Genomic DNA, 144,179 nt, shown 5'->3' with positions numbered 1-144,179 from the left:
GCTAGAAGCAGAGCCTGAGACAAGGTTTCTTGTTCATATTATCTATAGGGAAATTTTCTCAGGAGAAGGGAGGAAGGCAAGCAGGATAGGGCCAGAGGGGAAAGGTAGGCAAAAATTTGGTCTTAGCTGGAGACTACCCTCAGTCTGGTCCCACAGAAATCCTCTGGATTATAAAGTGCACTACTGAGTACCCTCCCCCCACATTTGAAGAAAGACCTTTTGTACTCCTATGCCTGTTCTCAAAGTGTTTGAGTTCGGTTTCTCCACTGCATATTTACCAATGAAATGGCCAGAAGTTCTTTTGGGAAAATACTGAAAGAATCATTACCACTTATACTTACAGTGGTATTGCAGGATCCTTCTCCCTGGGGACTTAGATACCATTTAGTCCATGGGTACCAAGTCTGAAAACTAGCTCATGGCCAGAAACTCAGCAAGAGGTCATGACTTTGTATTGGAACAATTTCCTTCAGCCTTCTGATCATTTGAGCTTGATTGCTTTGATTTTGCATATTGAGCAGTGCCCTTATTGTCTGCCCATCTATTTTGACTCCTAGGGATATATTTCATTAATCATCTCCATAAATCCCACAGAGTCAGACCCTCTTGGCCACCACTCTGACCTATTATGTTTATTGCATCCACGTAGCTTCTGGCAGCTCGGTTTCTCCATCATCCCCATTGCTGGATAGAAGCCCAGCTCTGTGATTGCTTCTCCTACTGTCCACCATGGGCTGCATGTGGCCTGCACATAAACTTCTTAGTGATGCTGGTGCCCTCTCACAGTACATTCCTCATGGCCTTGGTGAACAGTGTTCCTTGAGCCCTCATGGCAACATAATCCTCCAGTGTTTCTTCTGCTCTCATATAACATATGAGATCTGGCCATTAAGTTCACAAACTTGCCACAGTGCGCTTACATTGGCAGCATTGTACAAACAGCTTGGTAAGGTTTCATAACCTTGGTATATCAGTGTCTAACAGCTGTGTTTGTGTCAACGTGTGGTGGTGTCTTGTTGAGTGGCGTTCATTATTGTTGTGTGTTTTTGTGTATAATCGTGAGAATGTCTGAGCTTGAATTAGCACAATGAACAAACATTACATTTCTTGTTAAACTTGGCAAGAGTGGAAGTGAAATCAGAGACATTTTAGTCCAAGTTTATGTGGAGAAAATAAAGAAAATGGCAGCGTACAAATGGGTTAAACATTTTTCTGAGGGGAGAGAACGCGTCACTGAAGAATAGAGGTCAGGGCAGTCAGTAACAAGCAGAACTGATGTAAACATGGCAAAAATTCATCAAACTGTGTGTCAAAATCATTGGCTGACTGTGAGAAGGATAGCTGACCAAGTAAACATCGATAGAGAAACAATTAGGAAAATCTTAACTGAAAACCTTGGCATGAGAAAGGTGTGTGCAAAAATGGTCCCGATGGAGCTCACCAATGAACAAAAGCAAAGAAGAGGCGAAGTTTGCCAAGACCTTTTGAAGAGGCAAGACGAAGTTTTGGGCCATGTTAACACTGGTGATGAAACATGGGTGTACCAATACGACCCTGAAACAAAGTATCAGAGTGCACAGTGGAAGTCAGCCAATTCTCCATGACCAAAACAGTTCTATCAGTCCAAATCAAGAGTCAAAATGATGTTGCTAACCTTTTTTGATATCAGAGGGATTATTCATTATGAATTGGTACCAACTGGACAAACAGTTAACCAAGTTTACTATCTGGAAGTGCAAAAACGCCTGCATGAAAAAGTTAGATGAAAACAACCTGAACTTTTCACCAACAATTCATGGCTCTTGCATCATGACAATGTACCAGCTCACACAGCACTGTCTGTGAGGGAGTTTTAGTAAATAAATAACTGTATTGGAATACCCTCCCTAATCACCTGATCTGGCCCCCAATATCTTCTTTCTTTACCCAAAGATAAAGGAAATATTGAAAAGAAGACATTTTGATGACATTCAGGATATCAAGAGTAATATGACAACACCTCTGATGGCCATTCCAGAAAAAGAGTTCCAAAATTGTTTTGAAGGGTAGACTAGGCACTGGCATTGGTGTATATCTTCCCTATGGGAGAACTTCAAAGGTGACCACAGTGATATTCAACAATGAGGTATATAGCACTTTTTCTAGGATGCATTTGTGAACATAATTGTCAGACCTCGAATGCACTCAGGAGACTTCACTCTGAGCCTTCCAATCACTGTCTGCTTTGGCAATTTAGGCATTTTACCCAATTTAGTATAAGCCAACATGTTTTTCATACTTCTAGGATCCATCCTAGCAGTATGTTTGCACCATCTTCCAGGGTCCTTGCCAGAGTGTTAAATCTAACTCTCTGGAGAGATAAATACAAACTATCTATCCAAATTTGTGTTCTACCACCTTTTGTTTAGCAAAATACTTGCCCATACCTACTGTCCCAGATTCTGCTGGTATATTTTGACTAGATGCTTCATTTTTTATCAGTGCCTTCCCTATCTTAGCAAGCAGAGCACACCCCCAATTGGGTTACACTGAGATTTAACCCTACCAGGAAGAACAAGGAAGAAAGTGGGAGGGGGAAGTCCTGGGGGAGCAGTCACTGTTGTCTTGCAAGGGAGAGGCCTCTGTATTTTGTTCAAGAATATGGAGCATTCTAGTTGGGTTTTTCTTTTCAGTTACAGTTGACAATATTATTTTATATTAGTTTCAGATATACAGCATAGTTTTAGACATTTATATCATTTATTTCCCTGATTAGTCTAGTACCCACCTGGCACTATACATAGTTTTCACAATATTATTGATGATATTTTCTATGTTGTACTTTACATCTCTGTGACTATTTTGTAATTACCAAGCTGTATTTCTTAATCCCTGAACCTTTTCACCAAACCTCTTTATTATCCAGTTAACTATTTATGGGCACTTAGGTTGTTTCCATATCATGGCTATTGAAAATAATGCTGCAGTGAATATAAGGGTGCATATATCTTTTCAAATTAGTGTTTTGGAATTCTTCCTATCCATGAGCATGGTATATTCTTCCATTTATTTGTAGCTTCTTCAATGTCTTTCTTCAGTGTCTTATAGTTTTCCAAGTACAGGTCTTTTGCCACTTTGGTTAAATTTATTCCTAGATATTTAATTTTTTTGAAGCAATCGTAAATGGGATTGTTTTCTTAATTTCTCTTTCTGATAATTTGTTATAGGTGTATAGAAATTCAATCAATTTCTGCATATTAATTTTGTATTCTGCTACTTACTGAATTTATCAGTTCTCATACTTTTTGGTGTAATCTTTAGGGTTTTCTATATATAGTGTCATGTCATCTGCAAATAATGACAGTTTTACTTCTTTGTTTTGAATTTGGATGCCTTTTGTTTATTTTTCTTGTCTGACTGCTGTGGCTAGGACTTTCAATAGTATGTTAAATAAAAGTGGTAAAAGTGGCCAAGCTTGTCTTGTTCCTGATCATAAAAAAAGAATGGTTTTTCCTTTTTCCCATTGAGTATGTTAGCTGTGAGCTTTTTGTGTATGACCTTTATTATGTTGTGGTATGTTCCCTGCATTCCCACTTTGCTGAGTTCTTATCACAAATGTATGCTGGGTTTTGTCAGATGCTTTTTCTGCATCTGTTGATATGACCATATGATTTTTCATTTTGTTTATGCGGTGCATCACGTTAGCTGATTTGCAGATATAGAACAAACCCTGCATACCAGGAATGAATCCCACTTGATCATGGTGTACGATCTTTCTAATGTAGAAGGTATGATCAAAACACATGGTGGGGCCAGCCTGGTGGCTCAGGCGGTTAGAGCTCCATGCTCCTAATTCCAAAGGCTGCCGGTTCGATTCCCACATGGTCCAGTGGGCTCTCAACCACAAGGTTGCCAGTTCAACTCCTCGAGTCCCGCAAGGGATGGTGGGCTCCGCCCCCTGCAACTAAAATTGAACACGGCACCTTGAGCTGAGCTGCCACTGAGCTCCCAGATAGCTCAGTTGGTTGGAATGCATCCTCTCAACCACAAGGTTGCCGGTTTCGACTCGTGCAAGGGATGGTGGGCTGTGCCCCCTGCTACTAGCAACGGCAACTGGAACTGGAGCTAAGTTGCGCCCTCCACAACTAAGATTGAAAGCACAACAACTTGACTTGGAAAAAAGTCCTGGAAGTACACACTGTTCCCCAATAGAGTCCTGTTCCCCTTCCCCAGTAAAATCTTTAAAAAAAAAAACAAAACAAACAAACAAAAAAACCACATGGTGAATGTTTAAATAAAAGAATTTTATTATGGGAGGAGGAGCAAAGATGGCGGAATAGACAGGCACTGTGCCTACTTCTCCCAAGATCACACCAAAATTACAAATACAGTGGTAGCTCGATTTGCTAACGTAATCCATTCGGGAAGACCATCCAAGTTCTGAAACATTCGAAAACAGCTGACAGCTAGGCCTCAGGATCTAGGCCTCGGGATCTGTGTGACCTCAGCGGAAGCTGTGTGGCATGTTCAACTTCTGAAGCGTGTTCGAAAACTGAAGCATTTACTTCCAGGTTTATGGCATTCATAAACCGAAATTTCGTCAATGGAAACATTCGAAACCAAGGTTCTACTATAATTTATACAACATTCAACCTCAGGATTCATCTGAACATTAGCTGAACAGAACCACTAAACTAAGGATTTAAAGAACAGGCCACACTGAGACTGGTAGGAGGAGTGGAGACTTGAGGTAGGCCCATGGACAGAAGGTGAACACCAGGAGGGACACCTTAATGGTGGAGGCTTCCCCTGCTGGGGGAGAGACCCTTGAACCCCATGCCAGGCTCCCCAGCCCAGAGTTCCTCTGCTGGGAAGGGGAGTTTCACGATAGCTGGTGGTGGAAATCAGTGAGGACTCTCTTTGCTCAACTTAGTGGGGCAGAGGATGGCTAGAGGCCTCGTCGCCATCCTGTGGAGCCAGCACATGGAATTGCTCACTGGCAAGCACTCACCTCGTCCCTGGCAGACAGAGTGGCACAGAGGGAGGGGGTGCCCAGGAGACTGTGGGGAAGGACTAAACTGAGCACCTTTGGCGCAGGAGTTGGAGGTTTTGGGACAATTGTTTCCCCAGTCTGGAGCCTGCACACAAGTGGATTACAGGAGGGCACCATTTTTTCATGGTTAAGTCCTCCCAAAGAGGGTCAGGTTCGTGTCCGCATTGGTCTGGTGGAATTGGCAGGCGTGCACGTGCTGTCTTGGGTCTCGGTTCTCCGCACTGCCTGTGCAGCCTTGCCAGGCAGAAGCCTGCCAGGCGCTCTCCTGGTCCATAGGCTTCTGATTGAGATGTGGGGGCGCGCGCGCGCACACACACGCTGCCTTGGGTCTCCGCTGTCACACTGCTTATGCAGCATTGCCAGGGAAAGGCCTGACTGTCAGGCGCTCTCCTCCACAGGTTGAGACAGGCAGAGACTGAAAGTTTTCCAGAGAGTGTTGGGCCAAGAGCTGTGTGGTGGCGCTATCTGGCCAAGGCTTTCATGGCACGTTTGCGAGGGCTGGTTGCTGGTGCAGGAGTGCACGCTGCTCTGACTTTGTGGATGCCACTGACCACACCCTGTGGTGCCCTGGGGGCCTCCCTCACCCACCTAGAGCTGCGTTGCTGGGGCACCCTGGGCCCCTGGTGCCTGGCCCCACATCCACAGGCCACCAAGAGTTTTTACAGCAGCAGACAGTCTGCAGCAACCTGTGGGGAGTTTTGGTGGTGAGACAGCCCTAGAATCTACCACAGCTAACTTCGGGCAGCTCACAGGAGCCTGCGACCCCAGGAGGGAGGCCCACACCGCGCTGGGCCCTTGCCCTCCACACAGCTGGTGCTGAGTCTTTATTACTGAGTAACTGACCTGCAGATTAAAGCGGGCGGAGACCCGTTTCTTTTTTCTTTGTTTTTCTCTCCCCCCACTTTTTTTATCATTACCGTCTTTGTCTTTTTTATTCGTTTTTTTTCTTTTTCTGTCATCTTTTTGGTCCTTTTTCTTCTTTTCCTTTCATCTATTTTCTGTTTCTTTTTTGTTTTTTGTTGTTGTTATTTCTCTGGTTTGTTTGTCTTGTTATTTATTGCTTTGGTTACTGTTTTTCTGACTTGTTCTATTTTTGTTTCTTTTCTGTATTTTTGTTTCTCCTCTTTGTTCGTTGTTTGCCATGTTTTTGTGGGGGTGTATTTGTTTTTTGGTGTTGTTGGTTTGCCTTGCTTTGTTTCTATTTTGTGAAGTGAGCCTGGGCCCAGCACTGGTCCAGGAGCTGAGACTACACTGAATTTGTACAAACCACTGACCACAGCCTTTAGCTACCTGTAACACCATCTCGCCCACCTACAGCTGCATTGCCAGGGGCACTCTTGGTGCCTGGGTGACTGCCCCCCCCCCCCCATACCACCACTGAGGTATGGAAAGGTTTTTTTTTTACAACAGCAGATTGTCCACAGAGCCCCAGGGACATCTTGGTAGTGTTCAGTGACCCCAAACTTGTACCACAGCCACTTGGGAGCAGCTCTCAGGAATTTGTGAGCTTGAGGCAGAGGTTGGCTGCAATGCCCTTCACTGTACAAGAGGGTCACAGGCCAGATCTGAATCTGCATTAACGTTGTAAAAAACCACTGGTCTCATTTCACGACTCACGTGAACTCCATCCTGCCCAGCTAGTGTTCAGGGCACCCTAAACACTGGGTTAACTAGCAGACACATGCTCCTAAGGAGCCTTTTCAACAGTTGGGCTGTACAGGCAACTAACAGGAGACAACAGGCCCTAGGGGGCCCCGGGCCTTTTTGCTAAATTGCCTCAGGACCAATATTGGTGGCAGCCAGCCTCAGATCACAGAGAGGTAACCGCCACATGTCTCTAGGCCCAGCTTGGGCAGCAGACAGCTGCATACTGTTTAGAGGCACCTACCAGATAGCCAAGGGCCTGTAACAGACAGGGCTGAAACAACCCTGAGTGGGAGCCCCACCCAAGAGATACCATAAACACACCCAGAGGCCAGCGTCAGACCAAACCAGAGCGATACCTGGTTGAAACTACAAGCAGTGCTCTCAAAGGAAATTCTCTATAGGCACAAGAGCTCGCAGTGGCCGATCCTTCTCTGACGGTCAACCTTCATACAGCAGTTCATACACTGTGAGCAGAGTTAATTCTCCAAGCTAATCAGACTGAGGGTTAATCCCACCCTCTGACAAGCCAAAAGCAATTAAAGATCAACTTCAACAGTGACACCTCTAGATCACACGGGGCAGGAGAACTGGGAGACTGTGCAATTTGAGTATAAAGGATGCATACTACATAAGACCACCCAGCAAAGACTGAGACACACAGGTAATTTACCTAATACATCGAATAAATTATGGAGCAACAACCAGAATGAGGAAACAAAGAAACATGTCCTAAGTAAAAGATCAGAAGAAACCTCCAGAAATGGAACTAAATGAAACAGAGGCAACCAACTTATCAGAGACAGAGTTGAGAACACTGATGATAAAAATGTTTAAGGAGCTTAGTGAGAAGCTCGACAAAGAGATAGTAAACATAAAGAAGGAGACACAAATCATAAAAAAATAACCAGTCAGAATTAAAGAATACAATAACTGAAATAAAGAACACAGTCAAAGCAGTTACCAGTAAATTAGATAAAGCAGAGGACTGAATCGGTGATTTAGAAGACAAGTTAGCAGAAATCACCCAATCGGAAAAACAACAAAAAATAAAAAAGCAATGAAAATAGTTTAAGAGACCTATGGGACAACATCAAGCACAACAAAATGTGCATCATAGGAATACCAGAAGGAGAAGAGAGGGAGCAAGGGATCGAGAACATATTCGAAGAAACAATAACAGAAAACTTCTCTAACCTGGTGAAGGAAATCGACATACAAGCCCACGAAGCACAGAGAGTTCCAAACAAGATGAACACAAACAGGTGCACACCAAGACACGTCATAGTTAAAATGGCAAAGATTAAAGACAAAGAGAGAATCCTAAAAGCAGCAAAAGAAAGACAGCAGGTTACATACAAGGGAACTCCTATAATACTATCAACTGACTTTTCTACAGAAACTCTGAGACCAGAAGGGAGTGGCAAGAAATATTCAAAGTGATGGGAGAAAAAAAAAAAGGCCGACAACCAAGATTGCTCTATCTAGCAAGGCTATCATTTAAAATTGAAGAGGAGACAGTGAACTTCCCAGAAAAGAATAAGCTAAAGGAATTCATTAAAACCAAGCCAGCACTGCAGGAAATTTTAAAAGGGCTTTTTTAAGCAGAAGGGGGGAACAAACTAACAAAGGAAGACAAGAAATATGAATAACAAAATGGCAATAAATATGTACTTATCAATAATTACTTTAAATGTGAATGGAATAAATGCTCCAATCAAGACATAGAGTGGCTGAGTGGATAAGAAAACAGGACCCAGGCATATTCTGTTTACAAGAGATTCACCTCAGATCAAAGGACACACACAGACTGAAAGTAAAGGGATGGAACAAGATATTTCACAAAATTGGAAATGAGCAAAAAGCTGAGGTAGCAATACTTATTTCGGACAAAATAGACTTTTAAAAAAAGACTACAGTAAAAGAGAAAGAAGACCACTACATAATAATAAAGGGATCATTCCAACAAGAGGACACAATACTAGTAAACATCTATGTACTCAACATAGGAGATCCTAAATATATAAAACAGATTATGACAGACCTAAAGTCAGAGATCAACACTAGCACTATGATATAGGGGACTTTAACACCCCATTGTCACCAATGGACAGATCCTCCAGACAGAAATAAACAAGGAAACAGTGGCCTTAAAAAACATTTTATACCAGTTGGATTTGATCAATGTTTTTAGAACATTTCACCCCAAAGCAGAATATACATTCTTCTCAAGTGCACATGGAACACTTTACAAGACAGACCACATGCTAGCCCACAAAACAAGTCTCAGTAAATTTAAGAAAATTTAAATCATATCAAGCGTCTTCTCTGACTACAATGCTATGAAACTTGAAATCAATTATAAGAAGAAATCCAAAAACACACATATACATGGAGGCTGAATAACATGTTACTAAGTAGTGAGTGGGTCAACAATGAGATCAAGGAATAAATCAAAATATACCTCGAGACAAATGAAAATGAAAACACAACAACAACCCACAATCTATGGGAGGCAGCGAAAAAAGTCCTAAGAGGAAAATTCACAGCAATGCAAGCCTATCTCAAGAAACAAGAAAAACCTCAAATCAACAGTCTATCTTTACCACTAAGGGAACTGGGAAAAGAACAGCAAAATAAGCCCAAAGGGAGTACAATGAAGGAAATAATAAAGATTAGAGCAGAAATAAATAAAATATTGACAAAAAAATACAAAAGGTCAATAAAACCAACAGCTGGTTTTTCAAAATCGACAAACCCTTACCAGACTCACCAAGAAAAAGAGAGAGGACCAAAACTAATAAAATCAAAAGTGAAAGAGAAGTCACAACAGATACCAGAGAAATACAGAAAATTTTGAAAAATTACTATGAGCAACTATATGCCAACAAATTAGACAATCTGGAAGAAATGGATAAAGTTCCAGGAGCATACAACCTTCCAAAATTGAATCAAGAAGAAACATAAACTCTGAACAGACTGAAAATTACCAAAGAAATTGAATCAGTAATCAACAAGCTCCAAAGAAACAAAAGTCCTGGACCAGATGGCTTCACAGGTGAATTTTACAAAATATTCGAAAAAGAATTAACACCTGATGGACTTCCGGAAAAATGGCGGCGTGAGGTGAGCCTCTGTAAAGCTCCCCTGGAATTTACAAAGAATTGAACACAAAAACTCCACAAAGGACTCCCTGCACAGCAGACAGGCAAGATGAAGAGGCCCACTACCGACTGAAATCACCTACAGGTGGGAGATCCACGCGAGTGGAGGGAGGAGGAAAGGGAGAAGTACGCGGAGACAGAGCCGCTCGGGCGCAGGACGCAGACCTAGCTCAGTGCTCCGAGCTCGCTGCTTCCCGGAACTACCGCAGCTGCGGGAGAGGGAAGAACTCGGACTGCTAGGGCTCTGCTTGTGGCCCACAGGGCTGAGGGGACAGCATATACCACGGCTGAACCCAATGCTCACGGCAGAGACCTCGGAGAAAAGATTGAGGGAAAAAGGCTGAAAACGGTGGTTTAAGCCCGCACCACCGAGCAGAGAACGGAGCCTTAGGCACTGAGACTAGCCGCCACTCCCTCCCCTCCCAGAGCTCGCCCCGCCCCCACCTGCCTGGTGCTAGAAGCGAAACAGTAGCAGTGTCAGATCAAACAACAGAAAATTTGCTGTTTTGAAAACTGTGGACTGCAAACACAAATTCACAGCCCAACTAGTTCCGGCAAAGGGGAGAGAGCTGTGGAAGCAGGACCGGCTGTGGTGGTGGTCGCCGCCATTCCTCTGGGCCACCTCTCACAGCTCACCCCGCCCCTGGCCCCACCTATCTGGGCGGATCCCTGCAGGAGTAAACAGAACTGCTGAAATATACGGGCTCTGAATCAGGAACTGGAAGAGCTTTGGAACATCAAAAGCTCTCCGCATACCCACCGGGACACTGCGCCCTGTGACCTAGACGAACTATTAACAGAGGAGAAGCCCGTCTCCCAGGGAATCCCCCCATTGTGTGAGAAGTTGGAATAGTGCAGAGAAAACATAGCACTACCGTGTGGGAGAAGAAAAATAAGTTACAGTTGGAGAAATAATAAAACATTCTACCAACAAGTACTAGAAAACAAAAGAAAGACCTCTTCCTATCAACCCATTGCAGAAGCCACTCCTGTAGATGTCCAGGAAGAGAAATAATAAAATCAGTAATTGCCGTGAATAACCAAGGCAACAAGACAGCTCAGAAAGGAAATGAAAAGTCTCCAGAAAAGGAAATTAAAGATATGGAAATATGTGACTTAAATGACAGAGAATTCAAGATTGCAGTTCTGAAAAAACTCAACGAGATACAAGAAAACACAGAAAGGCAGTTTAATGAACTCAGAAACACAATCAAAGAACAACATGAGCATTTTACTGAAGAGATTAAAATTTTAAAAAAGAACCAAATGGAATTTCTAGAGATTAACAACTCAATAAAAGAAATGAAGAGTGTAATAGCCAGCTTACGTAGTAGAGTTGACCAGATGGAGGAAAAAATGAGTGACATCGGAGGTGGAAACTAAAAATGACACGGATGGAAGAAGAAAGAGAATTGAGACTTAAAATAAATGAAAGAACTCTACAAGGACTTTCTGATTCCATCAGAAAGAGCAATATAAGAATAATGGGCATACCAGGAGGAGAAGAAAAAGAGAAGGGAACAGAGAATATATTCAAACAAATTGTTGATGAGAACTTCCCAAACTCGTGGACAAAACTGGATCCTCGAATCCAAGAAGTAAATAGAACACCTAATTACCTCAATCCCAACAGGCCTTCTCCAAGGCACATTGTATTGAAGCTGTCTAAAATAAATGAATGGGACTATATCAAACTTAAAAGCTTCTGCACACCAAAAGAAACCATCGACAAAATAAAGAGGCAACAAACTGAATGGGAGAAGATTTTGGCAAACAGTGCCTCCGATAAGGGGCTAGTATCCAGAATATACAAGGAACTCATGCAACTCAACAACAAAAAAACAAACAACCCAATTGAAAAATGGGCAGAGGACTTGAAGAGACATTTCTCCAAAGAGGACATACAAATGGCAAATAAACATATGAAAAAATGCTCAACATCACTAATCATCAGAGAAATGCAAATCAAAACCACAATGAGATATCACCTCACCCCAGTCAGAATGGCTATCATCAACAAGACAAATAGTAACAAATGTTGGAGAGGTTGTGGAGAAAAAGGAACCCTCATACACTGTTGGTGGGAATGCAGACTGGTGCAGCCGTTATGGAAGGCAGTGTGGAGGTCCTCAAAAAATTACGAATAGAATTGCCATATGACCCAGCAATCCCTCTCCTGGGTATCTACCCAAAAAATCTGAAAACATTTAGAGATAAAGACACGTGTGCCCCAATGTTCATTGCAGCTTTGTTTACGGTGGCCAAGACATGGAAACAACCAAAATGTCCTTCGATAGATGAATGGATAAAGAAGTTGTGGTATATATACACAATGGAATACTGTTCGGCAGTAAGAAAAGATGATATAGGAACATTTGTGACAACATGGATGGATCTTGAGAGAGTAATGCTGAGCAAAATAAGTCAGACAGGAAAAGCAGAGAGCCATATGATTTCACTGATATGTGGTTTATAAACCAAAAACAACAAAAGAACAAGACAAAGAAATGAGAAACAGAAACTCATAGACACAGACAATAGTTTAATGGTTACCAGAGGGTAAGGGGGGTGGGGGGTGGGAGATGAGGGTAAGGGGTATCAAATATATGTTGATGGAAGTAGAATTGCCTCTGGGTGGTGAACACACAATGGGATTTATAGATGATGTAATACAGAATTGTTTACCTGAAATCTATGTAATTTTACTAACAATTGTCGCCCCAATAAATTTTAAATAATAAAAAAACAAAAGGAATCATCCCATATAAGATATTTTGAAAATAAATTGTTTTGAAATAGTTAAAAAAAATTACGAACAGAATTACCATATGACCCAGCAATCCTTCTCCTGGGTATCTACCCAAAAAATCTAAAAACATTTATACATAAAGACACGTGTGCTCCAATGTTCATTGCAGCATTGTTTACGGTGGCCAAGACATGGAAACAACCAAAATCTCCTGCGACAGATGAATGGATTAAGAAGTTGTGGTATATATACACAATGTAATTCTATTCGGCGGTAAGAAAAGATGCTATAGGAACATTTGTGACAACATGTTTGGATCTTGAGAATGCAATGTTGAGCGAAATAAGTCAGACAGAAAAAGCAGAGAAACATTTGGTTTCACTGATATGTGGTATATAAACCGTAAACAACCAAAGAACAAAACAAACAAATGAGAAACAATAACTCATAGACACAGACAATAGGTTAGTGGTTACCAGAGTGTAAGGGGGCTGGGTGGCAGGAGATGCGGGTAAGGGGGTCCAAATATATGGTGATAGGAGGACAACTGGCTCTGGCTGGTAAAAACACAATGGGATTTATAGATGACGTAATATAGAATTGTACTCCTGAAATCTTTTTAATTTTACTATCAATTGTCACCCCAATAAATTAGGGGGAAAAACAAGAAAGAAATCCTAGCCAGAACAATCAGACAAGAGAACGAAATAAAAGGCATCCAAATTGGGAATAAAGAAGTGAAACTGTCACTTTTTGCAGATGACATGATGCTATATATAGAAAACCCTAAAGACTCCACCAAAAAACTATTACAAAAAATCATGAATACAGTAAAATTGCTGGGTACAAAATCAACGTACAAAAGTCCATTGCATTCCTAAATACCAACAATGAGTTCTCAGAAAAAGAAACAAAAAAATAATAATTCCTTTTGCAATTGCACCAAAAAGAATAAAATACCCAGGAATAAACTTAACCAAGTATGTGAAAGACCTATATGCTGAAAACTGTAAGACATTTTTAAAAGAAATTGAAGAAGACACAAAGAAATGGAAAAACATTCCGTGCTCCAGAATTGGAAGAATCAACATAGTTAAAATGGCCATATTACCCAAAGGAATATACAGATTTAATGCAATCCCCATCAAAATCCCAATGGCATTTTTTAAAGAAATAGAATGAAAAATCATCAGATTTGTTTGGAACCACAAAAGACCCCGAATAGCCAAAGCAATCCTAAGAAAAAAGAGTAATGCTGGAGGCATCATACTTGCTGACTTCAGTTTCTACTACAGGGAAACAATAATCAAAACAGCATGGTATTGGCAGAGAAACAGACACACAGACCAATGGATAGAACTGTGAACCCAGAAATAAACCCATATAAATATGGACAAATAATTTTCGACAAAGAAGCAAATAATATACAATGGAGAAAAGACAGCTTCTTCATTAAATGGTGCTGGGAGAATTGGATAGCCACGTGCAAAAGAATGAAACTCGAATGATATCTATCACCGTGTACCAAAATCAACTCAAAATTGATCAAAGACCTAAACATAAGACCTGAAGCAATAAACTTCATAGAAGTAAACGTAGATACTAAACTTATAGATCACGGGTTCAAAGAGCATTTTATAAATTTGACTTCAAAGGCAAGGGAAATAAAAGGTAAAATAAATCGGACTATGTCAAACTAAAAAGCTCTGCACAGCAAAAGAAACCATCAACAAAGTAAAGAGGCAACCAACTGAATCGGAGATTACTGGAAACAACGCCTCCGATAAGGCTAATATCCAAAATGTATAAAGGCTAATATCCAAAATATATAAAGAACTGCTACAACTCAGCAACAAAACAATCCTATTAAAAAATCAGCAGAGGACCTGTACAGACACTTCTTCCAAGAAGACGTACAAATAGCCAACAGATATATGAAAAAATGCTCAACTTCACTAGCTGTTAGGGAAATGCAAATAAAACCCACAATGAGCTATCACCTCACCGCAGTCAGAATGGCTATCATCAACAAGACAAATAGTAACAAGTGTTGAGAGGCTGTGGAGAAATAGGAACCCTCATACACTGTTGGTGGGAATGCAGACTGGTGCAGCCGTTATGGAAGGCAGTGTGGAAGTTTCTCAAAATTTACAAATAGAAATACCATATCACCCAGCAATCCCTCTCCTGGGTATCTACCCAAATAATCTGAAAACATTTACCCAGAAAGAGAAGTGTGCTCCAATGTTCATTGCAGCTTTATTTACAGTGGCCAAGACATGGAAACAACCAGTGTCCTTTAATAGATGACTGGATAAAGAAGGTGTGGTAAATATACACAATGGAATACTATTCTGCCATTAGAAAGGATGAAATACAGGAATTTTTGAGCAATTGGATTCTAACTAGGAATACAGCCAAATTCATATTCTCATTTGAAATAAAACTGTCACCTAAGCAGCAATTATCTAGTTAGAATGTAAAAGCATCCCCATTCCCAGATTTTCTATCTCTAACCATTCTGCCCCCCAACTCCCTCTATTCCTGCCCCTGAGCTGCAACTGGTATTTGTCCCAGCTAACTGGTCTAATGCTTTCAATTACTTAAACATATGACTGGGGGACTTTTAGAATAGATTTGCTGAGTATACTACAAGAAAAGGCAAGATTGCCTTCTGACCAGTGTATCCCAGAGCAATTTCATTTAACTTCTTTACCTTCTGGAGAAGTGAACAAATAACAGCTTTAGAATAAAACTTATTTTTTATATTTTGTTCGAAGATCTGTTTAAAAGCATGTTCATGTCTGTGCATGTGAAAATGGATGTTAGGCAAAGAAGTCAGGAAGAGCAAGGCTCACAGGGAATAAGTAGGAGAATTAAGTTATGGATCATAGGAAAGGAAACAATAATTGTAGGCTCCCTCTGGGAGACTTTATTTCTTTTAATATTTCCAACAACTTCAGGTATAATCTAATTCCCATTTTCTATATGAGGAAACTCAAACCTCAGAAGTCCTGTGGCTGAAGGAACCCAGTTTGTCAGCCTTGGAGGAGGAACTGAATCTTACCTGTCCGACACCAAAGCCGTGCTTTGTCCCTAAGTGGTAGGGTCCAGAGCACTGGGCACTGGCACAGGAATTTGTTTGTTGTCCCCACGATAATCTCTTTTGAGGCATGAGCCTGTGAACAAATGCCACTTTGTAATGAGACTTTCTCGTTTTCTGAACAGATGGTCACTTAAATTAGTTGAAGCCTGTGGGCCTTAAATATAGAACAAGTTGATGCATGTTGATTATAATACAGTAGTTTGGTTTCAGTTGAGAGCGTTATGCTTAAAATGTAAGAGTGTAACTGACTTATAGCATTTTCTTTTTAAAGGATAGGGGGTTATTTGTCCTTGGTCAGTCATGTCCCCGAATGCTTGGCTGCTCTCCATAACAGAACTACACCCTTCCAGGCCACCAAAAGCAAGGGTTCTATAGGCATTTCTCTGGAACAGCCCTGGGATACAGGACCTTTGCCCAATCCATACTGTTGATGTTGCCCTTCAAACCCAGTTGAGGCAGTTCTTACTCTTCCTCGTTAGCCAGACAAGGCAAGATGTATTTCTTCAAGAAGCCCCCAGCTTGCTAGAATATCCATCCAGCTCCTTCTTTGCCATCAGCATTTACCCTACCCTGCCTAGATCTAGAAGCTGATCCCTCTGGACTAGAGATCCTCCCTTTTCTTCCCCACTGAGTTGGAGAGACGAGACAGCTTTAAAACTTGTTTCTCCTTTCCTCACATTTAGTATGCTTGTTTTGTATGTATGTGAAGGCTCTCCTCATCTACAGCTAGGAAAACTCCTGCTCTTATATCTAACTTTGGAACAAAGAAATCAGTCTTTATTCAGTCACACATGCTTCCTCCAAAAAGCATGGCAGCTAGAGTGGAGTGGAGGCAGCAGTGAGGTTGTAGGGTCCAGGAGAGATAGGGAGGAAAGAAAGTTGAAAGAGAGTGAGGAGTAATCTCTCTCAGGGAAGGCAGAAGATGTCAGCAGAGGGTTAAGCAGGCAGCAGTAAAGAAGATTAATCCATGAGTAAGAAGAAAGGGAGAAGGCACTAAGTACCAAGCTCTATGCTAGATGCTTTACATACACCAAGTGAGGAGGGACTGGAAATGGGGAGAAATTGATGAATGCCATTACACTAGTTCAGGCAAGAAGTAATGAAGAAATTAAGAGAAGGGTGGCAGTTTTAAAAAGAAAGGATAGAAGCAGGATTCACTGTAAAGGGAGTCTCAGCAGACTTAGCTTAGCAACTGACTGGGTATAGAGGACAGGAACTGGGAAGACAAGGGGACATTAAGAGAAAATAACTCTCAGTAGATGGATGTAGGCAAGGTTAATCAATTTGGTTTTGGACCTATTTAAGCTTTTAACATTTTTATTACACAAATTTCCAAACACAGAGAAAATGTTGAAAAAATCTAAGGTGGATTGTTCTCTGCACAACATCTTTTTGAGCATTAAAAATGTCTCCTCGCAGCCAGCATCCGCAGCTGCAGAGACGCAGGGGATCCCAGGACAGAACAGAGACCACAAGAGCCAAGAGGTCGGCTCTTTCCCTGTGTCCCACAGCTGATCTCTCCTGCCCAGAAAGCAGCATATCCAGCATTTGAGGCAACAACCTCAGCTGAGACCTCCAGTTGGGCCCTAAGTCAGACAAAGGACACAAACTCCATACCTGGGCCCATCCCCCCCACTCTCCCAATCCTAGCCCCGCCCTTCCAGAGACTTAAACTGGCCCCTGAACTGAGGAGTAGTAGTGTCAGATTACAGAGGAGCCTTAGTGCTCAGGCTCTGGGAAGATCAGCATGCAGCTCTGACCCAGGGAAGAGGCTGGGAAGAGTGTGATTTTTGCTGGGCTAGGAGAGAGAAGACCCCTCCATCCCCAGCCCCCACCATTTCTGGCCTGCCTAGGGCAGGGCAATTACAACTGTGGAGGCACTCCCAGGGGTCAGCAGTAGGCGGCAGATGCAGCTCTGGGCTTTCAGCAGCTCAGAAATCTCCCGCCCGCCACACACACACACACACACACACACACACACACACACACGGAAGAAGTGCCCTAAGACTCAGGAGAACTGGACACAGGGCTGGTGGTGCTACTCTCAGTGCGCATATGTGCAGGCAAGGGCAGAAACTGCACCGACTTTGTAGAAACTATCATCCAGACCCCTCAGCCCCACGCATCTAAATCTGCAGTCCCAACGTCACTCTGGGCACCAGGTGACTGGCTCTGTCCGCACAATACGCAGGGGACTCTTTGGTACAGCAGAGGGCAACCTGGAGATTACTTGGTGGACTTAAGCCAAGACTGGCGCTGCTTATTTCTTTTGTTTTGTTTTTGTATTTTTGATATTTTGCCTGTGTTGAGTGTGGGTTATCAGTTCTTTTTACATGTGAGTGTATTTGGATTTTCTTTGTTGTTGTTGTTGTACTTGGCGATTTGCTCTGTTATGAAATTGCCCTACACCAGGGCCCAGCTAAAGAGGCACAAGATTCAACACACACAGAGGCCAACTCCAGAGCAAACCAGAGTATTACCAGGTTTGACCTACAAGTGACACTCCCAAAGGAAATTCTCTACAGTCACAAGAGCCAATAGGGGTCCCGCCTCATTTGAGTGGTCAACCCTCATGCAAGATTATCCACTGTGGGCAGCGCCAAGTCTCACAATTAGTCAGCCTAGGAGTCAATCCCACCTACTGACAAGCCAAAAGCAATTAAAGATAAACTTTAACAGGACAATATACACAAGAGTCACTTTTGGAGCAAACGCATAGGAGAATAAGGAAGTGGTGTAAGTCAAATATAAAAAACACATACTACATAAGATAACCCAGCAAAACTAAGAACCCAAGGGGATCTACCTAGGGAATCTATATCTATCTAGGGGATGTACATCAAAGCAAACACAGAGAGTCATCCAGAATGGGGAAACAAAGAGACATGTCCCAAATAAAAGAAGAGAAGAAACCCCCAGAATTGGAACCAAATGAAATAGAGGTAACCAACTTATCGAAGACAGAATTCAGAACACTGATGATAAGACTGTTTAAGGAGCTTTGTGACAACATAAAGAAGGATAGAGAAATCATAATGAACAACCAGTTAGAACTAAAGAACACAATTACTGAAATAAAAAACTCACTTGAAGGAATTAACAGCAGGTTAGATGAAGCAGAGGATCGAATCAGCGACTTAGAAGACAAGTTAGCAGAGATCACCCAAACAGAACAACAGAAAGAAAAAAGAATAAAAAGCAATGAAGATGGTTTAAGAGATCTATGGGATAACATCAAGCGCAACAACATGCGCATCATAGGAATACCAGAAGGTGAAGAGAAGAAGCAAGGGATCGAGAACATGTTTGCAGTAATAATGTTCAAAAACTTCCCTAACCTGATAAAGGAAACCAACATACAAGCCCAGGAAGTGCAGAGAGTTCCAACCAGGATAAACCCAAACAGGTCCACACCAAGACACATTATAGTTAAAATGGCAAAGGTTAAAGACAAAGAGAGAATCCTAAAAGCAGCAAGAGAAAGACAGAAGGTTACATACAAGGGAACTCCCATAAGACTATCAAATGACTTTTCTACAGAAACATTGAAGGCCAGGAGGGAGTGGCAGGAGATACTCAAAGTGATGGAAAACAAAGGCCTACAACCTAGATTGCTTTATCCAGCAAGGCTATCATTTAAAATTGATGGAGAGATAAAGAGCTTCCCAGAAAAGAATAAGCTAAAGGAATTTATTACCACCAAGCCAGCATAGCAAGAAATATTAAAAGGGCTTCTGTAAACAGAAAAGATGAAAATAATCTAACTACAAATTTAAAAAATGGCAATAACTATGTACCTATCAATAATCACTTTAACTGTAAATGGATTAAATGCTCCAATCAAAATACGAAGGGTGGCTGAGTGGATAAGAAAGCAAGACCCTTGCATATGCTGTATACAAGAGACTCACCTCAGATCAAAAGACACACACAGGCTGAAAGTGAAGGCTGGAGTAAGATATTTCATGCAAATGGAAATGAGAAAAAAGCTGGAGTTGCAAAACTTATATCTGACAAAATAGACTTTAAAATGAAGAACAAGTTAAAAGACAAAGATGGGCACTATATAATAATAAAGGGATAGATCCGACAAGAGGACATAACCCTAGTAAACATCTATGCACCCAACATAGGAGCACCTAAATATATAAAACAGATATTGACTAACATAAAGACAGAGATCAACAGTAACACTATCATAGTAGGGGACTTCAACACACCTCTGAGAACAAGGGATAGGTCTTCCAGACAGAAAATGAAGATGGAAACAATGGCCTTAAATGACACATTGGACCAGCTGGATTAAACCGATATTTTCAGAGCATTTCACCCCAAAGCTGCAGAATGCACGTTCTTCTCAAGCGCACATGGAACATATTCCAAGATAGACCACATGTTACGCCACAAAACAAGTCTTGATAAATTTAAGAAAATTGAAATCATACCACTTGTCTTCTCTGACCACTGTGCTATGAAATCAGAAATCAACTACAGGAAAAAAACTGGAAGACACCCCAATTCATGGAGGCTGAATAACATGTTACTAAATAATGAATGGGTTAACCATGAGATCAAGGAAGAAAACAAAAGACACTTCGAGACAAACGAAAATGAAAACACGACGACCCAAATTCTATGGGATGCAGGGAAAGCAGTCCTAAGAGGGAAATTCATAGCTCTGCAGGCCTACCTAAAGAAACAAGAAAAAGTCACTAATCAACAGTTTATCTTTACACTTACAGAATCTGGAAAAAGAACAGCAAAATAAGCCCAAAGGAGTACATGGAAGGAAATATTAAAATCAGAGTAGAAATAAATGAAATAGAAACCAGAAAAACAATACAAAAGATCAATGAATCCAAGATTTCATTTTAGAGAAGACACACAAAATGAACAAACCTTTAGCCAGACTCATCAAAAGAAAGAGAGAGAGGACCCAAATTAATAAACTCAGAAATGTAAAAGAAGAAGTGACAACAGACACCACAGAAATACAAAAAAGTTTAAGAAATTACTATGAGCAACCATATGGCAACAAATTAGACAATGTGGAAGAAATGGACAATTTTCTAGAAGCACACAACCTTCCAAAGCTAACTCAAGAAGAAACAGAAAACCTGAATAGACTGATTACCACCAGGGAAATTGAATCAGTAATCAACAATCTCCCAACAAACAAAAGCCCTGGACCAGATGGCTTTACAGGTGAATTTTACAAAACATTCAAAAAAGAACTATCACCTATTCTCCTCAAGCTCTTCCAAAAGATCCAGAAGGAGGAAGGCTCCCAAACACTTTTACGACGCCACTATCACCCTGATCCCAAAATCAGACAAAGACACCACAAAAAAGAAAACTACAGGCCGATATCTCTAATGAACATAGATGCAAAAATCCTCAACAAAATATTAGCGAACAGAATTCAGCAATACATTAAAAAGATCATACACCATGATCAAGTGGGATTCATCCCTGGTATGCAAGGGTGGTTCAACATCCGCAAATCAATTAATGTGATACACCACATTAACAAAATGAAAAATAAAAATCACATGATCATGTCAATAGATGCAGAAAGAGCATTTGATAAAATCCAGCAGCCATTTATGATAAAAACCCTTAAGAAAGTGGGAATAGAGGGATCATATCTCAACATAATAAAGGCCATATATGATAAACCCACAGCTAACATCATACTCAATGGGGAAAAGCTAAAACCATTCCCCTTAAGATCAGGAACAAGGCAAGGTTGCCCACTTTCTCCACTTCTATTCAACATAGTGCTGGAAGTTGTAGCCACAGCAATCAGACAAGGAAAAGAAATAAAAGGCATCCAAATCTGTAAGGAGGAAGTAAAATTGTCATTATATGCAGATGACATGATACTATATATAGAGAACCCTAAAGAATTCACCAAGAAACTGTTAGAGCTGATAGATGAATTTAGTAAAGTAGCAGGATACAAAATTAATATTCAGAAATCAGTTGCGTTTGTATATACCAATAATAAAACATCAGAAGGAGAAATTAAAAAACAATCCCATTTACAATTGCTTCAAAGACTATAAAATACCTGGGAATAAATTTAACCAAAGAAGTAAAAGATCTGTACTCAGAAAATTATAAGACACTGAAGAAAGACATGAAAGAAGATACTAATAGATGGAAACACATACCATGCTCATGGACAGGAAGAATTAATATAGTTAAAATGTCCATACTGCCTAACGCAATTCCTATCAAACTACAAAGGACATTTTTCACAGAAATAGAACATATAATCTTAAAATTTATATGGAATCATAAAAGACCCCAGATAGCCTCGGCAATCTTGAGAAATAAGAACAAAGTGGGAGGTATAACAATACCTGACATCAAATTATACTACAAGGCTACAGTAATCAAAACAGCTTGGTACTGGCATAAATACAGACACATAAATCAATGGAATAGAATAGAGAGCCCAGAAATAAATCCATGCCTATATGGTCATTTAATCTACAACAATGGAAGCAAGAATCTATGGTGGGGTAAAGACAGTCTATTCAATAAATGGTGCTGGGAAACCTGGACAGACACATGCAAAAAATGAAGCTGTAGTACCTCGTTACACCATATACAAGAATAAATTCAAAATGGATTAGAGACTTAAATGTGAGATCTGAAGCCATAAAATTCCTAGAAGAAAATATAGGTATATAAGAAGAAACTTCACAGACATTATCCAGGGTAAGATTTTTACTGATATATCCCCTCGGGCGAGGGACTTAAGAGAAAAAATAAACATGTGGGATTATATTAAACTAAAAAGTTTTTCACAGCAAAGGAAACCATCAATAAAAGAAACAGGGATCCTTCTGATTGGGAGAAGATATTTGCCAATGATATATCCGATAAGGGGTTAATATCCCAAATTTATTTAAAAATATCACTCAATTCAACTCCAGAAAAACAAACAACCCAATTAAAATATAGGCAGAGGACATGAAGAGAGTTTTTCTAAAAAGGACATACAGATGATAGCAGATGTATGAAAAAATGCTCAATCTCACTAATCATTAGAGAAATGCAAATAAAAACCACAATGATATACCACCTCACCCCAGTCAAAATGGTTATCATCAATAAATCAACAAACAACAAGTGCTGGCGAGAATGTGGAGAAAAGGGAACGCTCGTGCACTGTTGGTGGGATTGCAGATTGGTGCAGCCACCATGGAAAACAGTATGGAGGAATCTCAAATATCTGAAAATGGAACTAACTTATGACCCAGCAATTCCACTCCTAGATATGTATATGGAGAAATCCAAAAATCACCTAACTGTAAGTCAATCATCTCACTAACTTCATTTCCAATGCTAAACATATTTAAGTAGAGAACTGGGTTTTTAGGCAATCTCCCATTAACAGTGCTTTTGGTGTTGAAAATCCTGAGGTTTATTCTGTCTCTTGTAGCAATACTTCCAGTTTGGTTAACCTCCCTGTACTAGATATAAGAAGCATTGTATTTATTTTTTCATTAGTTTCAGGTGTACAAAATGACATAGTGATTACACATTTATATACCTCACAAAGTAATAACCTCCATATGTCTATGTCCCATCTGACAGTGTTCAGTTTTTACAATATCATTGACTATATTCCCCATACTGTATTGTACATCCCTGTGACTCTTGTCACTACCAATTTGTAGTTCTTAACTGCCTGGTTGTCACTGTCTCTGAATTCTGAGTGTCATTTTTATCTGTCCTTCCTTGGTGCCTTTTGGCAAGAAAGAGACTGGTTCTCTGCATTCTTTAAAAGAAGTATCTTTTCCTCTTGCCCATTTTGTCCCTCTAATTTTGTCCCTTTATTTGCTGGTCTTCAAAAGTAACACATGTTTGTCATAACCAGTGAAACAACACAATAGGAGGATGTATACAGAGAAAGTTAATCACCCACACCTCCACCTCCTGATGTAATCAATAGTAACAGCTTGCTGAGGAGCCTTCCACAACTCCTTGCTCATACAAACAGATCAAATATATGTGCACACATAGAAAATTCTGTTCGTTTTCAGCAAAGTATAATCATACTATACACATAATTCTGCAACTTGTGTCACTTTACTATATACATATACATATGCACATACATACACATATATCTACATATGTGAAAAGACAATATATATTATTTAACAAAATACAGTGAATGTACTCTGCAGTCTTAAGTTCCTTTCCAGTTCTAAAATTCATTTTTGTATTTATTTAAAGGACATAACACTATTGTAATTATTTGTAATGAATTGTTTAATGTCTTTCTTTGCTAGACTGACAGCTCCATGAAGGCAGGGGACTAATTTTGTTCACCACTGCAACTCCAGAATTTAGGAGTGCTGCCAGGATAGTAATTGCCTAAAATCGATTTGTTCATTGTCTGAGTGCTTCTTGAAACCTTCAGTCTACTTAAACCAGGTCATTGCCAATAGTCAAATATACGTGTCTTTAGGTGCTCGGGCGTGGAGTAAGTCACCACTCAGTGTTATTTGGATGGAAGCTAGTTAACAGTACATTTTAAATATTTGTAAGAATTTGTACTTTTTTAGCAAAACCCGTCTGTCACAAAAATGAATTTAAAAAGGAAAATGGCATGTTTAGTGTAATTTAGGAGACCTGGATTCTAGTCCTACTTCTGCCATTAATTTATCTGTGGCTCTTAGAAAGTGCCTTATCCTTTCTGGTCCTGGTTCCTCATCTGTAGCTCTAGCATTCATTAATTCCAAAAACGTGTACTGTCTACTACAGGCTAGCAGCAGGCTAAGTGCTAGTAATACAGGGGTAAAAAATAATAGCCAAAATTCAATGAATGCTTACTTTATGCTTGGTCTTTTGTTGGCGTCATATGCACTATCTCATTTAATCTATGAGATAGCACTACCGTGATATTTTCTGTACTTTACAAAGGAGGGAACTGAGCATAATGAGGTGAGGCAACTTTCCTAGCATACCAAAGGGCACAGTGAAGACGGATTGGATTCCAGACAGTGGAGCTTCAGATGTCCTTCCAACAACCACAGTGAATCCTTGCCTTCATAATTGGATGTCTATTTCAGTGGCTTCCATTTTGGCCCAAGCCCAGGAGTAACGGAGGAGCACATTAGAGAAACCATTGAAAGGTGTGCCACAAGAGCTGCAACCAGCAATGCTCTTCCTTGCTCTCGCAGCTTTCACGCCCGGAAAATGAAGAGGTGGGAGGTATCAGCAGGTCCTATGCCTGCACACCTCTCTAGGCATCCCATTGGTACAGGCGAGCGTGCGGATCACGCCAGCAGGACGCGCCTCTCTGACCTCAGCAGAGGGCGGGGAGAAAGGACGCGCTGCGTGCGCGCTGTGCGCGCTCTTGGTCCTTCCGACGTCTGCGCGGGCCGATGTCTCCGCCTGGCCCAGGGCTCGTTTGCCCCGCCCCGCTGTCCGCGCTGTCGCGGCGTCCACTTCCTGGCCCTACCCACCTCTAGCGAAACCAACGAGGTTACACCGCCTGCATCTAGAGCAGCCCGACCAGGAGCGTACCCGAGGGGCGCGCGCGAACGTGAGAGGAAAGCTGTGCGCGGGTGTGTTTTCCCGCCCCTTGAACCGTTCTAGACGCTGGTGAGTGCTGGGGGCATCGGCCTGCATCTGGAGCGGCCCCCGGAGCGGCCCAACCCCGCCCTTCTTTGGGGGATGGCCTGGGCCCTGGCCCACTACCAGCATGCTCTATGCGGGGTACCCGGGCAGGTGCAGTGGGAGTAGTGCGGGCGGTAGACCGAGAATCGCCTTCTTGAAGGCCCTCCTTGGCCCCGCAATGGGATCTTGAGGTGACTATGTCCTCCCTCCTGGTTTCCATTTCGTCCTCCCTTTTCTATACTCCACCCCAACCATCTTCACCTTCTGAAACGATGCATCTCAGAAAACACTGGTATTGTCTGCTTTATTTGTGCCTGTGTGCAGTTTTAAGTTTCCCTGTGATCTGCACCAAATATTCTATCATGTGCATCTCCAGTGTTACATTTTTTTGCCACCCTGATGGAAAAAAAACGATCTCTTTGTAATAATTGGTGCAAATAAGCCACAAGTAGTGTCCCCATCGGGAAGAATTCTGACATACATATGCATTATTAAGCTAAGAGACACGTGTGAATTATCATATATTAGCCAGAAATGAAAATAGCATAATATGAAGTGCGAAAATTCTGTCTAAATCAATTTTATAGTGCATCTGACAATTCTAATATTAAGCAGAGTTTGTTTCCTGTCAATTCTCTTTTCCTTCTTAGAGCTGTGTTTATTGACCAAGTTCTGTGAGTGGCACAGGAAAACCATCCTGCCTCTTTCCCCACCCCCACACCCCCACTCAGGAATTACATCTGCCAAGCTATTCCACACCTTGTCCTTCTAGTACCAGTCCAAGTCCATTTCCTGTAGAAGAAAATCAAGGGATGGTTTCCTTGTAGCAGTGCAGTGATGTCATGTCCAAAGTGTCAGCTATGGTTAAAAATCCCACAGGTTTTTGGTTTTTGTTTTTTTTTATTTGTAGGAAAACAAGGTTATTCAGTAACTTATTTATTAAATTCTCGACAATATCAATAAATTCTCAAATGGCTCAGGGGCAGTGGAAGCACTGTTTAGATCATTATTCTGTAATAGAAAAGGCATTAAATTGATGTCAGGAGATCTGATTTCTAGTTCAGTTCTACCACTAACTGTGACTTTGGGTCAGTTACTTAAACTCTCTGGACCCTCTCCCTATCTGTAAAATGAGAGAAATTACATTAGGTAGCTTCTAAGACCCTTTTCAACTTTAAGAGACAAAGGGAGAATCTCAGTAGCTAAGTACACCATTCCTTGTAGAGATAGAGGGGAGATTGGGAAAATCTCAACAGTTCTATTTAATGTTGGGTTTTCTTTTAATTTATAATTTGAATAAAAGTGTAAACTTTTCTCCTTTTACTTCCCCAAAGAATAAGAAAATGCCTTGGAGGAAATAAAAATGTTCATTAATAGTTCCCCAGATATGCCTGTATTGAATCAGTTTTCATTCAAATAATTTAACTATTTTCATTGTGGGCTTTGATTACATGAGTTAGTTGGGATACTGTATTGAAAACCATTTAGTCTTAGGAACAATAGGGTAAATATTAGCATACACTATGTCAATTTCAAGAAACTTGCTTTAGATGTACTCAAAACACCTGAGGACAACAGTCATCGGTTAAATAAAGCACTAGGTTGAGAACAAAAATGCCAGCACAGATACCATTGATTTGCCAATTGTGGGTGGTTTTATCTGTTCAATTCAAGATTTTGATGTAAAAGTCTATATCTGGAGAGGTATTTAAATAATATAATGCAAGCTTCTGATATGAAATTCCTTTAAACAGAATGATGGAAGGATAACCTATGTAACATTGGCTTCTCGAGTTAATGCTTTTAGTACTTGGTTAATTAAATCCCCATAGATGAAGTACAAAAATAGCCTCCCAGAAACATCTGCAGAGAGGTGTTGCTGCAAAGTTCCAGTTTATACTGAACAGTATAAATTGGAAGCTAATTATTATTAGACCCTTTGGTACTTACATGCAACTAACTTGATTTCAAATTTGGGAACCTTTATTTAATGTTAAGAGCAAAATGTAAGTATGTATATGGAATACCAAATCAAATCACTAGGCTAATCTTTTCTTTTAAGTATCCTAAGGATTTTTTTCTTCTTTATAGGAAAAATGCTTTCTGAAAGCAGTTCATTTTTGAAGGGTGTGATGCTGGGAAGCATTTTCTGTGCCTTGATCACTATGCTAGGACACATTAGAATTGGTTATGGAAATAGAATGTACCACCATGAGCATCATCACCTACAAGCTCCTAAGAAAGAAGATATCTTGAAAATTTCAGAGGATGAACGCATGGAGCTCAGTAAGAGCTTTCGAGTATACTGTATCATCCTTGTAAAACCCAAAGATGTGAGTCTTTGGGCTGCAGTGAAGGAGACTTGGACCAAACACTGTGACAAAGCGGAGTTCTTCAGTTCTGAAAATGTTAAAGTGTTTGAGTCAATTAACATGGAAACAAATGACATGTGGTTAATAATGAGAAAAGCTTACAAATACACCTTTGATAAATATAGAGACCAGTACAACTGGTTCTTCCTTGCACGCCCCTCCACGTTTGCTATTATTGAAAACTTAAAGTATTTTTTGTTAAAAAAGGATCCATCACAACCTTTCTATCTGGGCCACACTATAAAATCTGGAGACTTTGAATATGTGAGTGTAGAAGGAGGAATTGTCTTAAGTATAGAATCAATGAAAAGACTTAACAGCCTTCTCAGTGTCCCTGAAAAGTGTCCTGAACAGGGAGGGATGATTTGGAAGATATCTGAAGATAAGCAGCTAGCAGTCTGCCTGAAATATGCTGGAGTGTTTGCAGAAAATGCAGAAGATTCTGAAGGAAAAGATGTATTTAATACCAAATCTGTTGGGCTTTTTATTAAAGAGGCAATGACTAATCACCCCAACCTGGTAGTAGAAGGATGTTGTTCAGATATGGCTGTTACTTTTAATGGACTCACTCCAAATCAGATGCATGTGATGATGTATGGGGTATACCGTCTTAGGGCATTTGGGCATATTTTCAACGATACATTGGTTTTCTTACCTCCAAATGGTTCTGACAATGACTGAGAAGTGAAACAAGAGCCTGTATATGATCACTGTATAAGACATGTGTTATTTGTAGTGACTACATGTCTAACAGCAGTATGTTTCTTTTTTTTTCTTTTTTAATTTGGTGGCACTGGTTTAATCACACATTAAAGTTTAGTAGTACATTTTAAAATAGGCTGTTTTTTCCCTTAAAACACATATGAAAATTTCAAATATGTTGGAAAGAAATGTTTTAAGAATAATAATTTTGCAAATAAAGGCTATATTTATAAATATTATATTTATGTGAAAATTCTAGATTATAAACATTAAAATCTGTGGCACATTTTTGCTGATTGGTTAAAAATTTAATGTCTTTTTAGCTAAGATATGCAAATGGATATCTAGTTGTGATTTTGTGATTAAAGTAAAACTTAGCTGTGTTTCCATTACTTTTAATCTTGGTTTATGTTTCTAAGCTTTCACAAGTGCCACTGGATTTGCTTTCTCAAAATACACAACCAGGCAACAAAGGAAGTGTTCCCAACCAATGTAAAAGTGCAAGTTGAAATCTATCCTTGAGAGAAAAAGTAAAAAGTATTGTAAAGGTTAATAATTTTCCTGGGAGCCAATTTAGTGGCATTCCTCAGCATACACAATTTCAGTGTAACTCTCTGTACTTTTTTATGCAGATACTACTGAAATTGGAGTGGTGACTATGAAGAATGTAATCTCATTTAACTCTGCTGTTTCCCTGTTAATCAAACTCTCAGCTGTGGCTTGGATAAAAATATATCAGTTGAGATTTATTTACTTCAGCTGGGCAAATGAGTTCTGTACAAGTCTTCTTTGCGAAACTTCTTTTGGCAGTCGGGCAGTTTTACTTACCTGAGTTGAGTCCACCCTGGTTTTGTTTACCTGTTCAAATTCTGAGATTTTCCCCATGTTCATGGTTGTACCGTATCCATCTGTTTTTAGTGTGGAAGGCTTAACCTCACCATTCATCTTGGATTATCATACTATTTGCCTAATTTCAGTGGCTACCCAGAAGCTTCATCCCATGGTGGATACCCCGTGGTTCCTGTGCTTTCAAATGTGTGAAATACTTGGAGCTGACTTATCCTATAATTGGGCCTGCACATGCTATGTTAAGTCAGGTCCATAAGACCCCCTAGGGTGTGAGACCATGACATATTAGAGATCAATATTTCCTGTAACTGGCCTCATAATGTTAACGGTCTCCCACAGCTTTTGCAAAGCAGAAATAATTTCCTCAAGAGGGCCTTCGACTTCAAATTATTGATCGTCAGAGTATCGTGTAAAAACGCTTTGTTTTAATTTATCTGATTTTCCTTCTTTGGGCTTTTGGTTAAAATGAAGAGTTATTAATTTTGAAAAACAATAAAAACCCCTTTATCAGGCACCCTAATATGTGGTCTCTAATGCAGTTACTACAGATCAAATCATGTTTGGTGTGAGTACAATGATAGACATTATCTCACTGACTGTGACACCCAGTTTATTTGTCACCTTGCCCCAAACCAATATATTAAATTTCTACCATATTTATCATCTTCATTTACATTAGTGTATCAAAGTATAGTTGTAATATATCACATAATGTGTTCCATTGTTTGATTTCCTAGTGGGTGCTAAGGTAACAATTGCTTTTTAAACCATATTGATGCTCTTGATCATATTTATATACATGAGTATTCCTTTATAAAATGTTAGTTGTCTTAAATAATATGTTGTCTCTTTGAACTTATTTGTACCCTGTCTTGTAGATAAAATCTGAATCAGTAACAGAAAATAGTACTACTGAGGTAATGGTTACAGATTTGATCACCATGCATTCAATAGCCAAAAAAATGTAGCTTTTAACCCCACTCTGCTATTGGAGGGAGACTTGGGAAGAATGAAGGTCTCATGGAAATTGATCATAATTGTGAATATATTTTTCATATGGCTGGTGGCTACCATATTGGACAACATAGGTGTAACAAATTCTGAAAGTGTGAAACCCACTGACTGAGACATGAATGAGAGAAAACTTGAAGATTCTTCTAAAAGTTGTATTTAATCTTTCTGTTTGTCTTGAATACAGTGAAAACTGCAACCTAACTCTTAGTACCAGGCCATCTCCTTACACAAGTTCAATGACTAGATCTTCTCAAAATTATTAAAACATTGGATTTGGAGCAAATTGCAAAATACACCCCTTGACTTTTTCTTTTCATGTAGTTAAAAGATTGCTTGTGTGTCAAATCTGATTTGTAATGCTCAGGTTTTTCTGTAATGCATTAAACATACCTATCTATTGTGCTTTCTTAGAGCAGGACACACATGTATTAGAAAAGTTACTGAAAGCACAGAGTCTAGTGATGATGTACCACTAATCTGCCCTACATTTGTTAAGAATATGGTGTTCCATTTAGTGCCAGCTGGCTTGGATTGATGCATTCAATATCTGTCTGAGTGATTATATGAAGAGCATGTTTATAAAAGTTCAGCTTTCTTTTGGCATACAAAGAAACTCAGAAATGTTTGCCAACCTCCCTGCAAAGAAGTCTCCCAAAGTTTATTTAATTCCCAATAAAATACTATAAAGTATTAAAGGGTAATGGGAACAATGCTTGTTCGGAAAAGAATGAAATGATGGTGTCTCCCTTATTCAAAAAAGAGAAGTCTACCTTTATTAGTGTGGAGTCTACACCCTATATTCTTTGTATGTATTGAGTATATATAATCTCAAAACTAGGCCAGGTGTTTTGTACAAAGTAAAAGGATCCTAAACTCATGATTCATACAGGGAGTCAAATAAACAATCACTTTGTGTATTTTGCCTGAGCAATAAAACAAGCTTTAGTTTATTATTAGAATATGGTGTTCTGTTTGCCTTAAAAGTCCTCAATTTGATAAATGCTATTTCTTTTATCCCACATGATTATCATTATTTTGGTAGTTTTGACTGATGCCATGCAAGAATGGCCACATTGGTTATCCCATTGCTATTGCACTTTGGCGAAAGCCCTGACATGAAGACTCAGATTTTTTATGGATGGATGGGAGTGAGGGAGGAAGTGTGCCCTTAATATGTGACAGGCTTGTATTTGAAAAAAATAAGAAGTGCTTTAATCTACTGATAAGAGACAACCACATAGGTATTTAACATGTTGAATGGGACATCCTAACTGTCAAAACATCAGCCCTATATCACTGAAGGGAAAATGAAAAAAACTGATGCCAGCTTGATGGAAGACTACTGGTACTGAGAATCTTTTCCCTATTTGCCACTATAAGGCACTTACCTCTAAAAGGAAGCTTCAGGGAATACTGCCCATTCTCCATTCCAGCAGTCCAATAGAAATATAATGTGAACCATATGTGTAGTTTCAAGTTTTCTTTTTTTAAATTAAATTTATTGGGGTGACATTGGTTAGTAAAATTATATAGATCTCAAGTGTACATTTCTATAATACATCATCTGTATATTGCATTGTGTGTTCACCACCCAGAGTCAGTTCTCCTTCCATCGCCATATATTTGATCCCTCTTTTCTTTTTCTACCATCCCCCATCCCCCATTATCCTCTGATAACCACAAACTGTTGTCTGTGTCTATGAGTTTTTGTTTCTTTGTTTGTCTTATTCCTTTATTGCTTTCAGTTTTGTATCCCACATATGAGTGAAGTGATATGGTTCTCGACTTTTTCTGACTTATTTCGCTTGGCATGATAATCTCAAGATCCATCCATGTTGTTGCAAATGGCAATATTTCATCTTTTATTACAGCCAAGTAAGTATTCCATTGTGTATATCTACCACATCTTCTTTATCCACTAATCTACTGAACGACACTTTGATTGTTTCCATGTCTTGGCCACTGTGAATAATGCTGCAGTGAACATCAGGGTGCATATATCTTTATGGATAAATGTTTTCAGACTCTTTAGGTAGATATGCAGAAGAGGGATTGCTGGGTCATATGGTAATTCTACTCTTAATTTCTTGAAGAACCTCCATACTGTTTTCCATAGTGCCTGTACACATTTACATTCCCACCACCAGTGTATGAGGGTTCCTTTTTTCCACAGCCTCCAACACTTGTCTTGTTGATGATAGCCATTCGAACAGGGGTGAGGTGATGTCTCCTTATGGTTTTGATATACATTTCACTAATAGCTACTAAAGTTAAGCATTTTTTCATATATCTGTTGGCCATTTGTTCTTGGGAGAAGTGTCTGTTCTGGTCCTCTACCCATTTTTTAATTGGAGTTTTTGCTGTTGTTGAGTTGTAGTAGTTCTTTATATATTTTGGCTATCAACCCCTTATCTGAGGCATTGTTTGCAAATATCTTCTCCCATCCCATTTGGTTGGTTGCCTCTTTGTTATGGTTTCTTTTCATGTGCAGAAGCCTTGTAGTTTGATATAGTCCCATTCATTTGTCTTTTTTTTTTTTTAATCTGTTTTCTTTTCTTTTTTTTTTTATTGAGGAATATCGGAGAACAGTGTGTTTCTCCAGGGCCCCTCAGCTCCAAGTTGTCCTTCAATCAAGTTCTGGAGGGTGCAGCTCAGCTCCATGTCCAGTTGCCATTTTCAATCTTTAGTTGCGGGGGCTGTAGCCCACCATCCGATGCGGGAATTGAACCAGCAACCTTGTTGTTGAGAACTCGTGCACTCTAACCAACTGAGCCATCCCCCCCCCCCCCCGGAAGATCAGCTGCAGCTCATTGTCTTCAATCTGGTTGTGGAGGGTGCAGCTCAGTGGCCCATGTGGGAATCAAACTGGCAACCCTGTTGTTCAGAGCTCGTGCTCTAACCAACTGAGCCATCCAGCCACCCCCCATTCATTTATCTTTACTTTTACTTCCCTTGCCTTTGAGGCCAAATTCACAAAATCCTCTTTCAACCCAAGATCCACAAGTTTAGTACCTATGCTTTCTTCTTTGCAATTTATTGTAGGTCTGATGTTTAGGTCTTTCATCCATTTTGAGTTAATTTTGGTATATGGTGACAGATAGCAGTCTAGTTTCATTCTTTTGAAAAGCATGTGGCTTTCCAATTTTCCCAGCAGCATTTACTCAAGAGGCTTTCTTTTCTCCATTGTATGTTTTTAGCTCCTTTGTCGAAAATTATCTGTCCACATATATGTGGGTTTATTTATGAGTTTTCAAGTCTATTCCATTGGTCTGTGTATCTTATTCTGCCAAACCCATGCTGTTTTGATTATTGTCGCTTTGTAGTACAAATTGAAGTCAGGGAATGTGGTACCTCCAGCTTATTCTTTTTTTTTAGGGTTGCTTTGGCTATGTATTCAGGGTCTTTTGTGATTCCATAAAAATCTGATGATGTTTTGTTCTATTTCTTGAAAACTGCCATTGGGATTTTGATGGGAATTGCATTAACTCTGTATATTGCTTTGGGTAATATGCCGTTTTAACTCTGTTGATTTTCCCTATCCATGAACATTGAATATCTTTCTATTTCTTTGTGTCTTCTTCACAATTTCTTTTTAAAATGTCTTATACTTTTCAGTGTATTGATCTTTCACATCCTTTGATAAATTTATTCCTGGGTATTTTATACTTTTTGTTGCAATTGCAGAAGGAATTGTGTTTTGTTTTTTTTCATATCTCTTTCTGAAAGTTCATTATTAGTATAGGAATGCAGTGAATTTTTGTACATTGATTTTTGTAGCCGGCAACTTTGCTGTATTCGTTTATGATTGTTAATAGTTTTTTTGGTGGTGTCTTTAGGGTTTTCTATATATATAATCATGTCATCTGCAAAAAGTGACAATTTAACTTCCTCATTCCTAGTTTGGATGCCTTTTATTTCTCTCTCTCGCCTGATTGCTCTGGTTAGGACTTCAAATACTATGTTGAATAAGAGGGGTGATGGGAGCAACCCTGTCTTGTTCCTGATTTTAGAGGAAAAACTTTCAGTTTTTCACCATTAAGTATATTAGCTGAGGGTTCGTCGTATATGTCCTTTATTATGTTGAGGTACTTTCCTTCTATACCCATTTTATTAAGTGTGTTAATCATAAATGGATGTTGTGTCTTATCAAATGCTTCTTTTGCATCTATTGATATAATCATATTTTTATCTTTTATTTTGTTTACGTGGTGCATCACATTGATCGATTTGAGTGTGTTGAACGATCCTTGTGTCCCTGGAATGAACCCCATTTGATCATGATGTATAATCTTTTTACAGTATTGTTGTTTTTGATTTACCAAAATTTTGTTTAGGATTTTTGCATCTGTATTTCTCAGAGATATTGGTCTGCAGTTTTCTTTTTTCATGTTAGCCTTACAAGGTTTTGATATCAGGGTAATGTTGGCCTCATAAAATGAGATAGGAAGTATTGCCTCTTCAATTTTTTGGAAGAGTTTGAATAAGACCGATATTAGATTCTCTTTGAAGGTTTGGTAGAATTCACTAGTGAAGCCATTTGGTCCTGGACTTTTGCTCTTGGCAAGGTTTTGGATGATTGTTTCAATTTCCTTACTGTTGATCGGGCTATTTAGATTTTCCAGTTCTTCGTGATTCAGCCTTGGAAGGCTATAGGTTTCTAAGAAGTTATCCATTTCTTCTAGTTATTGAATTTGGTGGCATATTGTCCATTGTATTCTCATATGATCCTTTGTATTTCTGTAGTATCCATGGTAACTTCTCCTCTTTCATTTCTGATTTTGCTAGTGAGTCTAGCCCAGGGTTTGTCAATTTTATTAATCTTTTCAAAGAACCAGCTCTCTGTTGCATTATTTTTTTCTATTGTCGTTCTGTTCTCTATTTGTTTAGTACTGCTCTAATTTTTTTTTTAATTAAATTTATTGGGGTGACAATTGTTAGTAAAATTACATAGATTTCAGGTGTACAATTCTGTATTACATCATCTATAAATCCCATTGTATGTTCATCACCCAGAGTCAGTTCTTCCATCACCATATATTCGATCCCCCTTACCCTCACCTCCCCCCCCCCCACCCTTACCCTCTGGCAACCACTAAACTATTGTCTGTGTCTATGAGTTTCTGTTTCTCATTTGTTTGTCTTGTTCTTTTGTTGTTTTTGGTTTATATACCACATATCAGTGAAATCACATGGTTCTCTGCTTTTTCTGTCTGACTTGTTTCGCTCAGCATTACTCTCTCAAGATCCATCCATGTTGTCACAAATGTTCCTATATCATCTTTTCTCACTGCCGAATAGTATTCCATTGTGTATATATACCACAACTTCTTTATCCATTCATCTATCGAAGGACATTTTGGTTGTTTCCATGTCTTGGCCACCGTAAACAAAGCTGCAATGAACATTGGAGCACACGTGTCTTTATCTCTAAATGTTTTCAGATTTTTTGGGTAGATACCCAGGAGAGGGATTGCTGGGTCATACGGCAATTCTATTCGTAATTTTTGAGGAACCTCCACACTGCCTTCCATAACGGCTGCACCAGTCTGCATTCCCACCAACAGTGTATGAGGGTTCCTTTTCTCCACAACCTCTCCAACATTTGTTACTATTTGTCTTGTTGATGATAGCCATTCTGACTGGGGTGAGGTGATATCTCATTGTGGTTTTGATTTGCATTTCTCTGATGATTAGTGATGTTGAGCATTTTTTCATATGTCTATTTGCCATTTGTATGTCCTCTTTGGAGAAATGTCTCTTCAAGTCCTCTGCCCATTTTTCAATTGGGTTGTTTGTTTTTTGTTGTTGAGTTGCATGAGTTCCTTGTATATTCTGGATACTAGCCCCTTATCGGAGGCACTGTTTGCAAAAATCTTCTCCCATTCAGTTGGTGGCCTCTTTATTTTGTCAATGGTTTCTTTTGCTGTGCAGAAGCTTTTAAGTTTCATATAGTCCCATTCGTTTATTTTAGCTTTTACTTCCATTGCCTTTGGAGTCAAGTTCATAAAATGCTCTTTGAACCCAAGGTCCATAAGTTTAGTACCTATGTTTTCTTCTATGCAGTTTATTGTGTCAGGTCTTATGCTTAAGTCTTTGATCCATTTTGAATTAACTTTGGTACATGGTGACAAATAGCAGTCCAGTTTCATTCTTTTGCACGTGGCTATCCAATTCTCCCAGCACCATTTATTGAAGAGGCTGTCTTTGCTCCATTGTATGTTTTAGCTTCTTTGTCAAAAATTATCTGTCCATATTTATGTGGTTTTATTTCTGGGTTCTCAATTCTATTCCATTGGTCTATGTGTCTGTTTTTCTGCCAATACCATGCTGTTTTGATTATTGTAGCCCTGTAGTACAAGCCAAAGTCAGGAAGTGTGATACCTCCATTATTGTTCTTTTTCTTAAGATTGCTTTGGCTATTCGGGGTCTTTTGTGGTTCCAAACAAATCTGATGATTTTTGTTCTATTTCTTTAAAATATGCCATTGGGATTTTGATGGGGATTGCATTGAATCTGTATATTGCTTTGGGTAATATGGCCATTTTAACTATGTTGATTCTTCCAATCCATGAGCACGGAATGTCTTTCCATTTCTTTGTGTCTTCTTCAATTTCTTTCAAAAATGTCTTATAGTTTTCAGCATATAGGTCTTTCACATCCTTGGTTAAGTTTATTCCTAGGTATTTTATTCTTTTGTTGCAATTGCAAAAGGAATTGTTTTTTGTATTTCTTTTTCTGAGATTTCATTGTTAGTATATAGGAAGGCAATGGACTTTTGTGCGTTGATTTTGTAGCCAGCAACTTTACTGTATTCGTTGATTGTTTCTAATAGCTTTTTGGTGGAGTCTTTAGGGTTTTCTATATATAGCATCATGTCATCTGCAAAGAGTGATAATTTAACTTCTTCATTCCCAATTTGATGCCTTTTATTTCTTTCTCTTGCCTGATTGCTCTGGCAAGGACTTCCAACACTATGTTGAAAAGCAGAGGTGATAGGGGACATCCCTGTCGTGTTCCTGAACGTAGAGCAAAGGGCTTCAGTTTTTCCATTAATTATGAGATTAGCAGAGGGCTTGTCATATATGGCCTTTATTATGTTAAGGTATTTTCCTTCTATACCCATTTTATTAAGTGTTTTAATCATAAATGGATGTTGTATCTTGTCAAATGCTTTTTCTGCATCAATTGATATAATCATATGATTTTTGTCCTTTATTTTGTTTATGTGATGTATCACATTGATGGATTTATGGATGTTGAACCATCCTTGTGCCCCGGGATGAACCCCACTTGGTCGTGATGAATAATCTTTTTAATGCATTGTTGTATTCGATTTGCTAGAATTTTATTTAGGATTTTTGCATCGGTATTCATTAGAGATATTGGTCTGTAGTTTTCTTTTTTGTGCTGTCCTTACCAGGTTTTGGTATCAGGGTAATGTTGGCCTCATAAAATGAGTTAGGGAGTACTGTCTCTTCTTCAATTTTTGGAAGAGTTTGTGCAGAATTGGTATTAGATCCTCTTTGAAGGTTTGGTAGAATTCACTAGTGAAGCCATCTGGTCCCGGACTTTTGCTTTTGGGAAGGTTTTGGATGACTGATTCAATTTCACATTGGTGATCGGTCTGTTTAGATTTTCCAGTTCTTCATGGTTCAGCCTTGAAGGCTATATGTTTCTAAGAACTTGTCCATTTCTTCTAGGTTGTTGAATTTGGTGGCATATAGTCCTTCATAGTATTCTTGGATGATCCTTTGTATTTCTGTGGTGTCCGTGATAACTTCCCTTTTACGTTTCTGATTTTGTTAATCAGTGTCTTCTCTTTTATCTTAGTAAGTCTAGCCAAGGGTTTGTCAATTTTGTTAATCTTTTCAAAGAACCAGCTCTTTGTCACATTAATTTTTTCTATTGTCTTTTTGTTCTCTATTTCATTTAGTTCTGCTCTAATTTTTGTTATTTTCTTTCTTCTGCTGACCTTGGGTTTTACTTGTTCTTCTTTTTCTAGTTCTTTAAGGTGTAACATGAGGTTATTTATTTGGGAGTTTTCTTGTTTCTTGAGATAGGCCTGTAATGAGATAAATTTCCCTCTTAAAACTGCTTTCGCTGCATCCCAAAAATTTTGGTAGGATGTATTTTCATTGTCATTTGTTTCTATGTATCTTTTGATCTCTCCTCTAATTTCTTCTTTGACCCAGTCCTTCTTTAAAAGTATGTTGTTTAATCTCCATGTATTTGTGTTTTTCCGCTTTCTTTTTACAGTTGATATCCAATTTCAAAGCCTTGTGATCAGAGAATATGCATGGTATGATTTCAATCTTCTTAAATTTGTTGAGACTGATTTTATGTCCCAATATATGGTCTATCCTTGAGAATGTTCCATGTACACTAGAAAAGAATGTATAGTCTGATGTTTTAGGATGAAGTGCTCTATAAATGTCAATTATGTCCATTTCATCTAATGTGTCATTTAGGGCTACTATTTCGTTATTTATTTTCTGTTTGGATGATCTATCCATAGCTGTCAATGATGTATTTAAGTCCCCTAGTATAATTGTGTTTTGGTCAATTTCTCCCTTTAGTTCTGTTAGTAGTTGCTTGGTGTATTTCGGTGCTCCCTGATTGGGGGCATAAATATTGATGACTGTTATGTCTTCTTGTTGTACAGTCCTCTTCACCATTATGAAATGTCCATCTTTGTCTCTTGTTATCTTTTTCACCTTGAAGTCTGTTTCATCTGATATCATTATGGCTACACCTGATTTTCTCTGGGTACCCTTTGCTTGGAGTGTCAATTTCTATCCTTTCACTTTGAGTCTATGCTTTTCCTTTAAGCTGAGATATGTCTCCTGGAGACAGCATATGGTTGGGTTTAGTTTTTTGATCCAATCTGCTACTCTGTGCCTTTTTATTGGTGAGTTCAGTCCATTTACATTTACGGTGATTATTGATATGTGAGGATTTCCTGTCATTCTATCTTTAGTTTTCTGGTAAGGCTGTGTCACCATTGTTTCTTTGCCTTTTTATTGTTGTCTATTATTTCTGTGTGGTGGTATTCTATGATGTTTCCCTCTGTTTCTTCTTTTATTTCAGTATATATTTCAATTCTGGATTTATTTTGAGTGGTTACCCTTAAGTTTATGTAAAAGAAAGTTTGATATTTAGAGTATTCCATTTTCTTCAGCACGCTTACTTTCTCCATTCCCATATTCCGTTCAGGCCTTTACTCTCCCCTTTTTGAGTTTTGGTTGCCACAAATTGTCCCTGTTGATGGTGGTCGAATAGCCTCCTTTAGTATTTCTTGTAGTGCAGGTCGTGTATTAGAAAATTCCTCAGCTTCTGTATGTCTGGAAAGGTCTTTATTCCTCCTTCATATCTAAAGGATATCTTTGCTGGATATATTATTCTTGGCTCATGATTTCTCTCTTTCAATAGTTTGAATATTTGGTTCCACTCCTCCTGGCTTGTAGAGTTTCTGCTGAAAAATCTGATGATAATCTAATGGGCTTTCCTTTGTAAGTTACCGTCTTCTTTTCCCTGGCTGCCTTGAGGATTCTTTCTTTGTCGTTGATTTTAGACAGCTTCAATACAATGTGCCTTGGAGAAGGCCTGTTGGGATTGAGGTAACTAGGTGTTCTATTTGCTTCTTGGATTCGAGGGTCCAGTTCTGTCCACAAATTTGGGAAGTTCTCATCGACAATTTGTTTGAATATATTCTCTGTTCCTTCTCTCTTTCTTCTCCTTCTGGTATGCCCATTATTCTTATATTGCTCTTTCTGATGGAGTCAGAAAGTTCTTGTAGAGTTCTTTCATTTCTTTTAAGTCTCAAGTCTCTTTCTTCTTCTCTGTGTCATTTCCAGGTTTCTATCTTCGATGTCACTGATTCTTTCCTCCATCTGGTCAACTCTACTACCTAAGCTGGTTATTTCATTCTTAATTTCTTCTATTGAGTTCTTAATCTCCAGAAATTCTATTTGGTTCTTTTTAAGATTTCAATCTCTTTCGTAAAATGCTCATGCTGTTCTTTGATTGAGTTTCTGAGTTCCTTTAACTGCCTATCTGTGTTTTCTTGTATCTCGTTGAGTTTTTCAGAACTGCAATCTTGAATTCTCTGTCATTTAAGTCACATATTTCTGTATCTTTAAGTGCCTTCTCTGGAGATTTTTCACTTTCTTTCTGAGCTATCTTGTTGCCTTGGTTATTCATGGCGATTACTGGTTTACTATTTCTCTTCCTAGACATCTACAGGAGTGACTTCTGCAACAGGTTGATAGAAAGCGGTCTTTCTTTTGTTTGCCAGTACTTGTTGGCAGAATGTTTTATTATTTCTCCAACTGCAACTTATTTTCCTTCTCCCACACAGTAGTGCTATGTTTTCTCTGCACTATTCCAGCTTCTCACACAATGGGGGGATTCCCTGGGAGACGGGCTTCTCCTCTGTTAATAGTTCGTCTAGGTCACAGGGCGCAGTGTCCCAGTGGGTATGCGGAGAGCTTTTGATGTTCCAAAGCTCTTCCAGCTCCTGATTCAGAGCCCGTAGGTTTCAGCAGTTCTGTTTACTCCTGCAGGGATCCGCCCAGATAGGTGGGGTCAGAGGCGGGGTGAGTTGTGAGAGGTGGCCCAGAGCAATGGCGGCAACCACCACCACAGCCGGTCCTGCTTCCACAGCTCTCTCCCCTTTGCTGGAACTAGTTGGGCTGTGAATTTGTGTTTGCAGTCCACAGTTCTCAAAACAGCAAATTTTCTGTTGTTTTGATCTGACACTGCTACTGTTTCGCTTTTAGCACCGGGCAGGTGGGGGCGGGGCGAGCTCTGGGAGGGGAGGGAGGGGGCGGCTAGTCTCAGTGCCTAAGGCTCCGTTCTCTGCTCGGCAGTGTGGGCTTAAACCACCGTTTTCAGCCTTTTTCCCTCAGTCTTTTCTCCGAGGTCTCTGCCGTGAGCGTTGGGTTCAGCCGTGTTATATGCTGTCCCCTCAGCCCTGTGGAGCCCTGGCGGAGCCCTAGCAGTCCAAGTTCTTCCCTCTCCCGCAGCTGCGGTAGTTCCGGGAAGCAGCGAGCTCGGCGCACTGAGCTGGGTCTGCGTCCTCCGCCCGCGCGTCTCTGTCTCCGCGCACTTCTCCCTTTCCTCCTCCCTCCACTCGCGCGAATCTCCCACCTGTAGGTGATTTCAGTAGGTAGTGGGCCTCTTCGTGTTGCCTGTGTGCTGTGCAGGGAGTCCTTTGTGGAGTTTTTGTTGTTCGATTCGTTGTAAATTCCAGGGGAGCTTTACAGAGGCTCACCTCACGCCGCCATTTTTCCGCTGCTCTAATTTTTTAATTATTTATTTTCTTCTTCTGACTTTGGGTTTCATTTGTTCTTTTTCTATTTCTTTATGATATAATGTTAGGTTGTTCATTTGGGGTTTCACTCTTTTCTTGAGATGGGCCTGTAATAGTATACATTTCCCTCTTAATACTGCTTTGCTGCATCTCAATAATTATGATAGGATATATTTTTATTCTCATTTGTTTCTATGTATCTTTTGATCTCTCCATTTATTTCTTTTTTGACCCAGTTCTTTAATAGCAGGTTGTTTAATCTCCATGTGTTTGTGTTTTTTGCTACTTTCTTTTTGCAGTTGATCTCCAATTTCAAAGCCTTGTGGTCAGATAATATGCTTGGTATGATTTCAATCTTCTTAAATTTGCTGAGGCTTTTTTTGTGTCCTAACATATGCTCTATCCTTGAGAATGTTCCAAGTACACTAGAAAAGAATGTATAGTCTGGTGTTCTAGGATGAAGCTATCAATGTCAATTATGTCCTTTAGGTCTAATGTGTCATTTAAGGCTGATATTTCCTTACTGATTTTCTGTTTGGATGATCTATCCATAGCTGTCAATGACATATTTAGGTCCCCTACTATAATTATGCTTTTGTCGTTTTCTCCCTTTAGTACTGTGGGTGGTTGCTTTGTATAATTTTGTGCTCCCCGTTTGGGGCGCTATATATTGATAAGTGTTATGTCTTCCTGTTGTATTGACTCCTTTATCATTATGAAATGTCCATCTCTGTCTCGTTACCTTTTTTATCCTGAAGTCTGTTTCGTCAGATGTAAGTATGTCTACACTTGCTTTTATCTGGATTCCATTCGTATGGAGTATCATTTTCCATGCTGAGATGTGTCTCCTGGAGGCAGCATATGGTTGGGTTTTGTTTTTGATCCAATCTGCTACTCTGTGTGTTTTTATTGGTGAGTTCAGTCCATTTCCATTTAGGGTAATTATTGATATATGATGATTTCCTATAGCCATTTTATCCTGCATTTTCTGTTAGCTCCATGTCTCCATTGTTTGTTGTTGTTGTTGTTGTTGTTGTTTTCTACCTTTTTGTTTCTGTCTTATTTTAGTTTAGTGGTATTCTATGATTTTTTTCCCCTCTGTTTCTTCTTTTTTTTAAATATTATGTGTCTCAGTACTGAATTTTTTTCTTTTTTTGAGTGGTTACCATTAAGTTTATGTAAAAGAAAGTTTCATATTATGGTAGTCCTTTTTCTTCATCATGCTTCTTAGTCTCCTTTGCATGCTTATTCTCCTTTGCAAATTCAGACCTTTACTCTCTCCCCTTTTATGTATTTGTTGTCACATATTATCTCTATTTTTGCTGTTAGTTGATTTCTGAGTTGAAGTAGCAAATTATCTTTTTCTTTTAAAAAAAATTTTTATCTTCTTTACCATTTTTGTTATGTTTAAGTATACAGTACCCTGTTCTGTGTAGTAGTTGCCATTTCCTGCTTCTGTCTGTTAACCTTACGCATGATTTTGTATCATTTTGACTTTTTGTTTCAAGTCAAATAATCTCCTTCATTATTTCTTGTAATGCAGGCCATGTGGTAGAAAATTCCCTTAGCTTCTGTATGTCTGGAAAGGTCTTTACTCCTTTGATGGATATATTATTCTTGGCTGGTAATTTCTCTCTTTCCATAGTTTGAATATTTCACTCCAGTCCCTCCTGGCTTGTATAGTTTCTGCTGAAAAATCTGATGATAATCTAATGGGCTTTCTTTTGTAGGTTACCATCTTGTTTTCCCTGGCTGCCCTGAGGATTCTTTCTTTGTTAATTTTTCACAGCTTCAATACAATGTGCCTTGGAGAAAGCCTGTTGGGATTGAGGTAATTAGGTGTTCTATTCGCTTCTTGGATTTGAGGATCCAGCACTTCCCATAGGTTTGGGAAGTTCTCGTCGACTATTTGTTTGAATGGATTCTCTGTTCCCTTCTCTTCTCCATCTGTTATACCATTATTCTTATGTTGCTCTTTCTAATTGAGTCAGATAGTTCTTGTAGAGTGCTTTCATTTATTTAACTCTCAAGTCTCTCTCTTCTTCCATGTGTGTAATTTCCAGATTTCTATCTTCAGTATCACTAATTCTTTCCTCCATCTGGTTCACTGTTTCCTAAGTTGGCTATTTCATTCATCTTTTTATTTATTGAGTTCTTCGTCTCTAGAATTTTTGTTTTTGTGTGTGTGTTTTTTAATTTCAGTCTGTTTGGTAAAATCTTCATTTCCTTCATTGATTTTATTTCTGAGTTCATAAAGCTGCCTGAGTTTTCTTGTATCTTGGTAAGTTCTTTCAGAACTGCAATTTTGAATTGTCATTTAAGTCACATATTTCCATGTCATTAAGTTCATTATCTGGAAATGTTTTTCATTTTTTGAGCTGCCTTGTTACCTTGGTTATTCATTTCACTTAATGAGTTATTTCTCTTCCTGGCAGCTACAGGAGGGGATTCTACAGCAGGTTGATATGAAGAGGTCTTTCTTTTGCTTTCCAGTAGGTGTTGCTGGAGTGTTTTATTTTCTTCGAGCTGCAATGTTTTATTTTCTCTTGTGCTGGTCCGGCTTGTCACGCAATAGGTTTCCTGGGAAATGGCCCCGTGTGTGATCAAGTTACCTTGGTCTCAGGGCACCGCCCTCATGGGACGATGTGGTCAGTGGGGTTCTGGGCCTCTGGAACCCCAATGTTGCCACTGAAGCCTGATGCAGAGCTTGTGTGTGTCAGCAGCCCTGTTGCCCCTGCAGGGATCAGCCCTGGAAGGTTAGGGTAGGGTGGGCTCTGAGAGATGACAGGTCTGTTTGTGGCTCCGAGCAATGACGACTTCCAACACACAGCTGTCTTGCCCCTGTGGCTCCTTCCCTGGCCCTGGAATTAGCCACACCATGCGCCTGCTGCTGTGGGACTGTCTCTCCAGTTTCATGGCTGTACATATCCTACTTTTTAATCCAACACTGCTACAGTTTCTTCTGGAGCCTACTTCTAACACTGGGAGGGTGAAGGGATGCAGCCCAGCTCCTTGTCTTTGTTTTCTGTCTTTTGTTCTTTGCCCCAAGGTTTCTGCCCCCATCACCCAGACCCTATCACTCGCTTCAGCCGTATAATATGCTGATCCATCAAGCAGGATTGTGGGTTACAGAAAATGCACCTGCAGCCTGAATCCTTCCCTCTCCTGAGACCACAGTGATCTCTGAACTCTGTCCTGTGGCCCATGTCTCTGCATTCCCCCCTTCCCTCCTCCCTTGTTTGCCCAGGTTTGCCCACTTTCAGATGTGTTGATGTGCGGATCTCTCAGATGTGCTTGTGTGTTGTGTAGGGTATCCTTTGTTGAATTGTAGCTGTTCAATTTGTTATAATTTCTAGGGGAGATTTCAAGGAACACCCTTTATGCCATGTGTTTCTGACATCACCCTTAAATTTTCTAGTAGCCACATTAAAAAAGTGAAAAGACACGGGTGAAATTATTTTTAGTATTGTATTTTATTTAAAGCAATTTATCTAAAATGTTTCAACATGTAATCAATAGAAAAAAATAAGATAGTTTACATTCTTTTTTTTTAATTAAGTCTCTAAAATCCAATATGTATTTTACAGTTACAGCACAGGTCTAAATTCCAGAAGTGTACGGATCCCATCCCCAACCCTGAGGCTGACATGTGAATGGGAGAAAACTTGGTTTCTTCTAACAGTCCTATTTATTTTCCTGATTGTCTTGAATGTTATGGAAATTGCAACCTGACTTTTAATAGACCTCAGGATATCTCCTCACTGGATCTTCCTTAGCAAAATTAAATCACTGGATCTGAAGCAATATATAGATTAGGCCCCTCAGCTTTTTTTCTTAGATTATAATTGAACCAAACTGCTCCTGTCACTAATTTTAATATCCACTAATCCTCCTCCCTATCTAACTTTTGGATATATTGATAGTCACAAAGCAGCTGCTAGTGCTTCCTTTGCATATTACACTCTACATTCATCTCCCCACTTCTTAACTAACCCTCCCCCTTGTATCCTTTTCTAAAAAGATCCAGCAGCAGCTTCTGAATGACATAACCTTTACATTGTCACAAATCCTGGCTTGAAGGTGACTAATAACAGAAAAGTTCAGACCTCAGGACTGAGTCCAGTTTCAAAAGGTATGCACTGCTGAAGAGGGAAACCAAAACATTCCTGCAGAAGCACAAATAAGACACTGTACGAGCAACACACTCATATGCATTCACATCTTACTCATATTTTCCCACTGCGGAACAGAGGCTTGGCCAACTTGTACTTCTCTTTGGTAACCCATAAACAAAGGTGGTAATGTGACTGTGGGCCGAGGTTAACATTTTACGAAAAATGAGTGGAGATTGTCCGCAAAACAGGCATTGCAGTCAGGCAGACCTAAGTTCAAATCTCAATTCTGCCATTAGCTATGTATCTTTAGGAAAGTTATATAACCCCTCTGGTGCCTTCGTTTCCTCATTTGTAATATGTGAATTAAAATATACCTCATGAAATCATCATAAAAATTTAGCAAGATATGGAAATAGAGCTTGTGCATATAGTAGTCAGTCATGGAATCTTACTTCCCTTTGCTGCTTACAAGTTTAACTAGCACTTGACACAGTTAAATATGTATCAATCCTTTTTATTAAACATCTTGATTGTAAAATATTGAAATATGTGAATAGCAGCTGGTGTTGAATATTCCAATTCACAAGGGAACTCCTTAATTAATAGTTTTATTGTACACCTGAAATCTATGTAATTTTACTAACAATTGTCACCCTAATAAAAAAAGCTAACATCTGTACATTTTATCTGTGCCATTCAATAAAATAGCTCTTCCTCAAACAGCTTTTTTATAAAAGAAATACTTTTGAGAAATTCAGAAGTTGCTTTTAAAAACATTAACTTAGATCATGTTCCCGTTTCACAGCAAATTAGACATCACTGGAGCCACAGTTGTCCAGATCAGTATGGTTTCTCTCTTCACACTTTAATCAAGATGTTTCTCTTTATGTTGGCAAAAACCATTGGCTAAGTGAGACTCCTGCATCCCCAGTAAATGTATCTGGGCATTTAGTACTTGAGCGAGGATTGGGTTTGACAACACTCAGAAGCTAATGAGGCCATGTGCCTTCTCTCAGACTCCTGCATTTGGAAGCAAGAAAGCGTAATTACTTTGTGGACTCCTTTTAAAACATTTTACAAAATATAAAATTTTGACCATGTAGAACACAACATAAAGTAAGTACAGTATAAAGGTCCAAGTTTTTACTACATTTTAGCCCCTACTATTTTTAAAACAATAAAGCATTGCAATGAAAAATATTTTCCAGTCACGTGCTTTTTGAAAGCTATTTAATTTGATGGGTTAGAGATTAATTTGATGGGTTAGATTGCTGTTATCCCACTAAATGAAGCTGTTTCTGCCTCTATTCAAATACATTTCAGGTTGAACTTTCTTAAATATAAAATGCTTACACAAGCAAACTTTAGAACGATCTTAGTCATGCAAAAGCATGTTTTTCTCCTAATCCTGGATAAGTCAAGTCTTAAGAAAGCTGTCTAGATCCTACAGGGCAAAAAGGACTCTTCCCTCCATCCTCCTCACCCTTCCCAATCTAGTCCAGATGTTTAAGTGAACAGTGAATTTTGGTGTTAAAAATTAATTTTGAATGGGGCAGCATTAGAACTGATGAAAACAGCATCCAAACTAAGAAGTACATATGCAATCTTTCAGAAAAATTTGTTAAAATGTCAATATACAGAAACAAACATTTCAAGCCCCACTTATAGGAAAGCAAACTAGAAGAAAGTGCATGCTACGGCTTTTAAAAGTTGTCTCAAATTTAAGCTCATTCAAGGACTATCAATAGACTGTCAACATAACATGCAGTTTCATCACAAAATAATCTCATTGATTTGCAAGTTTCCAAGCCTCAGGGCTTCATCATGCATCTGCATAGAAGGACAACCCCAGCATTTAGGGACAAACACAGAAAGTGTCCCTTTTTGAAACATAAGCTGGTAAGAATAAAAATGGATCGCCCAAGTCTCCCCAATATGGCTTTTCCCAAGGGAACTGAATTCGCTTTCCAAGGCATATGCTTGGAGAAATCTTCAAGCAAGTGCTTAAATGATTTATTGCTTCAAACACAGTCTTTTGCTCTTATGCTTGTGAAAATCACAAGAAATTACTTATTTCACCATAAAGTTCATAACTATCATTGAATATCAAGTCTTGTGATTAAAAAATTAAAATTAGAAGAAAGTAAATCTTTGTATTGTTTAAATTTAGGGTTTCTACCCACCTTCCACCATGGTAGAGTTCTGAGAACACTTATAATGAACTTGAAGGGAGTGAAGTAAATGATTATGCCTTAGAAGTCCCCTACATTCATACACTTGCTGAAATTAAAGCATTTTAAAATTGGGGAATGGAATAAGAGCAACAAAAATTATGGTGTGGAAATCATGATTTGTTTTACTTTTAAAATGAGATTTAAAAAAAAAATTATAAGACAATCCATTTAATTAGAATTGCACCATCATGAGGCATGTCCTTCTCTGGAACAACCAGAGTTTTAAATAGAAATTACTTCTTCACTAATTGATTTTTTTGAGACTTTTTATGAGTTTCAGTTTATTTGAGCCACACTGATGACATGCTGGGAAGCAAGCTCTCAAATGCTCCCTCACTAATTGATCTTTTATTTCTCAGAGTGTTCAAGTATAAAATGCGGTCTTTAATTTTTCACTAATTTAATAGTACTAATTAGTTTATATGTTTTTATCTATTTTTCCTCCCCATGACCTGTTCTTATGAATATCCATATATATTATTAGGAGAAATTCCAGTGAATCATCTCCTGTATCTCTTTCCATACATAAGTTATATTCTCCAAGAGGCCAGCTTCTTCAACCAACCGACCAACTTGCCTAGTAGTCTCAACAGATTTAAAAACTAGCTCTTAATCTTGTTAATTCACTCCTGTTCTGATGGAGTCATAGTCCTTTACAAGTACTTAATTAGTTTAAATACAATAGTAAACAAATTAGTGTTATAGTTTACTAAGAGGTCTGCCAATTAAATTCGCAAACTTGCCACCGTGTGCTTACATTGGCAGCACTGTTGGGAGATATATTCTCAAAATTAAGGAACCTAGATAAAGTTAAAACATTTTCTTTGTACATTCATTTCATATTTCTATTAATATATAATAGCTGCATTAATAGTTTCATTAACAATAAAAAAGTGAAAATATTTTTATAATGAAATATCTCTGCAAATTTAGTTGACATTCTTGTATCTTTTTCTGAAGTACTATGCTTAGAAATACTGTATCCTCAGTAGCTGATTTACATACAGAGGGGGAACTTGGATATAATTATAATTTGACAAATGCCATATGACCTTCTGTTTGGGAACTATCAAATCCCTCAAACTGAAATGTTCATGACTACCCCGGGGATAAATTCAGCTGCTTGTTTTGGATCTAGAACATTCAAAGGAATAGAAAAAAGAAAAGGAAAAATGCAGCTGTGAACAGAACACCACCAAACCACTATAATAAACAGTCTGCTAGGAGAAGGTTGATCAGTCCTTTATATTACTGGGACAACCAATCTGAGTTGGAATGCTGAATTGTTGCAACTCCAAGACATCTGGATATTTTTAACCTCACATTGGATACAATCTAAGGAATATTTTTATATTTTGTTGATGTATAATTTGCAAATTTTGAGGACTGAAATTGGAAAAATATTAGTAACTTCCTACTGGCTTTAAAAATTGGTACCGGGCTGTCACCATTATCCAGATTTTTTAAAATGTAAATTGACTCACTAAACTAGAAGCTCCTTAAGGGCAATGGCTACTTGTTCATTATTCATCTTTGTGTCACATCACCTAGAACCTAGGAGATACTCAATAAATGTCCACTGAGCTAAAGTGACCTTGCCTGAATAAAAGTATGTCACATACATAGAAATTGCTAGACAGACTGTAGGTTGACTTGACACAAAATTAATTTTGAAACTAAAAATGAACTGAAGACACATTGCCTGAGAGAAAACAGCCTCTCCCTGTATTCCTACTCTCAGGAATGTGGGTAAACTGTTTCCTTTAAGCATAGTTCCTAAAGAAGCTGACATATGTTAGTTTAACCTCTTTGAATTGAGTTCCCTACATGACCTAATGTTCAGAAACTGGTAAGGGGCTCCCATGTATAGGGTGACACTCCTAATTAACACCGATTTACCTGAGGCCTCAAACCAGGGGAAGCAGGAAACATACATATTTAGTCCATATCTCCAAGGCAACACAGTCAGTGTATCTCAGCATAGTAGAAAAACAAGCACAGATGATGATGTTGAATATTTTAAAAGTGTTCCCTACACCCACTGTAACAGTGATTAGAAACAAAGATAAATTATTTCAGAAATCAGGCAATAAAAGATTTTACCTTCTCTAATATATGTATGTGCTTTGTTTTTCATTGCTAACACTCCCTAGTCAATCTTGGTCAATTAACATTATCTTAGCACCAAAATTAAAGGTTCAAAGTTAGTTTTGACATAAATGACTAATTTACTCTATTTTTAAGACTATAAGGAGCTACAGGCCTCAAATAGGGTGCCTTCTTCCCGGAAATGGGGAGACATCTGAATTTGAAACCAGTAAGCATAAAAGGAGACTATCTGTTGAAGAAACCTACCCTGAAAGATGATTCATAAATGAGTTACTGATGAGACTATTTACACTCTTATCCACCAGGAATAAATAAAACAATATGGTAAGCTATAGAATATACCTGTCATAACAAAGGAAAATATTCTACACAGAACTTTAAAAGGATATAGGAAGTAAAATATCAGAGCACCTCTATGAGCTAGAAAAGAAAATTATGGCAGACAACAAGCATTCTAATTAGTGATGAAGCAGGAAAAATTCTCCAAGCCTTCCCCTAGCCCAGATGAAATATTCCCCTAAATTATCAACCATTTTTGCTCATAGCCGTGTTCACCAAGAAAGTTCCTATTTACTGTTTACCCTAAGCAGACTTATCACTGTAAATTAATACATTTACATTCTAACATGGGAATCTCCAAGTCTCACAAGTTTCATTAGTGGGAAATAGTTTCTCAGTCTGAGGGTCAAACCCTGGATCTATTACCTTCACCTATGTTGTATTTTGGGAGGCCCAGCTGCAATAGCCAGCCAAATGTTCTCTCTTTACTGCCCACCCTCACCTTTCTCACCAATTTCTAACTGTAACACAGGTTATCACAATTACGTAAATGTCTGTATCCATCTGAAAAATAAAACATGCATACATTTGTAAACAACCAAATGAAAATGGCTGAAACACTAGAATAACAGCAAGGTTATTAGGAAAAAAGGCCTGTTATCACTATATAAATTAATAACTGCTCATTTTAACTCCCAAAGCCGCTTACTGTTCTTACTGAAGTAGGTCCACTGCCTTCATATGCCACTTATGATAGGACATACACATTATTTAAGGAATACAGTGGGGACCCAAACCTGGAAGTTCTGGGCATCTGTGTAGCTTCAAGAGAGGGCACTAAATAAGTTGAACTTGAATCTCCTCCAGCTTATATGTTTACAGGCTATACCTGGAGAATAAAAACAAGTTAAATTACTTTACAGTGATATAATCAACAAAATCCAGAAAGTGGGAGGAAACACTGTAAGACAAAACAACTAAACTTCTTAAGTAATTGATTTAAAGGGGAAAAGGAGGAGGGGGAACTTATAGACTGGAAGAGACTTAAAGAAATAACAACCAGATGCAATATATGGACATTGTCTGGTAGCTATATCACGCATACCAACGATTACAGAAAATGAAAGAGGGAGACAATCAAGTCCATTTGTCACATATTTGAACAAAGTCCAGATATTTGATATTAAGAAATAGGTAATATATTTCGGTGTGATAATGATATTGTGGTTATGATTTTTTTAAATACCACTATCTTTTAAAGATATGTATTAAGATAATTGTGGATGAAATGATATATCTGGAATTTGCTTCAAAATAATCAGGGAGTGGGGTGGGTAGGAATAAGTGAGATATAGATGAAATTAGATTGGCCATGAATTGAAGCTAAGTGATGGATACAGAAAAGGTCCATTATACTATTCTCCCCATGCTTTTGTGTATGTTTGGAATTTTCCATAACAAAAAGTTTAAAAACAGTAACAACAAACAAACACAAAACACATACAAAAGAGAAGGGGCACTTCCCGGTGCCCTGGGATAATGGGATAACATTCCCAGTCTAGCTTCCAGCCCCATTAAGTTATCAGATTCTCTGGGAGAGGGGGTCAGCCATATACTGGCAAGTTCATTTAACAAGTCCTACCCTTCATCTTACATTACTAGCCTAAGAAAGGACATGAAGTTGTCTGAGTTTGGTTACTTACCAGATACCTTTTAATGTCCAAGTTTGTTACCCAATTTTATCTGGAGTTTAAGAAAAACGAAAATAATTTTTCAAGCTAACAGAATTTTAGCATCTATTGAATTTATTCAGCACAACCACAGAGGTATTGTCTTCATGCTGTCACACACAGACACAAACACAGATATAGCACAATATCCATATTTAGCCCAAGTGCATTTCTTTTGAGGCTCATTTATATGTCTTCATATGCCACAGCCCATCATTTAAATAATGGATATTTTCAATGCCAATTCCTTTGTTGACTTTCTCACTGTAGAAGGAAAAAAGCACATAAACATATTGTTACGCATTTTTATAAACTTAGTCATGGTAAATATAATTCAAAGTGTATTGTTATTTTGCAATTATTGAGCCACATGTAGGTAATTTATTTATATTACACTAACATTATTGTCTACATTAAACTACATTATTCTGCTGCAGTTCATGTCTTAAAGTGATTCTAGTAACCTAACTAGTGGGTTTATAGAAACAGTAATTATGTGTCATCATACAAGGAGAACATCAAAGTGTTACAATTAACCCTGAAATAAAATGAATAGGAATAATTTGGTCATCGAATGAGTTCCAACATTTTTAAATATATTGACTATATTTTGGTAATATATTTAAAATATTTCATTAATATTCTATACCACCAGGTCCAAATATAAGATAAATACTGTGTGGTGTCAAACTATGTCACTATTTTAAACCTTAGTAGCAAAACATCTCTCCCCTCAACCAATTTAAATGATACTAAATAAAAAAATTCCTGAAACACCACATACGTACATATAAAACAAATGTTTTGGCACAAGGTTCTTTTCAGAGTGCTTAAGAAAGAATGTAATCCCGGAGACAAAATAGGTTTCAATGGCTTCCTGAGTGTTAGGAAAAATCAGAAATGAGGCTTCTGCGCTTATACATTTGTAAGATGTGGTATGAATGAGAGCAAATTTAACCTGTAATTCTGATGCTTCCTGTGTAGGTTACCCATATCTCAAAAGCTAAGGGGGCCTAACGTAAGACTTACATATCTTCTGCAGACATCTTCATGACTCCGACACACAGAGCATGCTGTTTTCCTTCTGCCATGATGGCCTGAAAACACACAGCTAAGAAAACTATCAAAATGCCTTGGAGAGGGGGTGTCAAATAATGATCACATTACTAGTTAAGCCACTTTAAACCCATCTTGTATCCTCACCTAGACCACTAACTCCTTGAGGGCAGGGACCTAGTTAGTACAGTCTGTGGGTACATTGTGAATACTCAATAAATGCTAAATGAATGAATCTAATAATCATTCTTGGCTTTTAAATCAAATGTTAATACTATAACCCAACGCCAACAAAACCAGAGTAAGTCATGCAAAAAAGGGAAATTTATTGTACATAAATATTAAAAACTGTGAAATAAATATCAATTGTTCTAGTATTTTAATCACTGAATGGTAGTTTTATATAAAGGACACAGTAAAACAATAGTTATGTCCCCAAACTATCTTTAAGAGCTCAATGTAAGTGTCAACCTTTTCAACCAGAACATTCTTCGTTATCACTTGAAGCATCTACAGTATTAAACACTGCAGTACCTATTTTTAAAAGAGTTCAAGGGTGCAGAGTACCTCTCTCGACTAGTTTTGCAACTTTCTAAAAGTCCATAATTATTTCAAATTAAAAATTATTTTAAAAGTAAAGGCTAGGTACTAAGAAAATTTCCCATTTAAAGGAACTTCAGAACTATAAATTTACCACACTTAGAAAAATTATAAACATAAAAAGGTAACCTGTCCTTACAGAAGACTTTTCTGCACTGATTTTCATTCATTCATTCACTCAATGTTCCACAAATGTTTAAGCACCTATTATGTGACCAGTATCTATGTCAATATAAGCTGTTCCTAAGATGTAAACATACAACTTATACTACCCTTAGATATAACTGCCACAACAGAGGACACCCTCCTTTTAAGCACAGAACACACTCTAAAATCCATTCCAATGGTCTTCCCCACTCCACAGTGATTTCCCCATTCCTACCAAGTATGGTTCGATTTCTCAACCTGAGGCAAATGGCCACTCTATGACAATGGAGAAGATGTTTTCCTGTCCAGACTGGTTGACAAAAACCTATTTAATTTAGAATTTAGCTGAAACAGCACCACAGAAATGGAAATAATGCTGAATTATTCAGCTACATCATTAGTTGAATAGATCCTTAAGGACTATCTGGGACTTTAACATTTCTCTGCGAGAAATCATGTTCTGAGACGTAAACAACCAACTTAATTTTATTTTAATGAAATTTTATTTTAATGAACTTTAAAATAAAAGTTAGGGATTGCCAATATTTCCCACTACCCACTTCTAACACTCTACCTGGTATCTAAGTTCTTTTCCCTTAGGAGTGCTTTAACTCCAGTGTATCTGCGTAAGTCAAACGTAAAAGTAGCAAGCTGATGTGATCCAATCATATCAGATATATCTTCTCCATTAATAATCGAGAGTTGTAGACTGTCCTGAATCTCATAACATTGGGCTGTAACTGGGCTGAAATGCAGCTGGGACACTTTTATTATTTGTTCTCATTTAATTTCTAAGATGGGACATAATTTAGTCTCAAAAAATAATGTTATTTCCCACGTCTTCAAATGTAACCAGAAATATGACCCAAAAGAGTACATCTAATGTTCTTTTGGGTGATAGATCTTTCAGCAATGAAAAGAATACAATAAATACATTTTTCACCAGTTATAGCCTGAGAAGGATACAACAATCGTATCTACTGCAGCAGGGTAAAGTTTAGCTCCAGGAGAAGTTAAGCCTGGACACATGATATTTGCTCCACTGAGTACAAATTTTATGGCTCCTTTATCAACCTGCTGGTGTGGCAGGATAAAAGGATCTAGAAGAAAAAAAAATTACATAAATTAATAAGGCTAACAACTCAACAGAAAAAAGGCAAAGGACATGAACAAATATTTCCCAAAATTACAGTACTCTGACAGATGCAAAATAAAAAGGAAACATCCTTCATTTATCCAGTTAGTAAATATTTTTAAGAAAAGTATTTCCTAGTGCTAGCAAAAGTGTAAGAAATCTGGCATTCCCATATACCTCTAGATGGCTTATAAATGGGTATAACCTTTCTTTAGGACTACTTGGCAACATGTATCAACAGTCTTAAAAAGGCTCAAACTCTTTGACTCAATAATTCTACTTCTAAGATTTATCCTAAGAAAAAATGAGAGATGTACACAATATTTCAGGAGGAAGATATTCATTGCAACACTAATAGTTATAATAGAAATAAACTGGAATCAAATGTCCAACAATAAGAGATACAGGACTTCAGGTGTATCTACAATATCTATATAATAGAGCCATGGTTTTTTGAAGAATACATAAATACCTTGGGAAATGTTCATAATATAACATTAAGTGGAAAACGCAGAATAAAAATACTACCAAAAATATCAGTGGTTTCTAGGTGTTCATGGGGAGAGGGAGGAAGGAGGAACAAATCAGTGGAACACAGAGGATTTTTAGGGCAGTGAAACCATTTTGTATGATATGTTAACAGTGGACATTATGCATTTGGCAAAACCCACAGGATATATAACACAAAGAATAAACCCTAATGTAAACTATGGACTGTGGTTAATAATAATGTATCAATACTGGTTCAGCAATTGTAACAAATGTATCACACCAATGAGAGATGTTAATAATAAGGGAAGGGTGGGGAGGAAGAATATGGGAACTCTACTTTCTGCTCAATTTTTCTGTAAACCTAAAACTGCTCTAAAAATAAGTCTTTTAATTAAAAAATAACTATGTAACAGAGCCCAATTTAAAAAGGAAAAGAATATACATTTACATAGACACAACACGAGAAATAATTGGATGGAAGTACACTGATATATTAAACAATGGTTATCTCTAGGTTATGGGAATACAGAAGTGATTTTATTTCTGTATTTTCCAAATTTCTACAATGAACACACTCCTTTTGTAATCTTAAAAATATTATTTTTGCATGTGTGTGTCTACAAATAATTCATAACCTAACAATTAAAGGATCCCTGGAGAACTTAAAACAATGACTAGGGGAAAACTTTTTAGGCCATTCAGGGCTCTCTAGGGATAATAACAATCATTGGTAAAATTTATTCACTTTAATGTTTTAGCACTAGTCCTCCCACTAGTCAGAGAACAAGTAAGTCTTTTTCCTGCCAAGACTCCAAATTAATTTAATCATCTTACTGATAAAAAGGAACCTGAATGAATTAATGCATTTACTACTCACAAGCCATAATTTGTTTTCTGGATCTCCATCCTCATTAATATCTGCCCTTTAATTATGATGACAATAACACTAGTGGACGTTTATTAAACAATTACTACATCAATATAATGGCTATCATATATTGAGCACTTACTATGTTCCAGGTATTGTGTTAGGTACATTACATGCACTATCTCATTTAATCCTCACAACCCTAGGAGATGTAATACACAACTATGTCCATTTTAAAAGATAAGGAAATGAGGCTTAAACAATTTAAGTGACTCGACAAAAGTGACATACACTGGGGATTGAACCCCGGTCTGCCTAACTCCAAGTTCATGTTTTTAACCACCATGTTTTTATCCTGCTTCTTGCACGAGAATAACTAAGATGTTCAAAAAAGGTTGGTTCCCAGCAAAATAGTGCTATATGGGAACATCTGTTTCTTCCAACTTATTATGAAAATACTTAACGTGTGGAAAAACTGGAATAGTTCAATGAACACCTGGACACCATCCACTTAGATTCAACAATTGTTCATTAACACTTTGCCATATTTACTTTATCTCTTTCTATTTAAACACACATTATTTTTCCTCTACCATTTTAAATTTCAGACAATGCTTCACCATAAAGAAGCACACATCATCTAAGAATAAAGTCGTTCTACACAATACCACTATTATCATACCTAAAAATTTAACAGCAGTTCTACAATATCATCTTATAGTCAAACCAGATTCAAATTTCCCCCAATAGTCCCAAGAAAGTTTTCTGTATCTTTTTTTGTTGGGGGCAGGGAGGGCTTGAATTTTGTTTGTTTTTCAAACCAGGATCCAATCTAGATTCATGCAATACATTTGATTTTTTTTTTGCAATACAAATATGAGATACTTATTACAGAGTAGATTCTTTTTTTTAATTAAAGTTTATTGGCATGACAATAGTAAAGTTACATTTGATTATTTTTTCACTGTTCTCTTCTGGTTGAGTAGGAATTAATGTCATCAAAATGTCTTAATGTTACCAAAATATTTTAATTTTAAACTTGTTCCCATTGCATTGGGACTCAATTTGTTTTCATCATAGTTTTTTTTAACCTGATTAAATCAATACTTAATCGAATAATTGTAAATATTCCTTTTTAAATATTAAAATGCTTTGCTTCTTTTAAGATTTGCCTAACAGCTTTACTGCTCCAGACCTCTGCTTCACCAGGTAAGTCAAAATTTATCTCCTCTTACCAAAAACCAAACTCTCACCAATAAAACCTACACAAAGCCTCCAGTCACTCCCTTTCTGCCTCTTGGCTAGAATGCCAAATACATACTGGTTTGTAAACCAGAAATTTTACTTCACAATTAAAAACTTGTACACTGGGACTGTATCTTCCTTTGGATTTTCTTTTGTAATGTACTCAATCTAACAATGTGCAAAACTAGATATTAATAAACATTATTTTGTTTCATAACACCTGAACTTGGCACTCAACTAACAATACGGGGACCCCAATTAGATAATACTTTCCCTTATATAGAATTATCTCTACAAGTATGAGGAAAATCCAGATATAAGTTTTAAAGGAAATGCTCACATTACTTATTACAGTTTGTGAATATATATTTGTGTAATTATCTAATTGTTGTCTATTTTCCCAACTAGACTGTTAGTTTCATAGAAATAGGAACCATGTCTGTCTTTGCTTTCCATCATATTCTCAGTACCTAGCTTAGTGCCTGACACATAGTAAGTTCAACATATATTTGTCGAATGAATGAATATTCTTTATTGGGCTTTCTGGAATACTCAGATTTACCATAAGATGGGGGTTCATTTTAGTTTTATATTCATTAGTATTTAGTACTAATAAAAAACTCCTAGAAGTCACTTTCAGCTCCTTTTGTGTCTTCCCATATCCCCAAATACATATTTTCTAACAAGACTTACATTTGTGAAGTAATCTTAGGGTTGGATAAAAAGGCCCCTCTCTTTGTCTGAAAAATAGTAATTCTCCATTTACTGTAAGGATTTCTATATGTTCATGGCTGTAAGACAAATGTCACAAAGTACCAAGTTAGATATTTTCTTTCAAAAATGAATATGCCAAATGTCCTTTAAATATGAAACATCCATAACAGAGACAGTAAGCTTTTTTAAAATTTCAGTAAAGATCGAGGCCAAGAAAAAAAAAATAAAAATGTGTAAACTGTTTTACCTATCATACCAGTCCAGTAGAGAATAAAAAGGAAAAAAAAAACATTACCTGCTACAATCAATTTTATTTCACATATTATTTTTAATTTCTTCATTGTTAGATAATTCAATAAAACAAATCTCTAAAGTACAAGCTGAAATAAATCCAACTCTGAATAAAAACTTTTAACTTGGATAAAACATAAAGCCACATTCTTCACATAGAACATTTGAACATTGCTTAGTTTTAGAGTTATTCTATTTATCTACTCCCATAATTACTCTATCAATATTTAATGTGAAAATAATTCCATTTATTATGAGTGCAATCTAATCACATGACATTCAGCTACTTACTCTGAGCTTTACATAGAGAAAAACAAAGACTTACCATCGCACTATTTTGACAGGATCTTTCTTAGGCATGATTTGATTAAGCCATGGTTCAATACTTGGAAATTGCTCTATCAATTGGTTCTTAATACCCTTTATAACTGAGGTTTTCAACTGGATGCAGTTAGACACATTTTCTTTTTCATCAAATCTGCCAAATGATTTTTGCAAGATAAAAAAGGCATTTCTAAACACACATATCAGAATAGCTAACTATATTGTTTTAATTAGTCATCTATTCCCAAGCAAGTATTTAGATGCCTAAAATAATTATGAAATAGTTTTTTAAAATAACATTTCCCTTTTATTGTGTCCAGCACAACCAACATGTTAATACAATATTAAAATAAACTGTCGTATATACACCATTAGCTGGGGAGAGGATATGAGGCTTATTTCACATTATAATGTCTAATCATCTACAAAAATGCCTTTTCTGGAAAACCTTGTTCATCTCTACCCAGGAAAAAATAGATTCCCACCTATAACAAAACCTGTGAAAAAACAAAAGCAAACCAAACCAAAAGAGCCCTCAAGTGTTGAGATACAAAAGACTAGCCCAAACATAACCAGAAAATCGGTCCCTGCTAGGCTATATAATCTACTGAGATTTCTTTTTAAAGTGATGATGATTTCTAAGATCCCTATTTATTTTTGCTCAGTATGTCATGAACAAAACCCACCTTCCTTTGCCCATGGTACCCCTTTGCTTTTTGCGTCTAACAAATCTGGAAACCAAACCTACTAGGTAGGTTCCCAAGTAATTTTTGTCTTCCTTACACTGAATAGCCTATGGAGCAATCACGCTGTTTTGAAGACATTAATCTGGCAGCTAGGTAACAGGCATGACAGCCCGCTTGCTTCCTGTCACCCAGACTCCTTCACTGCCATGACCCAGGAAGTCAAGCCTTCCCTTATTCAGTTCATAACTAATAAACATATGGTAGCGACTGCAGGGCTTCTCTTAACTAAAGAGGATATGCTCCTAAATCTCAGTGCAAGGATGTGATTGGTAGAACCCTAGGAATGAAGATAATATTGGGAGTGGGGGCAAAAGAGAAAGAGGGGTAAGAAGAAAGAAAATAAAGGTGGGAGAACCAAAACCCAACTGAGGATTAGGGATGGAAAACTGAAAGAAGTGTTGCAAGTTGCGAATGAGAGCATAGTACTATAGAAAAACCTTAAGGAGTAAGGATGGCAGGTGCGGGGAAGAGAGAAAGAGGATCTTTGCTCTGGCCCTCTTCCCCACTCCCACCCCCACCATCTTAAAAGCAGCCGATGGAGGCCACAACACGTCCTTACTTCTTGAACATGATCCAAGGTGAAGGGGGCGACGATAGGGAATGGGGAAAAATTGAATTAGCAAAGGGTCCACGAGGAAGGCCGGCACTGATAGTCGGAGCTGTAGTCGTTATCCGGAAAGGGAGACAGCCAGCCGCACTTTACGGTTGTCAGTGAAATTTGACTACTTCCGCTTCTCTGAACACGTTGGCGCTTTTGCCGGCCCTTTTTGGCAACCGATTCCTCTCCAGAACCGGTAGCTGAAAGGGCGGGACTTGAGAAGGAAGAAGAGAGAGCGTAATCATTTTAGTTACAGGAAGAGAAGAATGCAGTGGGCGGGAAAAATCAAAGCTTTGTGGCAGTTGCGTCACTTACGGGTTCCTCAAAGGGTCAAGATTCTTATGTTTCCTTGCGACCTACCTAAACAATTTTTTTTTAGTGAGAAAGGTTTTCTGTTCCGTGAGACAAATGAACGGATGGGTACTTACCCACAAGCATGAACCCAGACTAGCCTTATAGCCCCATGTTAATGTACTTATGGGATTGCCAAGTTTAGCAAAGAAAAATACATCCATGGGGCAGCCGGATGGCTCAGTTGTTGGTTAGGGCACAAGCTCTGAACAACAGGGTTGCGGATTGGATTCCCACATGGGCCAGTGAGCTGCGCCCTCCACAACTAGATTGAGGACAATGAGCTGCCGCTGAGCCTCTGGAGGGGCAGCCATTAGTCAGAGTGCAAGCTCTCAACAACAAGGGCTCCGGGTCAATTCCCCTATGGGAGGGTGGGCTGCACTCCCTACAGCTAAAGACTGAAAACAGCACCTGGGCTTGGAGCTGAGCTGTGCCCTCCACAACTGGATTGAACGACAACGACTTGGAGCTGATGGGCCCTGGGGAAACATGCTGTTCCCCAATAAAAAATTAATAATAATAATACTGGTTAGCATTTAAATAAATTAAATAAAAAAATAAAAATACAGGATGCCCAGTTAAATTTGAATTTCAGAACAATGAATACTTTTTGAAGTGTAACTACATCTCATGTAATATTTGGGGCATACTTATACTAAAAAATTCCTTGTTATCTGAATTTAATTGGGCATCCTGCGTTTCAATTTGAACAATATTCACTGACCACAGTGAGGTGCCCACGTAGAATTATTCACTAGGTTGTTATCCCCTACCTCACCCCCAGACCTATAAGTTGAGCTATAAATCAAAAGAGGTAATGTCTTTGAGTGCTAGAATGACCTCTGAACGAGCAATACTAGACTAATCTGACAAAAGAGATTACAAAGAAACAAGTCTTACTTATTTAATTTTTTAAGGTAGAGTAAACCAGGGTTTTGATCAGCAAAGAAAGCATACAAATATACAAACCTAAACAGGCACTACCCACAGGCATTGGGGTAGATGTGCACTGACCTGTAAAACAAATACACCAGTCTCTCCAGGGAGCAAACACTCTAGTCTCTGTTAGGCAGATGAGTGCTTGGAGCAATCATAACAAAAGCTACTATGTATTTGAATTGTGCAACTAACTCACCCTGCCTTTATTCTATGGTAGCAACAATCTTCTGATTATAATTTAGCTTCCCATGAAGATCTGCCCAGAAAAAAAAAATACTATTTTCAAATCAAATCCCTGTGAAAAATTGTTTTTGTAAATTAATAAATTGGCATTCTGGCTTATGCATCAGACTCTTGTGAACATCCTTAGCATGACTTCGCACTCCTGCCATCCATCAACTCCATGACTTTTAGAATATTGAGTTTATGAACATGCAAAACTGAAGCTCAGACCCTAGGCTGTAGTTAGTGCTACATTGTTAGGCTTCTTGCCAAAGAGCATTCCTCCCCTGGCAACTCTCACATCATCCTGGGAATCTGCCATGTAACAATAAATACATTATAACGGTGATAAAACAGTCACTATTAAGCAGTTTGAGGTGAGTGAAAATAGATAATTTGTATTCAATCTATACATGATAATGCAATGTAATAACAATATATTCCACTAGCAACATGATAATACAATGTAATAGCTATATATTCCACTAGCAAGTGAAGTTTAACTTGATGGTCCCCAAAATTAATAACACCTAGATTGGCTTCCTAATTTCTTGAATTTTTGGTTTGAGAAATCTAATTTTAGACTTATTAAAAAATATTATGCTTAATTTTTGTAGTGTTAAAAATGAGAGCTAATTTTTAATTCTATAAAACTTAAACATACTCTATCTAGATTATGACAAATCCCACATGCATGGGAATAGATATCGCTACATATTTTTTTAATTTTTAATTTTTCAATTACAGTTGCCATTCAATATTATATTAAATTCAGGTGTTGTACATACATATTTTAATCCACTCACATACATTGTGTTAATCACAGAAACTAAATCTGAGTTATAACAAATGAAAAGTTAGGTCATTAGTATTAATGAGGTATTAAGTTCTGTATGAGTGCATGAATACCTTCATTAATAACCCACCTACACAGATATATAAGCAGGGCCCACTTGTCACCGCAATGTGTTTCTGGTTTTGTGTTGTAAATGGTATCGTTATGAAGTGGATTCTGTTTACCAAGGTTATAAGTGGGGGTTTGCTCCTGACAAAGGATTTACCTTCAAATAAATCATTGCTACAACAAACAGTATGTCATAAAAGCAGAAATACTTCAAAATAAATCTCTTCGAAAAATAAAATAATGAACTTCATTTATTTGTGCAATAAATAGTTATAAAGAACTTTATGTTTTAGACATACATGCTCTGTACTATAATCTGTGCATAAGTGTTCTGTGCAAGTTATTTTACAAGGGTCCTCAATGTACATGAAGCACAGGACACAGAAAACCCAAGTCTATCACACATTTTACTGAAACAAGTAACCAAGCATTAAACATTTAATGATTGTATTTGCCTTCTTAGAATTTTGAAAAGATTCTGTAGGGTCATGTTGACATGAGACTCTAAAATGCTGCCTAAGGAAGTTTGTAATAAGGCCTCCTTTTCTTCTTCATAAGCTTCCTTGAGCAATAAGCATGGCACCAAAACCCTTCATGGTGTCCAGTAAAGAAGCTTATTTAGGAACTAGGCCACAGCTTTGAATACTGGAAGAGTTACTTGCACTGTAAGACAGAATTGGGCCCACTGCCAGACCCCTCCTGGGCCTCACATCTCTAAGATCCTACAGCCTGTGAAGTCTTCTATTAGGGTCACTTTTCCCCAAAAGTGCCTCTCAGCCTCACACTTTAGAGCCTCCTTCAGCTGGCTTCATATCCCCCACAAGAGCAAGACATACATAAGAATTACACCACTATCCCCACCACCAATTACTCTGGAGAGCACAGGTAAGAAAATTTATTGGTCCAGCCACTGCCTGGATCCTTCCATACTGAGCAATATGAGGAACACCAACAAAACAGCAGCTTCTGTCTCCAGTCTCAAGTACAGCTAAATTTTGAGAGACCTGAAAGCCCACTATTTGTCAGAAGACTGTCAGGACTAACCATCTTGTCAAACTTGTGATAAGGCAAACCCATCATTCCTCACTCACATCCCTGTTTTCCTTTGTCAGCACCCAATATGTAAACATCCAGTTCAACTTATTTGCTATGTGACCTTGGGCAAGTCACTTATAAATCTGTGCCTGTCTTCTCATCTGTAAAATAAAGATTATACTTTATGAGGTTATTAGGATTAAATTAGGTAGTCCATGCAAAGCATTGTTAAATTATTATTATTATTAATTTACTACTAGTATTGTTGTTATTCCTCTCCTCTAACCTCATTCCCATATTCCTCTGTGCTTCTTCTCCCCCCACTTGACCTCTCATTTCTACCTTAACTTCCAAATGCTTCTACTGTGCCTCCTGGAACACCATTCCATGATTAAAGAACTCCTACCATCCTCAAACTCACCTCTGAATATCCACTGATATTCCTGGTTTTCCAATGAGGATTGAACTTACCTTACAACCCTTTCAAGTGAAAGTGATTTATACCAAAACACTGCATGTACTGCAGAGTCAGGAGGGGAGGTAGGCATATGCTTCCAGCCACATTGTAACTTCCAGATAATTTCTACTTCCCCCTAAGGTAAAAAACCCTGATTCGTTTTTTCAAGCTGCTGCTGCTTTTGCGGCTAAGAAGAGAACAGTCGCGGAAGGATGGTGTGCGAAAAATGTGAAAAGAAACTTGGTACTGTTATCACTCCAGATACATGGAAAGATGGTGCAAGGAATACCACAGTGGTGGAAGAAAGCTGAATGAAAATAAAGCTTTGACCTCAATAAAAGCAAGATTCGATCCATATGGAAAGAATAAATTTTCCACTTGCAGAATTTGTAAAAGTTCTGTGCACCAACCCGGTTCTCATTACTGCCAGGGCTGTGCCTACAAAAAGGGCATCTGTGCAATGTGTGGGAAAAAGGTTTTGGATACCAAGAACTACAAACAAACGTCTGTCTAGATGTAGTGATGAAGTTTCTGGCTTTCTGTATCATTTTGCTTTTTGCTTTGAATTTTCAAGGTGTATCATAGTTGTTCAAGTTACAAAATAACATGTTTTAAGACAAATTAAGTTTAAACCAGGGAAGTTGATTGGTATTCATTCTTTTGCTCTCAAGAAGTTCTAAATAGCAACAATGTAACTAAGGCTCCTTTATTTTCTTTATAAGCATCTTACTGAACTGGAATTAAGTGGCAAATTTAACAACAACAAAAAAATTTTACCAGTTCTATATGCACTTTTTATTTAACGTTATTCATATAATTCTTCTCCCTCTCCTTTATTTATAGATATTGCAAAAGTGAGAAGGAAACTTGATATTTGCTCAGAACTTGGCATCCAGTCTTATAATTCTACCTTCATTCCCTTGTGGGTTGCATAGTTCTTAGAATCAGTAGTCTCTTAATTAATTGCAGCTTCACAAAGTATTTAAATATCTGAGACCATTATTGCTGAATGGTTCCTTAGTAATTAGCCAAGACCCAAATCAAACACAAGTTGTATTTATGGTTTTTAAAACTTTGTTCTTGAAGCCAAAGTGCTAATACCTTTCATCTGAGAACAGGAACACAAGGGACACCCCATATATGTCCAAATAAATGCACTGGATTTCAGAAAAATATGTCATACACATTACCTTGAACTCATACTGTCATAAAAGCCTGGAGAACAGTGTTCATCCATGATGATGTATAATGAAAATGAGTCACCACTCTTTGGGAAAGTTTTTTTGAAGCAGAAATCAAACTTCTTGTATTCCCCCGCCCCCCAAAAGAAATAAATAGAACAAAACGAACATTTTGATATATATATGTATACATATATATATGTATACTATATGTATGTATGTATATATGTACATATATATATATATATTTTTTAGGTTTCAAAGAAAGATGTTTTTCTTACGCTGCCTTCATTGGAAAACTGCAGCCTACTGGGGAGACCAAAAAAGCATTCCCTGCTACCAAGTACAGTATGTATAAATACTTATCACTATAAAATGTGTAGAATAGGTAACATGATGCTATACATAGTATAGATATTGCTTTTTTATATTAAAGTTATTATGGAAAGTAAAGTTTTAACTGTTTATAAGGTTGTTTAAATAGTGTTTCTAGGATACGTTATTCATATTCTGAAAGCACAAGAAGAATGTAAAATACAATAAATAACAATAGCTGTGAAGACAGGAAGTATCTTTTCATGCTTTAGTCACTTTGGGGATTTTCAGTTAAAATTACCACAAGGGACTCATAATAGGACCCACTTAGAGAGTGGCCCAGATCCGTTAAAAGTTGGGTTGGTCGACTTAGGGAAAGGTGCATTTCTTAGGTATTAACTGGGATCTGGTCTTCCGCAACTCACATTTCATATTCCTACCTTGAGGAGCCTCCTTCCATAAGTGATCCAGTGGCCAGACTCAGTTTCTCCTATGAAGAATTTTGTTCATATTAAATCACAGAACAGAATATAAGTATTATAAATACTCATATTGTTGAAATAATAATATGACTTCCATACATTGGCGTTACTAGATGAGAAGTCAAATTCCAAAACAAAACATGAATTTAAAATATTTTTTTAAAAGTCATAAAAACAGAAACTATAACATTAAATAAGATGACACAATTAGGGCCAAACATAGTTTTCATTAAAGTAAATGTAAAAGTGATGAAATAAGGTATTTTTTAAAATCTCAGACTGTATCTAAATATATACAGAGGGTGCCAAAAAAATGCATACACATTTTAAGAAAGGAAAAATACTTAAAATTGTAATACTCAATATATACCGATAATAAAAGTTGAATACAAGTCATGTGTATAGTTTTTTTTGGCACCTCCAGTATATTAGAAACAACTTAAGTACCAATAGAACACTTCTTCAATACATTTATTCATTAGAATATGTAGCCATCAAGATGATATAAGAATTATATATGTGCAGAAGTTTGGGTATACATATAGGAAACATCTGAAAGCTATTAGTGTTGTTTTTTCTGAGCAGTGGAACTCAGGGTTGGGAAAAGAGAGACTTAACCCTTTACAGCCTCATGCCAATCACCTAATACTTTTTAGTCCTAGTTCCCTTACCTAGGGGAGCAGGAGAGTACTACTAATTTTAGTATCCTAGAAATAGACAATTACATGCACATGTATGTATTTGTTTTGAGAATTTTAAATAGAAAAAATACATATATTCTGCACTTTGACTTCTTTTTTAATGTTTCTCATATCTGCTTTACCGTTTTCGATCTCTTGTTATATGTCTTTTCCTTGACCCTTTTGAGAGTACATTGCAGACATTATACCCTTTACCATTCAGTACAACAGATGTGCATACTGAGTACAGTTATCAAATTCAGGAATTTATTATAACATCGGTAACAGTGTTTCATCTATAGTCCCTATTCCAATTTCATTTGTTCAATTGTTTTTTGTTTGTTTTTTTTTCAGTTACAGGATCTAGTCCAAGATCATGTTACGTTATCATGACTCTAATCTGGGACAGTTCTTTAGACTCTCTTTGTCATTTGTAGTATTGCTGTATTTGAAGACTATAGGACAGAAAAAGTATAAAACATCCCTCAGTGTGGGTTTTCCAATGTTTCCTTATGGTTAAATTCAGGTTATGCAGTGTGGGCTGAAATACTCTGATGCATCCTCCAGTGTCATATCCAGACTCATAGAACTTCCCTTTGCCCCTTATTGGTGATGCTCACTTTGGTTGCTTCGGTAAGATGTTGCCAGTTTTCCACTGAACAGTTATTGTTTTTCCTTTGCAATTAGTGGTTAATTTGTGAAGAGAGATTTTTGAGACCATTTGATACTCTTACTCTATTCATCAAATCCGCCCCTCCTAGATTAGCATCCTTTGATGAGTCTTATCTGAAAAAAATTTTACTGTGATGTTTACAAAATTGTTATTTTCTAACTACATTATTCTTTGTGTATTAATTAGTTGTCATTCTACTCTATGGAGCAGGTTTCCCTTTATCGATATGGAATAAATGCCTTTTTTCTGACCATTTAAAAAAAACAACAAAAAAAACAAAAAAAAACCTGATTCTCCTTCCTCTGAGTTTCATATCATTTGGTTACATCTCTACTCCCTCTTTGCTGTCCACTCATTCATTGAAGATCCTGGCATCTGGTTCACAGTCTTTCCTCTCCACCCTAGAGTTAAACACTGCAAGAGAAAAATCACACAGTTGAATAAATTAGTACCACTATGAATTCATAGTCACCAACCTCAAATGGACTTTCAATATTCCTGGGAATCCTTCTATGTTTACAGCTAACTCACTCATTCTCCCTAATTATTCTTTCAAAGCTCCATTCTCCTCAAAATTCCAATTCCTCAACAGCTTCTTCAATCTCATGAAATAACTCACCTCTTTTTATATTTTTGAATTACAGTTGACAATCATTATAATTTTAGTTTCGGGTGTATAGCATAGTGGTTAGACATTTATATAATTTACAAAGAGATACCCCCAGTAAGCCTAGTACCTACATGACACCATACATAGTTATTAAAATATTATTCACTATATTCTTTTTTTTTATTAAATTTATTGGGGTGACAATTGTTAGTAAAATTACATAGATTTCAGGTGTACAATTCTGTATTACATCACCTATAAATCCCATTGTGTGTTCATCACCCAGAGTCAGTCCTCCTTCCATCACCATATATTCGATCCCCCATACCCTCATCTCCCACCCCCCACCCCCACCCCCCTTACCCTCTGGCAACCACTAAACTATTATCTGTGTCTATGAGTTTCTGTTTCTCATTTGTTTGTCTTGTTCTTTTGTTGTTTTTGGTTTATATACCACATATCAGTGAAATCACATGGTTCTCTGCTTTTTCTGTCTGACTTATTTCGCTCAGCATTACTCTCTCAAGATCCATCCATGTTGTCACAAATGTTCCTATATCATCTTTTCTTAGGGCGAATAGTATTCCATTGTGTATATATACCACAACTTCTTTATCCATTCATCTATCGAAGGACATTTTGGTTGTTTCCATGTCTTGGCCACCGTAAACAAAGCTGCAATGAACATTGGAGCACACGTGTCTTTATCTCTAAATGTTTTCAGATTTTTTGGGTAGATACCCAGGAGAGGGATTGCTGGGTCATATGGCAATTCTATTCGTAATTTTTTGAGGAACCTCCACACTGCCTTCCATAACGGCTGCACCAGTCTGCATTCCCACCAACAGTGTATGAGGGTTCCTTTTTCTCCACAGCCTCCAACATTTGTTACTATTTGTCTTGTTGATGATAGCCATTCTGACTGGGGTGAGGTGATATCTCATTGTGGTTTTGATTTGCATTTCTCTGATGATTAGTGATGTTGAGCATTTTTTCATATGTCTATTTGCCATTTGTATGTCCTCTTTGGAGAAATGTCTCTTCAAGTCCTCTGCCCATTTTTCAATTGGGTTGTTTGTTTTTTGTTGTTGAGTTGCATGAGTTCCTTGTATATTCTGGATACTAGCCCTTATCGGAGGCACTGTTTGCAAAAATCTTCTCCCATTCAGTTGGTGGCCTCTTTATTTTGTCAATGGTTTCTTTTGCTGTGCAGAAGCTTTTAAGTTTCATATAGTCCCATTCGTTTATTTTAGCTTTTACTTCCATTGCCTTTGGAGTCAAGTTCATAAAATGCTCTTTGAACCCAAGGTCCATAAGTTTAGTACCTATGTTTTCTTCTATGCAGTTTATTGTGTCAGGTCTTATGCTTAAGTCTTTGATCCATTTTGAATTAACTTTGGTACATGGTGACAAATAGCAGTCCAGTTTCATTCTTTTGCACGTGGCTATCCAATTCTCCCAGCACCATTTATTGAAGAGGCTGTCTTTGCTCCATTGTATGTTTTAGCTTCTTTGTCAAAAATTATCTGTCCATATTTATGTGGTTTTATTTCTGGGTTCTCAATTCTATTCCATTGGTCTATGTGTCTGTTTTTCTGCCAATACCATGCTGTTTTGATTATTGTAGCCCTGTAGTACAAGCCAAAGTCAGGAAGTGTGATACCTCCATTATTGTTCTTTTTCTTAAGATTGCTTTGGCTATTCGGGGTCTTTTGTGGTTCCAAACAAATCTGATGATTTTTGCTTCTATTTCTGTAAAATATGCCATTGTGATTTTGATGGGGATTGCATTGAATCTGTATATTGCTTTGGGTAATATGGCCATTTTAACTATGTTGATTCTTCCAATCCATGAGCACGGAATGTCTTTCCATTTCTTTGTGTCTTCTTCAATTTCTTTCAAAAATGTCTTATAGTTTTCAGCATATAGGTCTTTCACATCCTTGGTTAAGTTTATTCCTAGGTATTTTATTCTTTTGCTGCAATTGCAAAAGGAATTGTTTTTTGTATTTCTTTTTCTGAGATTTCATTGTTAGTATATAGGAAGGCAATGGACTTTTGTGCGTTGATTTTGTAGCCGGCAACTTTACTGTATTCGTTGATTGTTTCTAATAGCTTTTTGGTGGAGTCTTTAGGGTTTTCTATATATAGCATCATGTCATCTGCAAAGAGTGATAATTTAACTTCTTCATTCCCAATTTGATGCCTTTTATTTCTTTCTCTTGCCTGATTGCTCTGGCAAGGACTTCCAACACTATGTTGAAAAGCAGAGGTGATAGGGGACATCCCTGTCGTGTTCCTGAACGTAGAGCAAAGGGCTTCAGTTTTTCTCCATTAATTATGAGATTAGCAGAGGGCTTGTCATATATGGCCTTTATTATGTTAAGGTATTTTCCTTCTATACCCATTTTATTAAGTGTTTTAATCATAAATGGATGTTGTATCTTGTCAAATGCTTTTTCTGCATCAATTGATATAATCATATGATTTTTGTCCTTTATTTTGTTTATGTGATGTATCACATTGATGGATTTGGATGTTGAACCATCCTTGTGCCCCGGGATGAACCCCACTTGGTCGTGATGAATAATCTTTTAATGCATTGTTGTATTCGATTTGCTAGAATTTTATTTAGGATTTTTGCATCGGTATTCATTAGAGATATTGGTCTGTAGTTTTCTTTTTTGTGCTGTCCTTACCAGGTTTTGGTATCAGGGTAATGTTGGCCTCATAAAATGAGTTAGGGAGTACTGTCTCTTCTTCAATTTTTGGAAGAGTTTGTGCAGAATTGGTATTAGATCCTCTTTGAAGGTTTGGTAGAATTCACTAGTGAAGCCATCTGGTCCCGGACTTTTGCTTTTGGGAAGGTTTTGGATGACTGATTCAATTTCGTTACTGGTGATCGGTCTGTTTAGATTTTCCAGTTCTTCATGGTTCAGCCTTGGAAGGCTATATGTTTCTAAGAACTTGTCCATTTCTTCTAGGTTGTTGAATTTGGTGGCATATAGTCCTTCATAGTATTCTTGGATGATCCTTTGTATTTCTGTGGTGTCCGTGATAACTTCCTCTTTTACGTTTCTGATTTTGTTAATCAGTGTCTTCTCTCTTTTTATCTTAGTAAGTCTAGCCAAGGGTTTGTCAATTTTGTTAATCTTTTCAAAGAACCAGCTCTTTGTCACATTAATTTTTTCTATTGTCTTTTTGTTCTCTATTTCATTTAGTTCTGCTCTAATTTTTGTTATTTCCTTTCTTCTGCTGACCTTGGGTTTTACTTGTTCTTCTTTTTCTAGTTCTTTAAGGTGTAACATGAGGTTATTTATTTGGGAGTTTTCTTGTTTCTTGAGATAGGCCTGTAATGAGATAAATTTCCTCTTAAAACTGCTTTCGCTGCATCCCAAAAATTTTGGTAGGATGTATTTTCATTGTCATTTGTTTCTATGTATCTTTTGATCTCTCCTCTAATTTCTTCTTTGACCCAGTCCTTCTTTAAAAGTATGTTGTTTAATCTCCATGTATTTGTGTTTTTCCGCTTTCTTTTTACAGTTGATATCCAATTTCAAAGCCTTGTGATCAGAGAATATGCATGGTATGATTTCAATCTTCTTAAATTTGTTGAGACTGATTTTATGTCCCAATATATGGTCTATCCTTGAGAATGTTCCATGTACACTAGAAAAGAATGTATAGTCTGATGTTTTAGGATGAAGTGCTCTATAAATGTCAATTATGTCCATTTCATCTAATGTGTCATTTAGGGATACTATTTCGTTATTTATTTTCTGTTTGGATGATCTATCCATAGCTGTCAATGATGTATTTAAGTCCCCTAGTATAATTGTGTTTTGGTCAATTTCTCCCGTTAGTTCTGTTAGTAGTTGCTTGGTGTATTTCGGTGCTCCCTGATTGGGGGCATAAATATTGATGACTGTTATGTCTTCTTGTTGTACAGTCCCCTTCACCATTATGAAATGTCCATCTTTGTCTCTTGTTATCTTTTTCACCTTGAAGTCTGTTTCATCTGATATCATTATGGCTACACCTGATTTTCTCTGGGTACCATTTGCTTGGAGTGTCAATTTCCACCCTTTCACTTTGAGTCTATGCTTGTCCTTGTAGCTGAGATGTGTCTCTTGGAGACAGCATATGGTTGGGTTTAGTCTTTTGATCCAATCTGCTACTCTGTGCCTTTTTATTGGTGAGTTCAGTCCATTTACATTTAGGGTGATTATTGATATGTGAGGATTTCCTGTCATTCTATCTTTAGTTTTCTGGTAAGGCTGTGTCTCCATTGTTTCTTTGCCTTTTTGTTGTTGTCTATTATTTCTGTGTGGTGGTATTCTATGATGTTTTCCTCTGTTTCTTATTTTATTTCAGTATATATTTCAATTCTGGATTTATTTTGAGTGGTTACCCTTAAGTTTATGTAAAAGAAAGTTTGATATTTAGAGTATTCCATTTTCTTCAGCACGCTTACTTTCTCCATTCCCATATTCCGGTTCAGGCCTTTACTCTCCCCTTTTTGAGTTTTGGTTGCCACAAATTGTCCCTGTTGATGGTGGTCGAATAGCCTCCTTTAGTATTTCTTGTAGTGCAGGTCGTGTATTAGAAAATTCCTCAGCTTCTGTATGTCTGGAAAGGTCTTTATTCCTCCTTCATATCTAAAGGATATCTTTGCTGGATATATTATTCTTGGCTCATGATTTCTCTCTTTCAATAGTTTGAATATTTGGTTCCACTCCCTCCTGGCTTGTAGAGTTTCTGCTGAAAAATCTGATGATAATCTAATGGGCTTTCCTTTGTAAGTTACCGTCTTCTTTTCCCTGGCTGCCTTGAGGATTCTTTCTTTGTCGTTGATTTTAGACAGCTTCAATACAATGTGCCTTGGAGAAGGCCTGTTGGGATTGAGGTAACTAGGTGTTCTATTTGCTTCTTGGATTCGAGGGTCCAGTTCTGTCCACAAGGTTGGGAAGTTCTCATCGACAGTTCATTTGAATATATTCTCTGTTCCCTTCTCTCTTTCTTCTCCTTCTGGTGTGCCCATTATTCTTATATTGCTCTTTCTGATGGAGTCAGAAAGTTCTTGTAGAGTTCTTTCATTTCTTTTAAGTCTCAAGTCTCTTTCTTCTTCTATCTGTGTCATTTCCAGGTTTCTATCTTCGATGTCACTGATTCTTTGCTCCATCTGGTCAACTCTACTACCTAAGCTGGTTATTTCATTCTTAATTTCTTCTATTGAGTTCTTAATCTCCAGAAATTCTCTTTGGTTCTTTTTTAAAATTTCAATCTCTTTCGTAAAATGCTCATGCTGTTCTTTGATTGAGTTTCTGAGTTCATTTAACTGCCTATCTGTGTTTTCTTGTATCTAGCTGAGTTTTTTCAGAACTGCAATCTTGAATTCTCTGTCACTGAAGTCACATATTTCTGTATCTTTAAGTGCCTTCTCTGGAGATTTTTCACTTTCTTTCTGAGCTATCTTGTTGCCTTGGTTATTCATGGCGATTACTGGTTTACTATTTCTCTTCCTAGACATCTATAGGAGTGACTTCTGCAACAGGTTGATAGGAAGACGTCCTTCTTCTGTTTTCCAGTACTTGTTGGTAGAATGTCTTATTATTTCTCCAACTGCAACTTATTTTTCTTCTCCCACACGGTAGTGCTATGTTTTCTCTGCACTATTCCAACTTCTCACACAATGGGGGGATTCCCTGGGAGACGGGCTTCTCCTCTGTTAATAGTTCGTCTAGGTCACAGGGCGCAGTGTCCCGGTGGGTATGCGGAGAGCTTTTGATGTTCCAAAGCTCTTCCAGCTCCTGATTCAGAGCCCGTATGTTTCAGCAGTTCTGTTTACTCCTGCAGGGATCCGCCCAGATAGGTGGGGTCAGGGGCGGGGTGAGTTGTGAGAGGTGGCCCAGAGCAATGGCGGCGACCACCACCACAGCCGGTCCCGCTTCCACAGCTCTCCCCTTTGCTGGAACCAGTTGGGCTGCGAACCTGTGTCTGCGGTCCACAGATCCCAAAACAGCAAACTTTCTGTTGTTTTGATCTGACACTGCTACTGTTTCGCTTCTAGCACCGGGCAGGTGGGGGCGGGGCGAGCTCTGGGACGGGGGGGGGGGGGCAGCTAGTCTCAGTGCCTAAGGCTCCGTTCTCTGCTCGGTAGTGAGGGCTTAAACCACCGTTTTCAGCCTTTTTCCCTCAGTCTTTTCTCCGAGGTCTCTGCCGTGAGCGTTGGGTTCAGCTGTGTTATATGCTGTCCCCTCAGCCCTGTGGAGCCCAGGCGGAGCCCTAGCAGTCCCAGTTCTTCCCTCACTCGCAGCTGCGTTAGTTCCGGGAAGCAGCGAGCTCAGCGCACTGAGCGAGGTCTGCGTCCTGCGCCCACGCGGCTCCGTCTCAGCGCTCTTCTCCCTCTCCTCCTCCCTCCACTCGCGCGAATCTCCCACCTGTAGGTGATTGCAATCGGTAGTGGGCCTCTTCGTCTTGCCTGTGTGCTGTGCAGGGAGTCCTTTGTGGAGTTTTTTTGTTCGATTCTTTGTAAATTCCAGGGGAGCTTTACAGAGGCTCACCTCACGCCGCCATTTTTTCGACTATATTCTTTATGCTATACTTTACATGCCCATGACTATTTTGTAACTGCTAATTTGTACTTTTTAATCCATTCAGAAGTCTTCACATAGGAAACCAACTTCCTCCTTACTACTACTACCAAACTGCCATCCTTCTAGTGTTAAAATGGGAGATCGCCTTCTTCCAATCTAGGTCTGGTTCCTCCATCTGTGTTCCAGATCCCTCTCACGTATGGGTCCTCAATAACCTTACTCAATCTATTATTACCTCCCTCCTATATCTTCAACCTCTCCCCCTATATTGGCTCCTTCTCAGATATTTCAAAGGAAATACCTGAATATGCCCACACTGTATAACACTAAACAACACAGAAGTTTGACAATAATAGTAGTTAGCAGCTGTTGAATACTTACCCAAAGCCAAGCACTGTTGCAAGTGCTTTCATGTATTAACACATTTAATTCTCATAGTGACTTTATGAAGTAAGTAGTATTATTATTTCCATTTTATAGATGAAGAAACTGAGGAAAAATAAGGTTAAGGAGTTTGCCCAAGATACCAAGCTATGAAGTACCAGAATCTGGATTTGAATCCAAGTAGTCACAACCCGGCTCTCTAAATCACAACAATTAAAGTCCCCCTGCTTTGCCTTGTCCTCCTCTCTCCTCCTCAGCTCTTCTCTCCCTTCCTTCCTCATAGACAATAACTGGTAAAAGTTTGTGTTTATCCTTCCAGAAATTTTTTGATGTATTTACATATATATTTTTACATATGCACTTTTAAGAAACATAAATGGGATGATACTGTGCATGCTATTTTTCTTTTGCTTTTTCACTTTATGGGTGAAACATATCTGGGAGATTTTTCCATATCAGATCATAATGATAGATAGATAGATAGATAGATAGATAGATAGATAGATAGTCTGACTTCATTGCTTTTGATGGCTATAGGGCATTTCACAGTATGTGTGTACCATAATTTATTTAACTAGTCCCCTTCTGGGAGTCATTTAGGCACCTATAAGAGGATTGAAGGATAGGATGGAGACATAGAACCCCAAAGCTCCTTCTACTGGTCTCCTACTATCAGGGATCGGGGCCCTATGCTCTAACACCTATCTTAACCTCAAAAGTCCTCCACTGCATCAACAAGAGGTCAGTGGGGACCCCATACATATCCTTGCCCCTGGCAGAAGTCAAGAACAAACTTATACAATGGGACTAAAACCACACTTCCAGGGCTGGCCCGGTGGCTCAGGCAGTTAGAGCTCCATGCTCCTAACTCCGAAGGCTGCCGGTTCGATTCCCACATGGGCCAGTGGGCTCTCAACCATAAGGTTGCCAGTTCAATTCAAGTCCCACAAAGGATGGTGGGCTCCGCCCACTGCAACTAAGATTGAACACAGCACCTTGAGCTGAGCTGCCTCCCGAATGGCTCAGTTAGTTGGAGCGCGGGTTCTCAACCACAAGGTTGCCAGTTTGATTCCTGGACTCCCACAAGGGATGGTGGGCAGCACCCCCTGCAACTAAAATTGAACACCGCACCTTGAGCTGAGCTGCCGCTGAGCTGCCGCTGAGCTCCCGGATGGCTCAGTTGGTTGTAATGCATCCTCTCAACCACAAGGTTGCTGGTTTCCACTCCCGAAAGGGATGGTGGCTGTGCCCCCTGCAACTAGAAAATGGCAACTGAACCTGGAGCTGACCTGCGCCCTCCACAACTAAGACTGAAAGGACAACAACTTGAAGCTGAACAGCACCCTCCACAACTAAGATTGAAAGGACAACAACTTGACTTGGAAAAAAGTCCTGGAAGTACACACTGTTTCTCAATGAAGTCCTGTTAGCCCCTTCCCCAATAAAATCTAAAAAAAAAACACGGGGAAAAAACACACTTCCTCGAGGTTTTCACCCACTGTCAACAGTGGTCAAGAGGGGGCCCAGGCATATCCTTGGTCTTCTCTTAGTCCACACTCGCTCCCTTTATGGTTCTTATCGTGTCTCAAAGCTACAAATACGCCAATGACACCCACATTTATATCTCCAGCCTAGACCTCTTCCTTGAACTCCAGTCTGTATATCCAACTGCCTACTTGACTTCTGTACTTGGATATCTAAAAGACATCTCAAATTCATGTCCAAAACTATATTTCTAGACTCTCTTCATTCCACCTCCCCATCTATACACACAAGTCCCAAAACCTCTTTTAGGGAGTGTTATGAACTTTTCTATATCTTTACTTATTCACCTGATCTGCTGATTTCTGAGAGAAATATTTTACCTCAAACGTGCCCAAACGTCTGCACAGCAATCCTAATACTTATCACTTGACAAGTCATTCTGAACTATTTCAAACTTTTTCCACTTTTCTCAAACTTCCACCACCCTCCTCTGCTCCATGACATCCTACTTTATACATAAAATGGAAGAGAAGATGGGATTGCCCTCATCTGTCTGCTACCAAACATATAACTTAAAACTGTCTACTCCATCCCATTCCATTTAACTTTTCTCATTCATGTAGCTATCTCTTTCTGAGACCCGTCTCTCTACTTGACTTTTGAATTCCATATCTTTCCACTTTCTCAGAAACATTGCCTTATCAATTATCCCCTTCTGTCATGATCTCTCTCTCTCTCTCTCTCTCTGTCATATATATATATATATATATATATATATATATATATATATATATACAGATGGTGTCAAAAATATGTATACATATTTTAAGAAAGGAAAAAACTATTAAAATTGTAATACTCAATATATGCATATACCAATAACAAAAGATGAATACAAGTCACACTTGACTTCTGCAATAACAAGAGGTGCTCAAAGTGGTTACCTTCATCATCCAGACACTTCTGATTGCAGCAAAGTACTGCTTGAGCAACATTGACCATCTCTTAAAATGGTATACATTTTCTTGGCAACCCTGGTACAGATAGATGATAGATAGACAGATAGACAGACAGATAGATGATAGATAGATAGATAGATACATACATACATACATACATACATACATACTTACATACATACATACATACATAGATGGATAGATACATAGATAGATCAAGAAGAGGTAGAGTTTAATTCCCTTGTCTTTAAAACTGAGCTGGTTTCAGCGCCTTGCAGCTTTCACCTGGGCCTTTTGGAACCCTCACTCTTGGACCCTTCAGGCACCATGTAACAAATCTGCCTACCTGAAGTCTGTCATTCTGTGAGAAGAAACCAAGTTAGTCACGTGAAGAGGCTGTCTGGAGAGAAAGACGCCCGACCAGCTCCCAACTATTCTAGTTCCTAGCAATTCAAGTAACCCCAACTGAGGGCCCAGATGTCATAAAGCAGAAATGAGCTATCCTTGGTGTTCTTTATCTGAATTTCTGACCCAAATTATCATGACATATAATAATAATTGTTTTAAATCACTAAATTTTGGAATTGTGTGTTATACAGAAATAAATAACTTAAATGTTAAAAATGGCCTTCATGTTGCCAAATGTAATAGACATATTTTTACCTCCATTTATTCAACTTGTCAGCAGCTCTTGTCAAAGGCAACCATTCCCTCTTTTTGAAACATTCCCTTCCCTTGAGCTACATTCTCCTGGCTGTCCTCAGACCCTCTGGTTACTTCCTACCCTCCTTTATTCAACCATTAAATGTTAACATTTAACTCAGTTGTAGCCCTTCTTCTCACTTTATAGTCTCTCATTAAATGATCTCATCTATATCTGAGTTTTCAATTACTATCTGTTTCATATAGCTCACAAATTTATATCTCCAGCTTTTCTAGAGCTCCAGATATTTTTATCCAAATGCCTACTACACATCTCCTCTTGGATGTTTCAAAAGCAGCTCAAATTCAACATATTCAAAACCAAATTCTTCTCTTCCTCCTCTCCCTAAAAAATAAAACAGTAACTTCCCTCTCTCAGTGAATGGCACCATCATCCATGCACTTGCAAAAACCGGAAACCAGAAACATTCTTGCTATGTCTTCTTTCCCATCTTCATGTGCAAGTCATCCTGAAGCCATATCAATTTTTACTATTAGATCTCTCTTAAAGCTTTCTTCTTCTCTCTCAATGTCTACCACTCTCACCTCTGTCTAGTATATCTTCTTTTCTCAGGCATATAGTTACAGCCTTCTAATTGAGCTCCCTGCTTTGACTGTTGCCCCCCATCCAATACCTTTTACAGACAGAATAGTCTTTTTCACTTTTAGTCTTTCCAATAATTCTGATTGTGCTTAGGATAAGAATATAAATCATTAATATAGCCTCTGAAGCCCTGCATAACCCGGCTGGTATCTACATCAGCTTGATTTTATAAAATTCTCCGCTTGCTGACTGAGCTACAGCTGCACCAGCTCTCTTTTCTCCCTCAAATGCACTGGGCTTCCTCCTGCCACAGGGCCTTTGCACATGATTTTCCCCCACTCCCCCTCTGCTTAGAATGCTTTGCCTTTTCTCCCTCTTCACCCAATTAACTCCAGTGCATCCTTCAGATCTCTGAGGAGGTTTTTTTTTTGCTAGGGAACTTTCCCTGACCTCTCATACCTCTGTGTAGCTCTCCTACAGAGCACTCATCACAGTTGTAATTTTACATGTATTTGAATGAATATTTGAATGTTTGTCTCCCTGACTAGACTGTAAGCTTCAGGCTATATGCACCAAGGTTGTTTTGCTTGCTACTGTGCTCACAATACCTAACACAATGATTTGGCACACATTAGGTGCTAAATATATATTTTTGGAAGAAAGCAGGGAAGAAGGCAGGAAAAGGGTGAGGGATAAGGAGAGAAGGGAAGGAGAAAAGGGGAGAGCAGAATCTCCCCCATGATTGGTTATGTATAAATTTATATTCTCCTTGAATTTGTAACAAACTTTGCTTTACACATGTTCTTAGTGGAGTGTGCCTTTTATGAATATTAAATATCCCTCTGTTTCTTTTAATATTTTTAGCTCTGATTCTATTTTTGTCTGATTCAAACAGTGCTTTTTTTTTTTTTTTTTTTTTTTTTTTTTTTGCTACCATTTGGAAAACTCAAAGTTTTACTGTTTCTTTGCTCACTGCTATTTCTTGTACAGTGTTCCACATGTTTCTCTTTTTTGGATTCATTTTTCCTTTTGCTATAATATTACCTGAATAATTCATAGAGGATTTTCTGAATATGTCTGCAATGTTTTCTGAATATGTAGGAAAATTAGAAGCTGAAAATTGGAGTTTTGTCCTGTGTATTATTTCACACACACCCTTTCCCCCCTCAGGGTAAATTGTTCTATTTATTGATTTTGTTTTTTCTCTTTTATGTTCTAGGTTTTCTCCAAATATTTCTGGTAATCCTTTGTTGTCTATGCATATTAGTGAATAAGGGGCAAATACATTAGCAAAGATAGCTTGCCTGAGATTCCTCTGCCATTATGTGTCCCCAGCTGGCCTGTCTCCTGCGCTGGAGGGCTTTGTGTAAATGGGTTGCATGTGTTGACCTGTCAGGTTTCACTTTAAAGTGGGTGGGCATGCATAAGACAAAAAGGTTGTTCCCCCAACTCCCTGCAAACTGCCAAAACAATTTTACTCTGGCAGTGTAGTACTCCAGTGTATTTCTCTCCTGGCCAAAGCTGCTTCTCATCTTTTGTTTTTCCATATATTCTGTGGAAGTCCAAATTACATCAAGGTCTGCTCAGCTTTTTTGTTTGTTTGTTTTTTGGTTTTGGGGTTTTTCTCCTAAGATTCTACACCTACACTAGGAAACACTTGGCAGCAATAGCTCACATTCCTTACAATGAAATTTTAGTCTTTAACCTTAGGATGGGTTGCAGGAAGGAAGGAGAAGGATAATCAGAGTGGAGCGCAGATGGTTTGTCTTTTCTGAATACAATTTTTAATTGACCAGAGGGCACCCCCTACTCTTTCCATTTATTCATTCTGAGATTTTATTTTCTCTGGATTACTCCACTAATTTTCTTTTGCAGGTTTTGGACTTGACAACTCCTCCTCTCTTATCAATATGATCATACTGATTTCTAATCTCAAGGGATTCATCTCAACTTCTGAACTACTGATGGTACACTTTCTTTAATTATAACACTCTGGGTCCTTTTGCTATTCTGATGTTTTAAGGGATGTGGGGAGGGGAAAATGGGGACAAAATTACAAGTGCTTATGCTGCCATCTTGATCTAATCTGACAAAAGTCATTTTCTTACGTCAATTTACCTGACACAAGCAGAGAAGCCAAGGCTCACTCTGAAAGGCAAGGGGGAAAGTCCTCTTCTAGTGCTGGTTTTGGAATACTCAGGACTTCTAAAAGAGGCCCATTAGAATTTGGAAATCTAGTATCTGCATATCAGTGCTTCTGAGAGAGCCAAGGCAGCACCTAGCAGGCATTATCCTTGAGCAGAAAAATGTACAAAAGAAACACTGCCTCCTTGGGGTGAATTAACTAGAAAAAGGCACCTCTTTGGGTAGGCCAAGTATAAAAATCCTCTCCTTTCTCTGCTGACAGTGGTATGCCTGCATTAGGACACAAGGCTTGTTGAGCAGCAAAGTATAGGATAGATTTCATAACCCCCCCCCACACACACACACCCTGTCATTTGTGCACCCTTGTGCCGGGCATATCTTGCAGAACCATATGTAGTAAAAAAAATAGCCTCTGCCAGTGCCAATTACAATGCACCGAGATAAGGCCTCAACCCTCTGAGGCTTCTCCCAATTCCATGCACAGGCCTGCGGGGTCAGGTTCAAGTTCAAGTGAGCCTCCTACAACAGCAGCTTTTGCGCCACACCGTTCATTGCCCCAAGAGATAGGCCTCTGATGTACCTGAGGCCTTGCACAGCCAACATTACAGAGCAGCTCAGAGTTCTTGCCTACAACAACAGGGGATCTCTGGTTCTCGGCCCTTCTCACTTTTTTTTTTTAATTAGTTTATAAGGGCAACTACTGTTAGTAAAGTTACATAGATTTCAGGTGTACAATTCTGTGTTACATCATCTATAAATCCCATTGTGTGTTCACCACCAAGAGTCAGTTCTCTTTCCATCACCATATATTTGATCCCCATTACCTTCATCTACCACCTCCCACCACCCTTACCCTCTGGTAACCACTAAACTATTGTCTGTGTCTATGAGTTTTTGTTTCTTCATTTTTTTGTTTCATTCTTTAGTTGTTTTCAGTTTTATATACCACATATCAGTGAAATCATATGGTTCTCGATTTTTTCTTTCTGGCTGATTTCGCGCAGCATAATAATCTCAAGAACCATCCACGTTGTCACAAATGGTACTATATCATCTTTTCTTACCGTCGAATAGTATTCCATTGTGTATATATACCACCAATTCTTTATCCAATCATCCATTAAAGGACGGTTTGGTTGTTTCCACATCTTGGCCACCATAAATAAAGTTGCAATGAACATTGGAGCACATATATATTTATGGATAAATGTTTTCAGATTTTTTGGGTACATACCCAAGAGACAGATTGTGGGTCATATGCTAATTCTATTCTTAATTTTTTGAGGAACCTCCACACTGCCTTCCATAGCAGATGTACCAATCTGCATTCCCACCAACAGTGTATGAGGGTTCCTTTTTCTCCACAGCCTCTCCAACACTTGTTACTATTTGTCTTGTTGATGATAGCCATTCTGACTGGGGTGAGGTGATAACTCATTGTGTGTTTTATTTGCATGTCTCTGATGATTAGGGATATTGAACATGTTTTCATATGTCTATTGGCCATTTCTGTGTCTTCTTTGAAGAAATGTCTATTTAGGTCCTCTGCTCATCTTTTAATTGGATTTTTTGTTCTTTTTGTTGTTGTCAAATTGTATAAGCTGCTTATGTAATTTGGATATTAACACCTTATTGGACGCACTGTTTGCAAAAATCTTCTATTCGGTTCGTTGCTTCCTTATTTTGTCGATGGTTTCTTTGCTGTGCAGAAGCTTTTTAGTTTGATATAGTCCCATCCATTTATTTTAGCTTTTACTTCCCTTGCCTTTGAAGTCAAATTCATAAAATCCTCTTTGAACCCAAGGTCCATAAGTTTAGTGCCTATGTTTTCTTCTATGCAGTTTATTGTTTCAGGTCTTATATTTAGGTCTTTGATCCATTTTGAGTTAATTTTGGTACACAGCAAGAAACAGCAGTCTAGTTTCATTCTTCTGCATATGGCTTTCCAATTCTCCCACCACCATTTATTGAAAAGGCCGTCTGTTCTCCCCTGTATGTTTCTGGCTTCTTTGTCGACAATTATCTGTCCATATTTATGTGGATTTATTTCTGGGTTCTCGATTGTATTCCATTGGTCTGGTATCTGGTTTTCTGCCAATACCATACTGTTTAGATTATTGTTGTACTATAGTACAAGCTGAAGTCAGGGAGTGTGATACCTCCAGCATTGTTTTTTTTCCTTAGGATTGCTTTGGCTATTTGGGGTTTTGTGGTTCCATACAAATCTGATGATTTATTGTTCTATTTCGTTAAAAAATGCCATTGGGATTTTGATGGCAACTGCATTAAATCTGTATATTACTTTGGGTAATATGGCCATTTTCACTATGTTGATTCTTCCAATCCATGAACACGGAATGTCTTTCCATTTCTTTGTGTCTTCTTCAATTTAGTTTTAAAATGTCCTATAGTTTTCAGTATGGAAGTCTTTCACATCCTTGGTTAAGTTTATTCCTAGGTATTTTATTCTTTTTGTTTCAGTTACAAAAGAAATTTTTTTTGTTGTTGTTTCTTTTTCTGAGATTTCGTTGTTAGTAGATAGGAATGGAAAGGACGTTTGTACATTGATTTTGTAGCCAGCAACTTTACTGTAATCATTTGTTTTAATAGCTTTTTGGTGGAGTCTTTAGGGTTTTCTATATATAGCAACATGTCATCTGCAAAAAGTGACAATTTAACTTCTTCATTCCCTTATTTGGATTCCTTTTATTTCTTTCTCTTGCCTGATTGCTCTGGCTAGGACTTCTAATACTATGTTGAAAAGCAGAGGTGATAGGGGACAGCGCTGTTGTGTTCCTGAACATACAGCAAAGGGTGTCAGATTTTCACCATTGATGATAACATTAGCTGAGGGTTTGTAATATATGACCTTTATTATATTGAGGTTTTTTTCCTTCTATACCCATTTTACTAAGTATTTTCATCATAAATAGATGTATCTTGTCAAACGATTTTTCTGCATCTATTGATATAATCATATGATTTTTGTCCTTTATTTTGTTTATGTAATGTATCACACTGATCGACTTGCGTATGTTGAAACATCCTTGTGCCATGGGATGTACCCTACTTGGTCGTGATGTATAATCTTTTTAACGTATTGTTGCATTTGATTTGCTAGAATTTTCTTTAGGACTTTTGCATCTGTATTCATCAGAGAAATTGGTTTGTAATTTTCTTTTTTTGTGTTATCTTTACCAGGTTTTGGTATCAGGGTAACGTTAGGGAATACTGTCTCATCTTCAATTTTTTGGAAGAGTTTGAGCAAGATTGGTATTAGATCCTCTTTGAGTGTTTGGTAGAATTCATTAGTGAAGCAATCTGTTCTCGGAATTTTGCTTTTGGGAAGGTTTTAGATGAATGATTCAATTTCCTTACTGTTGATCAGTCTATTGAGATTTTCCATTTCTTCATGATTCAGCCTAGGAAGACTATGTGTTTCTAAGAAGACATCCAGTTTTTCTAGGCTATTGAATTTTGTGACACATAGCCCTTCATGATATTAATTGATGATCCTTTGTATTTCTGTGGCATCCATGGTAACTCCCCCCCTTTTGTTTCTGATTTTATTTGTGTCTTTTCTCCTTTTATCTTAGTGAGTCTAGCCAATGGTTTTTCAATTTTATTAATCTTTTCTAAAAACCAGGTTCTTGTTGCATTAATTTTTTCTATCATCTTTTTGTTGTCCATTTCATTTAGCTCTGCTCTGATTTTTATTTCCTTCCTTCTGTTGACATTGGGTTTCATTTGTCCTTCTTGTTCTAGTTCTTTAAGGTGTAATGTGACCTTTTTTATCTGTTTTTTTTCTTCTTTTTTGAGATAAACCTGTAATTATATGACTTTCCCTCTTAAAACTGCTTTCACTGCATCCCAAAAATTTTTGTAGGATGTGTTTTCATTGTCACTTGTTTCTATATATCTTTTGATTTCTCCTGTTATTTCTTCTTTGACCCAGTAGTGCTCTACAAATGCCCGTTATGTCCATTTCATCTAATGTGTCATTTAGGGCTAATATTTCTTTATTTATTTTCTGTTTGGATGATCTATCCATAGCTATCAATGATGTATTTAGGTCCCCTAATTGTGTTTTGGTCTGTTTCTCCCTTTAGTTCTGTTAGTAGTTGCTGGTATATTTCAGTGCTCCCTGATTGGGGGCATAAATATTGATGACTGTTATGTATTCTTGTTGTGTAGTCGCCTTTATCATTATGAAATGTCCGTCTTTGTCTCTTGTTACCTTTTTATCCTGAAGTCTGTTTCATTTGATATCAGTATGGCTACACCTGATTTTCTCTGGATACCATTTGCTTGGAATGTGAATTCCCACCCTTTCACTTTGAGTCTATGGTTGTCCTTGTAGATAAGATAGGTCTCTTAGAGGCAGCACATGGTTGGGTTTAGTTTTTTGATCCAATGTGCTACTCTGTGCCTTTTTATTGGTGAGTTCAGTCCACTTACACTTAGGGTGATTATTGATATGTGAGGATTTCCTATCATTCTATGTTTGGTTTCCTGGGAAGACTGTGTCTCCACTGTTCCTTTCCGTTTTTGTTGTTGTGTATTATTTCTGTGTCTTGTTAGTCTATGATTTTTCCTTCTGTTTCTTCTTTCATTACATTATATATTTCAGTTCTGGATTTTTTTTTTGAGTGGCTACCATTGCTTATGTAACAGAAATTTTGATATTTAGAGTATTCCATTTTCTTCAGCATGCTTACTTTCTCCATTCCCATATTCCAGTTCAGGCCTTTGCTCTCCCTCTTTTATGTTTTGGTTGCCACAAATTATCCCTGTTTATGCTGGTCGAATAGCCTCCTTCAGTATTGCTTGTAGTGCAGGTCGTGTGTTAGAAAATTCCCTCAGCATCTGTATTTCTGGAAAGGTCTTTATTCCTCCTTCATAGCTAAAGGATATCTTTGCTGGATATATTATTCTTGGCTCATAATTTCTGTCTTTCAAGATTTTGAATATTTGATTTCACTCCCTCCTGGCTGTAGAGTTTCTGCTGAAAAATCTGATGATAATCTAATGGGTTTCCTTTTTAGGTTACTGTCTTTTTTCCCTGGCAGCCTTGAGGATTCTTTCTTTATCGTTAAGTTATGACAGCTTTAAAACCATGTGCCTTGGAGAAGGCCTGTTGATGTTGAGGTAATTAGGTGCTCTATTTGCTTCTTGGATTTGAAGATCCAGCTCTTTCCACAAGTTTGGTAAGTTCTTGTCGACTATTTGTTTGAATACAGTCTCTGTTTCATTCTCCATTTCTTCTCCTTCTGGTATGCCCATTATTCTTATATTGCTCTTTCTGATGGAGTCAGAAAGTTCTTGTTGAGTTCTTTCATTTCTTTTAAGTCTCAAGTCTCTTTCTTCTTACATCTGTGTCATTTCCAGATTTCTATCTTCGATGTCATTGATTCTTTCCTCCATCTGGTCAACTCTACTATGGCTATTTAATTCTTCATTTCTTTTATTGAGTTCTTAATCTCCAGTATTGTATTTGGTTCTTTTTCAAAATTTCAATCTCTTTGGTGAAATGTTCATTTTGTTGTTTGATTGTGTTTCTGAGTTCATTATACCGTCTGTCTGTGTTTCTTGCTTCTCATTGAATTTTTAAAGAACTGCAATCTTGAATCCTCTGTCAATATAGTCACACATTTCTATGTCTTTAAGTTCATTTTCTTTCTGATTTGTCTTGTTACCTTGATTATTCACGGTAATTAATGAATTATTATTTCTTTTCCTAGGCATCTACAGGATTGGGTTCTGCAACAGGTTGATAGGAAGAGGACTTTCTTTTGTTTTCCAGTAGGTGTTGGTAGAATAATTTATTTTCTCTCTGACTGCAGATTTTTATTCTCTCTCATGCTTTAGTGTTATATTTTCACTGCATTGTTTGGGCTTCTCACACAATTGGGGGATTCACTGGAAGGTGGGCTTCTCTTCTGTGAGCAGGTCACTAGGGTCTCAGGGCAGTGCCTCCTTGGGGCAATTGGAGAGATTCTGAAGTTCCAAAGCTCTCCCCACACCAGTTTCAGAGTCTATGTGCTTCAGAGGCTCTGTTTACTTCTGCAGGGATCTGCCCAGATAGGTGGGGACAGGGGCAGGGTGGGCTGTGAGAGGTTTCCCAGAGCAATGGTGGTGACCACCAACATAGCCAGTCCTACACCCAAGGCTCCCTCCCCTTCGCTGGAACTAGTTGGGCTGGGAGTCCATGGCTGTAGTCCACAGTTTTCAGAACCACAAATATTCTGTTCTTTTCATCTGACACTTCTACCTTTGAGATTCTAGCACTAGAAGGGTGGGTGTAGGGCGAGCTCTGGGAGGTTGGGGAGGAAGCCAGCTAGGCTCCGAGCCTATGCTTTCCATCCTCTGCTTGGCAGTGAGGGCTTAAACCACTATTTTCATCCTTCTTCCCTCAGTCTTTGCTCTGAGGTCTGTGCCATGAGCTTTGGGTTCAGCTGTGTTATATGCTGATCTCTCAGGCAGAACTGTGGGTCATTAGTGGAGCACTAGCAGCCCAAATTCCTCCCTCTCCTATGACTGTGATAGCTTCGGAATGCAGGGAGTTCAGAGCTCCATGTTCTGTCTGCGTCCTGCGGCCCATGCAGCGTCCCGTGCTTCTGTAATTCCTGCTTCCCTCCTCCCCCGCTCACCCAATTTGCCCACCTTTACATGATTTCAGTTGGGTGCCTCTTAGTCTTGCCTGTCTGCTGTGCAGGGAGTCCTTTCTGAAATTATAGTTATTCAGTTTGTTGTAAATTCCAGGGGAGATCTCAAGAGGCTCACCTCACACTGCCATATTTATGACATAATCCCCCTCGCTTCTAAGAGAGACACCATCAGCAATAAGCGAAGAGATCTTTAATGTAAATGTCAACAGCCCTCAGAGACCATTAACTATGACGAGGCCTCTCCAAGAATTGTGCTAAGGAACTAGGGACATACTAGTTCCATACTAAAGTGCCTCCTCCCTCTCCTGCTCCCACAACCTACCCAATTCAACCAACCTGGGTCATCAGCATATCTACCAGAAGTAATTCTCTTGGCAACCCTGCAGGACATAGATAGATATAGATATATAGATATAGATATAGATACAGATATAAAAATATATGTATCCTTCTGCCTTTCTAATACCATCTCCCAGAAATTACCTACATCAAGTTTACTGTATGGTCTTCTTGACTTGATACTATGCTTACACAAATATATAAGGCAAATATATATATTTATATTTTTAAACAAAAATGAGACTAGTCAATACAAATTGGGCTACAACTTACTTCATTTCCCACTTAATGCACCATGGACACCTTTTAGATGGTGTCTATATAGTTCCATAACTTACTTTTTAACAGCTGCATAATGTTCTATTGCACAGATGTACAATGATTTATTTAGCCCTCCCATCCAAGTACTAACTATGCCCGGCCCTGCTTACCTTCCAAGATCAGACAAGAGCCAACATGTTCAGGCTGGTGTGGCTATAGGATATTTATCCCTCTTATATTTTTCCCTATTCTCTCCTCCTCACATTCTCAATAAAGGTATAACAACTTTTCGATAAACTATTATGTTTACATCGTTATGATTATGTATAAATAATTTACTGATGAGCCAGGTAGTATATTATGATTACATTTCCATTCTTAAACAAATTTTTATTTTCCTGGATTTAATAATTATCTCTTCTTTTCATTTGCTTAGTTTCCTATGGTGCTCCATGGATTTGTGCAGTGCACAGCCTGAGCAGTTATACATGGCAGCACTGTTTGCACCTATGGCTGAGTCTTCCCAAACTATGCAACAAATTTTCAATATAATTTTTTACACAGTTAAATTAATAATCTCTGAGTTCCTTTTTTTGTTGTTCGGAGCCCCTATCTTCACACTCCAATCTCTTGTGTCAGATCTTCAGTTCCCTGTATGCCATGTCTTCTTTTCTGGTTTGCTTTCTAAGTTTAGTGAGCTATATCCTCCAGTCACTTCTTTTATTACAAGTTTTATTTAAAAAATATAGCTAACACACAACATCATATCAGTTTCAGGTGTACACGATAGTTGTTCAACATTCATATACCTAAAGAAGTGATCACCATAAGTCCAGGAACCAACACCATATTATGCTATCACAATATTATTGACTACATTTTCCATGCTGTACATTACATCCCCATGACTTATTTGTTTTATACCTGGAAACTTGAACCTCATTCCCTTTCACTCCCCGCCACACCCATAATTTTTCAATTACAGTTCACATTCAGTATTATTTTATATTAATTTCAAGTGTACAGCATAGTGGTTAGACATTTGTATAATTTAAGAAGTGATCCCCCTGAATAGTCTGGAACTCACCTAGCACTATACATAGCTATTACTATATTATTGACTATATTCCCTATGCTTTACTTTACATCCCCATGACTACTTTGTAACAACAATTTGTGCTTCTTAATCCCTTCCTGTTTTTCCCCCACCCTCTCAACCCCCCTACCGCCTGGCAACCATCAAGATGTTCTCTGTATCTATGAGTGGGTTTCTGTTTTGTTTATTTTGTTCTTTTATTCCACATATATGCGAAATCACATTTCACCTGTCTTTCTCTGACACTCCACTCAGCACAGTACCCTCCAGGTCCACCCATACTGCTGCAGAAGAAAAGAACTCATTCCCTTCCATGGCCGAGCAATATTCCATTGTATATATGAGGTCTGACAATTAAGTTCACAAACTTGTTGCAACGATGTTGCTAACCTTTTTTGATATCAGAGGGATTACTCATTATGAATTTGCACCACCTGGACAGTTAACCAAGTTTATTATTTGGAAGTGCTGAAAAGGCTGCATGAAAAAGTTAGAGGAAAATGACCTGAACTTATAGCCAACAATTCATGACTCTTGCATCACGACAATGCACCAGATCACATGGCACTGTCTGTGAGGGACATTTTAGCCAGTAAACAAATAACTGTATCAGAACACCCTCCCTACTCACCTGATCTGGCCCTCAATGACTGTGTTCTTTACCTGAAGGTAAAGGAAATATTGAAAGAAAGACATTTTGATGACATTCAGGATATAAAGGCTAATATGACGACAGCTCTGATGGCCATTCCAGAAAGAGTTCCAAAATTGTTTTGAAGGGTGGACTAGGCTCTGGCGTTGGTGCATAGCTTCCCAAGGGGAGTACTTCAAAGGTGAACGTAGTGATATTCAGCAATGAGGTATGTAGCACGTTTTCTAGGATGAGTTTGTGAACTTAATTATCTGACCTTGCATACACCACCTCCTCTTTATCCATTCTTCCATCAGTGGACACCCAGGGTACTTCTATATCTTGGCCATTGTAAATAATGCTGTAATGAACACATGGATGCACAATTCTCCTCGAAGTACTATTTTGGGTTTCCTCTGATAAATACCAGAAGTGGGATTACTGGGTCCTTCTTTTTCTCCTTATAGACTTTGTTTTAAAGTCTTTTTTTGTTTGGTATAAGTATTGCTAACGCAACTTTTTTTTTTTTCATTTCCATCTTCATGAAATAACTTTTTTCATCCTTTTCCTTTCAGTCTGTGTGTGTCTTTCAATCTGAAGTGAGTCTCTTATAGACAGCATATGTAAGAGTTTTATTTTCTTATGTATTCAGCCACCCTGTTTTTGCTAGGAACATTTAATCCATCTAGATTGAATGTAATTGTTGACAGATGCATTGTTATTGCCATTTTATAATTCATATTTTTTATCTTTTTTTCTTCTGTCTTAAAGCAGTACCTCTACATTCCTTGTAATACTTATTTGATAGCGATGAACTCCTTTTAGCTTTTCCTTGTCTGGCAAGCTCTTTATCTCTCCTTTGATTTTAAATGATAGTCTTGCTGGATAGAGTAGTCTTGACTGCAGATCCTTGGTTTTCATCACTTTGAGTATTTCCTGCCAATCCCTTCTGTCCTGCAAGATCTCTGTTGAGAAATCAGCTGACACTCTTATGGGAGCTCCCTTATAAGTTTTTAGTTGCCTTTCTCTTGCTGCTTTGAAAATTCTGTCTTTGTCTTTAACCTTTGCCATTTTAATTATAATGTGTCTTGATGTGGGCTGTTTGGGTTCACCTTGTTTGAGACTCTCTGTTTAATTTCTGGGCTTATATGTCTATTTCCTTCACCAGGTCAGGAAAATTTTGCATCATTATTTCTTTAAACAGGTTCTCAATCTCTTGCTTCCTCTCTTCTCCTTCTGGTACACCATAATGCAAATGTTGTTATGCTTGATGTTGTCCCAGAGGCCTCTTAAACTATCATTACTTTTGTATTATTTTTTTCCTTTTGTTGTTCCGATTGGGTGTTTTCTGCTGCCTTGTCTTCCAAATTGCTGATTCGATCCTATGCTTCATCTAGTCTGGTGGTGTTTCCTTCTAGTACATTTTTCATTTCAGTTGTTTTATTCTTCACTTCTGACTGGTTCTTTTTATTATTTCTATGTCTTTATTCATGCTTCCTATCTCTTTGTTGAAGTTCTCACTAAGTTTCTTGAGCATTCTTATAATCAGTGGTTTGAACTGTGTCTTTGGTAGGTTGCTTGTCCCCATTTCATTTAATTCTGTTTCTGGAGTTTTCTCCTCTTCTTTCATTCCAGACATATGTTTTCTCATTTTGGCTGCTTCTCTGTGTTTGTTCCTATGTGTTAGGTAGATCTGCTAGTTTTCCCAGTCTTGCTGGGAGGCCTTATGTTGTAGGTGCCCTATGGGGCCCAGTGACACAGTCTTCTTGGTCACCTGCACTTGGTGCTTCAGAAGTCAACTTTCTGTGGGTTGTGTGTACCCTCCTGCTATATTTGAGCCTTGATTGCTATTGGCATGTCAGTAGTTAGGATTGACCCTCAGCCTGACTGGCTGTGGTGTTTGGCCTTGTCCATAGTTTACAGGCTATGGGGGGGGGGCTTATTAAATGGAGTGGGATTCCCCCCAGTGGGCTCTGGTGCATGTTAAGACTGCTGTGATCTGAAGTCAACCTCCAGGTATGTTGGTTCCGGGGTCCCTGGGGAGGGGCTCCAGTGCAGGCCCAGGTCAGCAACTGCCTGTGACTGGATGAGGACTACCTGTCTCCTCATCCTGTGAACTCGAGGACTACCTATAGCTCCTCCTATGGAGCTATAAAGTGATCCACAATTGATTTGTGGGAGAGGCCATGCTGTGAACTAAGGATGGCTGTGACCATTACCAAGCCTGGGCAAAAAAAAAAAAAAAGCCAGGGTACACCAAGGCCTGCTGCAGTTTGCTGGCTCTGTAAGGTTCGGCTACCAATAAAGCATTGTGTGGTATGGAGTTGGGTGTGGCAGGGTCTCAGTGAGTCACCAGGGTGGAGCAAATGGACCTCACCAGACCAATCCAGATCAAGATTTAGCCATGGGCGTTGGGGATGGGTCAGCACAGAAAAGATGGTGCACGCCTGCTAGCTGCACAGAAGGAAGATCCCACACAGGAAAATGGTGACCATCTTTCAGCCCTCACCCTGCAGCCACACACTTCAGTCTGCCCTCCAGTAGGTCTCTGACACCCTGATTCACTGTCCTCTGCCAGAGCCCAGGGTGAGTGCCTGCAAGTGAGTCTGTGTGAGTCTAAGAGTATGTCTGGGTTTCCTGCAGCCTTCCATCCCAACCGGATGGTTGGAATCCCCAGTTTTTCAGATCCAGATATTGTGGGGACTCCTCCTCTGGGACCAGTATTCCAGCCTGGGGAGCCTGGTGTGGGTCTGGGGTTCCTTGATCCTCTGTGGGGAATCTCTGTGGCTGAGATATCCCTCCACATGGAGGTTTGGGGCCTGCCCGTTTCGCATCTTTACCCCTCCTACCAGTCTTGACATGGCTTCTTTTGTGTATCCTTAGTTATAAAACTTCTGTTCAGCTAGACTTCAGGTGGTTCTCCAGGTTAATGTTTTATAATTTAGTTGTAATTTTGATGTGTTCACGGGGTAAGGCAAGCACAGCATTTATCTACTCTGGTATCTCAGATCTCTCCACAGCCACTTCTTTTTCCCCCCATTATTCCACCTTCCCCCCACACTCCGGTTCAAGCTGTTGTTTCTGTCTAGTTGTGTAGGACACAGCTCCCTGGCCCATGTTGGTATTATGAGCCTTGCGTTCCTCCCGGTTGAGGCAGTCAGTTGCCAGTCGTCAGCTGGCCGCTCACAGCAGCTCTCACCAGCTGCTGGCCACTCACAATGGCTACCAGCTACTCACGCTGGCCACTGGCCGCTCCTGGCAGCACACAGTAGCCCACAGCAGCACAGCAGCTCACAGCAGCACACAGCAGCTGGTAGCAGCTCACACCAACCTCTGGCTGATCATGGCAGCCCAGCTCCAGGGAGAGCCGTTGTTCACAATCTTAGCTGTAGAGGGCGCAGCTTCCTGGCTCATGTGGGAATCGAACCAGTGACCTCGCTGTTAGGAGCATGGTGCTCCAACCCCCTGAGCCACCAGGCTGGCCCCCCAGTCACTTCTTCATAGAGGGTGCATGGGATGAAAATTTTTGAGCACTACCTGTCTGAAAATGTATGTATTCTATTCTAACAATTTGTAGTTTGGCTTAATATAGAATTATATGTTGGAAATGATATTCATTAAGAATATTCACTAAGAATCTGTTGCCTTTCAGCGTTACCTATTTCTGTTGAGGAGCCCAATGCCATTCTTATACCAAATACTCTGTATAGGACCTTCTACTTCTGGAAGCTTTTAAGGACTGCTCTTTAATTCTGAGATTCTGAAATTTCACAGTAGTGTGCCTTTATGTGGCCTTCTTTTTCACTCACTCCTGTTTCATGTTTTATGAGTATAACACTGTCTCTCATTTATCTGAATATACTAATTGGAGTAAAAGCATAGCAGTTGACTTTGTTTTCATCTGCTCCCTGCATTGTCTTGGTTTTATCCAAGTCCCCCCTCCCTGCTTTTGTTGTTGTTGTTGTTGTTGTTGTTTTGGTTTGGCCTCTGGCTTTCATGTTGGAACTTTCCCTGAACTGTCTGAAATCCTTGATCATTTGTTCATATAGAATAGTGAGGCACTAAAAAGCTGATTAGAAGTTCAGTGTGGCTGGTGTGGGGTGGACTTTGTTGTATGGTGATTGGATGACAGCATGGGTTTTGATTAGGATATCAGTAGTTTTTCTCTGGGGTAGGGTGTTTCAGTTCTCCAGAGAAAAATAGTTTAAATCTCCTACTTGGGATATAAGCCTGGTTGCCTATATTCTGGGAACTTGATGTGGGATGTGAATCCCTGACTTTCCTCTCTTTTCAATCTAGCACACTTTACTACCCCTATTTGTCTCCAAGTCTATAATCTATCTGGTTAGTTTTCATTTACTTGTTTTTTAATCTATTTTTAAGACTTCTTACTGATGAATACAGAAGTGAACAAATGATAAGTATATAGTTCAATGAATTTTCACAAGCCGAACCAGCTGTATCATGAGCATCCTGATCTCTCTGGTTCAATTTCCACAAATAACAAATCTCTTTGCTGGGGTAACATACATGAAGCACTTAAAACAGTCCCTGACACATTGTAAGTGCTTCTACTAGTGCTAGATATCATCATTCAGGCACTTGATGACCGTATTTCCATCTTCGTAAGTTGCGCTCTCATGTAACATTTATCTCCTAGTTTCATGGAAGGTGGAATCTACATTCCAGTTTTTCTTTGTCCTTATGGTTTTCACGTGGTTTCTGTACTTCACTTCTGTACTCCTTACAAAATTTTTAATTTTTATGTAGTCTTATCTGTCAATGGGTGGACAAAAGGCACTGGATAAAAATCAGCGGCTATGAAATAAGTCAGATGGAAAAGGGCAAAAAACATATAATTTCACTCATATGTGGAATATAAAACAAAAAAAGTAACAAATGGGCAAATGTAACAAAACAAAAACAAACTCATAGGTACAAACAGAATGGTGGTTACCAGAGAGGAAGGAGGATGGGAGAGGGTGAAATGGGTAAAGGCGGTCAACTATAATATATGCTAACAGATGGAAACTAGACTTTTGGTGGTAAGCATGAAATAGAGTATACAGATATTGAATTATAATGTGGTATACCTCAAATTTATATATTATTAATCTATGTTACCTCAATAAAATAAATTAATAAAAACCAGCAGCTATTCTTTATAAAAACTCTAAGTACAATGGAATAAAAGAGAACTTTCCAAAGAGTTTCAAAAAGCTATGAGCAATCATCATAATCAAGTCATTTCCCATGAAATATAGTGTTTTGAAGGTTCTGAAATGTGATATACCAAGAAAATGAAATAAGCTACATAAATCTAAAAGGAAGAAAGAGAAAAAAGTGTAATTTTTTGCAGATATGATTATATGCATTGAGAATCCAAGAAGTACAATTTAAAAACGATTAAAACTTAGAAGTCTATATAGTGGACACATGCTGTTTTGGTTTGCCCGGCATTCCTTTCTCCCTGCTTCTGGTAATAGCATTCTTCTTCCTTTGGGTATCTGTTCCTCCTTCACTGTCCTTTCAATATAGTCCTGGTAGGATGGGCAATGATATTATCCTGCTTCATTCCCCCTACACACACACACACACACACACACACACACACGGGCACCTAACCCAGGATGGACTAATCATAATATCAAACCCTGCGGGACACAGTGGCAGCTCTAAGGGGGAAGCATGTGACCCACACCAGAGATATAAGACCTTCCTTGGCATATTCCAAATCAGAGGTAAAGAAGTAGCTTTCTCTTTTCTTTGGATCTTGAACTGTAAGATTGTGACCCCAGAACAGTTGGTAGTCCTGTCTCTACCACATGGAAGAGTCTTAGAGAATGAAGCAATGCAGAAAAGAGAGAAGCTGGGAAGAGAAATGAAGAGATGAGTGAGAGCCTAATACTATTTGAGTCTCTGAATCCTGGCATGTCTGAGATCTGCCCTATCCTTCCCAGTTATATAAACCAATAAACTCCATTTTCCTCTTAAGTTTATTCAAGTTAAGTTTCTGTCATTTGCAAACAAGACCCCTAACTGATACAAGCTGGATGTAAGAAAAATATACCTAATCCCATAGCTTTCTCTTAAAAAAAAAAGTATTATGAAGTAGCTCCTTTCTGTTTTATTGTCCAATACTGATTATAAAAATTTTCAAACATACAGCAAAGTTTAACTAATTTTATAGTGAACACCAATGTACCCACTACCTAGATTTTACAATTAACATTCTATTATATTCCAGTAGCTTTCTTTTATTCTAGCAATAACAGAAATAGAAGCAGGAGAAAAACATATCTCACTCACAATAATGGAAAAAGATATGTGTGAAACACTAGTCAGCACAAATAAAGCCCTCACAAAATTCCGCTCTCGCTAGACAAAGGATTAGGAAAGGAACAACCTTGTAAGACATAAAATTTTAGATAACTGATTTACTCTAGTCACTCATCACGGAATAAAATGTGGCCCCACTATCACCCATGCCAGGAATAGCCCAGTGGGAAGCCTAGACTTTCACCCTTGATAGGCTCCCATCTCCACCGCCATTTCCTACTCCCACGTCACTCCCCCATCAATGGTGACCACTTGAGGAGCCTGAAGCCTCACCACCTCCCCACTGGGGTGGTGTCAGAGGAGCAGCAGGGGAATCCCCAGTGGTGTCGAAGTATAAACTGTGCCAGTCGTGGTTCAGAACAACCTCGTCTGGCCTGCAGATGACCCATAGGTGGTCTTATCAAAGTTAGAATAATGCAGTCTTTGGGAAATGTATCAATTTCAGACCATTTTGAGTTTTCTGTTTGTTTTTTTTGCTTTGGGTACCAATAAGGCCCCTGTTAAATGATTGGGGTTTCCTCTGAAGGGATTGGTCATATCTGCTGTCAATCATCCTTGAAACCATTAACTACACAAGAAATCCATGGGTAGAACTTTGTGTGAAGAAAGGGCGTGAGCGTTGCTATAGTGTTTACTGTTTACGAAAGCTCTTCTGAACCCTCGGGTTTTCAATTGGACTAGATATAGAACAACAAGAACAACAAGTCGTGTTGCTCCTCCTGGAATGGTGAGTTAGCTGCCTGTTGGAGATGGTGAAATACAGGGAGGGTATCCTTTAGGAACTTACTGACCATTGGCCTGCTTTTGGGCCAAGACTACAAAGAGATGCCACATCTTTAGGCAATTTTAAGTTATTCTCTATGTTGTGCTTTCTTTCATTATTCCCAAAACTTTAGAAAAGGAATGTTAGAAGTTACAGCCTTTACTCACCAACAATATGCAGAGTTTAGGTAAAAATATGCTAGAGCTGTAGTTATCTGTCAAGAAAACCCTCCCTAGCAAAGTGGTGACTACAGGAGCACCCTCAATAACCATGGCTCTGTAGCCTGATGAAAAGACCAAAATAGAAGATAATTAGAGATCTGATAATTAGATAATTTCAGATCACAAGTGAGATTGTACTTTGGAGAACCCTCCAAAATAGCTGCAGTACACTTTGAAGGGAGACTATTTCTTGGCATTCAAGCCAGCAGGGGCTTGACTTGTAATTGTAATTTTTAAAAGGGCATCTCAGACTTCTAGTTTAATATGTTAGTCTGAACAAATAAGTTTTTATCCCCAAATTAGTTTTAAATGAAAGAAGAAAATAAATATAAGAATAGAGCCATAACCACAAGGGATAACAGGGAAGGGTGCAATGAGCAGGCCAAGATTGTGAGGATTTTCTTGAAGATACCAAACAAATAAGATAAAATTGGTTGAGAAACCAGAGTCAATGAATCCAAAGCACCATCAGATACGGGAGAGGACTGCTGTAAAAGTGAATTCTCTGTTTTCTAACATAGCCTCCCAAAGATAGACGATGTCACAGTCATCTGGATCAGGGGATGGGAGTGATGATGAGGCCATCTCAGAAGACAATGGTAAGTCAATGAACTAATAAAACTTAGAGTTCAGTTCAAATAATTGCTAAGAATATGTTTAAGAAGCTTGAGTAAATTAAGAAATTATTCCTAAGAAGATAAAGCATAATGAAACCATTAATAGAAAATTAACAGAAAGGTGGAAATAAATTTCCCAAGAGACGATTGGTATCAGGTGATGATGGTCAAGAGGACACTTGATTTTTTGTGGTTGTTTTATAGTGAGAGTGGATTTGTATAATGTTTTGCAAAAACTTTAAAGTTTGATAATATTTAGTGTTGCTAATGGTGTGGGCAATCAACAGTCATTCTGAAAGTGGGAGTGTATGTACAACATTTCTGAAGAGTAATATGGCAATCTAGCGATATTGTAAATATACCTTCCCCTTAACCCAATTCTACTTCTTCAAGTACGTCCTCAGAAATATTTTTATACACGCATGAAGATCTATATTACTGGATGTTCATTGCTACATATTTGTAGTAGCAAAAAATTGGAAATAACCAAATATCCAAAAATAAGGGAATAGTTAAATAAAATGTAGTATGTTTTTACTATGAAACAGTATACAAGCCTTAAAAAGAATGAGATATCTATGTACTGTAATAGAAAGATCTCCAAATTACATTAAGTTTAAAAAGCAAATTGTGGAGCTACATGTACAGTTATGATACCATTAAAAAATACCAAAGCTTCCTATTAGTATATATACAAATATATATGTACATAAATGCTGAGGAAAACTATGTACCAAACTTAACAGCGAAGGGGGACACTTCACATTTTATCCTCTATTCTTCTACATTGTTTGTTTTTTTTTTACAAGACAAATGTGTATGTGCGTCATTTGTGTAAGTAAACAAAACTGAAAGATAACCATCAATAAAATGTAAATAGTTGAAAAAAAGGGAAAAAAGGAAATTCAGTCAGCAAAAGTAAGGAAAGGGGAAAATGAAACAACAATCAAGTGTGATAATTAGAATTTTCTAAAAAGTGACAGGTGTATGTACAGTATACTATGCTGCTCTTAAAAATGGTGAGGTAGATCTATGTATAATGGCAAGAAAAGATGATCATGATGTACTATTAAGCAAAATAAATAAAGTCAAAGTACAATTATTATAGTATGATCCTTTTTTTTTAAAGCTAAAATTCTGCATGTTGCTTAATGTATAGAAAAATACATATTTAATTAGCAAACTGTTAACTGAACTTACCTTTGGGGAGTGGGTTTTGTTGGAGGACAGGGAGTGAGGGGAGATGTCACCTTATTTTGTAGCCAAAGGTTGTTGAGACCTGGACATCTCTAAACGTTCAGCTGATTATATTACTCCCTTCCCTGCTTGAAGCCCTTAATGCTGGATTGAATCCAAACTGGAGCATGGCATACAATGTTCACCATTATCTGAATCCTGACTGCCTCTCTGACTTATCTCCCACCATACCTCCCACAGGTCTAGTGCAAGTCAGCCACACAGCATGATAATACTTGCATTTACTTAAATGGGTCACAATTTTTCTCATACCTCCATGTCTTTGTACACACTACCATTTTTCAAGTAACCCATAAGTGTCCAGATCTCACATCCTGATACTATAAACTAAGTTTAGGTTCATGTAATTAATGTATAAATTACAACAACTCTAAGCCCCCATCTTGTGAACAATGGAAAGTCTATTTTCCACCAGGCTGGAGAGTGCTTCCACCAGGCATTTCAGGGAACCCACAAGAAATGCTTAAAAGTTCCAAAAATTAGCCCTAGTTGTCATTTGCCATCTCTGCAACCTATTATTTCTCCAAATTGCTATGCTCCAGAGTTCAACAGGTTGCCACTTGCTGTCTTTGACTTTTTAAAACTTTTTATTATACAATTTGAATACATATAAAAGAATACTTGTGACATGTAATTTATGGAGCATAATAATAAAACAAACATCCATGAACCCATCATCAGCTTAAGAACTAGAACATTACCAATGCTTTTAAATCTACCTAAATTCTCCCTGCTTGCCTCCCCCAGAGCAATACCCTATCCTGGATTTTGTGTTTATTATTTCCCTTCTATACTTTAATAGTTTTACCGCATACATCCATAAGTTTTCCTTATTTTTGAGCTTTACAAAAAAGTTATCAAATCATATGTATTCTTCTGTGATTTTCTTTTTCCATATAACAGTATTTCTCTGATTTATGCATGTAGCTGGAATTTTCAATGCTGCGTAGTATTTTGTTGTGTGAATATACCACAATTTATCTAGCTATTCTATCAAACAATATTCTCTTGCTATTCTTTGAAATCTGTATCAAAGACGATGCAGACTAGGAATAGAAAAATCCTTAGTGTGCTTTGAATTACTTCCTCCTTTGTGCCACCCATAAACATTCTCCATATCTCTATTTTTAGCCCTTAATATGTTCAAGGGCAAAGGTCAGCAATTTTTTTTTTTCTGTGAAGGACTAAAGGAAATATTTCAGCTCTGTGGGCCATAAGGTCTATCACAACTACTGAACTCTGTTGTTTTAACACAAAAGCAGCCACAGAAAATATGTAGATGAACAAGGGTGGTAGTGTCCCAATAAAACATTGTTTTTAGAAACAGGCAGTCGGCTGGGTTTGGTCCACTGGCTGTCATTGCCCAAACCCTGCTCTCATTGTCATCTGAATTCCTGTAACATTGTCGTCTTATAGTCATATGTGCATTTGTATTATCTCATTTCTTTTTCATTATCTTATGTCCTATGCCTCATCACTCCCCACACTTTGTGATTCTGAACTCCTATATCTAAGGATGAGCCCAACTTGTAAGTCCAATTCCTAAATAAGTGTGGCTCAAAGCAAGAATTATTACCAGTAGCCACATGTCCAACAGCAAGTAGGCTATAGAAGGAAGGCCTGGTGCTAAGAGACCTAGGAATTGTACAGGATTTGAGACTGGGATGCTGCCTTGATTTCCCTCCTTAGCACAAAAGGGTTTCTTTTTAAGAATGAAACTATTCCCTGAGAATTGGGCCCTTGCAATTTTCTGAATATGTCTTATTCTGTTACGTTCAGGATTTAAACTTGCTCCCCATTTTTCTTCTTTGTGCCCCTTGCTCCCTCCTACTCCCCTTCCCTAGCTAATTCCCACTTACCATCAGGGATTTAATTTGAATTACTCTTTCTGGAAGCTTTTCTTAACTCCCCACCCCCACCCTTTTCCCACCACACGCACCTTACCTTCCTAGGCTGTGTAGGCTTCTCACTTCTGTGTCACCTCTGTGTTCCTCTAGCAGCCTTTATGGCTTGGTCCTGTGATTGTCTGCCTCAACCACTAGGCCAATTGAGAACTGTTTGAGGGGAAGAGTTGTCTTTGTATACTCAGTGACTGGATCATAACGGGTCCTCAAGCACGTTTATTCAGTGTGTGCCTGGATTTGGCAGAAGGAGCTGTTTTTTACTTCTGGTGAAGGTCAGCCATTTGGCTGCGTGTCCACTAGAGAAAGGACTGACACTCTAGAACCAAACTGCCACTCTAGAATCAAACTGCTCTCCTTGAATGTACACTGCTTGCTGCTGTGTCCTGCTTGCTTGATGATGCCTGAACTGAATCCAAACTTGGCCTCCTTTTGGGCACTGTGATTTGGCTTATCTCAATAACAGAGTTATTTTATTATTCCTAATTTCTTTCTCCTGGTTAGCAGGGCTCTGAACATCTTTTCATAATTTGTCTATTACTTGAGATGATTTTATGGCATATCTCCTTACTAAATTATAAACTACCGTGTTTCCCTGAAAATAAGACCTAGCAGGACCATCAGCTCTAATGTGTCTTTTGGAGCAAAAATTAATATAAGAGCCAGTATTATATTAAATTAAATTATATTATATATTATAGACCCGGTCTTATATTATAGTAAAATAAGACTGGGTCTTATATTTCTTTTTGTTCCAAAAGATGCATTAGAGCTGATTGTCCAGCTAGGTCTTATTTTCGGGGAAACCCAGTATGAGAAGTACTGTATTTGGAATTAGAGAAAAACTAGGTTTGGATTAAGTCTGTGTGCTTTGTAACTTTGCCAAGTCATTTTAACCTTCCCTGGGCCTATTTCTCATGTAAAATGGGGATGGCACCTGAAACCTGTATCACTCAGTGTGGTTATGAGGACAAAATAAGATTTGTGTTGAAATGCTTTGAAAACCTGTAAACTCAACGGCAAATGGAATTTTATATTAGTTCTGTATTCCCTTATGCCATCTAACACCATGCCGTGCTCAGAGTAGTTAGTTGCTCAATACATTTTTGTTGAATGACCAAATGAATTGGCAAGAGAAATAATGTTATTGGTGGGAATAAAGAACATTTAATATAATTTAAAAAACAACAACAGATCCCTTGGCAATAGAAACATCCATATGGTGAGTGATAATTCAAAAGTTGGGCATTTATGGATAGCTCCAAACCTACATTCCTAATGTCTGCTCTCTGTTTTGCTTATTTAAATTTTCTTTTAACATTACTTTGGCAGATAAAGTAAATTGTCAAACTTGACTAGATCTTAAATATGTAGTCCACAAAGCTGGATTGGTCCCAGGCAATATTGTGAGGTCAGGAAAAGCTCAGAAATCTTTCCTCCCTTGATGGTAGGTAACTTTACCCCACCTACCCACCCAGCCCCGCCCCCATTGCAAAGCCTATTCCTTGTTCTGTTTACCTCCAGGCACTTAGGACTTTTATTATATATTATCCATTGTTCCCAAGAAGCACTCACCTTAAAGAGTCAGGAACTAACGTTCCCTGGCTAATTTGCACTTGAAAGGATTCCTAGAGAAGGAGGCTATTTTTACTAAAAAGAATGAATAATTGAAATTTCAGGCATTAAAGAGAGTACAAAGGCTTATCAGCCCCATTCAAATCACAGTGGTACTTACTTCACCTTCACCTACAACTGTGGTCTCAACCCTGGAGGCATGTAGAAACACCCAGAGAGCTTAACAATACTGAAAGTCGAGACCTACTCACGGACATTCTAATTCAGTTGAACTAGTTTCAGACCTGGGCAAAGGTGTTTGGTTTTTTTAAAGCTCCCCAGGCAATTCTGTTGTGCTGTCAGAGTTGGGAACCACTGATTTAACCCTAAATTGGCCCTGCTTTTGAGAAAAAGAAAAGGAATGCCATTGGAAGATCAAACCTTAAAGCAGGGTGGGGGTGGCGAGACTGTGAGACTCATTGATAAAGTGAACAGAAGGTTAAAGATAGGCCCAGCAATTCCATAATAATCAAGTGTTTGGCAGGACCAAAGGAAGAAGTAATATATGGCTGATCCAGTCTCCCACTCCCAAACTGCCAGGGAAAATGGCCCGGCCCTAACTGTTGGTCCTTAAATCTGTTTTCCAGATGGTTCCCGGGTAGGACACTAGATAAAAATCTCTGAGATAAAGAGCTAAGACCTTAAATGGTTGATGAGCCCCAGTCAGTAAGTCTTCAATAGATAATTTTATGTAGAAGATAAAGAATTTTGTTAAAAATATGATATCTGTATTATTTATTTACATTTTACTGAACACCATAGGTTCAACATTTGTTATTAAGCTCCTTGCTTTATAAAACAACTCCAGGATGGATAAAGGGTGAGTTTGCATTGTGTAGTTGGATCATCTTCGCTTTAAGCTTTGTCCTCAGTCATCCCATAGCAGTGCCTTGCTGTTGATAGCTTAACAACACCTTTATTATATGTTTCTCCTGACTGCTTGGTTTGCCTTTGCTGTATTTCCCTGCTTCAAAGGTGGCCGTTCAGAAAAGTGGAAAGAGAACATGGGCCACCTTTTACTCAGCAGTCGTCTTTTCTGGACACATTCTTAAATTAAGTCTTGCTGCAGAAACATTTTTGGTATTCTCCTGAGCAAGCCGTATCTCCTATTTTTTAAATAAAATCCCACCCATGGATTACAAGGCTTCCAGAAGTGTCTATCCATTGATAAGCCCATGCTCTGGCATGTCTGGAGAACCAAGCACCCAGGGAGATCACGTGATCAAAAAAGGGAAACAGGTTACACTCTGCCTTTTTAGAGAGGTACCTACAGAAATAGGAGAATGGACATTAGAAAAACTAGTCCTCATTGTTTGAATTTCTTCCTTTACGCATATATTTACCTTTATAAATAACTACAGATTTATTTACTTAATTAAAAGGCCAATCATAACTATACCTCATTTGGCAGCATTGTAAAGCTTAATTACTCTTTCTAAGATATGAGTTGAACTAATAAGATGAAAAATTCTAACATATGTTAAGTGCCCAATCTGGTTTAGTCTGATAACAGCCATAATTGTATGGTGTCCCACATTGCATATCTTGATTATTGTAGTTTCAGTGAGTTCAACCTTCAAAAATGTTATTTTTATATTGAGAATGTCTTTAACTTTGGTTGGCAATCTTTTGGGTGCATGGAATTTATGCTTATGTTTCAGCTAGCCCCAATTAGCTGTTTTTTGATATAAATGATGTTTTACAAAGCAATATGGGAGGTTTTTCTTCTTTTAAATTGGTCTGAGGGTCCAAGACACACAGTTCTTTCTGGTCCTCACACATCATATAATAATATCTAAGTTGGTTTGTGCCACAAAATGTAAATGGTAAATTAAAAAATCATTATTAAAATTATATATCCATATTAACATATGCTATTTAGTGAGGACTGACCTGGCACAAAGTAAAATGAGGTTATAAAATGTCAAAAGGGAGATTACTATTAATCATTAAGAAAAAATAAAAAAAAATTTTCCACAAAACTCACTTGAGGATATTTCACAGAACACTTAAATAGTAGGCTGAACTACTGGGCCATTGAGCTAAAGCTCAAGAACCAAGATCTGTGCCTTGAGAACTAGCATATAACTCGGGAAAGTAAAGGGTTTAGATAACCATGTCAGATTAGGAGATTAGGAGCTATTATTACTAGAATGTAGCTTAATAATATCCTTTATATTACTATAAAAATTTATCTTTGTATGGCAAAAGCAGTTTTCTTTTATCTTTATGTCTACTGCCTTTTAATTGCACTAACATCTGTAAGTAATAAAATAGCTAGCACTTCCATACATCATTCTAAGGAATATAATTACATGAATTAGAACAAAGCCCACTTTTTTCTCCTGTCTTGAAAAGTCCTTGGTTAAAATGCAAATCCTCCTGGAAGAGGTCCTTTTGGGCCATTATCAGCTGGCCCATCCATACACCCAGCTTAGTAATATAACTACTTGAATTAGAACAATCTTGTTCATTAAATCCTGAAAATTAGCCAGTTAATCCTCCCTTACAAAGATATGGCATTATACCATTCAATAAGTATTTACTCTGCATTTACACAGTTGTTCAGCATCTGTGAAAGGTGAGACACAATGAAGGAGGGTTTAATGTTCCCTGGTCTTAAGGTTTACAGTGTCATTACGCAGCAAGGACAATATGGTACATTCAAAACAAAAGTCCATCTTCCCCCTTTCAGGCCTCTATCTCCCTCCTTTGTGTCCCTGGAGCCTAAATTCCACTAGAGCCTTGTTCTCAACTGGGTGTCATCAAACAGCACAAAGCTAATAGTGGCCCAAGGTGGTAGGTACCTTTTCTAGGATTTCCATCTTAACCAAGAACATTTCAAGACAAAAACAAAGTGGACTTGTGTAAACAAAGTTAGAAAATTGATTTACCGTAGTACCTCGAACATCTCTGTTGATGAACAGTTTGGTTTATGAATGCCATAAACTCGGAAGTAAATGCTTCAGTTTTTTAACACGACTCATAAGTCGAACATGTCACACGGCTTCCACTGAGTGCAAGATCCTGAGGCCTAGCTGTTGGCTGTTTTCGAACGTAAACTCGTGGATTACGTTAAAAAACTGAGGTACCACTGTATTCTTGGAGTTCTGATTGGTCTATCTCAAACTATAGGATACAAACTGCTTTTAGTCTACCCACAAGCCAGTCACTCCCTTGCTTTAAAAGACCCAGCTTGCTTGCTGGTCTCCATGCTGTCTATCCTAGCCTACAGGGTGTACTCCAATTTTTTTTATACTTTGTGTGCCAGACATTCTTGAACCTCATCTTCCTTACTTCCAACCAGAAATCCTACTTTCCAGCCTCACTTGCACTTTCGATATTTCTATAAACAGGGCAGGCCCTTTCACAACTCCCTGTTTTTCCTGCTTCCACTGCCCAGTATGCCTTTCAGCCTCTCTCCTCGTCTTTTTGGCAATTCCTACTTTGAAACCCAGCATAAACGTCAATTACTCTGTGAAACTCTTTCTGACTATTCCAAAATTTCCCCTAATTTCTTGTTGAACACTTTGTACATCTGTTATAGTACTGTTGTGGAAATTAGTTGTGAAACTATCTTCCCCTACTGGCTTCTAACAATGGCAGGGAGCTGGTATAGGATCTGGCATACAGTCTTTAAATACATGATTGTTGAATGATCAACAGGTTGGCAAATTTAGTTTTATTTCACACTGTGTTCTCTGCCCCCTCATGCCCTCGGGTTAAATAAAAAACTCCCAACCGAATTTACAAGGTTTACAGTTGCTAATTTAAGCAAATATGGAGGTTTGTTCTTATGAGTAACCCATTTTAAAAATTGGGCTCCTGGAATACATTGGTAGAAAACATTGACTTTTGCCAATATTCTTCTAAAATTTCTTCTTCCAAACAAAGTGCATAAGCTGAGATTTGGTAAAAGAAGTGGCTTTGTTTAGTCTGTAAATTGTTGAGTTAATGACTGATGGGGTTGGGGTGGGTCTTGGGAATTGTGTTGCATGTAGGGGGTGTTAGTTACCTTCCTGTTTCTTGGCCTTGGAATGAACCCTTAACTCTGGCCAGCCATCTTAGAAAATGCTCCTGGTAGGAAGGTAAAAGGATCTGCAACTACATTACTGAGAAAGGGATAAAAACTCAGACCCTGTTCATTATTGGGTCAGTGCTGTCCTTGACACAAAAGAGACAAGTCATAGCTCAATCGAAAAAAAAAAAACTCCTTTTCTTTCTATCTAAGCTATTTTTCTTTTCCTTTCCTATCTTAACCTTATGACATTCCTCCCTAGCAGCCCGCATAATGGCAAAATTATGCTTTTCTCCATTTCGGGTTACTCCCCATGCCTTGCAACGCCTCCTTATTTCTTTATCTCTTGTAAAGTTTCCATTCTCCGTTCCCTTACTTTTTAATTCCTCCCTTCCTCCGTCCCTCTCTCCCTCCTTTTTCCCAGCTAGCTCACCCCGCCTCTCACTGTCACCACCTTCCCTCCCCTTCAGACTCCTTCCCGCTCCATCTCCCGCCACCTTCATCAACCCCCCCCCCCCCGTCAGCCTCGCGGTCAGAAAGCTCCAATCAGGAGCTCTGAAGGTGTCTGGCAGACCCGTCCCCTCCTCCCCTGTCCACTTCTCTTCCCCCCTTTTTCTCGCCCCCCCCCACCTTAAATCTTGCGGACTTGGGGGGCTTCGGGTTTTGGCGCGATGAAAAGTGTCTGCCCAGTCATTTCCGGTAAGGGCGCGGCGGCGCGAAGCTTCCTGCGGGACCCTTATGGAGCAGGGGGAGGTACCGGTGGGCTAGGGGAGGAGAGCGCTGCCAGGGAGGGGAGTGGGACAGAGGAGGGAGAGAGAGCAAGAGCCCAGGAGCACGAGCTTCTCGTGCGCCGCTTTCCTGCTGCGAGCCAGCTCCCCGCCCCCAGACTCCCGCTGTACATCTCTCTACTCCCCACTCCTGGGAGCAGACACCGCCCCGCCCTCGCCGCCGCGTGACCGGAAGTGGCGCCATCTTTAGCCTCTTGTGCTATTGACAATAACAAGCCCTGGTTCTCTACCCCCTCCCCCCTACCACGACATCTCCCCTCCCAGAGAGAGGGAGAAAAGGAGGAGGAGCTGCAGCCTCACAGACTCACTGAGTCGCTCCAGCAGAAAGGGGGGAGAGAGGCCGAAAAGCAGGAAAGGGGGACGGCAGGGCCGTTTACCTGTCTGCCTCCTCATTCGTTCTGCCCCCCTTGTTCTGCTCACTCCTGGTGTCAGCCTATCCGCCTTCCCTAACCCTCCCATTCCCCCGGTGTAGCCCCCCCTTCACTTTCCTTCTCGTCCTCTGTGTTTCTCCTCTCTTCTTTCTTCCCTTCCCCCTCTAGCATTGCCACCTTCTCTCCTACACGCACGCAGGCATATAAACGTAGGTTTTTGATGCTCCTCTGCCTGTTGACCCCGCTATTTTCATGTTTCCAACAGGTTTTTCTTCCCCTAATCCCTCAGCTGCTGCTGCTGCTCAGGAGGTCAGATCTGCCACTGATGGTAATACCAGCACCACTCCGCCCACCTCTGCCAAGAAGAGAAAGTTAAACAGCAGCAGCAGCAGCAACAGCAGCAACAGTAACAGTAGTAACGAGAGAGAAGACTTTGATTCCACCTCTTCTTCCTCTTCCACTCCTCCTTTACAACCCAGGGATTCGGCATCCCCTTCAACCTCGTCTTTCTCCTGCCTAGGGGTTTCAGTGGCTGCTTCCAGCCACGTACCGATACAGAAGAAGCTGCGTTTTGAAGACACCCTGGAGTTTGTAGGGTTTGATGCGAAAATGGCTGAGGAATCCTCCTCTTCCTCCTCCTCATCTTCACCAACTGCTGCAACATCTCAGCAGCAGCAACTTAAAAATAAGAGTATATTAATCTCTTCTGTGGCTTCGGTGCATCACGCAAACGGCTTGGCCAAATCTTCTACCACCGTCTCTAGCTTTGCTAACAGCAAGCCTGGCTCTGCTAAGAAGTTAGTGATCAAGAACTTTAAAGGTAACCAAGGCCAAAATCCATAATCATCTACTAAGGATTTGACACTTGAGCGGTCACGTGCTCTATTTATGTTAATATATTAAACAGTATAGAGGTGGCCTAATGTTTAACGCATAATCAATGAGGTGGAGGGAGGTCCTTTTTTTGGTGGAGGGTTCATTTGCCGGGGGTGGTTGGTATCCTTGTGCTGAAGCATATACAGGGTGTTTCTGTGCAGAATTTTGAGGTCTGTCTCAGCCTATTGTATCTAATCTGCTATTCCTTATAACACTGACAATCGGTATGAGTGACCCGGATTTTCCAGGTGAGAAATTTGTATTCTAAAGAGCTTTATTTATTTCAGGTGCATAATGAGCCTTGGCACTGCTGGGATTTTTATTTAATGCTTTAGTAGGCCACATTCCCCAGTCCTTAGAAATGCAGGTAGCAGTGATGATATTTTCCTGCTCAAAGAAGATTTATAGTTAGATTTATAATGTTGGATACTATATTGAAACTCATTGTAGAAGCAATATTGGAGAAAAATGTTTATGATCTCTGCATTTCTTTCCAAAAGTATGGCTTGGAAGTGAAAAATACTGTGTATGCACAGAAGTAGTAACTCTATGTACCACTAGTCTAAAGATAGGAACAATTACTACATTTACATTTTATCACTAAAATGGGTTTTAAAGTACTGACCTGCAGCTTTTTGGAAAATTTGTTCATTTTTGTCTTTGAGATATGTGATTGAGAGTATTATGAATGCACTGATGCAAATATAAAATTAGCAATTTAGAAAATGTTAATTGAGCTGAATTTGTATCTGTTGACTTGCTGTTTTTCTGACTTACTTTTTCAACACCCTTAACTGGCAGGTAATAGATGCTAAACTGTTTATTAAGTAGAGAAGTAAATGAATGAACTGAAGTAATGTTTACCAGATAAGTGCTATGTGACTGAATGTCAGTATTGAGAAAATTAGATTTTCCATGTTTGTGTTTTCAACATTAGTGTAGAAATCAAGAATATGCTCTTTTTTGTCTCAAGCAGAGGGTTATAGTGTTGTTTATTTTTAACATTTTTGTTTTTCTATCACTCCTCTCCCATTCCTAGGCTCTCTCAAGAATGTTTTAATCTTTCTTATTTAATAGTAGATAGTAGACCTTTCTGAAGTAAATATAAATTGTAATTGACTAATGTGTTCACTGTTTTCACTTGAAATATATCAATTTAATAGACAAGGATTTTTAAAGAAATGAGCTATGATCCTAATTTAATTTGCATCCTGGTTTCAGAGATTTTGTTTGTTATTTTAATCTTCCTCCTAAACTAAAAACACATTATTAAGGCGTTAGAATGTTTCAATTAAAAAAAAATGCTCATTGCTGTTCAAGGAAATTTAAATTAAAGCCTAGATTAAGATGATCATTTCCATTCTGAAACTGCTACATAGGTTCTGGAGTCATTTGGGTGTTTCAATTTTTTAAAATTTCACTCTGCTCATAAATGTAGTTTAAATTTAAACCCGAATTAAGAATGTTTCTCTCCATTTCTGTAGATGCTTCATAAATGTGGAGGTCAAACAAACCTGAATTAGAATCCCAATTTTGCCACTGACTAGCTTGGTGACCTTGGGCAAACCTTACTAAATAAATCTTCCAGCCTCAGTTTCTAGGGATAATAATACCTTGCTCAGGGCATTATTAGGAAGATTAAGATGTTTATAAAGTACTTTGTACATAGTGGGTACTCAGTATTTTAAATTTCAGGTACAAAATTCATGTTGACCAATTTAGATTTTACACATGATGGAATAAGATCAGGATTGCTATATTTTATCTGTCATTCTTGAATTTTTATTTTTTGAAGCAATACACTCAATAGGAGAAAAAAAACCTCACCTTCAGTTTTAATAGGTGAGTCAAAATGACTTAAATAGTATTCTGGCATTTCAAATTTTATTCTTTATACTAAGCCTAAATACAGTAGTTACTTTAATATTTAGGTGTAATAATTATAAAGATCAGAATTTTACCCTTAAAAAGCAATAATGCTATTGTATTTTATGGATCCTTCTGTTGCTATATCCTACATATTATCCTGATATCAACCTTTTACATACTATCTAGATAAGCCAAAATTACCAGAAAACTACACAGATGAAACATGGCAGAAACTGAAAGAAGCAGTGGAAGCTATCCAGAATAGTACTTCGATTAAGTACAATTTAGAAGAACTCTATCAGGTATGTATCAATGTGGATAACCTGATTTGGTTAGCATGAATTGAGGTGGGATGTACATGGCGTTTACTTTTCGAAATGGGTCCTTAAGTAGACTTTTGGTTCCCTTCTAATTACAATTTCTTTATTAATTTGTGCCCACTTTAATAAACAATGGGTATAGTCATATTGGTATAAGTTGGACTTATCTTGGACCCTTTTGATTAGGATTTACAGTTAGGAAGTACCTTGGTATAATAGAGGTTTTATCTATTGTGTAATCTTATAACCTGAATCTCAAAGATGATTTCTCGAAACATTCTGTTGTGATACTTTTCGCTAAGCTGTGTTACTCACCAATAGGAAAGGCCTCAAGAAATGCAGATATTCTCCATAAACTTTATTCTACCTCCTTCCTATTAGTAGCCTTTTGCCATTTCTTTTTATGTTCATTTTACCTCCTGGGCTACAAGACACACCTTAGCTAAAAAATGAGCAGCAGGTTGTAATCCAGCGACTTGGTCTGAGGTTCAGGTTTATTTCTTTTGCTTAACAAATTGGTCTGTACTTGAAGTGTTTAATTTAAATATACAATTAAGGGCAATTACTGATTTAGATTTCTTGCTACCAAGATATTTTACCCTACTGTATTTTTGATACAACCAATTCAAGAAGTTACTTTTCACTATACCATCAGCAGTTTCATATAAAAAAAAAAATACTTCAAAGCCCAATAGCTTGAGTTTTTGTATTGATGAGTACCTTGTAGGAAATTATGTTGGTTCAGCTTAGCAAAATTTGTAGTTTTCATCTATTCATTTTAGTTGCGGACGTAGTATGATGATGGACAAACCCTGGATTAGGAGTCAGAGACAGAGGTTTAAGATCTAGTTTGGGCTGCTATTACCCTGGTGATCTTGGGCAAGGAACTAAGAAACCTCCCTCAGCTTCAGTTTCCTCTTCTGTAAAATAGGGGAAAGAATTCCTGCCCTATTTACTTCATGGTAAGTAAGAATCAAATAAGATGTGAAAAGCATCTTGAAGCACTATGATACAGAAATATGAGTCAAACTTTTTCATAAGCCACGATGTGGCTTTTCCACTTGTAATTTGTCAATTGAGATCACCAGTTTCTGTTGCTGTGAAAATTAAATGAGTCAATGGCATGCAAAACACTCAGAACAATGCCCCACAAAAAGTAATCATGCTATGTAATACCATAAGCATTAAAATGCTGATAATATAAGCATTATAATGCTATGTAAGTTTCAGGTGGTAGTGGGTAGTACCTAAGTTCTTATCTTACTTCAGGATTAACCTACCTCATTTGGCTATGTTGGTATATTACTTACATGGATCCTGAATTGTACAATAATAAAAGTAGAATTATGGAATTAGAGTTGGAAGGGCCTTAAGTAATCTTGTGGTCCAATATCTTTTCTTTGTATAGAGCACATGGCAGTTTACAAAAAAAGGTTCATCTCTTATTATCTCGTTTAAGCATTGTAGAAACCCTCCATGAAGTAGATAGGGTAGTGGTAGTTATTATCCCCATTCTACTAATGAGAAAACTGAGTCTCAGGGAAGTTAAATAATGTGCCCAGAGTCATATATTGGTAGAGGAGGGGACTAAAACTGAGATGCCCATGTTTCTAGTTCAGTGTATTTTCCTTTCCATACTGTCTCACAATACACCACAGTACTTCAGATACCTCTGTAGTGCAGCATTTGAAGCAAATAAATAGTTTTACTTTAGGAGAAAAACTCTCATCAAAGAAGGTGATTTTTTTTATTTGTGCACATATAGGATGTTTATTTGGATATGCTGGTGTGCAGCATCTTTAGTTTCAATAATGTGTTACTGTATATATTTTGTTTTTATAACATATTGATTGTGGTTGTTAATGAATCCTATTTACTTTACCTTGAATATTTTTCTAGAGCTTTTGGATTCAAAAATATTTTTCCTGATAAATTGATTCTGTTAAATACCTTTGTTTTTTAAGAGCTCATAGTTTACATTTTTGTGTTTTTCCTTTTTTGTACTTCTGAATTATTACCTGCTGTTGTTCAGTTGCATTTCTTTTTTTATAGTATAGTTGACATACTCAATTACATTTCTTTAGCCTAAAATCAGTGTTATAATTTTTCACTCTTCATTTTTCATAGTACTTTACTACATCTGCTATAATAAATTCAGAAGCATTTGTTTCTAGCTCTTTTCTTGTTTTTTACCTTAATTTTATAAACACTCCTGTGGATTGTTCTCAGAAAGGTTGTTTTGAGATGATCAAGTTCAAAAACGAGGATAAAAGAATAAAGGGAGTAAAATTATTTATACCATCTGGATTTCAGGTGCTTGTTTGATTTTGACTGGTTGAAATGTAATTTAAAAGCACTATCCTAAAATTGAAACAATAGAGAAGTATGTAGTATACCAAACAAAAGTTCTCCAAACCTCTCCTTCTCCCATCTGACCCTCTGTCCCTGAAGTAAGCACTTTTTTTGGCATATTTGACTTTTTTTCTGTGTGTTCAAAACCATTTTGTTTTAAAGCTTAAGCATGAAAGTCCCTAGTATGAATTGCATGTAGTACTGCCTCCTAAGTTTTTTATTTTGGAAAAGAACATGCTCTTCTGAGTACATTTTCAGTAAGCAAAGGTTGTCTTTTAAAAGTGATTTTTAAATGAAAATAGTTCCTGAGTTTAAGAATTATCTTTCCTTGACAACCTTGAAATCCTGTAAGAGTGAGGCAATGGTTAATGTTGCTTTGGTTTGCATTTTTGTTTGTTTACTTGTTTTTCATTGACTACAGATAGGAGTGTGATTAAATGCATTGCATGTTGAGTTGATCAGCCTAAAGATTAGAGATCTGCCACTCGTGATAACTTTGGGCGAGTTACTTCTCTAAGCCTTGGTTTCCTCATTTATAAAATGGGGAAAACTAACACTACCTAGATAGCAGGGTTTTTTAGTTGTAAATAAAATCCTGCAAAAAGTACTTACTACAGTGCCCGCTATATACTGGTGTCATCGATGATGATGATGATGATGATGATGATAGTAAATGTTTGAGTCTTTAAAAAAGATAACTGTATGTTAGATTACATTTTATTATGTAGCTCTAAAGCCACACATGTTTTTAAATTATAAATCCACACTGAGCCAGAACAGCTGGCTGATAAATAGATCACATTCTAAATATGTATCAGTAGACACCATTAGCCAAATTGAAAAAAGTAATAGGAAAAGAGAGGAACTCTAGGAACAGTGTCCCTCTGCACTTTCTCAAGAATATCTTGTTTTTACATATGGTAGCTTAATAATTGGAATTTTGGTTTTGGCATGTGGCTTTTTCTAAGCAATATTTTAAATAATGGAATTATTTTCCTCATGTTCTCAGCCTTTGTATGAGTAGCTATGTAGTGTTTTTAAATCAGCTGCCTTTTTTGGAGCTGGTTGGTTGTTTATTTATGAAAGTGTAACATTTATTCTTTTTTATCTTTTTTTTAAATTTATTGGGGTGACAATTGTTAGTAAAATTACATAGATTTCAGGTGTACAATTCTGTAGTACATCATCTATAAATCCCGTTGTGTGTTCACCACCTAGAGTCAGTTCTCCTTCCATCACCATGTATTTGATCCCCCTTTACCCTCATCTCCCATCCCCCACCCCCCTTACCCTCTGGTAACCACTAAACTATTGCCTGTGTCTATGAGTTTTTGTTTCTCATTTGTTTGTCTTCTTCTTATTCGGCAGTAAGAAAAGATGAAATAGGACAATTTGTGACAACATGGATGGATGTTGAGAGTATAATGCTAAGCGAAATAAGTCAGACAGAAAAAACAGAGAACCATATGATTTCACTGATACGTGGTGTATAAAACATTTATTCTTTTTATCAGTCTATTAGAATTTTTTATTCCTAGTTTTAAGTTATTTATCATGGAAAAGTTATTTTTAAAATTTTTATTAAATTTATTGTGGTGATGTTAGTTAGTAAAATTATGTAGGTTTCAAGTAACATTTATTCTTAATACAAATGTCTGGCTATTATCTTTGAAGGCAACCCTAGTCCATACTTCAATTCTGATGAAAATAATTTTATCTATATTAATAACAGGAGCTTTTGTTTGGATAGATTTTGTGAAATAAATCTTAAATAATGAACCTTTCTATTAATGTTTCATTTATTGAATAGATAAGTGCAAGACTGGAAGCAAATAGTGCATCCATCTCAGTATAGGTTATTATCAATTGTAAAATCTGGTTGCTTAATTAATCAGTTAAGGGTTATAGGAGCAATTACATTCTTAGCAGAGGTGAATAGCTATTGTTTTCTATGTAGGTTTGTTTAACTGTTGTCACTCTGTAGATGTTTTTAAGCTTAGTTTATCACATTATGTATTGCTCCTCTTTTGTATTAAAGTATAGTTGACATATAACATTAGTTTTACGTGTACAACATAGTGATTTGGCATTTATATGCTTTATGAAATGATCACCATAGTATAGTTAACCATCTGTCACCATACAAAGTTATTACAATATTACAGACTATGTTCCCTATGTTGTACGTTACATCCCCATGACTTATTTATAATTAGAAGTTTGTACCTCTTAATCCCCTTCAACTTTTTCACCCATCCCCAACCCCCCTTCCCTTTAGCAACTATCAAATTTCTGTATATAGCAATCTGTTTCTGTTTTGTTTTATTCTTTAGATTCCACATACAAGTGAAATCATACAATATTTGTCTTCCTCTTAATTACTTCTCAGCATAATACCCTCTAGGTCCATCCATGTTGTTGCAAATGGCAAGAGATCATTTTTTATGGCTAAGTGATTATATATATATATATATATATATATATATATATATATATATCACACATCAGCTTTATCCATTCATCTATTAATGGACACCTGAAGTGTCTCCAAAGGAGACATACAGATGGCCAACAGACACATGAAAAGATGCTCAGCATCAGAAATCATTAGGGAAATGCAAATCAAAACCACAATGAGATATCACCTCGCAGTTGTCAGAATGGCTATTATCAAAAAGACAACAAACAACCGTGTTTCCCCGAAAATAAGACCTAGCCAGACAATCAGCTCTAATGCATCTTTTGGAGCAAAAATTAATATAAAACCCGGTATTTTATATTATATTATATTACATTACATTACATTACATTACATTATATTATCATACCTGGTCTTATAGTAAAATAAGACCCGGTATTATATTATATTATATTATATTATATTATATTATATTATATTATATTATATTATATTAGACCCGGTCTTATTTTACTGTAAGATTTACTATAAATTTTTGCTCCAAAAGACGTGTTAGAACTGATTATCTGGCTAGGTCTTATTTTCAGGGAAACATGGCAAAAAGACAACAAACAACAAGTGTTAGCGAGGATGTAGAGAAAAAGGAACCCTCCTGCACTGTTGGTGGGATTGTAAATTAGTGCAGCCACTATGGAAAACAGTAAGGAGGTTCCTCAAAAAATTAAAAAGAGAACTACCATGCACCCCAACAATTTCATTTCTGGGTATTTACCTGAGGAAAACGAAAACACTTAATTTATAAACATATGTATCCCTATTTTTATTGCAGCATTATTTACAAAAGCCAAGATATGGAAACAACCTATGTGTCCATTAATAGATAAATGTATTGCTTTTCTTTTTACTAAATTGTTAATCAATACTGTCCTTGCTATTTAAAAAAAATATACAACTACAAATTCTTAAGCCTTGATAATTTCAATCTTAATTAAGCCCTTTTTACTAGATGTAAAACAAAAAATAGTTTAGGTTTCATTGTCTGGCTTCCTTTTTGCAAATTCTTAGTTTCTGATACATTTTGAGTATCTTATTTTAACCATTTTTACTAGATGTAAAAAGAGAGTTAATTTAAATTTTATTGCAGTATCAGTTGTTGAAAACTTTTGTGGTATGTTTTCTTTCTATAAATACATGGTTTGAAGAATAAGATGCAACCCATTAGGCCAGTGATCAGAGTGCAGCACCCTGGTGGGAATTTAATATCATTCTTAGTGTCTGTCATTGTTAAAGCAGAAAAATTTCTAGATTTCCTCCCTTACCATGTTTAATTTTTTGTTTGCACTTTTTGTATTGTTTATCCTTATTTTAATCCTCATTATTTTTTATTCTAGTCTTACCCTCATTTCTACTCCTTCCGTTGTCACAAATGCAATCTTCTGTGCCTTTGCTGTTTCTTAAATCCTATATTCCCCAAAGCATCAAATTTCATGAACTAGTTTTGCATTTAATTTGCTACATGTTTATATTTTCTTTGAAGTGTTTTTTTTTTCAGACACACATTTTTTGATGTGACATGTATGGATTTTGCAGAGGAAGGCCTAGGATTTGGAGGAATAAAGATTAAAACCTTGCTAGAATGTTTTTATTTTATACCTGATTACCTTCAAAAAGGTTTAAGGTAGTATTTCTTTTTTTACCAGTAATGATTGTGAGCTTAAGTGAAAAGACAGTTTTATTTAAGAGACTTGTATAACTATCTAGAATCTGCTTAATACCTATAGTTGCATGTGAAACAAGGTTATTTTTGTAATAATAATAATACTAGATTAAACTTTCAGGGACTTCTAAAGTGTTTAGTGAAATGTAAAATAATTAATACATTTTTAAAAGTGCATTTCAAAGATCTGGAATAAAATAGAGCTTATCTCAAACTCCTAAGTAGTGATTTAACTTTTTAATTCATGCTTCTATCCCAGCACCTAAAAGTATACAGAGTAGTACTTAGTAAACACTCAATCCTTGTTGAATCAGTGACTGCTTACTTTGTGCAAAGCTGGTCAGAAGCCATGGGCATATAGAGATCACTTAGTGCTTTCTCCTAAGGTGCTTATATTCTAGTAGGTTCATGAAATTAGTAGTTTGTGACCAGCATTTTTTTTAAAGACATAAAATAGAAAATATCAGAATACATCGCACAGAGTAATGATAAGTGTAGTTTCATGAAGATTTTGTTTCAATTATATAACTTTATTTTATGTACAGTGGATTATGACAAAATGTGTTTCTTACTGTGGCTTGTCAAAAATTTTTGGAAGCCACTCTTTTAAGCACACATGACTGCTCCAAACCTTGTTTAAAAGTGAGGAAAGCAGAATGTTTAGATCACAGGGTGTGTAGAAGATTCTAAACAGACATGAGACTAACATGGTTGAGATTGAGCCTTGGATGCCACGCTAAAAAGTGTGGTGGTAGGTAAGAAAGGGTTTTATTGGGCAAGGCAAATATTTGTTTTGAATACTTAAAGTATTTAGTTGCCTGGTTCACAGTCCCCAAAATATTACAGAGCACGTAGTGAAAAGTTTCACTTCCACCCCATCCTCCAAATCCCATTTAGTTCCCCTCTCTGCAAACATTATTAGTTTAGGGGGTATCTTTCCAGAGACGCTTTATGAATGTAAAAACAACTGTGTGTGTTTTTATTCATTTTTTCTACATAAATGATAGTAGACCATGTATCACACTTTACTGTTCAATTCTTTGTATTTTTTTTTATACCTGTTTTGGGATTTCTCTATAACAAACAGTACATGAAGAGCTTGATGGAAGGTTGTCGAGGAAAGAAAATGACTAAATCTGGTCTGTATATTAAGAAATAGTCAAGGCTAAATTAGAGAAGCAGTGTTCTCTCCCAACTTGACCTTCAAAATTTACCTTAGATGCTCCTGCTTTTCTTTCCTCTAACATCTTAAACCATCCTCCAACTAAACACAAGTTCGGCTGTATACATATAAACCCCAGCTTAATTATCTCTTTCTCATTATTCCCACTAGGTCTTTGTCCATTTCCTTCTGGGTCTTTGGGACTCCACCTCTTTACTGCTGCTCAGGAAGCCTTTCCTGACATGCCCCTGCCATAAAGACTGGGTTAGGGGCCTTGACTCCTCTTATCCCCATCATAGCACCTAGCACAGTGTATTATAATTGTATGTTTTCTGACCAGTTTTCTCCTTACACTATAAAAGCCCCTTCTATGCACAGAACACATTGCTAGATATAGATACGTTAGTTTTTTGAGTATTTACTGTATTCACCTGGTTCAAAGCTCAAAAAGTATTAAAGAACATAGAGACTTTAGCATATCTTCCTTGTTTGTCATTAAGGAGAATTGGGGGACAGGATATACACATAAAAGATACAGTACTGACTCCGTGACAAGTCAGTGTGTTATGATTGGTGATACTGCCAAGTGAGTCACTGGTTGCTGTGGCAGTTAAGGAAAGCTTATTGGAAGAAGTGGGACCTAGTTGAGTGGTAAGGGAGTATGATGTCTTGTGTGAGAAGATAAATAAATGCTCTGAGAACTACTGTATGGGAGAAGGAGGAACACAGCAGAAGGGAATGGAGAAGTAGGACATGGAAATGTGGGAAATGTGGACAAGATGAAGAAGGAAGATAAAATCTAAGCAGGGAAATGAGAAATGATAAGAAAATGAGTCACTCAAAAGGAACACTGAAATACAATGGGAAGAATATTAAAGGAGGAAGGGGGAGATTCCATAGAGGACCAGTGTGAACAGAGAGACACATGAAATAAACATAAAGACACCTTTAGGCATTTGTGGCCTAACCCAAGACCCTATGGAAAGTGGCCACTGGAGACTTAGCCTTCTTATTCCTCAGCTGCTGGATGTAATTGTCCTGCTGTTTCCTGGTGAGATGTAGTGACTTCTTTCCTCCTCCAGGGATGTAAGCGGTTACCTTTAAGCTTTCTTTTCGTTTGCTAATTCATTTACTGGACCCGCATACTGGGAATATATCTTCCAACTACATATTTATAAAATTCCACTCCAACCAACAAGTTGGGTGCTCCCTTCGAGTTAATGTTAATGGAATTTCTGCCTTCTGTTGTGGTGAGAAAGGAATCCTGGTGGTATACTTAAGTCATTTATTACTAGTTGGAATTGTAGATTATATCAAAGTTCATCCGAAGAGTTTTATCATGACTGTTGTTTTAAATTTGAAAACCTTTTGATATACATAACAAGAAACTCACTGAAATCTGAAGTTTGTCCCTTTGGGATCTCGGTATAAAAGAAGACCAATTCAGCTATTAGAATGAAGTTAAAATACAGTCATTTCCTTCTGTAATTATTATTTATTCAGTTGTGCAAATTTTAAAAACCTATATTTATTGAAGTATTCTTAAACTGAAATGTTCAAGAAAAATCCTTGACGTTTAATTATATTATACTTATAATACTGCTAGCAATCATTTCTGCATTGTTCTGTTTAGGAAAACCAAAGAAAGTATAAATAAATTTTAATTCAATTGTGGTGAGACTGCCCAACCCTTCTGATAAATAATTGGTGAAATTATTTTTTAAACTCAAAGTGGATTTCTGCTTATGAAAACAATTAGCAGTTTAAGAACAAGACAGCATTCATATGTAGCAGTTGTTATAAATTGGATGTCTTCATAGGGGGGAACTTGGCTTGATTCCCTCCATCCTTACCCTTTACAGCCATAATCAGTATATTAATTGGTGTTTTTTGGTACAGTACATTGGCTATTGAAAAGTTCACCACCCACATTGATACAATTTTGTGTTTACTTTGTGTTTTAAATGGATGCATAACATTTTAATAAGCTGACGTTGTAGAAATTGCAAACTAATAAGAATTTGATGTAAATAATTGAGACCCTTTCCATTCTTTCCTTAAGCAAGTATGTGTTTAATCCTGCAGGCTGTAGAAAATCTCTGTTCTTACAAGATTTCCGCAAACTTGTACAGACAGCTGAGACAGATTTGTGAAGATCACATCAAAGCACAAATTCATCAGTTCAGAGAATATCCTTTTAAAAACAAAACGTCTTGTATTTTTATCTTCTCCTCCCTCTCTGTCCCTTACTATTTAATCCAGCTTGAAATGGAATATCTGTGTTTCACAGATTTGTTATTTTTGTTCATTTTGCTTCTAGAGAAAGAAAAAACAAATCCTGATTTTTTTTTAGCTTTAATTAGGGCCTAAATCTACATTGTAGTACTAGTGTAAATAAGATGTCTTTACGTCTTTACCCTTTTTGTCCTAACAAATTTCCATTTGAGGAAAGATAATCTTCTAAAGGAAGTCATAAACTGAAAACACAATGCTCAATTATGTTAAAGACTTGTTTTTAAAGGCTTCTTTTAGTGGGATCTAAATTGTTTCTATAGTTTAAGAAATAGCATTTTGTTCTATAATTAAGTGTTATTAAGTTTCATTTAGTATGTAGAATATTCCATGTTTAAGACAAATATGCTCTTACATCACATGTATTACTTGTACTAAGCACTTTAAAATATCCTTGACATACATCTCAGGGATTCGTTGGATAGTGTTCTTTTTCTAAAGAAGATCGATAGATGCTGGCAGAATCACTGTAGACAAATGGTAAGATGGAAAAAGTATTACATTTCAGCTAAATATTGTAGTTAAAAATTATATTTCTTCAAATACAGGAATGTTAGCTTTGAAAACTTTGCAGTTGGTGCCTGCCTCAATATCTGCTCTTGTTTTTGACACACTTAACCAAAAAGTATTTACCTCATTAAAAACATTACATTTTGTCTCTCAGTCTTGATGGATATCCCACTCACTATTCGATTACCTGTGAAGGTGTCTGATGGTCCTGTATTTTGGCTTATTTACATCACAACCTTTTCCTTTCTCCCTAATCTGGTATTACTTTATACTTTATGTTCTGCAAATTAAAAATCTTAAAATCCATCCCTCCCGTCCAAAACCTCACATTGTACAATTTAAGGCAGCTTTACCCTGAGCACTGTGATCTCCTCCCCCCGACACCCCATTCCCTGTTTATGTTTTCAGTTATTGCTCAAGTTGCAAAGATGTCATAGGATCATTTTAAATGTCCGTTTCCTGGAAACTACAGCGAGGATTAAAATAATAGAGTAGTTTAATAAAAATGGTGTGGACATATTCTCAGATAGATGTTTATCTCTGTGTTTGATCCTACTAGTCTAGTATATATTCACGCAAATCCTGCAATTTTTATCGAGAATAAATATTTCAGCTTCACAAAGTATAAAAAATGTTTGATTTCTTTCTTTCTTTTTCATTGGCAGATCATGATTAGGAGCATTTTTTTGTTTCTGGATAGAACTTATGTTCTTCAGAATTCAATGCTACCCTCCATTTGGTAAGGATGCCAGAAAAAAAATTATGAAAAGATTTATTACAAATCATAATCAAATCTTAATTATACTAATTGAAGAGAGTGATACTGTGAATATTCTCTTAAAAACTCACATTTGGCTTCTAGACTTGTATTTATAGCAGTTTTAACTTCTTAGTTAATGTTTTACTTTTTTAAAAAAATTTATTGGGGTGACAATTGTTAGTAAAATTACATAGATTTCTGGTGTACAATTCTGTATTACATCATCTATAAATCCCATTGTGTGTTCACCACCCAGAGTCAGTTCTCCTTCCATCACCATATATTTGATCCCCCTTACCCTTAATGTTTTACTTTTGCTAATATTGGATATAGCTAACATTCCCTGAGCTTATACTAATTTATGAAGAAGTTTTTTTTTGTTAACAAAGGAAATTTAAGTTTGCTCTAGACTATATGAGTGTGCATCATTTTGTTGCTAATCAAGAGTTCGTTCATTATCTTTTAACATTATTATGGAAAATTCCATGTATACATGAAAATAGAATAGTATAATGAGCTCTTCCCACCATTTACCTAGCATCTACCTACAGTAATTATCAGAGTTCACTGATTTTTGAGTACTAACGCCAGATGACAAATGACCAATTAAGCCTTCATTACCAGTATATGAAGACCGTTTTTTAACTTTGAACTAATTTTATCTCTTAATTTGACCAAGGAAAAAATCCACCAAAGGAGATAATAAACAAAATTTAGTTACGGAGGAAGGCAGGAATTTAGCTTCAGTTCTCATTAAAGAAAAAATGAGTTTCCTGTGTACTTTAATTTAATAATGTAATTTAAAATTAAATGGGTGGATTTTATCCTTTTACAATTGCTGCTTCAAAGCCTGGAGCCCTAATTGACATGTAGTGAGAAGTTAAGCAAGCCTCTCCAGAGTAGTATTGTTGTTCAATTAATTTAGATTACATATATTTTTTTATTTTAGGGACATGGGACTGGAGTTATTTAGGGCTCATATTATAAGTGATCAGAAAGTCCAGAATAAGACAATTGATGGCATTCTTCTCTTGATTGAGAGGGAAAGGAATGGTGAAGCAATTGATAGAAGTTTACTCCGAAGCCTTTTAAGCATGCTTTCTGATTTGCAAGTAAGTTAACTCCTTCACTTAATACAGAGCTGATGGTTATCCCTAGTTTGATGTTTTAAAACCACATTCATAGTGCTGTTCACTTAGAGGACATTCAATAAACATTTAGTGAATAAGTAAACTATTTTGTTTTCCCCTCCCAGATTTATCAGGATTCTTTTGAACAACGATTTTTGGAAGAAACTAACCGGCTTTACGCAGCCGAAGGCCAAAAATTAATGCAGGAAAGAGAGGTATTTAAAAACCATGATTAAGTCTACTGTATCTCACAATAGAGATAAGCTTCTCTTCGCATTTATCTTCCCAACATTGTGATGCTTTTCTCTCACTTAGGTGCTCCTTTCTTTTCGCTGTTCTTAAAGGCCAGAATTCTGGATCATAAACTCTGCCTATAATTTTACATATGATTCAACCCTGTTACATTTGACAGGGCTGCTCCCAGGATCTTTTGGACTTGACATTTTCTGAATGATTTATGGGGAGGAAAACAATAATATAAAAAACTATCTTTGTAGGTTCCTGAATATCTTCATCATGTTAACAAACGCCTAGAAGAAGAAACAGACAGACTTATTACTTACTTAGATCAGACCACCCAGTAAGTATTATATGCTCTGCCTAATAGCCTTAACCTATGTTGTTGAATCGCTTAAGGCACTTTAGGCATCCCCAAATATGTTAGTAACTATTTTCAGGTGTGATTTGAGATTTTTAACAATTGTTTTCATAATGCAAACTTCAAGTTATTTCCCCTAGTTAATTAGATTTGATCAAGGATTTGATTATGGGTTGTGTGTATGTATTAAGGATGTAATTTTAAAACATAGTATTTGAAGCTGATGGGATCTTTGAAATTTTCAGGCCGATTACAATTCAGTGGCTGTTCATAGAGCAAACTATGTCTGTGCTTCCCTAAATATTACCAAGCAAGAAGTTCCTGAAAGCAGCATAGATAATTTCTTTACCTTCCTAATAAAAGCAGAGAAACTTGGAAAAAGCCAGCTACAGAAGACCTTGGAAATATTTGTTTCATGACGTAAATCAAATTCTGAAATATGCTGTCTTTTCCTTTTAGGCATAAAGTAGAGTAACTCTGAGCACCGATAAATTTATACATAGGGTAGGAATATTAAAATGAACATAAAACAAGCTATTTGATTTCTCCCCCAAGAAAAGGCTTTAAATTTTCAGCAAAGTCAAATCTCAATAATTCTAAACTTTTTTTCCTTGTAGGAAGTCATTAATTGCTACTGTAGAGAAACAACTTCTAGGTGAACACTTAACAGCAATTCTTCAGAAAGGTAATGGGCAATTTATAAACCAGATTACCTCTAAAATGGTAGCAGCAGACAATTAGAAACAGATTTTAAAGATTACCCTTTTGAAAGCTTGATAGGATGTGGTGGCTGCATTTCTGAGGATGGACACAATCCTTTTTCCCTACTCATCACACTAAACTTTCAAAAGGTGCTTCTTTATGTAACTTAAAGATATGGGAGCTAAAGTGAGAGGGCTCCACCAACACCAATAAAGAAACTGGGAACTTGGGAATTTCTGACTGACTTTGTGAGACTACAGTAAGGAAAGGCATTCGTTTTTGCACTGAAGTGCATTTGTTCATAGCATATAAAACTGAGCACTTGTAAGTGATCTTAGAGTATGCCCTGCATTTACTTTGACAATGCCACAAATAGGCAAAAGCCTTACCTTTCTCTCCAACCATCTTTTCTTTTGTATAAAATAGATATATTTTAGAACTTTAATACAGTTATACTATTATTTCATTCTGAAAATCAAATACATTAGAATCTCATTTAAACTTGGCCTATTAATGTATGGTTTTGATATACCACAGGCCATATCCAATAGTCTGAAATATAGCTATGTACACTAATGTACACTAATGACTACTGTATATGTGAGGTATTTATAATGTATATTTATGTAAACCAGTGTTTATAAATTGGTTTATACATCTGATCTACCATGCTTAATAGTACAAACCATTACACAATTATTTTTTATTTTTATATAGGCTAAAGCTCCCTATGTATCATTTTTACTTGGAAAGGTGATTGTCTGTTTGGGTTTAATTCAAAGCAAATCACTATTAAAATTCACAGATTAGTCATAGTTCAGACCAGTATTGCAATAATAATTTAACTTAATTTTCATTAAAATAGCTGACATCTTCGCTCACTTTTTTAATATGAAAATGTTTCAAAATTCAGGTTTAAATAACCTTCTTGATGAAAACCGAATTCAAGATTTATCTCTCCTGTATCAGCTTTTCAGTAGAGTTCGAGGTGGAGTTCAGGTTCTCTTGCAACAGTGGATTGAATACATTAAGGTATTACCAATTAACCGGTGATTTTTTTTTTCTCTCTCATGGCTTATAATCTATATACCCAGAGTACATATCAGCAAGTATTTCATACTTGTTAGATCCAATTTTCCCCCTTTCTTCCACCTGCGCCTCCTCCACCCCCATCTGGTTCAAGCTGTTGTTTCTCAGTCTAGTTGTGTAGGACACAGCTCCCTGGCCCATGCTGGTATTATGAGCCTTGCACTCCTCCCAGCTGAGGCAGTTGGTCGCCAGTTGGCGGTCAGCTGCTCACAGCAGCTCTCGCCAGCTGCTGGCCACTCACGCTGGCCACCGGCCACTCATGGCAGCACACGGTAGCCCACGGCAGCACACAGCAGCCCACGCTAACCTATGGCTGCTCACAGCAGCCCAGCTCCAGGGAGAGCTGTTGTTCACAATCTTAGCTGTAGAGGGCGCAGCTCACTGGCCCATGTGGGAATCGAACCGGCGACCTCGGCATTAGGAGCATGGCGCTCCAACCACCTGAGCCACCAGGCTGGCCTATTTCATTTTTTATTTTTTATTTTTTTTATGTAATGGGAGTTTTGAGAGCAGTCATCCTGAGAATAATAGCTGTATAGCAAATCAGCATTAATACAGTTACCTTTTTGATGTCTACCATGATTTGTAGCTCCAATACTTATAGCAGTGAATGTGGAAAAAGAAAGGGGACTTTTTTGGGATCCAGAATTCCTTTCCTTTCTTAAACCTTACACTGAAGCCAGATTGCCATTAAAAAAAAATCAAAGCTGATTTCTTTAAAAGTAGGGAAAAGAGCCTAGAGACTTATAACTATGCCCCATTAAAATATTGTATACCCACTGGTCATTTCTTGTTTCACGATTATATTAATAGATTGAATGGTGTCAGTCTGGATGTTTTATCACTTTATTTTTCTTTTCCTGATTTAGTAAACAGCTTTACTTGAATTTTTTTGAAATATAAAATTATGTATATCTACTTAAAATATGATTTGAGGATTGTTCATCATAGATAATTCAGTTCTAGTAAAAATGGTAATTTTTTTTTTTTTTTTTTTTTTTTTTAGGCATTTGGCAGCACTATTGTAATTAATCCTGAAAAGGATAAAACCATGGTTCAAGAATTGCTGGATTTTAAAGATAAGGTTGACCATATAATTGATATCTGTTTTCTGAAGAATGAAAAATTTATCAATGCCATGAAAGAAGCATTTGAAACATTCATTAACAAAAGACCAAACAAACCTGCCGAACTTATAGGTATTTTTCTAGTCCCTTTTACCAGTTATGTCCTTCTTTTGTTCATAAAATTTCAGTTAATCTGAAATTTTGACAAGGTTGTAATATATTAACTCCTCATTTATTTGAAGTTGCTTAGCTGGTGGTTTCTAAGAACCTGGATGTAAGGAATAAATCCTTCAAATTAAAGAACAGCTCAAAGCCCACTTGTCAAACATAATGTTCTTTCATTGTAAGACAGTACATTGGACCCTATTTACTTTTATTTATAATAAAATTGAGGTCAGTTTTATAAGCCTACAGCAATTTAGAGGTGGGGCAGGGTGCTGTTTTTAGAGGTCCACACTTAGGGCTACAAGAAAGGGTAGTGGAAAGTACAGTTGCCAGTGAGAGAGGGAATAAATATGTCCAGGACAAAAACAAATCTAATATTCTGGGCCCATTTAGTATAAAGGTGTGGTATAGTGTAGTGCTCCTCAGGTTTTCCCACCCAAGTACCCCCTAATGTCAGAAGAGGAGGTACCCTGAGAAGGTCTAGGGTCTTCTGCAAAAGGGTGAAATTTCATTGGTCTACTATTTATCCTTAAAATTTTTGCAGATTTTGCCTCCAACTCTGTAAAGATTGCTGACCATCATTGTAAAATGGACACTCTAGTGGAAAGTACATTAGATCTGGAGCCAGAAGACTTGGGTTTGAGTTCAGGCTCTGGTATTTATTAGCTCTGTGACACTGAACAAGTCACTTGATCTGCCTGATTTTGGAGACTTTAAAAAATGCATGTATACCTCTGAAGCATTGAAAAACTCAGTATATTATACTTCTGTTTGGGTATGTGTAATGCCTAGTACATCATAGTTATCCATAATCACTAAACAACAAACTTTCCCCTCATTTTAGCTAAGTATGTAGATTCAAAGCTTCGTGCTGGCAACAAAGAAGCTACAGATGAGGAACTTGAAAAGATGTTGGATAAAATTATGATCATATTTAGATTTATCTATGGTAAGTTTATTTTTGTTTTAATATTTTTCTTTTAGAACAAAGCACTGAACAGAGAAATGAGCAAGTATAATCAACCTGGAGGGAGTATTATTTGGGAGTTAGATATTTTAAATTCTGTTATACTCCTTGCATTTAATTAATTGGGGGTACTTAATTGCCTTGTGTTTTGATTTTTCCACTATTACAAGCCTTGGATTTTGTTATTTGTTTTAATCTCCAGAGTATTGACGCTAAAGCTACTGGTTGATTAAAGCTTTTCTAAAGAAAAGTTAATGCAGTCTTAATTCTTTATAGCAAAGAATTTTAGAAGTGCATGATGCAAAAGTCTACCTCTAATGTTTTTTGCATTTAACAAACTTGGATAAAATGTATAAATGTAAATATCTTGGAGTAATGGTGTGATTTATTAAACACTTTGAAGCAATTTTGTCAGAACTTTTTATTGGAATATTATGAGTTGTATTTTATTATTTAATATAGGCAAGGATGTTTTTGAGGCCTTCTATAAGAAAGATTTAGCCAAGCGCCTGTTAGTTGGGAAGAGTGCATCTGTAGATGCTGAAAAATCAATGCTGTCCAAACTTAAACATGGTATGTTTGTCATTCTTTCTGTTCCTTTTCTTCTTTGATTTCTAAAAGAAAATGTCAGCCTAATTTTTACTCTTTTGTCGATCATTCTATGCACATATGATAAAAACATAAATTGAGTAAGGTCATAGGTTTCCAACCTATTGTACATATCCAGAGCTGTCGCAATTTTTAAAAAATAAGGCGTTGTTCTTGTTTTCATTATTTGCATAAAAATTTCCCATTTATCTTATGCCTACATAGTAGGTAAGGTTACTACAGGATTAAAGAGTTTGATTCTCAATTAGTGGGGCATGCGCTTTGGGGTAAGGATTTTTTTTTTATTCTTATGAATAATTACAGGTCATATTTCATGGTAAAGTAAGTTTTGCATTTCATTTTTTCAATTTTAAGTTCTTTGTTTTTAACCACTTTGAAATATTATAAAATATTGTACATATCTTTAATAGAATGTGGAGCTGCTTTCACCAGCAAACTTGAAGGAATGTTTAAAGACATGGAACTTTCTAAAGACATCATGATTCAGTTCAAACAGGTAAAAGTGAGTTAAACTCTTACTTAATTCCTTGAGCTTAAATATATTTAGTTATCTCCTTGCTGTGGTTTGTACTGAAGAGGATAAATAGAAACATGATTTTGTTGTAAATATTTCATAGCAACTTAGATGATACTCACAGTAGAGAAAAAAATCATCAATGAAATGTAAGTGTATTTGACCTACTTCATAATTTATTCTCAATGTACACCCATGTAACACAAAATTAGAAATAAAATGTTTTCAACTGAAGTCAGGACAAGAAAAGCTGTATTAGCTAAATAGTGAGAACAGGGCTTTCTCCAGCATATAATCATTGTTGATTTGCATGTTCAAAAGTGGCAATGGGAAGGGAGGAGAGGTGATAGAGTGATTGTGTAAGGCCTCTGGGGACATTGGGAATGAAAAGCTAGATCCACAGTTTTGCAGATGTTGGTAGAAGGTGATTTTGAAATATTTAAGAACATAGGTATAGTGATGGCAAGTCATATTTTCCTCTCAGGGTTTTAATAATGACTTCTTTACCACTATATTGCTATGGTGGGAAATGAGAGTGAAAGACTTAAAGAGAAAGATCAGGGTCAATAAGATCATGGGTCCTATAGTAGCTACAGAATAGGGTTTATCTGCTTTGCCCTTTCCCCTTTTTCTTCCTTCCCCACTTCAGGTCACCCCCTGCAAACAGGCAGTGGAGCAAGTGAAAAACCGGAGACTTGGGCTGGCTGGTGGGGTGAGGATTGGGGGTTGCTGCAAGGTGTTCCAAGCCACATAGGGTTCTCCAAAGGTGGGGGCTGCAGGTGGTATGGGGGAAAGAATGGAGAAGAGATTCCGTAACAACAGCCCAGCTGTATGTGAGAAATTATTTAAGTTGATAATGCCTGTGATGAGAACACATGATCCTCATGTGACATTGTTACAAAATGCTAACCAATGCACTTTTCTAGTGTATTTAATATAGGCTTTATTTATAGTCATTTTAATAGTTGTCTTTTATTTTAGAGATAGTTAGTATTCGCATGTAATTTTATAATGGGGAACTTCTTGAATGGGTCATTATTTTGACATGAAATGTATGCACTTTTAGTTTTCAGATCTCAGTATGTGTGTTTCATCTTATTGTAGTATATGCAGAACCAGAATGTACCTGGGAATATTGAATTAACTGTGAATATTCTGACAATGGGTTATTGGCCAACATATGTACCTATGGAAGTCCATTTACCACCAGAGGTAAGAATGCTGTTTAGGACTCGAGTTATAAGCGTAGAAATACATGACACTTCTATTTTGCTTGTCACTGAAAAATAAATGCTTTTTAAAAGTTTGTGTCAGTAAACACACCAACACCAAATGCCAACTATTTTAATATTTTACTCTTATGTTTATATTACTCTTATACTAATATCATTAGAGCACAGCTATTGATGCCAAGTTTCTATTCAAGGACAATTTCCCTGACTCTTCTTTCAGTTCCCCAGATAGTACTTACCACTCTGCCCAGCTCTCAAAAATTATTGCTCATATGTCACCTGGGGGTTGGATTGCTGAGTGATGGGTGCTTGAGTAAATCCATCCTAACTAATCCATCCTAACTCCTGTCCAACACAGGACCAAAGTTTAGAAAAGGGGTTAAGACTAGAGAGATAGATACTGGGAATCCTCCATGGAGATAATTATGGACACCCAGGTAGTAGATCTCTCTCATTAAGAGGGAAAATGTAGAAACAGGAAGAAAAAGTCTAAGGCAGAACTTTGGAAAGGGCTCTCATTTGGTGGTAGGAAGAGGAACTTGTGAAGGAAGCCAGTGAAGAAGCAGTAGTGAGATAAACCAGCATGGTGCAGTGGCACAAAAGGCATTGGAAGTGAATGTTTCAAAAGAGGGAATGATTAAATGTTGCAGAGAGAGCAAAGAGTGTGAAGAATGATAAAGACCATTAGATTTGGTCGTTGGGAGATCATTGTCTTACATCAATGATCAGTGAACCTACTGGAAAGTCTTAAAAATATCCAGAAATTATTATACATGAGGTAAATATAAAAAGTGGTTAACGTGATATTGGATACAGAGTTTAAATAAAGATTTTTTTTTTATTTACTGTAGATGGTAAAACTTCAGGAGATTTTCAAGACATTTTACCTTGGCAAACATAGTGGCAGGAAACTTCAGTGGCAGTCAACCCTAGGACACTGTGTACTAAAGGCAGAATTTAAAGAGGTAAGTTGGGTGTTCCCCAAACTTAGTTTTCACTTTCATCTTTGATATTGAGGTCATCCCTCTTAACTTGTTTAATAAATTTATCCTAAATAATGCATGACAGTGATAGCTTGTCACAAGTTTGTGTATATTATAAGAATGGTCTTTTCCATAGTTGATTTGGCCCTGCTGCAAACTGAAAACCCTTTCTCCCACCCTTTCCCCACTTGTAGATGCAGAATTCACACTGCCACTTCTTAACAGGAAACTTCATTTCTTGCCGGGGGCTAGAGAATAGAGTAGGTGTTAAGGGGAACAGTTCTCATCAATTTCAAAAGGTTCCTGCAGCTTTTCATGACTTACCTGAATCAAAAATGTCAAAAATGTCAAAAATAGTGATTTCTTGCTGCTTGCAATAAATATCTAATGATACATAAGGCTAAATTATTAATTTTCATTACTTTGTTGTTCAGTTTTAATTATAAAGGTTTAAAAATAGACCTATAGAAAGGTCACCCAGTCTTTCTTCCTGTTTTAGGTAGGATCACACCACAGCTAAGCCCTACAGTGAACATACTGGCTTTTCCGCATAATGTTAATCTGTGTTTCTAAATCCACTGATTAAAATGTTTTTTCCTGTAAGAGATTAGTTATTTGATTAATTTTTCATATGTGTGTTGTTTTTTTAAATGATGGCTAAACACTGTTGTTTCTCCAACAGGGTAAAAAAGAACTCCAGGTGTCTCTTTTTCAAACACTGGTGCTGCTAATGTTTAATGAGGGAGAAGAGTTCAGTTTAGAAGAGATCAAGCAGGCTACCGGAATAGGTTTGTGTTGAATCAGTTGATTAGCAAGCTTTATTTAGTGTCTACTATGTCCACTGCATTAAGTTAAGAGCTCTGGGGGAATATAGAGGAATAATCCCTCTCCTCAGCACTCATAATGTAACCACTGGGAAAGGGGGGAATAACATTTGAAATAATTTCACAACCAATAAGTATCAATCTGTGGTGCTGACTAGGAGTGTGTTAGGAATTCAGTGAAGCAAAAGATCACTGGACTGGCACAGTTGGGAAAGCCTTCATGAAATGGGTGGAACTTGAGCTGGGCCTTCAAGTTTTAGTTAGGGAGAAGGCCTATGCTGCAAGGGGAAATAATTGTGAGAAAAGGCTTGAAGGTAGGAATGAGCACAGTGTGGGTAAGAGTCATGAAGAGTTTAACTGCAGCACGGAATAGGGAGATAAAAATTAGATAGGTAAGGTAAGATGGGTAGAGGCTGATCATCGAGAGCCTTATAAATCTAGCAGATGAAACCTACATTGTAGGGTCTCAAGTGTGTGACATAGTGGAAGTGACTTATTTGGACAACTTAACTGGAATCAGCAGACAATAGGGCAGCTCAGAGGATGAAAAAGTTCCAGTCCAGAAGCTAGTGGGGATAAAGTAATAAGGGGCTTAGACTAGAATGAGGCCAATGAGAATGGAGAAGAGGCATCTCTTAGGAAGCAACAACTTACTAGGTACGTGAAAGATGGAGGAGAAGGAAGAGTTTAAGATGATTCCCGGGTATCTCACCTGAGTAGGCTGGTAGCTTCATGACTAACAGTTAAAAAGAGGACAGTTTTATGGGGAAGGTGGTGAATACAATTTTGAACATACAGGAGTTGATGATAGTAAAAACAGCCAGGTGAAGGTGTTCTTTAAATGTGGGACTAGAAAGAAGTGAGATGTCATTTCTGAAGATTTGGTAGTTATCCACATGGAATAATTGAAGTCTTTAGAGGATGACCTGGAAAAAAGCTGTTGGATAGAATAAAGAGGAATTGGTTGATGACCTTGGGGTAAAAAGGAAACAGTTTTAATAGACGGATAGGGTTGAAGCTAGATTGAGGTTGAATATAGGTGTTCTTGTTGATGAGCTATCAACAAATAACTAAGCCACTATTTCTTCTTCAGAGGATGGCGAATTAAGGAGAACACTGCAGTCTTTGGCCTGTGGCAAAGCTAGAGTTCTGGCAAAAAATCCAAAGGGCAAAGATATCGAAGATGGTGACAAGTTCATTTGTAATGATGATTTCAAACACAAACTTTTCAGGATAAAGATCAATCAAATCCAGATGAAAGAAACGGTATTTCTTTTGCATTCTCCTCGTCCTCATGCACTGGAATTATATGGGTTCATAATAAAAAATTATAAAGAAGATTTTTCTGCCTATAATACTGCCACTAACAATATATTCTGTGCCTATATCTAGTTCAATGTATTTCAATATTTAATTTTGTATTTTTATGGGGGGGTACACACAATTGGGCCTGATACTCAACAGTTTCATGTACTGCTTTTTTTGTTTAACATTAAATCTTTAGACTGTTTCCATACCATTAAATATTTCGATAAAGTGGCACATGGCCACATAATATTCTTTTACATGGCTATTATAATTTATTCAACCAGTGTCTGTTTCTGGGCAACTAAATTCATAACTTTTTAGTATTATCAATAAAACTGCAAGAAACCTCTTTGTACCTAAATCTTAATCTTTCTGAGCCTTTCCTGTGATAAATTCGTGGAAGTAGATTTTTTGGGTCAAAGAGTATGAACATTTTAAGAGTCTTAACACATTATGTCGTATTGTGTTCCAGAAAGGCTAGACCAACTTACATTCTGTCTAGCAGCATGACTGCCTGTCTTAATGGTGCCCTCACCAGCACTAAAGATATTTTCTTTTTAAAATCTTTGCCAACTTGCTTGATGAAAAATCTGAATGATTTAGTATTTCTTTAACAGTGAATATTTTGTTAGTTTTTGCCTTTTGAAATTGTAAGAAACTTTTATTAAGAAAACCAACAACTACAGCATTTCTTCAAACCAGTTGATTTCAGTCCTAATAGGTTTAATGCAGGGCTTGAGAAAGTTTTAATATGGGATAGAGGTCAGTATCTTAAACAAGTTCCTGTCTTGTTGACATTCACATCAAAGGCATAATATTCCCTTAGAAAATTACCATGTCCTTTTAAAATGTTTATTCTGTAACAGAAAGAAACTGCAAAAAGCCCAAACTATTCTTTTGATTTAGGTGCCAAATATGAACATTTTTTCTTTAGCATTAAAATTGGTAAACTGACTCCTAAATACCTAAATTTCTGTTAATCTTGAATGAATGTAAGCAGTAACAGTATGCATTTCTGATTTATATATGACCAAACAAAAGGTTTTTTTTAACTTTGATTAGCTGGTTAGTACCATACTTGAGTCAGCGGTCAGAGTCAATTATTTTACAGATAAGCTAATGTCACACAGAAATCTGGTCAATAACTCCTTGTGACTTATTTAGAAGATTTCGAGGATAGAGTAAAAGAAAATGATAAATTTTGCATCAGCTGGTCCCTACTTTAAAAAAGCAACTCAAAGATGGTATTTTTCTATTAACATTGGCATTACTTCATAGGTACAGCTCTATAATTAGGACAGAAAGGAGTTATGTTTGTAGGATATATTCTGTCATTTCCTGTATAAGGTTCTTTTAGGTGATTTGGCATATTTAAAGTATTAGCTGTGTGTTATGTCCCTGAAATACACAATTTGTATAATTAATTAAGTTTCACTTCAGGTATAATTCCTAAGTCTAAAACTTCTTTGTTAGGTTGAGGAACAAGCAAGCACTACAGAAAGAGTATTTCAAGACAGACAGTATCAAATTGATGCTGCAATTGTTCGAATTATGAAGATGAGAAAGACACTTAGCCACAATCTCCTTGTTTCTGAAGTGTACAACCAGTTGAAATTTCCAGTAAAGGTAGGTACTTCCGTGTTTTCATATTGAGCTTGTTATAAATAAAAGAGAATACGTTAGATTTTCAAACACAAATCTTACAAACATAGACTAAAGCCTCAAGATCATTTGGAGGGAAAAAGTTTTAAATTATCATGTTCATATATATGATTCCAAAAGAACCTTTATTGGAATATGTGGGCAGCTGTGATAAAAAGGGAAAAACAATTTATAAAACCTATTTATTTATTTATTTATTTATTTATTTATTTATTTATTTAATATAAAAGCTGAAAGTTTAGCTGCTAAATGAGTATTTGAAATTTTCAACTTCATTCACTATATTTCTATTGAGCTTCTTTCTTACTTTTTTCTCCTTGAAATACTTTGGTATTTGAAAGATTTGGTTATTTTAAATTAAATGTTTTGTTTAGTTAGCTTATATAAGTGTCCATTAGAAACTATACAGATAACTAGCCATCGTTTTGAAAAGTTTAGCAATAGTTCTGGCAAACTGAAATTGGTTGTTAAATGGACATTCCAGTGTAAATGCCTAATAATAAAGAGGCTTAGACAATGTGATGGTGTACTGCACTGTTTCTAAGTTTTAGAAGATTCCCAAACCCTTGTGATGATAAACACTTGGTAGAGTTTAGCTAGACTATTAGCTGTTGGCTTTCTCATGAGCTTTGGGCTTGTTTTTTTCTTTTGTAAAATGGGGATGGTAATAGCATTTACCTTGTAGGGTTATTGTGACGCTTAAATGAGATAATATATGTAAAAACTTAGCACTGGATCTGGCACATAATGTGCTTGTTAGCTGTTAATTCTAATTAGATAGACTTTATGTCTTCACCAAATTTAATACTGCCTCCTCATTACTACATTCTTACCCTCATGCTCTGCTAACCATTTCACCTCCAGCCAGAGAGATCACTGATGCTAGATAAGATAAGAGGAATACTGTAATAAATACTGTGGTGATATTCTAGGTCTTTCACCATAATTAAGAGAAAGCCATTTTGATTTTCAACCCTTGGAATTACTGGGTGATATGTCTGAAATTTTGGCTGCCCCATCAGACTACTTTCCCTCTTTAACCCTCTTGATCAAGTGGCCATTTTGCACAATATGAAAAACTCTATTAGCAAGCAAGATTATATTTTTTTATAGGCTAGATACAAAAGGCAGTGGAATTTTGTCATCCAAGAGCTAAGAATACAATCATGAGAACATGCTTATAAGCTTTCTTGATGATTTTTTAACCACGAGTGGGATTTGAAACTCCAAATTGTTTATAGTAGGCAACAGTTAAATCTTACATTAAACTGGGAATACGAAGATCTGAATTATTAGATGATACTTCACTTATCGAACCATTTGTTGTAGTCTTGTAAATAGTGATTTATGCAGTACATTTTTTATTTAATAAAAATGCAAGCTGACTTTGAGAAATACCTTTTGCCCAAATGTAGGGCCTACCTGTCTTTTTAAACTGTGTTGGCAAGACTAAGTAGCATTCTGTCTCCCTAAACTTATGTGTTCTCATGTGAAGTTATGAGTTAGTCTTTTGTATTTGTGCAGAGAATAGCTGGTTCTTAGAAGACCTCTATAAAATAGAAAAGTAATAGAAAGTATTGTACAATAATATGACCAGGTGTGACAGTATATGCATGGTATAAAAATATGTCTCAATCTGGATTATTTTCAGTATACTTTCTCTTTAAAAAATTAAGGCAATTAAACACATTAAATCAGTGAGCCAAAACTGTTCTTTTTTGAATGGGGTGTTGGTAAATGGGCTTAAGTCAATGAGCATGAGCTTTGCATTGAAAATTTGCCTTCTCTTACATACAGCCTGCTGATCTTAAGAAGAGAATAGAATCCTTAATTGACCGGGACTACATGGAAAGAGATAAAGAAAACCCAAACCAGTACAACTATATTGCATAAAATTTTGGCCTTGGAGCATTTTGTGTCTCATGTTGTAGCCAGTCGATAAACTAACCTGTTGATCTTATATTATTTGACTTTTTTTATACTACCGATGACCAAATGAAGCAGTGTAATGGAAATAGTTGAGTTGACTTTTTCGGTGGTTAACATGCCCATTAAAAGAGTAATATTTACCTTTAAGAAGTACGTTGTTGAACTCTTTGCATGTTATTTAGTATGATGTGCAGAAAACTCGTAAGAAAGTACCTGGTCTTCTTGATTCCTCTTTGGAACTGGGCAAGAGTTCCCTATGACTATTAAAAAGAGGGGGGAGGGGTTCTTATACACCATTAATTATGAAGCAAAAGTTTATTTGCTTTAAATGTCATTTAAAGATACTTAAACTGCATGCAAACTTTATTTACTGTACAGAGTTCTGGATGTATTTATCAAATAGGAAAACCACCCTGGACTTGGTTGTTTACCTGTTTTGTGATTTCCCTTGAAAAGAAAAATAAGTTGTCATAGTTATTGATATTTTACTAAGTAATGTTCTGTTACACTGAAAGGGATGTTTTGAAAAAATTTATTTGGAAACAAGTTTTCAAGTAGAGGAAAAGTTGCTTATGTAATCTCTTGTATATACCCATCCTCAATTGTTCCATTTATGGCTATGGGATGTGTGTATATGGTTTAGCCCTGAGTTTACTGTGCTAACTAACAGGTACTTATAAAAATAGCTGAAATAGAAAATTGCTCATAATTTGTACTAGAAAAACACAGTAGGAGAGAAAAATCCAACTCTTTCTTCATATTAAAATTGGATGCAATATAAACATCACAAAAGAGACCAAAACCCACATATTTTGTACATTTTTACACAAGTAAACATTCACCAACTGGTTTTCAACTTTAGACTTTAATGTTATTTGGGCAGTTTCGTCTTTAACTTGGACCAATTGTAGATTATTACAGGCTTTTTAGGATTTAGCATAGCTATTTTCCCCACCAAAGTTTTTTTGGAAGCATCCCAAATCTTTGTTGGTAAATAAACCTTTCCTGTCATCCTTATTCTAACTTCCTGAAGCCCTAGATGTGAAAGTCCTCCCTCATTTTCTCCACACATCCCCTCGTTAGGAATTTCAAATTCTGTATTGTGCTGATCTTATTCCTTTCAAAATTGCTTGAAGATAAAGAGTTCTCATAGCCACTGGACACCTACTTTTTGGAGAAATGTCCTAGGATTGTTCAAACATAGAAAATAGCAAAAGTGTTGTTCTTCAAATTGATAATGTGAGTAAAAAGCTTTTCTTTACCATCAGTGTTTTTTTTCTTTGTTTCTGTGGGGTTTTGTTTTTTGGAATTTTTTTTCCTCCTCGTTTGTTTTTCCTTGAAGCTTTGAAGGGAATTGATCTTGGAGGAGAAGCCGAAAATTTTGTTTTGTTTTTTTAAAAATCAGAACTGCTTTAATGTTTTTTGCAGCAATATATTTCTTTGACTGTTTGGGGGCCATTAGGAAGAATACCTATGTGCTAGCTGTCAACTGAGGAGAGTTGGCTCTTCTGTCTGCTATTGATTGTTCCCTTGAGTTCTTAAAGACCTGTGAACAGCTATTTAAACAAAGTTGCCTATTTCTCCACAATTGCGTCAATGTACACACTGTTGTCTAACAATATGTGGTATTTCAAATGCCTTTCTAATTTCTTTTTGAGTAGCCATCACCTATATTTTCTCAGCTCCTCTGGTGTTTCCTTACATGAGCTCATTCAACAAGGAAATGCAACTATTGTGTTTGCCCTTTCTCCATACTGGGCCATCTACGTTAGTGTTCTAACATCCCTAATGGTTTCTGAGATATGTAGATTGTTCCACAGTATAACTTGGTAGTTACTCTTAAGGAATTTTTAGGTAGAATTGGTCCTGTTAGGAGGAGACTCTTGGTGTCACCTTCGCTATCTTGAAAGCTGGTCCCTTCCCTGAGGCTCTTAATTTTTTGAAAACTTCATGCTGTTTCAGCTGAAAAATTGGCAAGACTATTAAAAAAAACAAGTTGAGGGGAGCTGTTTAAAAAATTGGAAAGTAATTACAAACAACATTGGATGATTGTGACTTTTCAGTTATCTATCAGTTGAATTTTTGTGCTCTTTTTCCCTGTGTATATGGTGGTTCTATTTTTCTCCAATAAAAATTTATTTAGAAGTTTCTAGAAAAGACCTTTAAAATTCAACTATTGTAAGACAGTTATAAAACCACAGACCTTAAAATCTCTAATAATTTCTTTTATTGGATTCACATTTGTCGATTTTGTTATTTTTAAAATTTCTCTCTTTGTGGTGGTTTAGTGATAATGCTATAAGAATGTGGAAGAGGGAGGAGGGTATGGTAAAGGGTGAGTAAAATTCCCAGGAAACCTTAAGGTGGTTATTTATTCTTAAATGTCATTTTAGAAGGATCAAGTATAAGTATATAACACTGTTTTATTCAAATCCTCAAAGTCAAATAGTTGCATAAGGTCAATATGAAACTAGCCTAGATTTACGGTGAGGGAAAAATAAAAGATTAAATACTTATGTTTTTGTGGCTCTTGATCTGCCTCTTCTGTTATGAGTTCTGGACTATATACTCTGACAGTAAGATGCTCTTTGAGAACTTTATCAAACTGGAAATCAAGAAGCCTTTTTGAACCCAGTTCTTGAGTCTGCTGAATGGCCTTAACATGATATCTAGCCATAGTCTTGAAATTCTTATCTTGTACATGTGTGTAGAGTTCAGGAAATCAGTTTATTCTATTTAGGTGTCTGTGTTTTAGAATTTTCAGAAGTTTGTTTAATCTTAGCATCCATGTCTTTTTTTTTACAGTAGCTTTTTTTTTTGTTTCAAAGACCATTCTGTTTAATGCTCTGAATGTCCAGAGTGTTATAAAAATGTTCTGTTCTCTTATCTACATAAAATTGCCAAAACAAATTGTTCATTAAAAGAAATAAGCATTACTAATGGGAATTTGTATAATTATGTTTTATATAGTATCCATGCTAATGCTTCATTAATCAATGTTTTTCAGTTTCCTACAAAAAAAATTTGCTTTGCATTTGAATAATGAAGAGATTTGTTCACCTGGGAACACTTGGTTCAAATTTAACACTTTCTTCAATTATTTTCCTTGCTATTAAAAAAAGGGTATTTCTTTTTTTGAACAGACACATAATATAATTTTATGTTTAGCAATCCTTAGAATTTATGTACAGCATACTGACAAATTAACCTTTCTTTTATGGAACTCTTTTTGATGTAGAATATAAGAATATACTGCAGAGACACATTAGAACATAGTAGTTTTGCAAACTATAAAAACAGATCCTCTTCATATCCTCTAATTCTTATAATAAAATCTTTTAAAACCTTTTCTTTAATAAAAACCTTTTATTTTAAAATACACATAATGTAAAAGTTACCATTTTAAAGTATACAATAAAATAACATTTAGTACATTCACCATTTTCATCATCCCAAAAGGAATCCCTGTACTTATTAAGAAGTCACTCCCCATTACCCCTCTACCCAACTTCTGGAAAATACTAATCTGCTTTCTATCTCTATGGATTTGCCTAGTGTGGATATTTCATATCAATGGAATCATATTATGTGACCTTTTGTGTCTGGTTTCTTTTGCCTAGCATGATGTTTTCAAGTTTCCTCCAGGATGTAGCACGTTTGAGTACTTCCATTTCATTTTATGGCTGAATAATAGTATGTATATACCACATTTTGTTCATTCTTCTGTTGATGGACATTTTGGTGGTTTCCTTTTGGCAAGTGAATAATGATGGTACGGACATTTGTATACAAATACCTCTTCAAGTCCCTGTTTTGATTCAAGTCTTTGGGGTGTATACTCAGAAGTGGAATTGCTGGGTTATTATGGTAATACTATGCTTCACTTATCAAGGAACCACCAAATGTTTCTATAGTAGCTGTACCATTTTCCATTCCCACCAGCAATGTACAAGGGTTCCAATTTTTCCACACCCTCATGAACACTTGTTAATTTCTGTTTTTCCTATTATAGCTATCCTAGTGGGTGTGAAGTGGTTTTTGAATTACATTTCCTTAATGACTAATGATGTTGAGCATCTTTTCATGTGCTTGTTGGCCATTTGTACATTTTCTTTGGAGAAGTGTCTATTCAAGTCCTTTGACCACTTTAAAAATGGTTTGTCTTTATGTTGTTGAATTATAAGAGTTTTTATATAATAGATATACTAGACCCTAAGCGTATATAATGGTTTGCTAATATTTTCTCCTATCCTGTGAGTTATCTTTTCATTCACTTAATAGTGTCTTTTTAAATTTATTTTTCAATTATAGCTGACTTGACAATGTCTTGATGCAGAAAAGTTTTCATTTTAATGAAGTCCGATTAACCTACTTTTTCCTTTTGTTTCTTGTACTTTTGGTGTCATAGCTGAGAAACAATCACCAAATCTGAACTCATGATGATTTACCCCTATATTTTCTTGTAAGCGTTTCATAGTTTTATTCCTTAAATTTAGATCTTTAATCTCATTTGAGTTAATTTTTGTATATGGTATCAAGTAAGGGTCCAAATTTATTATTTTGCATGTGGCTATCAAGTTGTCCCAGCAAATTTGTTGAAGAGAATATTCTTTCCCCCATTGAATGGTCTTGTCATCCTTGTTGAAAATCAATTGACCATACTCGTAGTTCTATGAGTTTATTTCTGGACAGTCAAGTCTATGCCATTGATTTATATATCAGTCATTACATCAGTACAATACTGTTTTGATTACTATTGAATTTTAGTAAGTTTTGCAATCGGGAAGTGTGAGTTGTCCACTTCTTTTTCAAGATTGTTTTAGTTATTCAGGTCCCTTGCTATTCCATATAGATTTTAGGATCAGCTTTCCATTTTTGCAAAAAAGGCCATTCAGGTTTGATAGGGATTGCATTAAATCTACAGAGAGCTTTGGGAGTATTACCATCTAAACAATATTAAGTCTTCTAGACGATGAACACAAAATGTCCTCCCATATTTTTAAACCATTTGTTTAAGTTCTTTAAAAAATTTCTTTCAGTAATATTTTATGCTTTTCACTGTACAAGTCTTGCATGTCTCTGGTTAAATACATTCCTATGTCTTTTGTTCTTTTTGATGCTATTGTAAATGGAATTTTTTAAATTTACTTTTCACATTGTTTATTGCTAATGTATACAGAATTTGCATATTAATCATGTACCCTGCTAGTTTGCTGAATTTGTTTACTAACTCTAATGTATTGTGGATGTTAAAGGATTTTCTAAATATAACATCTTTGTTATCTATGAATAGAGATAGTTTCACTTCTTTCTCTTCAATATCGGTGTGTTTTATTTCTTTTTCTTGTCTAATTTCTCTGGTTGGAGCTTCCAATACAGTATTGAATAGAAGTGGCTAAAGCAGGCATTCTTGTCTTGTTCCTCATCTTAGGGGGAAAGATTTCAGTCTTTTGCCATTGAGTATGATATTAGCTGTTGGTATTTCATAAATGCCCTTTATCGTGTTGAGGAAGTTCCCTTCTATTTGTAGTTTTCTGAGTGTTTCTATCATTAAAGAACGTTGCATTTTGTCAGATGCTTTTTTTGCATCAATTGAGATGATCATGTATTTTTCCCCCTTAGTTGTATTAATTGGTGTACAGTTTGCTTTCCATGATTTCAATTACCCACAGTCAAATGAGGTTTGAAAATGTTAAATGGAAAATTCCAGAAATAAACAATTCATAAGTTTTGAATTGCGTGCTTTTCTGAGTAGCATGATGAAATCTCCCACCACCCCACTCCCTTCTGCCCAGGATATGAATGATACACTGTCCAGTGTATCCCTTTGTCTAGTGTACACTACATGCCCTTATTCGCTGAAAATAAGACCTAGCCAGACCATCAGCTCTAATGCATCTTTTGGAGCAAAAATTAATATAAGACCTGGTCTTATTTTACTATACTATAAAACTGGGTCTTACCTAACATAATATAAGACAGGGTCTTATATTAATTTTTGCTCCAAAAGACACATTAGAGCTGATGGTCCGGCTAGGTCTTATTTTCAGGGAAACACGGTAGTAGCTATCAAGGTTATGAGATCCACTGTCATGGTATTTCAGTGCTTGTATTCAAGTAACACTTATTTAACTTCACAATGACCCTAAAGTGCAAGAGTAGAGATGGTAGCACTTTGGATATGCCAAAGAGAAGCCATAATGTGGTTCCTTTAAGTGAAAAGGTATGTGTAGGAAAAAACATAATATATATAGGGTTTGGTACTATCCGGTTTCAGGCATCCACTGAGGGTCTTGAAACATATTCCCCATGGATAAAGGGGAACTACTGTATTACATTGATTGGTTTTCATATGTTGAACAACTCTTACATTCCTGACATAAATCCCACTTGATCATGGTGTATAATCCTTTTGGTAAATTGTCGGATTTGATTTGCTAGTATTTTGTTGAGGATTTTTGCATCTATTTTCATAAGGTATATTGATCTGTAATAGTCTTGTGGTGTCTTTCTTTGGCCTTGACATCAGGGTAATTTTTGCCGCCTAGAATGAGTTACAAAGTGTTATCTTCCTCTTCTATTTTTTGGAAGGTTTTGAGAATGATTGGTGTTAATTCTTCTTTAAATATTTAATAGAATTCACCAGTGAAGCCATCTGGTCCTGCACTTTATGGAGAAGTTTATGATTATTGATTCACTGTCTTATAGATCTGTTCAGATTTTGTCTGTAGGAATTTGTCAGTATCATTTTGGTTATCTAATTTGTTGGTGTACAATTGTTCATAGCATTCTTTTAATCCTTTTCATTTCTTTAAGGCTGATAGTAATGTCCTACTTTCATTTCTGATTTTAGTAATTTGAGCTGTTTTTTTTTCTTAGTCTAGCTAAAGGTTTGTCAATTTTGTTGATCTTTTCAGAAAACAAACTTCTGATTTGTTGCTTTTCTTTTTTTGTTTGTTCTCTATTTCATTTATTTCTACTCTATATTATTTACTTCCCTCTACTAGCTCTAGGTTTTAGTTTGCTCTTCTTTTTCTAGTTCCTTAAGTGTAAAGTTAACTTATTGATTTGAAATCTTTTTTAGTGTTGGCATTTGTAGCTATAAATTTCTCTCTGGACACTGGTTTTTCTGCATCCCATAAGTTTTGGTATGTTGTTGTCATTTTCATTCATCTCAAAGTATTTTGTAATTTTTTATTTAATCCATTGGTTAAGAATGCGTTGTTTAATTTCTACATATTGTGAAATTGTCAGTTTTTTCTTTTATTGTTTCCTAGTTTTGTCCCATTGTGATCAGAGAAGAT

General features: G+C 37.4%; 3 protein-coding genes, 1 long non-coding RNA gene and 1 pseudogene across 10 annotated transcripts; 3 read left to right on the top strand and 2 right to left on the bottom strand.

Annotated features, from left to right (window-relative positions):
• Window positions 1-25,187: 25,187 nt before the first annotated feature.
• Window positions 25,188-31,236, top strand: C1GALT1C1 (C1GALT1 specific chaperone 1). Its single transcript, XM_019717658.2, has 2 exons — window positions 25,188-25,325; window positions 27,432-31,236. Exon 2 carries the CDS (start codon window positions 27,437-27,439, stop codon window positions 28,391-28,393), a length of 957 nt encoding a protein of 318 aa, XP_019573217.2. The 5' UTR covers window positions 25,188-25,325; window positions 27,432-27,436; the 3' UTR covers window positions 28,394-31,236.
• On the top strand, window positions 25,192-142,610 carry CUL4B (cullin 4B). 6 transcript variants are annotated; one of them, XM_019717655.2, is made up of 22 exons: window positions 25,192-25,325; window positions 97,775-97,852; window positions 108,085-108,639; window positions 110,751-110,866; window positions 120,620-120,723; window positions 121,237-121,306; window positions 122,002-122,075; window positions 123,046-123,208; window positions 123,352-123,441; window positions 123,724-123,806; window positions 124,442-124,509; window positions 125,440-125,558; window positions 126,622-126,814; window positions 127,692-127,796; window positions 128,277-128,387; window positions 128,834-128,919; window positions 130,042-130,149; window positions 131,021-131,134; window positions 131,835-131,940; window positions 133,070-133,242; window positions 134,758-134,910; window positions 136,744-142,610. In XM_019717655.2, exons 2-22 carry the CDS (start codon window positions 97,792-97,794, stop codon window positions 136,837-136,839), a joined length of 2,748 nt encoding a protein of 915 aa, XP_019573214.2. In that variant the 5' UTR covers window positions 25,192-25,325; window positions 97,775-97,791; the 3' UTR covers window positions 136,840-142,610. The 6 variants fall into 6 exon arrangements, with proteins under 6 accessions (XP_019573214.2, XP_019573212.2, XP_019573215.2 ...); XM_019717653.2 differs by lacking the exons at window positions 25,192-25,325; window positions 97,775-97,852 and adding exons at window positions 107,198-107,359; window positions 129,587-129,649 and having other exon boundaries at window positions 128,834-128,925; XM_019717656.2 differs by lacking the exons at window positions 25,192-25,325; window positions 97,775-97,852 and adding an exon at window positions 107,199-107,359 and having other exon boundaries at window positions 128,834-128,925.
• On the bottom strand, window positions 52,110-60,493 carry MCTS1 (MCTS1 re-initiation and release factor). 2 transcript variants are annotated; one of them, XM_019717659.2, is made up of 6 exons: window positions 60,233-60,493; window positions 58,929-59,081; window positions 58,292-58,389; window positions 54,825-54,958; window positions 53,085-53,152; window positions 52,110-52,319 (listed from the first exon to the last, which is right to left on the bottom strand). In XM_019717659.2, the coding sequence occupies exons 1-6, from the start codon at window positions 60,241-60,243 to the stop codon at window positions 52,238-52,240; spliced, it is 546 nt and encodes a 181-aa protein (XP_019573218.2). In that variant the 5' UTR covers window positions 60,244-60,493; the 3' UTR covers window positions 52,110-52,237. The 2 variants fall into 2 exon arrangements, with proteins under 2 accessions (XP_019573218.2, XP_074179800.1); XM_074323699.1 differs by lacking the exon at window positions 60,233-60,493 and adding an exon at window positions 59,614-59,806.
• On the bottom strand, window positions 61,110-107,397 carry LOC141569635 (uncharacterized). Its single transcript, XR_012493344.1, has 3 exons — window positions 107,291-107,397; window positions 67,798-67,924; window positions 61,110-64,330 (listed from the first exon to the last, which is right to left on the bottom strand). It is a non-coding gene; the product is annotated as an uncharacterized LOC141569635 (long non-coding RNA).
• On the top strand, window positions 64,341-66,947 carry LOC141569634 (cysteine-rich PDZ-binding protein pseudogene; annotated as a pseudogene).
• Window positions 142,611-144,179: the final 1,569 nt, after the last annotated feature.

The sequence above is a fragment of the Rhinolophus sinicus genome, chromosome X, assembly GCF_036562045.2.
Source record: "Rhinolophus sinicus isolate RSC01 chromosome X, ASM3656204v1, whole genome shotgun sequence".
Taxonomy (NCBI): domain Eukaryota; kingdom Metazoa; phylum Chordata; class Mammalia; order Chiroptera; family Rhinolophidae; genus Rhinolophus; species Rhinolophus sinicus.
Note: the sequence above shows the minus strand (reverse complement) of the source record. Positions and strands in the feature narration are given on the sequence as shown.

Excerpts from the sequence above, each read along its gene's own strand:
- CUL4B (XM_019717653.2), top strand. The coding sequence starts at position 107,332 with ATGAAAAGTGTCTGCCCAGTCATTTCCG. Across the intron at positions 125,559-126,621 it reads AGTGGATTGAATACATTAAG|GCATTTGGCAGCACTATTGT; the intron begins GTATTACCAATT and ends TTTTTTTTTTAG. Across the intron at positions 129,650-130,041 it reads GACTTGGGCTGGCTGGTGGG|TATATGCAGAACCAGAATGT; the intron begins GTGAGGATTGGG and ends ATCTTATTGTAG.
- MCTS1 (XM_074323699.1), bottom strand. Across the intron at positions 54,959-58,291 it reads CCTAAGATTACTTCACAAAT|ATCCTTTTATCCTGCCACAC; the intron begins GTAAGTCTTGTT and ends TTTTTCTTCTAG. Across the intron at positions 52,320-53,084 it reads AAGATGTCTGCAGAAGATAT|TGAGAAAGTCAACAAAGGAA; the intron begins GTAAGTCTTACG and ends TTCCTTCTACAG.
- C1GALT1C1 (XM_019717658.2), top strand. The coding sequence starts at position 27,437 with ATGCTTTCTGAAAGCAGTTCATTTTTGAAGGGTGTGATGCTGGGAAGC.